The sequence below is a fragment of the Trichoplusia ni genome, chromosome 5 (genome assembly GCF_003590095.1).
Source record: "Trichoplusia ni isolate ovarian cell line Hi5 chromosome 5, tn1, whole genome shotgun sequence".
Taxonomy (NCBI): domain Eukaryota; kingdom Metazoa; phylum Arthropoda; class Insecta; order Lepidoptera; family Noctuidae; genus Trichoplusia; species Trichoplusia ni.
The window spans coordinates 10,949,107-11,093,285 of record NC_039482.1 but is presented as its reverse complement, the minus strand read 5'-3'; the positions used below and the strand labels follow the sequence as shown (position 1 = coordinate 11,093,285).

Below are 144,179 nucleotides of genomic sequence, written 5' to 3'. Positions count from 1 at the left end.
GAATCTCAAGAACATAAAATGAAATTAAAAGAACTAAACGAATATGTCTGATAGGTTTAAAAAAACCCCGCAGCAATTGATTAGGTAATTACTTTCCTTTTTAAAAAGGTATTTTAAAAACACGTGGCCATTTCTACGAAAATTGAGTCTTAGATAAAAATGATTAAGAATTAATTTAAAGGCACTCGTCTTAATGAGGTTTTAATTTGAGTAGCTTTTTTATACATTTTAAGGCAATTAATTAATTTCGGAGATCACCCGGTGGAAATGTTTTCAATACCCAAGGAATTAAGTAAGATTAACCTTTATTGGCTTAGACATAGTTTTCAGTTTTGAATAAATGAATTATCTTATAGATTTCAGCTCAATCGGTTTTAGGAGATGTAACCAATGCTAGTTTCTTATTTTTTAATAAGGCACGCTCTTTGCACATCGTTCATTGATTCACAATGCCTTAAATCGAACCAAGTCGAAAAAAGTTTTGTTAACTTAACGGTACATTTTCAGTCTTATATTTAAGATCGAGTAAACCTTACATAATTCAGAAGAAGAAGGAAGGTAAGCTTCTAGAATACCCACTGAAAACTATGGAGTTTTTTGTAACTTTTAAGAGAAGTTTTACATCAAAATGCAACATATGCCCAAACTCGATAAATCAATACTAACGTATGCTTTCACATCGAAACAACTCTACACCTGCTGCAGCCAAAGTTTTCTAACAGTTACCGCAAGAGGCCGATCAAATCGACGGCTAAGTGCCCCCTACAATCTCAACAGTTAAAGTTAGTTAGAAAGTGCAAAATTGTGTTTCAAAGTTGCGCAGTTCACGTTCCCACAAGGTAAGAAAAGCTGCATTCTGCCATTCTGCACTCTCACCAGGAACCGTTAAACTAGTTCTGTTACTATTGTGCGAGCAGGATGCGAATACACGCAGCGTAGAGCGCCATCTCGCTTCCGCTTTAAAAATAGTTTTATTTTACAAGCTCGTGGTACAGGGGCTAGTTTTGAAGCTAAAACAATGGAGTTTCATGATTAAGATTAAATGAAATTAAGTAGCGAGCCCGTCCGCTTCACTATAATTTATGAGACCCGGGAACGCTCGAGTCGTTACAACTTTACGTTAAACTAAAAGAGTGAATTATATTGTGGAGGAAAATAACCACGACATTATAAGCTGGCAGTTTTAATACTTGAATTTTTGTTTCCTTTGTCGTGTCTTTGAGTTGCCCTTATTTTTTTATTGCGAGTAAGACGGAAAATCTTCGTAAAGGTATTACGTTTATATTATTTTTAGTTTAAATTTTATTTTCATTCTGATGTAAAACAATATTGATGTTAATGATAATCTGCAATTAATGAGTCATCAGTAATTGGAATATTCGCGAGAAATGCTTACCAAGTTCTTTCCTAATGTCTACTTACTTTTGCCAAGTACGCTTACACAGAAGATTTCTTGCAGCAACGAAATCAGAATAAGTGATGAACATAATTAAAAAACAACATAAACCTTTTAAAAATAATTTGTTCCAAACTTCGCCGTTGTAAAAATATAATATGGCTCCTACGCGTGCCTTAATGTTATCATGCGCCCTCTTATACAATTTCAGGAATAAACGTGACGTGGGTAGGTTACAGCATTATCTCCTTAAAGCAAGATACCATGTACCGTACCAAACTTTTAATGGAAGCCTCTTCATACAAAAACAGGAGAGGTAATATACATTCAGTGTCTGGTGAAACAATATATAGACCATCAAAAAGTCGAGACAGAAATCGTTCTTGACAAATATCGAACGTAAACGTAAACGGTACCTGTGAAAAGTATGTTCGTTGGCATCATTTGCTATTTTGTCTTCACATTACAAACTCACAAATTAAAATTATAACATTGATGAATTAATTTTACTTACTTAACAAATTCTAAAACAAAATATTAGAAATCGTCAATCATGCTAAACGGAAGTAGATCCATAACGACTTAGACCATAACGTTAATGACAATACCCTAAATGTCACAAATCCCTTTCATAAACCATAATTCCTCAACACGTGTTGTTAAACTTACAATTTAAAACCTAATAGGTCAGATAAATAAACCAAGATTTAAAAAAGCTAATTTCGCGAGTAAAGTCACGAGCAAAGCTTAATCAGGCTTGGATTAAAGCTAAATCCGCGCGAGGGACATAGCCGAGCATTATCGCGGCATTTGTCTGTACAGATAGCAACAAAAGTGAATAAACGCAAACAGATTTTTAGAACAACTGTACACAGTGCAATGAGTTGCTTTAGTGTTATTAGTTATATAAATAACATTCATCACCGAATGCTAGTACTTAACAAATCTGGTTGTATTTACCGACTTTTGTTGCCGACTGTACGTAAACCATTTGTGTATCTGCTGGTTCCGTATGTGTACTTTGACTATAATCTAGTTATTGTATATATTATATACCCAGTATATTTGTATAAATAATACTTGAAAATTTGAGAAGAGTGTATTGGTAGGCTCTTTTCTTTTGTCATATTCTGTAATTTTAAATAGCGGCTATAGTTCTTTAGACCCGAAATAATGAACATTTTGTACTGCATGCAGATAATATTTTTTCTTTATTACATTGTATAGTTTACCATAACAAGAACATTAACGTTCTCTATTATATTTTTTACGAGCTCACACAGGGAGAACTTTGACCAAAAACGATTATAACATAACGCCGCATAATCGTCTAAGGGAACCGACAAAACAAAAACTGCCCCTGAATATGCGATGGTACGCGCCCTAGATATTTAATAAAGCTGTTATGACGTACAAGAATTTGTATGTTCATATTGTTCGTTTCTTTTTTGTTCTTCTGCTTATGATCATTTTGAATGCATCAACAAAGGTAAAATTTTGTTTCTTTGATAGTCTTGGAGATTATGAAGAGATTCTAGTTAAAACATATCAAAGAAACGTGAATTTATCAATTTATCACTTTGTAGGTAGATGAACATTTGTAACCAATGATGGAAATACCAGTACTAGAATTATGCACCATCATTCGATTAAAATTTGATTCTAGCGACAGCCGGAACGAAGGTCAAAATTAAGCTGATATTTTTGTCTACTCGTGGAAAGAAACCGGAAACAAAAAATTAAGTAACAGAGCCACTCTCAAGCTAAGGAGGCTCACATACGATAAGGATGTAACAGAGTATTGATTTTACAAGAAAATAAAAACCATGTCACGTATAACGAACAAAGGGTTTGAAACCCCTGTGAAAAATAACGTAAACTAGCTCCACAATGGGTCCCAGATAGTGGGAACGAGTTGGCAGCCTGCCAAATACAGAACTGTCCTGTTGATGCTCTGCCGTATCTTAATTAAGTAGGCAGTTACGTGTGGCACTCATGTAACGTGGTATTAGCACTGTGGAATGCAAAATCATGACGTCACAGCTGTACCAAACTACTTTGAATAAAACCTTTTTGGAATGCAAAGATAAATAGTCTGAACTCTTCTTTTTCTATTTGCTTTTTGTTACTTTCCAAAGTGCAATCGCATCGCAACACAATAGGTAGACAGCAACCCTTGCGGTACATACAAAAACTTTTCTCATTTCCGTACTTCGCCGCAACAGCCTTTTTGCGTGTTTCTAATAACAATTTAAATGTCCAGTTGTATAAGGCCCATGATTGATGACATTACTCAGTAAAAATATTAATAAGTTGAAAGGACATTGTTTAACTTTGCCCATCATGTTTTTTCAGCTTTCTTAAAGACCTTAAGCGGCAAACTTTATCCATTGTATAGTCATTTTCTAATCCTCGGATAAAAGGTACCGTCATGGACTTAACTGTATCTGTCGTTACGCTGTTATTAGATTTGTGCGCACTTGTACGTATGATTCGAACGAATGTGCGAAGACGTGTCCTTGATGTAACACAATCGGCTGAGTGTCAATGCTTAAACTTTTTCCCTTTGTTACCTCGGTAACTGATGTTTTATATCAAGCGAAATCATTTGATTTATACAAAACTTTACTCGGGTTCTCGACTGTGGCTCTCCTGAGAGTTGAAGAGGGACAAAACTACCAATTGTAACTTAGGTATTCGTTGGGTGGGGTCAACTTACAAGGTGACTCGATTTTGACTGGAAGTTACCTTAATGAAGATGGGTAATCGTTATCAGATTCGGTTATCTAGGGACCGTGATACTTCAACAATTGCCGTTTGCGGAAGGAATAAGTTATTAGATCAAAGAAAAAACATTAAATTTTCTAGCTAACTACTAAGCAGCCAACATTCCCATCCCCAAACACCAATCTGGATCTTGTCAAAGTACTTTCCGCGGTCATGACAAAAACATTTTTTTAACAAAATGGGGCTGTTTGTATAAGCGGAGGCTTTGTTTGCTTCGCTTCGGACTATGTGATCTATTTTCCTATTTCATTATTTTATATAACGTAAAGCTGTATAAAATTCACATTTAACCAGAATCTTTAGACATTTACAAAAATATTGCAAATTACTTTTTGGCCGCAAATATTCGTTGGAAATTTTCAACTTTAAAATATTACAAAATCGTTTGGCCTGTTCTGTGAGTTATTGCAAATAGGATCTTTAATCGACTTTAAGCCGTTCCGGGATAGATTTTACGATAGTAATTTAGGTTTAATATCACGCCGCAAGCAAACGAAAATATTTTTTTGAGCGAATTGTTAGAAATGAACTTTTCTAGTGCCGAGTATTTCACTACCCAGTTTTTTTTACCTAACCTAACTTGCTTAAAGACAGATGATTTAATAATACCTGCATACATAAATGTGGCTAATGACGTCTTAAAAAACATAACTTTCGAGTATTCCAAAATAATTGATAAGAAAAAATCTTCACTCGTTATTTTATATATCGTTTACTTATATCTCGTAAATTTATATTTTGTTAGTGTCTGTTAAATGTAGCATGTGTTTTTTACCCTGAAATGAAGCCTTTGCCAATATAAAGCTTTTAGTAAAACTCTTGATTATTCAAGCGTATTTTTGGAATAGTTGGTATATTTTTCCTTTATTTGACGTGGTTAGTTTTTTCACGTGGAACAATGATTTTTCTGCGTGAACTATGTTAATCCAAGCTTTGTTATTCGATGGTTCTGGGTTTGGAGAAATTTTCGGAATATTATTTCAGATGTTGGCTACAATAATACAATTACCTTCATTGAACAAGAATGATAATGTTCTCTTCTTATTCTTCAAGTAGGTATTTAGTTTCAATGAATTATAGCCACCAATCGGTGCCCACTGCTGGACATAACCTTACTTTGTACGACCATATGCAACCAGTTCAAAAGAAATGTAGGCACGAATATACAAACAAAATTACTTTTTCTATCTTCACTCACCAAACTATCGCCTTACATACGACCGTAAATCATAAAGACCTATACATTTATGTCCAGAAAATTTTATTTCATATAACGTATTCGCAAACATTTTCTACCAGCACGTAGGTATAAGCGTCAGTCGATTTATCCACGTCGGGTACCTGCCGCCGAAGTGACAGCCGGCCGAGGTGACGTCCTCAAGGTATTTCAGGTTTCCTACATTTACGCTCTGATGATATACCTCGAGATATATCAGCTGGATTTTCGAAATTCAGAGATAGGTTTCCAGACATCTCCACTTGTCTTCAGTATTTTAACCTCTCGGAATAAAATTAGTATTATTTGATAGGCCTTTTTGAAACTAGTAGATAAATATCAATATATAAAATATGCAAGGCTTACGTGGAGTGTTTGTTTCCGTTATTTTAAGTTAATTAATAAATATCAAAAATTCTTATTAGAATAAGCACGAATTTCACTTCAAAGACTAAAAAACTGAAAATAAACTACTTTAATCTAAAATTCTTAGAAGCTTCTCCACAATTGCTTCTTGTTACAATGAAAATATATGTACTTTAATCTTGTAATACCTTAAGATATAACAAATACCATAAAAGCAAAACCGAAATTCTGTGAACTTATTAAATAAATAACAAAAAGTCACTCACTCTATTCCAAATACAAAAATACGTATAAAAGTAGTCTACATCAGCAATTCCTACTGGCCGGTATTTTGCCGAGAACTAACTTGTTTTAATTAAAATTCGAGTCTCGTTATTATATTCCACTAACTGTTTCGAAAGAGTTTCAATGTTTATAGAACTTTTTGCACATTTAAATTGCCTTTATTCCTTTTTGGAGCAAGGACGTTGCTGGCTGGATATAATTTAAAATAAAATGGACAGTTCTCACGTACTTCCTTGGCTTGTCTCGGTCATTTCGAACAGAATTGCACGATAGTAAAACTGTCTGTTCCTTTAATTTATCTACATTAGGTCAGATACGAATGTAGTTTGTATTTGTGAAGCTTTTAATTTGATTCAACCTTTGAAAAACAAGTTAGATAATAAAGATACCTTAATGTGGGTAGTCCCAAAAACACAAGTTATTAGTTGGTATCCTAACCCCATAACATAGCAAAAATCTTCATGAAGTTCGCACGTCAACCATGTAGTAGATCACTACCTACCGAACACCAAATGGCATACAATGCATCCTCACTGAATGACGTTCTTTTCGACAAGTCAAAGTCACGTTCTTTGACTTGTTACTTCAACATGTTTGAGCCATTCGACCTATTGCTAGCTTGCTTTAAGAAATTTAATTTTTTTAAGGAGCAAAAAGCATTGTTTGTTACATCACTCTAAAAATCTACTTGAGTTGACATTTAGGTCGCAATAGTGATTTCTACGTAATGGCATTATCAATGCTTGAATGGACATTAATGAAAATGCCTCCCACCAACCTTCCTCCTTAAATTCCACATATCACGTTAAGCGTATGTAAACTCTGTAGCTTGACACGGTACGTCAGACTTATCCTGCGTAAGACTTAATTGATTACCTATTTTTGTAGCATAAGCTGCCTTAATCACCAAGTACTTCGATAATCCTGAACTGTACTGCTTTGAGCACGAAATAATGTTTTTGAAAACCTTCTTTTAAAACAACACGCCTTTATCAGTAACCCTTTTTCCAACCAGGAACTTTTGTAGCAGTATGAAGCTTTTAATTCCTTTCATGGGTTATTTCAAAAGCTGACTTAGTAGATAATCCTTTTGGTCATGTCCCGGTATTTAATGGAAAGTTTTAATTCAAAGATTAGAAAGTTTAGCGTCTTTATTGTTTTATCTCCTCGTTCCCCCTTTCACCCGGATATATCTTCCTCGTGCCGCTCCGCGTACAGAAGACAGGAGAAAGACTATCTGCATTTACTTTTGTGATCTGGCGAAAATGTTTTGCTGAATACGTTATATCCTGATATCTTTCACGGACTTTGCGGGGAATGCATCATTCCAATGCTTCACCATCTTTTTTTGCCGGTAGGCATTTTATTCATCATCAATGTGGGCGTCATCATGGATGATGACGATAATGACATCAACATCTTCATCATCAGCCCACATTCATCCACTGCTGAACATAGGCCTCCCCAATTGGACGCCATTGAGATCTATTTTCGGCTTCGGACCAATATTGCAGACTACAAAATCTTTAGAATTGAACGAACGTCTTAAGTAAAGGACATATGAACTTTTCGTTAATTTCGATTAGTTTCCGACGGTCAGAAACATGATACACTTTACAGGTTCTCATTTAACGTCGCCGTCGTCCCCACTTTGCACATAGTTGGAAAAGAGATTGACCCAACTAAGTTACAAGCAAAGGCTAGTTGGTTGGAAAAGGGTGGTTCCGCTTAACATGTATATAAGTTAGTTCCCACTACGTCCCAGTCGAATATATTTAGGCAAATTTCGTAATGAAATCCGGTATCAAATTACCCTTGAGCATGACACTAAATGTGCCTACACTGTGAATAATTATGATGTAACACTCCTGTTTTCAGCTTGGAAGTTTTTGACATACTTTTACAAAAAGTCGGGTAAGTAAAATTGTGAACATTATAATTTAAAAATACGACGCAACGGGTTGCGTATCTCTTTAAAAAGTAAAAAGCCTATATTATATATTAACACCTCTTTTGCAATCTCATCAAATATGAAAGGTCGGTCTCATTGGCAAGCGAAATGTGTACATATTTCATGCATAACATTAAAGGCATGTATTGCTAATTGAATTTCAAATATAGTTGGGATACGCAAAAGTAGACGCTTCCATATTCCGCACCTACTGCAACCTTATGAGAGAATGACATTCCTTTTCGATATGTGACGTCACTTTGGCCTGTCAGTTCAATACATTCGAGTGATCCAATCAATTTAGCTCTCTGGGAGAATTTTAACTTGTATCCAAGCTGACTGGTTATCAATTTTCTATTTATAAATATATATTTTTTTAAACTACTCCCGCACTAAGGAATTTAATCCTTGTATCGCGGGGGTTTTACAAACATACAACTCACATGCACAAAGACACCCATAAAACATAAAACACTAGGAAATATATTTAATGTTAGCATGAGTACTAGGTCAAGACGGATTGAAAAGAATGGATACTGATGTTGAAACAAAATCTTTCAAACTTTCAAACATTTTGATTTATATGTTTGAAGGAAAGTTTGAAGAACTTATACTAAAGTTTGGCAGATGCTACTGTCAAATGTGTTATGATTTTGAAAATAGACGACGGATTTCAACTAAGTTTCCCCGTACCTAATGGTGAACTGTTCGATTTCTTTATTAACTTAAAATATGCAATGCGGAGTTTGATTCTTTTTTATCATAGGCTTTGTTTGGAGGATTTTATAAACATTCAAATCACGTGCACAAAAATACCCACACCCAGAACAAGCACGTTGATCACATAAATGTGTGACCTCAACCACTCGGCTACAATTAGCTAAAACCAACTAAAATACACTAAATTTCACATTCTACTATGTAACATCACTAATCCATTAAATAAAACTAATTTTATCGCCCCAAAAATAAAATTTTCATTCAAGGAACAAATAACTACTTTATCTTACACTTTTCACTTGAGATTTTCCATTTACCTGACCATTAGCTACGTACATAATTGCTCACAGAACCCTGCAGCTAGAATGCAGGTTTTAATCGTCCACGTCCGCCAACTTTTAAAGAGCGACCCTCGACGGAGTCTCCAGAGGATCGCAAATGGACACACAACGACGAATCGCTTTCAGGGACGTGGACTTGTTGAAATTTTGCCCCGAACGAGCATAAATTACGAAGAGCTTTAAACTTTTAAAGTATTCAAGGTGGATTTTATTGCTATTGTTACGAATAATAGCTTTAGGTTTAAATTTAGATCTGTACCTGTACTAAGAACTGTTAACCATGACTGTACACTGTTGTAGGAGCGAGATGCCACTACGAATTAAGTATTGCCGTCTCACTTTTGCACCAGCGACAGTCTTCACTAAGGTTTTACAGTACGGGTGTAGGACCCGCTTTGCAACTGCATTTTTAAGTATGTAAATGGAATATTAACTGGTAGGTGGGACATCTGTAAGTGTCGCCTTTCTACTTATGTATTCCCGCAGTATCCCGAGTAGAATAATAATAAGGAAAGTTATGGATTCTACGTTCTTCACACATAGTTACATTTGCGCACTAAGTATACATTAGCATAAAAAACATAGTCCTGTGTGCATTCGTCGTTTATTCTCTTCTATATAACATTCCGTTTTAGATTTATATTATTTTAGTCTCATGCAAACGCAGTCTCAGTTTAACCAAAAGTGAATATTCCATAGCAAATAAACACAACGGCACAATGAAAAAAACATCACATTTTTTTCGCCGTTTCAAATAGCAGTAATTCTCAATTATTCTCAATTACTTCTTATTCAAATAATTTCTTATTCGAATTACTTATTCAAAGTTCCAAGGAGAACCACACATAGCATTAATACAACCTATAATATTTCTCATACCATTCTCACACACAGTTATATTTTCACGCTTTCCTGTTTCAACCGCGCACAATGGGCCGGATGAATTTAAGTCGACGACAGGCATCGGTGTCAGAGCCTCCTTTCTTTCAGCCTCACAATACGACATCACACTCACCACTTGTATCCGCACTTGAGTTTGCTCCGTCATGTACCAGGTTTAAATTGTTTGGAGATGTCAGGTTCCAATAATAAAGTCTATTTTAGAGGTGTCGATTTGGGCAAATATTGACACAGAATCGCTGAAAATCCACTGTCGCTTCTTTCCACATGGACAGTGGGATAATTTTAAGCATCGAGTACCTATATATTCATATTATAAGTAAAAGTTAAACACAAAAACCAAACGTTGCCTGGAAGACTATTAAAAAAAGTGATAAATACTTTAAACTTCTTTTTGGAAATAAACACGCTTTTCGCGGACCACATATTTATTACAATCCAAACGAAAGAAGAAACAGCCGTTATAGTTAGTTAAAACAATCGCCTAACAAACAAAACATAAACGGTTTTAACTTTGCCTCTTCATATTTTAGAAGCCCGGAGTTAAACGAAAAGAGTACTCGATGCACTTTTATAGCGCTTAGTTTTCATAGCAAAAAGGAACATTTTTCGGGATAATTCTCCCGTTTTTATGCATGAAAGGAATTGAAATAACCTAATTCTGTTCAAACCACTCTCGAGCGCTTAGATTTCAATATATGTAGAACCCATCAGACCACAGCTGGACATAAGCCTCACCCATAGATAGAACAAACGAATTCAGACCGCACTAAAGGGAAAATGCAAAAAAAATCACCGCGAACAAAATTCTCCGCCACTTTTTGCACAGATCACGTTCCGTCTATATTCAAATGACGTCGTCCGCATTCACCATTACGTGACAATGTGTTCTCCCATTCGCACGTTCAGCGAGTATCATCCGCTCTTGGCCCCGAGTGGAGCGTACCTACTCCACAACGCCGGATGGAGCCTTCCGGTCGCTTGAGTTAAATACCGCTCTTTCAGACATACACAGACGGACTAATTTCAACACGAGTCCCTTTGAGAATAGGGAACGCTTTTATTCGACTGTGACTGTACAACATGTGCTGCGAACCGAAACTGAATATGAAGATACTTTGTTCGGGTATTATCGTGTCACGAAGGACCCATGTCAACCAAATCAAGGTACTTAAATAAACATACAATGTTCTGTTGGCGCAAATACGGACAAAATTTTAGGTTCGCCGTAATGATTTCATAACTCTGAAGCCGCGGGCATATTGGCACTAAAAGCCAGTGTTCAGCGGGGACCTATTTCGGTACGGACCTATTTAGATAATTATACTTGGTAATGGTTGGTCCAGATTTATAATGACATTATAGATATGAAATGAGAATTTTGTCAATTCTTGGATAAATAAAAGTATTGATCATCTAGTTTCCATCAAAGACGCATATACTGCTGACCAGCTGACCAGCATCTCTAGTTTTTCCGAAACACCTATTTCCCATCTTCATAGCACACGATAGGTCACACAATTTCGCTCTACATTATTCCTCGAAACGAATCTCTTATCCAATATTGACCAGGATTTACGCCATTTGCGTCCATCCCGCAATATGTCCGCAACAGCTCAATAAAGAAGCTCTTGGAAATGCGGTGGAAAGCCACAGTAATCCTAATTGAGCCGAGGCTTTCGACTTCTTTGCAGAACTAACACTTTAATAGTGTCGTGTGATAACATCAGACGTTAACATGGGGTAAATATTATGCAATAAATTAACATTAAACATTTGTGTAATGTTATTGAAGAACTTTGTTGATTGATATACGATTTATGAATACCGTAATTTGAGCTTTGTTGCAACAAATAACGTGAATAAAAAAACAATGATTCATTCAATAATTAATTTTATGACTTCCATTGACAATTTGAAAACCAAATCTGTAGTCTAGCATTGATGTTTCAGCTTTATTATAATCTTATTATATCTGTTCAGTACATAAGTAACAATATCTTTATTTAATTTAAGGTAAAATTGTCTCTCGATTAAAGGAAAATTTCCAATTAAGTAGCTGAAAAACTTGTTTGCCAGTAGTTTTCCCGCTAACGATATTTTGTCATTTTAATATACATATAGCAAAGCATTCAAAATATTTAATTATAACTAGATATCGAAGGAAAATATATTTGAAAATGACGAAATGAGAAAATCGAATACGAATTCTTATCTTAGTCGTTCCGTTCGCGCCTCTTCAATTTCGATAAAAAGATTATTCACGAGCCTGTGATGCTAAGATTGAAATATTTTGTGACTTAGTATTAAAATACACTCAAATTCTCCGTATTATTAGAGCGACAAAATACCTTTTTTTTTAAGATAGTTTTCATCAACTATACCATTTGCCAATAGAAGAAAAGTGAAATCTGAACATTTCTCATACAGCATAAAATAATAAAGGAAAGGAAGACAAAAAAGCATTTTTTTTTCATATTTGGAGTTTGGTATCTCTATTTGTGTGTTTGTGCACTTGCAAAATAATAGCTGAAGTACACGTAGTAGGTATAAAATATTTATAAAACACAAGCTCACGTACTTATTAACTTCATAAAACTTAAAAAGAAACATACTACATTTTTTTACACACAAACCTTAAAGTTGCAATACACTTTTAACTTATCAATCAATTCAAATATTTAAAATGTAATAATGTGTGTCTATAATAACAAGTATACGCTTCAAAACTACTTCAACAGAATGCTAAAAAACAATGTAAATTTTCTCGGCAGTATGCATGTATCTAAATCATCTCTGCATAGATATTCCTTGCTGACGATACACTGAATACACACTAACGAATTTCGGTATTGTGGTTTGAAAATGCGCAATTGCGGCCAGGAACATAACTTTATAGCACACATACTAACTGTTGAACAGTAAAACCTCATTTCTCGGTAGTTCAATGCAATTTTTAATTTCCCCAGCGCTTAAGAGATGTTTTCATTTTTCCTTTGTTATTATAAATGCGAATGCCTGGAACACGTTGTTTTTCATCTATCGGAAATGCTCGGGGAACGTAGCAGTGTTTTGTTTCCTAATGCAGATGGTTTAATATATTTCTTTCAACATCTGTGTCCTTGTAAAAAGATTTTATCATCAAATTTATTGGTACGCCAAACTTTTTGGAGATCAGTTTATCAGTTTGATTGAGACACAGTCATTGAAACCTTCAAAGTAAGTTTTTATAAAATATTGTGTTAGGAGCTGTTTTAGGCAAGTTTTAGGCATCCATTTTGGAAGTACACTTTCATTTATTTTGCTATTAATTAAGTAGCAAAATAACCTTGACGTTACAACCTCTTAGTAGAGTAATATAACGATAGTTTACAATCACTAATTGATAAAACAAAGTGGTATTAATTACAATTTTACTTAAGAATATTCGCTTTATATATTATATATTCTTTAGTTCACTATCCCTTAATTAAGTAATGCCAATTAAACATTCCATTTAAACAGTATGCTATTTCTTTGCAATTAATTTACACCAATACCCTTAAAAATATAACCTTGAAAAGGCCGGACTCGCGTTACTAAGGGTGCCTGGTAAAAATTGACAAAGCAAATCGGTTCAGTGAAATTTATTACCGTTTCACCCGATGCTAAACCCCGATTTTTATTATAATAATTTGTTGTTATAGCAGCAACCGAAATATGTACAATCTATCTTAGGTGAAAAATTCAATAGATGAACGGACAGCGGAGTCTTAATAATAGGTTTCGTTTTTACTCTTTGAACTTCAAATACTTGATCATCATCCTAGCCTTTTCCCAACTATGTTGGAGACGGCTTTCAGTCTAACCGGATCCAACTAATTTTCAATATTCTACAGAGTTACTGTCTATCTGACCTCCTAAACCCAGTTACCTCGGCAACAAGGTACCCCTTAGACAGGTTGTCAGACTTCCAAGCTTCTGACTACCCGTAACTACTGTCAAATATGTTTAAATCAACAACCGTTACCCACACTTGAATGTGCCATCCGAAAGACGGAAGAGTTCGCCCATCCACGGACCGACCGTATCAAGTTTTTTTTACATTTGTAGCTTAGGCACGAACTCAAATACTAAACTATGCTAAATAATTTCCTTAACATATATTTTTTGTCATATAATTAATCGTTTAATATATAATAGTAAGACCGCCCCACCTTAGCCCTTATCGAGCACGTGTAATAGGCAGGGCTTAGGATAAGTAGACACTGTCACGCCGACCGTGAGGTATAGAGTTTGCGTGCAATGTAACACAAGTTACTGCGTTAAATAAATCTATTAACCCCGTTTTAAGTCCAGCTTTTGTCTATGAGCCGTGCTAGTTTGTTTATGGTAGTAATTTGCGAGTTGTAATTTGTTTCCATATTTTATAGTAGATTTTTATGTAGATACTGGTGCAATAGTATTGGATAACTTAACGCAGCAAATCAGATTTTTAATGAATGAAAAAACTTAAGCTCTTGAATCAGCTAGCGTCAACTAGTACCCCCCTTGATGAAATCCCCAGCCCAGCCATGATGCAGCCAGCTTGAGATTGACCTCTGACATAACTTAATGAAATCAAATAATCTAAATATATTACTTTTCAAAATATTAAAAAATAAAATTGCATTAAAGTTCGTATGTTGCAAAATGCTGATAAAAACTTACAACCCCTGTATCCTACAGCATTAAAACTACTCAAAAACGGTAAAAAAAAACGTATGAACTTGGTAATTACGTTACCATATAGCAATATGTGACACCGCAGTGTCTACGTGTTATCAATTCAGACACATATGCAGTCTATTTGTGCTGACAGCCCGAACCCAAAGCCCTAACATCGTAAGATATTGAAGCTCTAAATAAATAAAACGTCGGCGAATCGAAATCACAATGATCCGAACTAAAAGCGATAAAAGTCATCTGTTTGCAAGAAAATGTTGAATAGAATTTATCCGCGAACGCCATAAAAACGGATTTGACTCAAGAAATATTGAAAAAAATACGGTAAGATATTCCTTTCGTCTTGGTTGCTACAGTTGCTACCGTTTATATGATCTCATTTTCCGTAGAATTTGTTTTAAATTACGTTATCTTGGATTTTATCATAAGTATGAGGCAAGTTTGAGGGCTACTTCTTTGCGAATTATAAGGTACAAGGAGTTAAAAAAAATGTTTTGCTTTTTGGATGACTGAATCATTGTTAAAGGGTTTTTGCATCAACAGGAGTTTATTTTTTCAGTCTAGCCTTTTTAGGACTCTTGGGATCGGCTTAGATTCTTACTGCGTTTAATTAGTTAGGTATTTAAGTACATCCTGAAAGTAAAATACCTAAGATAATTATAATTTTAAATCCAAACCTCTTTAGGTAATACAAATTGTGCTCGTGTTGCTGTGTGCGTCCGATAGGTCTCATGGTGTACAAAATTTATTTGGAGTGTCAGGACACACGCACACTCACACACATATACAAGGTTTACCCACACATGGCACTATGCGTAAAGACGACTTGAATTGAATTTACTATCCTCCACATTGTATCTTACACCTAACTTGTCCTAAACTAGATAACGTCAGCCCTAAACTATTCTACATTTCGAATGGCCGTAGGAACTTGTCAGCCCTTTTCCCTTTTCATACAATTTCTGGTCAGATAAGAAAATACCTCTGAACACGGGTACCGGAATCTCATTGCCACCCGTGATACCCATTATTAATGTTGCTATGCAAACGGGTGTAACGTAGTTTCCGCTACTGTTTCATTTTCGTTGCGTTCAGATTTATTTGATAAGTGCCAGTTATAATTTATGTCTCTGATGTAAATGGCTGGTTTGAATTTACGAGAATTATTTGTTACTTTCAGTAAATTTCGGTGGAACATTTTCAGGTGTTGTTACTAATTTTAAGTTCGTGGTCTAAACAGACAGCATGATGAAAAAAAAAACAAATGATAAACAGCCAGTAAGAAAAACAAAAACAAATGAATTTAACGAAAATTCGGATGACAAAAGTTTGAATAATTTAGTTCTAAATAACTAATTCAAGGATCACAAAACACGCTATTTACAATAAGTGTCATAATCGCTTGAACGATTCCACACTTTTCCATCTACGTATCATAGTAATATTTATTTCAGTTTGAGCAAAACAATAACAAGTCAGCAAAAACTTATCCACAATAGAAACCTTTTCGATGCTATGCGTTTAAAGCTCAAAGGCTCACATCAAACGACAACTTTGCATAAAGCATTCCTAAGATTGTCGACGTTGTTGTTTTGTAGCTTATTGCAGAAAAACTCGGTTTCATCTGTTTCGCGACTCGTTCTTAGGATTGTCAAGATTTCTTGTTTATTGTATAAGCGCTTTGCTATGAACTTTTTTTTGACTAGACGTCTATTTTAATGCATTCAGAATCTGGAGAGCTGCATTAGGTACTAAAGTAGATTTTAGTGAAATAAGTTACTGCAGTAACAACGCATGTACCTACCAAAGACTTCTTGAATTTACAAATTGGCACTTGCTCAAAATGGTACAGAAAATAGCGTGAAGAAACCGGCAACAATTAAGATTTTTTAAGCCAAGGCCCATAGGGTGGCTTAAAAAATCTGATACCAGATTCAACCATAGAAATAGGAAGAAGAGAGAACGTTATTGTAAAAAAGAACAGTAAGTATTTCTTAATAACGTTTTTAAAAAGGGTTCAAATAAAAGAATTGCTTTCGTAATGTGTGTGAACATGTAAACGCTTTTAAAACGCGTCGTATTTTATCAAGCAGTGATGTATTTTTAACGCTGGACATTCTGTGGTTTAAGTTTAAAGTTCCTGAATATATTTATGAACTTAAAAGAAGCTTTACCTGAAGAATTAAAAATGTTGAAGTGAAAAAGATAGCACAGCGTAGAGTCGGAAATCACCACACCAGGGCCCCAATTCTGTTACAATGGCCGGTGAATGAATGAAAATTGGCTCAAAACGACACTTTTCGTAGTCTCTTAAGCATTTTTCCTACATAATAATTGGAAATTTTGTATGGGACGTTACACCCCAGGTCAATACAATGAATTTTCAGTTATTTTGTCTTTATAATGCTTAAGAGAATAGGAATAATTTCAAATTTTATCCAACTGCCATTCATTCATCGGCCGTTGTAAACAGCAGAATTGGGGCCCAAGACTTAAATTATAACGAAGAATTGTTTGTACCTAAACGTCAAAACAAAAATATCAGCTAACAATCTCATTGCTCACCATGCAATATTGCAATTACGTAGTAAAATTATTGCACTATATAAGCTTGCCTGATTAAAATACTAATCTATTTTAAATTTCCGGACAGTGTTGGTACAACATCGCTCATTTTAATCCGTCGCAATAAAGCTAACAGCATAATCTCTTAGCTTATCAAACGGGAAACTAGTAAGCCGATAAGTCTGATTAGAATGCATCGACTAATATAGATCTTCGGTTTTTAAGTAGTTGCGATCAACAAGTAAAAGGAAACCAATATATAATAAGGTACCTAGTTCGAAGAGTTATAAGGTAAAATAAAGACATTTATCTGAAAATTTAAGCATCTGAGTAGTTCTTGCCGTGATTGTTTTTAATGTGGAATTTAAATACGATCAAAAGAATATGTTGTTAGTAGCCCTCGAAAAATGTTTTTTTTTTCAAAGTCCGTAGAAAATGCTCAAATATTTGGAAATTACATTAAAATTTGTTTGACAACAAAAATTGAACGATAATATGGACGATAACGATTGAAGAAATGACCCTTTACTAGAAACGCTGATCAGATCGCAATGACGTGTGAATGATATCCTCACAGCGGTACAAAACATTACTCAGTTAAAGGTCACCATTAGGTGCCATGCCTGCTGTCACTGTAATAAAAAATAATATTAAGACCACAAGTCCAGCGGGCTGCTATTTATATGCTTTATCGAAGAGGTTTTTCTTAAAAGGTTTTAATCAGAATAAAAAACTTTATATAGACAAGTAAATGCAGCAGAATTATTTCACTTTGCATGATCATGCAGAGCTGACTGAAAATCATAGCTCGAGAGAACAAGAAGACCCTTTATAATACAGTAGTTTAAGTGATCCGACATTAATTGTACATTAGAGACTATTATAGTTACGTAATAACACAGAAATTACAAAAGTTTCCACATTATATTTATCCCTAACGATACAATAGACCCATATTTATCACAACAACAGTTAATCTGGTTACCTTAATTATTCCTGAGCACGCGTAATTCATGGTTTTTACTGTTTTGGGCTTACGAATTAACATGGGCTTTAAAACATAACGATTTGTTTACCTATAAAGATATGTTAGGCATAAACCTGTGTAATATCGATTTAACAACCAAGACTTGCATGTATAAACAGACATGTTATTATTTTCGTAGATTGAAATTGTATTGTTTACTAGCTGTTGCCCGCGACTTCGTCCGCGTGGTTAGAAGATATAAGTTATGATTTATACCTGCCCTGTTTTTTTCCACATTTTCCATTGTATCTTCGCTCCTATTAGTCGCAGCATAATGGTATATAGCCTAAAACCTTCCTCAATGAATGGCCTATTCAACACAACAAGAATTTGAACCAGTAGTTCCTGAGATTAGCGCGTTCAAACAAACAAACTTCAGCTTTATATATTAGTATATAGATATAGAAATAGATGAAAAATAACATCAGCTGAATATTTTACTTTTCTGCATATCTGAATCTACATACATGCATATGTTCGTGAGTACTGAAGAACGCAAGTTGGACTCGCGCCACTTGCGGTTCCGTTCAAATAAGTTTAGCAAAAGTATCAATCAACAATCTTTGCTACCGAACTAAATACTACCACTTTTATTCTAGTTGCAAGAGATACATATTTTCCATGAAAATTCCACGATCCAGCTATCACGGTCCTTAAGATACAGCCTGATTGTAGATAAACGGACATACAGCGGTGAATTAGTACCAAGGTTTCGTTTTAACCCTAAACAGAGCCGAGGAATTGTTACTATTCGTCTCATTCCTACGAAACAATAAAAATGTACCACATTTACTCTTTTAAGTACTCCTTTATAATAGCAACAATAACTAAAGTTCCATAAATTATTGTAATAGTGAGATTATAAAAAAATACCACAGGAAATTAATGCTGTACTTACAAAAGGAAAATATGGAATTAATTTCCTTTAAGTTATTGGATTTTACTGCTTTTTTCACCAAGAAACCAAAGATCTGAAACTTTCTTATTGCCAACCTCTGTGATGTTAATGTTCGAATATAATATTTATTTTGGTTTTTATACAGTACTGTATCAAATGATCAAAAGAATTGTGTTCGAGTATGAGTTTTGTATCGACCGCCACGTTCAAAACTGGGAAAAAGGCTGCCAGGCTAAAATGGGATTAGGCAGGTCACTTCAGCCTTATTGATAGTGAACGTTGGGAAAAATCACCACGCAATGGGAGCCAGCGGATGGACAGCGTCGCCGTGGGTCACCTAGGAAGTAGTGGCGAGATGATCTGGGCTGGTTCCGTGTGGCCCAGGACAAAACATCGTGGATGGATTTGGCGGAGACCTTTTCCCAAAAGTGGGACACAATTTGACCAAAATACTGATTATATTTGTATCTACATCTCCAAGTTTAATGAAAACCAATTACTATAAACCTATGTGTAGTGATACACAAAGTACTTGAGGTATTATAATAAAAATGTATTACTTAACGCCCTATATTTATTACAGACGGAGAGACATAAATTTAACCCACGGCTCTTAATATACCACGAAATACAACCAAAAATACAAGCCATAAAATACTATTGGCAGGCAGCCCTACGCGCAGAAGATACATATTTAAAAACAAACAGTTCCCCAGAGACTCTTTTGTCCAATGTTACACAAAAAGTCCGTCCATGCGTACACGAGAAATTGGTTAAAAATTTTGTGTATGGAATTATTTATTCAGGACCTAAGAATGTATGAAAGTCAGACATGCGAAGATGTTGTGAATTATCGGACGGGGTTTTATTAATACGTAAGAAAGTGGGTTTGTGACGTCGGTACGAAAACAATTGGCTTGGACAGTGTTTTTGCTTCTGAACCTATTTTTTATTAAACCAACTCCATGCATGTTCACCAAACTGTTTGATGCTTAGGAAATGTACTTACTGTATTATTGATATTTAAATGAAGTTTTAACATTATAGGGCGCTTTCTTTAAATTTTTAAGACTGTTTTAAAAAAAAAGCCTATTTAATCGATGATTAACCGAATGTGGAATGGATTTTATCGCGGTTTAAATTTAGATGTTAGTTCACGACGCTTTGACACCTTTGCAGCCTTGCAGGTATCAAAGGGCAGACCGTGATAAAATCTGTAAAAGTAGTTTCATTTCGATGATTATCCAACTGTTTTTTACCTAAGTATCTAGATAACTTGTTGATGTGAAAACCAAATGTTTATCTCACAGTAGACTGCATGTTTAAACTGTCACACCATACAATGAAAATCTGTGAATGATTTATTCAAAACTAAAACTCCAATCCTCGCTTTGAGCAATAAAAACTTCATAAATATATTTATTGAACCGTTGTTCGACACGTATCGATGTTGTCATTCAGTTTTCATATTCATGAAAGATAATATTTGTATTGGCAACATCGGTAACGAATACATTGGACGAATATATCTGCAATTCAAAGGTCATTTACTGAAATAGAAGGCAGTATTTTCGGTTATCTATCTCAGACTACCAGGTAAACAAGTAAAGTATTGCTGAGCGCTTACAAGCTAATATATATCTAAATGGGAATGAATTGATAGGTCAGAGCGATGTGCCTAGACAATGAGATAAAATAAAAACAATAAAAAAAAAACAAAAGTAGAAACGTTCACCCCCACAACTTTTGAATGGCACATTTTTTTTTACATGTCTAAGAATTCTAGCTCATACTTCATCTTTAATACAAAATACACTAAATTGAAATTGCTCATTCCTTTCGGGAGCTATAACTCTACAAAGAAGCAGACAGACACGTCAAACTGAAAATATTCCTCTATGGGGATTTTCCCTGTACATTTGAAGGAATTATGTGACTGCTAAATGACTAATTTAAAGTTTTTTGTTTCTTACCGACTCAGAAACATAACCCGTTTAATTAAGGGCGCAATTAATTGTTACGTAGGACGCACCGAACTTTAATCTTGCTATTATTCAATTCGGTGATCCTGGCTTATAACAGGACTTCCAATGAATAATTTTGTAATAAATTCACAGTTAGTTTAATTACTGGCAACATTTTAATGACCAAACGAATCCATGCACGAGAGAAAGGACTTACGACGACGGTCAAACATCACATGCAAGTAGGTTATATAATTATTTTTTATAAAATGTTCGCAAATGTTGTATTAACAAATAGATCTCGCAAAAGCTGAACATATTTAAGCAGTTAAATATTTGTATTAGTTGCACCCATAGCAGGGTCATCATATCTTTAATAGAGAAAACTAATACAAAAATATACTGCTTTCAACTTGACCTGGCCTCCAAACACGCTTCTAAGAATATATTTCATAATATTAAAATCAAAAGCAAACCTAATTTAATATGTGAAAGAACTTCCCTAGAATTGAAAAGAATAACTAAAACTAGACAGTAGAAAATGTTTTCTTTGCATAAAATATACGGATACCAGGTTTCTTAACACATCACTTGCACAAACACACTCGAAGCGAACAAATATTCAAGATTAGATTTAAAATAACGGGAGAAATTCACTAAATCTTGAATTCACAACTTTTACCAGTAATATGAAAACTTAAAGCAGGATTGTTGTCTTTGTGAAAGCAAGACAGAACTACTATGGGCATGGCGGCATCTCATTTTAGCACACACAATGGTTCTATACCAAATACTCATAGTAGAAACACAGCCAGTATGACAATCCGGCCATGAATATTAAAAACAAACGACAGCATCTTCAAATTAAAATTAAAATAACAGAACCGTGTTCTAAATCTGAAACTGACTCTACATTTTTTTAACATTGTGGTGTTCAGCGTCCTTGGTTGGGCAGGTAAATAAAACCACTACTAGGAAATACTTATACACTCTGCAAGTCGCACGCGCTCGTCCGCTCCGCTCAACAGTCGGGTTACGACTACCCCCGCCGGGGGCGCCACGCGTGCGCATTGCTAACTTTTATTCTTAAACGTCACACCTCTTCCTTGTTTACAAAATGAAGAAAATACAATATAATTAATGTAACTTAAAATTAACTAATCTTCGGAATCAACCATTTCGAAGCAAATGCTTCAATCACAATTATTCATCCTTGTCACTATCCAGTGCCTCATTACTGTCGAGTGGTACATCTTGTGCGTGCTTTTCCGGATCATATATTTGCCATTCGCCTTGAACTTTTTTTAGGTGCACGATGTTCCTCCTATACTCATGGCCTGTATCGTCGTTCCTTACATTATATTCATTTCCACTGGAGCTGAGTACTGTGTGTGGGGTGGGGTTGAATGGGGCAGTAAGTTTATTTCCTTTTGACACATTTTTCACATACACTTTTTCTCCAACCTCTATTCCGTATTCTGTAGCTTTCCTTCTTCTGTCTTCGTATGCTTTTCCTTTCTCTTTCATTATAGTGTCTTTATCTCTTACTTCCCCATCAACTCCACTCTTCTCTCGAACTATCGATGGTAACTTGTCTCTAAATTTCCTGGAAAAGAAAAGTTCACCGGGTGTTTTGCCTGTCGAGCTATGGGGTGTACTATTGCACATCATTAAGTAATCTAAAAGATCTGACTGCCAATCAGATTTTAAAGTTTGACTTATTTGTAGACGTTTAAGGATATCCCGATTTTGTCTCTCGACTTCGCCATTCTCCTGAGGAGTGTAAGGAGTCGTACTCCGTAATTTAATACCCATTTCTTGACAAAAATTTTTAAAGTCTTGGCTCGTGAACTGTCTTCCATTGTCGGCCGTCAGGGTTATGGGTATACCCAATCTTGAAAATATCTCTTTCAACATTATCGTGGTATCTGCTGTGGTAATTGTTTTCATAACTTTTATCTCCTTATACCTGCTGTAATAATCCACAATTACCAGTAAGTAATGTCCCGACGGCAGTGGACCAAGAAAATCTATCGCGACGTCTTGCCAAGGTTGATCTGGTAACTGGCGTCTTTTTAATGGTAATGGGGGATTCCCAGCAGTTACAAGAGTGCATCCCCGGCAGCTTTTAACTTTAGCCTCTGCATCTTTATCCACTTTAGGCCACCAGACTTTAGTGCGCAATCGACCTTTTATCGCTACGATGCCCGGATGACCTTCATGAGCTGCATCTAAAACTTGTTTCCTAAGACTGGTGGGAATAACAATTTTATCATTCCTCAGGAGAATGCCGTCGTGAGTCCAGAGTTCGGTTTGAAATATACGATACTGGATAATTCGAGGCTCCCACATGTTTGTGTTTAAAGCCTCCTTTACTAATTGGATCTCCTCATCTGCTTCAGAGCATTCGATCAACGTCTGCATAGGGATTGCGCAGGGTCTCGCATATTGAACAAGTTGGTTTATATGGGATTCACCTTCGCGATCGAAGGTATTATGAGTGGATTGGCATAAACGAGAGAATGGGTCGGCTATATTGTTTTTCCCAGGGCGGTATACGACACGATAATTGTATGACTGCAGGCGCAAAACCCAACGTTCAATCCTTGCACAAGGCCTAGATCTGAGTCCAAAAATTACCTCTAACGGTTTGTGGTCCGTTATAAGATCGAATGTTTTCCTACCATACAGATAAATATGAAAGTGCTCTACGGCCCAAACTAAGGCTAAAGCTTCCTTCTCCGTTTGACAGTACCGTTTTTCAACCTCCGATAGGCTCCTATTACCAAAAGCAATAACTCGGGGTCCTTTATCATCCATTTGCACTAGTACAGCCCCAAGTCCAACGGGACTAGCATCTGCTAATACCTGAGTTTGATCTTCCGGGTCGTAATAACCCAGACTTTGTATATTCTGGAGTTGAGTTTTAAGTCGATCAAAAGCAGTTTTTTGCTCTTGTTCCCAGTACTTCGATAGGTCAGACTTGAGACCAATTTTTAGTTTTAAGAGTTTCCTGATAGGCTCAGTGGTGGTTGAAAAATTAGGGATCCATTTATTAACGTAATTCAATAAACCGAGAAAACTTTGAATTTCTTCAATAGTTTTGGGTTCTCTAAATGTATCCACACTTTTTATATACGTGTCTAAAGGTTTTACCCCCTCCGACGACAGCTGATGACCTAAAAATTGAACTACCTTAGCATTAAAGACGCATTTCTTTTTATTGAGAGTTACATTATATTTTTTTAGGACTTCCAAAACGCGATCCAAGCGGGTTTGATGTTCTCGTTCATCCCTGCCGTAAACAATAATATCGTCGATAAAGTTAAGCGTTCCTTCACAAGGTAACAAAATTCTCTCAAGTGTTTTTTGGAATAGTTCTGGTGCACAAGAGATGCCGAACATCAGCCTTTTATAACGGAAAAGTCCTCGTGTAGTGATAAAAGTAGTGATATGACGACTCTCTTCACTAATCTCGATCTGATGAAAGGCGTCTCTAATGTCTAATTTAGAAAAAATACGAGCTTTCCTAAATTTTGGCAAGAGTTTGTCCATCGTGGGAAGGGGATAATGCTCTCGAAGAATTGCTTTGTTAGCTACCCGCATATCTACGCAAAGACGAACGCTTCCGTCACTTTTCAACACCGGTACTATAGGAGACACCCACCTGGATGGTTTATTCACGGGTTCTATTATATCCAACTCTATTAATTCGTCAATTCTTTTGTTAACTTTCTCCTCCAGAGGTACTGGAATTCGTCGACATGGTTGACTAGTAGGTGTTACTGTCTTATCTATTGCTATATCTAGTGTTATATTTTTAAACTTGGGGAAAGGTCCCTGATTTTGAGATTCACTTACCGCATTGATGTCCAAACCTAATTTGAGGACTTTAAGATCTGTAGCTGTTTCTTTACCGAGTAAATCTCGTGTCCCGCCTTGGATAACGTAAAAGGTACTATTTCTTTCTTCTGCTCCGATTTTAACTACAGCTTGGAAAGAACCTAGCACTGTCAAGGGTACCGAGCTACCGTACGCCATAAATATTTTCTCTGGGTTTGCATTTTGTTCTGTAGCCTGTATATTGCAACTTTTAAGAAAGGTCCATGTTTTATCGGTCAATATGTTATGATTACTTCCAGAGTCTATTAGAAGTTCAATGTTATTGACACCGCCGATGTCGCATTTTATTTTTCCGTCCCCATCAAAGTAAAATATATAATTGACGTTGGATGATGCCTTTTTCTGATCGTCGTTAGAATTTTCGGATTTTTTGACGCTATTGTCAAGTTTAATCTTTTTAATAGGCATTTTTCCTCCATTCGCGTGTGTCGATCTACGTTTACTAGCCCGCGTTCGACACTTAGCCATGAAATGTCCAATATAACCGCACTTTGAGCATTTTTTATCTTTGGCCGGGCATGATAGACTGTCACCATTATGCTTCTCACTTCCACAACGTGAGCAATCTTTATTTTGGTCAAATTGACGCTTAGCATCAATTCTATTTATATTCGCAATGGGACGCGGTGCACTACCATTGCCGTAATCAGAGAGCTGCCTTTGTACTGACTCTATAGCATTAGCTTCCGCTATGACTTTGTCCAATGTAACGTCATCACCTAAGGTAAGGATCTTTTTCTTGAGTTCCATCGAATTGCATTTTTCGACCACTTGATCGATTATGTTGTCGTCTTCCCCATTGGCAAATTTGCACTTTTTGCTTTGCTGACGCAGCCTTACAAGAAATTTTTCAAATTTCTCATCATTTTCTTGTTTAAGTAATCTAAATATATGCCTTTCATAAACTTTGCTTTGTTTAGGCAAAAAGTACTCGTTAAGTTTATCTATTGCTACCCTGTAAACATCTGTTGAGTCTGTTACGTCTGAACCCTCAATGTGTGCTCCAGGGGTATTATAGTATATTTCTTGTAAGGCTGTGCCACCCATATGCAGAAGAGTGGCTCTTTTTATAACTGGGTTTTTTATTTCTGACGCAAGAAGATATATTTCTAGAGCCCGTCTCCACTTCTCCCAGCGGAGTCCCAGTGACATGGGGTCGCCGTCACATTGCAGTGGTTCAACGGGTGGAAGGCTGGACATTTTTTGGGGCGTCCTGAAACAATGTTCATGCTTACGTTTGCATTATCTTTGCACCCTTGGCGCTATTTAAATGTAGGTGTATTTCTATTTTTATTTAGTGGAAAAGTCCAGATTAGTTATTCTTAAGTTATGAAATCCTAACACATATATTGTAATTTATATTTTAAATTTGTAAAAATCTCATATCCAAGGTAAAATACTTGGGGGCAACTTTAATTTGTGAATGTTTTAAGGTTGAGTAATCAAATTGATGTAAAAGTAATAATTGATTCATAGTGAATCGTAATAAATGAGTTTTTAGTAAATAATTTTATTTTATCATAACTGAAATTGTATCTAAGACGTAAATTTAAATAATTTAAATATTCTGTTATTTTAGTATTCATAAACAATGTTTATGAAATCATTTACTGATCCTAATCCACTTAATTGTTTGCTCCTTGGCAAGGTTGTACACCATTGTGAATGTAGGCTAACATTTATTTTGTGCTCCTTGGCACTGTCTTGTCTATCTATGCTCCTTGGCAAAATTGTTCTATTTTCTGTACCCTTGGTACACTCTTCCCGACGCTATTTTAATTTATAAATATCAAATTACATACTAAAGTTGTGTAACGTGTGATCTTGTTAGAATTTACTAAATTAACTCGTTATCTATTAAATATCATGAAACATTAAACCTACTTGTCAAATAATTTAATGTTAAACAATTTTACCCTGATTGGGTATTATACATCGATTATTATTATTATTATTTTTTTAGCAATTTTGTTGCATTACCTACATGGTTATTTTAAAATTTAAGTTTATTGTTAATTTCATTCGGATAAATAATAACACAAAATATAAATGGTCTAAGTATTCGGGAGGGTTAAAGTTCGTTTAACTCGATAATGGGTTATTTTTTATCGTAATGTAATATAGGTGGGTAGGTACGTAATTTGTCGACTGGCATGCTTCTTTAATCTACCGCCATCTAACGAACAGTATTTGACTAAAGGAAACTTATCATGATACTTAAATAGATAATATTTTCGTTCCTCACAACACAACTCTAGCCGTTTACTCAGCACAATGCATTTGAGAAGTTAAATTGTTTACTTTTTTGGCGGACAATAAAAACATAGCTCGGTTTATGACTCATTAGTTTACTATAATGCACTCATCTGCTTCATTTAGCCTCACATTCTACGTATGTAAAGGTTGAATCGCATTCATCGCATGGGTTCGCATTCTCTCACCTCCCTCCCCTTTCCTTTTGACACTGTATTTTCATAATTTATATGATTTCCACTTACATGAAATCTCGTCGCCACGTGTGGTGTTCAGCGTCCTTGGTTGGGCAGGTAAATAAAACCACTACTAGGAAATACTTATACACTCTGCAAGTCGCACGCGCTCGTCCGCTCCGCTCAACAGTCGGGTTACGACTACCCCCGCCGGGGGCGCCACGCGTGCGCATTGCTAACTTTTATTCTTAAACGTCACAAACATAAAAACTGGGCTATGAGAACAATAAACACAGCTACAAAACAAAGGAGTTAAAACCTGTTTTGGTTAAAAAAAAGGCGTAATAACAAAATTCATTAATTCTTGCTATAATAAACTATGGTAATCGATACCAAACATTTTGATTTAATATTGACCGTTATATCACAAACAAAGAGAGACAATTATGTATTTTGTCGTAAGACTAAAAAAATATAACTCGTATTGAGTTAACAAAAATATTCGGGCTTATATTGTGTTATGATTGGCTGTTTTCTGAGAATATTAATTGTTTCTTCGGACATTTATAAATATAAATATTTATTTTAGTTTATACTACGATTATTGCAAAACATTGACCAGTCAATCTGCGACAAGTCAAAATATGATCCGAGAGAACTTACGAAGAGAAAATTTCATTCTTTCTTTTTACGCAGAACATGAACTTTTAAAAAGAAATGACTCTCCTTTCTAAGTTGTTGCAACCGCATAAAAGAATAAGAAAAGAACGAAGTAAAATGAAAACCTGTGCTTGACGAATAATTTCCGTAAGAACTAGACCACAAAGAAAGGAAAACATCGGTCTGTGTATTTCTTTATATAAGGGGAGTTCTGCACTGAGCGGGCATCTGCTTAAAGCGAAGTCACACTTAACAAATTCCCATTGACATGATGCTGTTTATACACGGATTAACAACAGTACTGATCAGTTAAGACTTGCCTTAAACTTGTAAGCAGTCTTCATCATCGTCAAGTAGAATGTAGAAGTCAGTACTATCTTTGGCGATTTACTCACGCGAATTTATGGGATAGCCTGATTAGTTTCAGACTCAATGAAAGAACAGAAATAGAAGAACCAGTAAACTAGTAAACCATTATGAAATAAATAATTATAATAGGCTAGAGTTGTTTTTACATCAATTTAAAAATATTTTTTCAATTACCCACTGCAACCGAGAGTTAAACTGAAATCTCATAATACGATTTGTGAGCAATTAATTTGTAGTTGTTTTACCAGTACACAATTAATGTCACTCCAGTGGTAGTTAATTACATTCCTCACATCAATTTGAAATGCTGAAAAATACCTTTTAATTTGATAGCCGCTTGGATTTTTGGACGACGTTTTTCTGCATGAAAACCAACACGGAATTTTCATCACAGAAATAACTTTTATGTAGGTATTATTGTGTATCAATTTTTCGGTAAATTTTAACGTCAATTATAAAATAAATATCAATTTGTTGTGCGTTACAGCGATAGTGTTGCTACATGTTACGAAGTCCGCTCGACACGTCCAGTACATAATTGCTTCCACCATTAGTCTTTATGTAAGGGAGATCAAAAAGTAATTTATCACTGGTCCAGTGTATTCAGTGCTGATCGCAACCTTATTGTACCGACTTTTTTACAGATTGCGTTCGTTTTAAATACGGGCGAACGTTTTAAAAGCATTTTGTTTTTAATGTGGATTGTTTTTACTTGTTTCTGGTGGTAGATTAAAACTTTTAGTTCAGGCCAGTATATTTTTTTATAAAAGAATCTGACTCGGAGGTCGCTTTTTTAAATTATTTAGGAAATAAGTAAGTAATACAAATGTGTGTATAACCAGCATAATCTTATTTTTTATCAACTTGATAATATCTCATACAACAACCTACTAACTACCAGTACTAACCTAAACATTCATTTAATACTCCTCCAAGTGACAAGTCTAATATCAATATGGTCAATAGAAAACGAGGAAACGCATTAAAATGACGTTCAATTCTTTTAAGCATTTTCTAGTGACCTTAAAAGAGAGTCTTCTTTAAAACTACCACAAAGGTTACAAGCCATTAAAATACATACTATTTTTTATCCACCTGGTCTAAAATATTGTAAAATAAAAATGTATACCTAACGGCAAGAATAGCTGTACTGAATCACATTGTCACCCTGAAGAGGTTTGCACTCTCTAAACTCGAGTGACTTACAAAGTGGTTGTGTAAACAGTGCCATGGCACTGGATCGATGACCGAGATATGGCCAGTCTTTTAATATAGCCTATTTTATAAATCAGTCGGCACACAGTACTACTGTGTACTTTTATGAAGAAGAAATGCTTATTATGTAATTTCTATTGTCGAAAAAATGGTTTAAAGGCACATTCTAACCTGTAATCGATCACTTTTTTAAAAACAGCTGCAAACTCCTCAAAGAAAAGTAAAAAAAGTAAAAAGATCATAATTCTTCCTAATATTATATTTATTCCTATAAACACAATATTAGGAAGAATTATGATCTTACTCCCTACTCTGACGTACTTAAGTCCAACCAAGATCTAACTGCGGTTGATAAGATTTATTTTGCTCAATTACAAGCAATCACGGCGTCCTCAACGCGATGTGATATCGTGTAAATAAAAAGGAAAAGAGTGTAATCGAGTTATCGCAAACAAAATTACAAGAAAGCAGTATTTACATCAATATAAAGACCAACACAGCCAATAGAATAGACATTACACATTAACAGACTCTTACTTGCAAAATATCTGCCAAAATGTTGCATTGTCAATGTGCAAATGTCATTTTCGCTGTATTATTGCTCTCGTAAGTTCAGTAATACCCCTGTCGTTTTCATCTTCGTTACGATACGAAGCAAGATCCCTTGGATAAGATTCTGTTTAAACTAATTTAGCTAAAGTAGGATAGAACGGATTTATTTACGAGATCTTTGAGGTCAAAGCTTTCGTTTTAACAAGCGTATTCATAAATCATATTTTTTCCAAACTAACTTTCTTGTAAGACTTGTGTTTTATCCGTCTATTTTTAAACTATTTATAATATCACTAATATAGCTATAAAAATATACAGGTTATAATATTTTTTATGAAGTATCCAACCCTTTAGAAGAACTCCTTTTTTCCATCATTATTATGAACTCTCCAGTAAACTCGCAATTTCCCTGAAAACAGCCACCATTCCAACAGAAAGCTAACTCATAAATCTCGATGCATCACCACATAATTTATATTCCAAACAGCTCTACAATATTTCACACAAATACCCGAGATACATTCTGATTTCAATGCCAAACATGTTTATACAGGTTTTGTTTATCCCTATGTAAACATTGCGCTAAGTTTCCGTGCACACGGCAACCGCAGAGGGCTTTTGTAAACGTAGCCTTGAATTCAATTGGCGAAGCACTGTGATGTGTACTCAGTAGCTTGGAGAGGCTGATTGTGTTTATATGTACTTGTACTGGGCACGATACTTTCAAGCTGCCAGAGAGTAAGCGAGATAGCGCTCTTACCAGTAGCGGTGTCGCAGTATCTCCGTCCTCTACACATACAATACACAGCGTGTATCGGCATCTCGCTCCTACAACGGCAGCAGTCGTGCTTGATATCGTGGTGCAAGCACAGGTAAAATATTTACCTGCTTTGCTCTAACTCGTTTTCAATTACAAGTCTCAAGGTCTGTAGAAAATGCAGCTACACCGATGTAAGTTTCCAAGCTTTGAATTTGTTATGTCAACATTCTTACATAAATGTGTTCGAGAAAATTACTTTTATACATGTATAGTTAAGTGTAGTGTCAGTATACTCGTATATATAGAAATATACACGTCATCCACCCTTAAAAGGACCTTAAAAGTCACTGACGTAACTGACGTCTCAGACCGCAAAATGACTACATGAAATCAAAAAGTACATATTCATTTTCGTTTCAGACTAATTGTAGAAAAAACAGTGTTCGAGAATTTATGTCACGACCATTGAAGTATCAACTTGCATAAGAGGTTAATCGTTAAGCCCGTAAGCTAAGCAACTCGTCAAATATGCATTAGTCGGTCAAGTGTTCTGGCATTAGCTGCTCAACAGGCCGCCAGTATTGACTGAATGGATTTCGGATCGGTGGATAAAGTACAAATTGGAAGTGCTCTTTGTATTTATCCCGAATAGTTACTTTATTGCAGCTTTAGCCTCTCAAAGGAGATATCATTAGCCAAGTCATTTAGCAAAAAGTTTCGGTCTTTAATCGACGTTATTACTTTGAATATAATGCTCAGATAGCTACGTATAATGCCTTTTTTCGGATGGGAAATCGTCAAATAACTCCTGCCGCTTGATTTGGGTTGAGTGGAACGGAGTGGAAGACTATTACTAACTTAAACCCACTCATGTTTTCTGCCTTTGTCTTTTGTGTACCCAGGCCGCATTAATCCTCTTGGACTATCCAGCTGGCTGGCACCAGCTCTAATGGGCTCCATAGAGCTTGCTGCCATCAACGGGAATATAAACGCACCGTCCGGCACGGGCTTGGTACTGATTGGACGGTGATTGATGGATTGCTAGCTAACTGGGATCACCAGACGCGCACCTACGGTGACCGGGAGTAAATTTAATATCCAGGTTTAGTACAATGTTGAAATATTACACATCTGTATCAGAAGCTAAACTCTATGCACCGAATTGTAATTATAAGCGTACTCAAACAGTTTATGTTATCTAAAAATACACAACATACAAGAGAGCAGTATACACAAAACCCTAATTAATTTCGAGTTGATTCGCACGTGCGGTAATCGAACAATCGAAAATAGAAAACAATTTCACAATAATCGAATTTCGTTTCAGTGATAATATCTTAAAATTGCTGCAATCGACAGTCCACTGCGTACAGTCAGCAGAAAAAGTCGAGGAACAAATAAGCTGTACAAAATACTCTCAGAGACGAGTAGAATATTACTATTTCTTATGTTTTCTCCCACTTTAGCCTCAAGCTTATTTTGTTACCTTATATATATCATAGAAACTTACTGACCATTATTGTGTACAGTTGTTTTGAGGATCTGATTATGTTAACCGACTTCTGTTGCCAACCGTACCAGTACTAGCCGCGAATTAAATCGACTCGGCTAATATTGACCTGTGTTTCAATTTGTATGTTAATCAGGCCAAGCTTGGTCCGAGTTGGGACACTTAACTCTTGAAAAACTGTTTTGGTAATGTTCGCAATGAATAAATGTATAGAAAATTGACTTTAGACCCGCCTTAGCTTTTTGTACAAAGCGAGACACACAAAAAAAACATAGCCATGTTGTATTGCAAACGTAGGTACTTCTTTTAATCACAAATGCTACAGACAACGCTACGAAATTGGTAGTTTGCTGTTAGTAATTGGCTACGAAAATCGTAGCCACTTCTAGGCTGACAAAATTTTGTTACCTCCAAAATAAAAGGATCATGAAACGCTATTTTATTTCTGATATTGTAATTAAACAAGATTACACATCAAACACGTCGAATTCTCTTGTATCATAATTCAAATCTCCTCTAAAATGCCTCGTTTAGTAAGCGTCTACCAAAGCTCTAGGAAACAGTTAAGTACATACTTGGCGGTAGCATTCCCTATCACGACAATCAACGTACACGAGATCCCGACATCAAAGAACACTCGAACAAGCATCTCGACTTACATGAAGACAACATCAATTGAACTACGAGATATTGAACATAATGTACTTGTATTTATGTTGGAATATCAGTATGACTCAAAGGACCCAATGTCTTGATGAACTAAAGGTTCGATCCCTTTGAAACTACATGTTGACATGTTAGACCTACGCATAATGACTTCAAGGAGAACGTTTATTACAAGGGTATGTTACTGTGGCTATATATTTCGAATTAAATTGAGAGTAAAACAAAAGAGAAAGCCCGGACATAAAATTATCCCAAAATTAGTACTGATTTCAAGCAAATGTCTGTAAAGAATGGGCAATGAATAAACAAATGCTTTCCTCTTACACGAAGCCCGCATCTGTCCTTACGTATTTCCATGTAAAAAAAACAATATCAGAGCAGCAAAGCGGTCCAAAGGACCAGGACGAGGACAAACATACTGGTCTTTGTAGTCGCTGACCCAAATTACCCCACTTTAAATGCAAATCATCCACACAACGACCGCGCACAGAAGGACGTTTAATTTCAACGCATTTATTTTTGTTTCAAGTTATCGATGTAAATACAGATGTGGGAATGGTGGTGGTACTGATTACTATTGAGCCATCGAACATCGCTTTGGTTGTGTCTAGTAATATACACCGTGATTTTTTAGTCGTCTTACAAAAGCAGCCCAGTTCATGTATCCAATGACTAGAACACGTTCATGATAAAAAAAATAGGAATTTATGAGATTTGCATAAATTAAAATGCAATTTTTATTCAATATTATGATGCAATTCGTAGATTTAGAAACACAGCTCTGTTGCGAGCGCGGTCCGAGCCTTGTAACAATGGTGAGGGGCGCAGGCGGCGGCGTTTTTATCATTTTTAACAGGATGTTTCATATTTCTCATGTTTAATTTTTCTTCGTACCTATTATCTTAGTTGAAGATAAAAAAAAAATCGTCGGATACATAAACTAGGCTGCTTTTGTAAGACGACTAAAAAATCACCGTGTATACGTGTTTAAATATAACCAAGTCGTTTTTAAGACGTCGTTTCTTACAATGGAAATGAATCTTTAAGTAAAACCAGTAAATACTCCAGCAAGAATTTTGGACACTCCTACCATGCAAAATTCATTTTAGCGAATCTATTTTTGTATTGAAAGTTTTTTTTTGTTATTGCTGCTTTTTGGAGTATGGTATGTATTTCCATATTCCCTTCTAAAACATGCGAGTTGTACATATACGGAAACGGTATTTGATATAACCAGAGTATTTTTAACGCATCGTAAAGTTTCACAACTTTACTTATTTATTCAAATGAGGGAGAAGGTATTCGCATGTATGAAACTTTTCGAGAGGTTACGAGCACATTGTACTGCGATGGGGGGCTTGGAGTAAACAAAAGACCATCAACCGTATCAAAGACAAACTTAATTAAGTAGTATAATAAATATAACAAGCGAAACAACATTTTAAGCCTCAAAGAATTGTACTGGTACATGAATTACAAATTAAAATAAACCTGACCTTTCAAATACATATTTTTCATTACGCCCGCGTTCCTTTGCGAGATAAAAAATAAGTGTATAAAATAAGTAACTAATGTTTCTGTTATAATGTAATTTACAAAGCTTGCTTCTCAGTGATATTGTTGCCAGCCTTCTACTATTTTTAACTCGAAAAATATTTTTGACATTTGAATCAATTTTTCAATTTACAAGCGTAATGAACAAAGTCAATTGCTAAGTGTTTTGATCATATCGTGTCTCTAATTTACAGAAAGCTACTAAGAATAGATAATTTTGTAATTTCGCGGCTCTTAGAACGATATGTCTAAGCATAAATCTAAATAAATGTTTGTGTGTTGTACCTTCGATATGTTGATATATTAGTGGTGAACTGTTTGAATCTCAACTATCGTAAGCGTATACAAAAAATAATTGAAATCGGTGAAACCCTTTAGGAGGAACAGGCACATATGTATACACGAATAGTAAAATTATTAGGTATATATCAAAATGGCTTATATACAATAAACTAAGAGTACATATTTTAAAGTAAATTTACAAGTGATGGCTTTACTTGTAAATTAAGACAATAATTTACAAGTTAAGACTCACGTATTTGAATCATATTCCTAACCGAAACACAAAAGCACTTTTAATCTCAATCCAAGAGTTCTTAATGAGGTTAACAGGATACCATACTTACAATCCACTAATGGCGGTATAAGGCGGGCTCATTCTCATATTTCGGAGGCCATTCCCAAATCCCGGAGCACTGTTTGGAAATACCCAATCACACTTTATCCAACCTGACACCAAGACGCACGTGACATGTCTGATTACGCAACGAAACTATGTTATTATTGACAATAGCTTTATTGAAGTACTTACCAAATTCAAACTGAATATTGTAAATGTTTGTACCTATATTACGACTTCATCATCATTCAAATAAAAATATGAATGAGAACTGCAAAAAAGGAACATGCATCTTTTTTCTACGACTACGAAGAACAGACGGCTAAGGCCAAAGGTCAGAATATACAGAATATACAGACTTTTCCTTCTTAAGAAGAATATACGCACTGTGCCTTAATTTTAAATTTGATTAATAAAATGTAACAAAATAAACAGCAACAAAATGCAATCGAATCTATTTATAACGATTTGCAGCATCAGTAAACCGCCTATTGGAAACCGTCGAAGCAATAATCGGATACAATCCTAACACCCCGGTTATAATTGAAAATCGAGTTCGTAACACCTCTAGTTATACCAATGTTATCATAGAACGTGCTGAGTTCCTGTTAATGGATAACTTACAACTTTGATGGACTCCTTGCACGTGTTTGCCGTAGGGGTGATTTGTATTCCAATGTGCAAAACTAGCGCAGTAGAATAAATCTCAAACCGACCCTTGTACCAAGTTCTCTAAGAGCTACACTGAGAGCAAGACATCGCTGCCCTCAGTGCAGTGTTGTCTCTCTTCCAACATGGTACAGAGGCTTGAGGCGCTCATACTACAGGCATGCCCGATTTGGAAATCGATTCTCGATTGCAAGTAAACTAGCTTCGGATATAAAACTGGAATAAGTCTTAGTTATTTAACACGATACTTGTTATATCCAAAGTTCTAGTACAAACCTTGTACAAAGTTTGAGACCGGGATTATAGTCGGCCAGGCTTCGGTTCAAAGTTACGCTCTTCCACCCGAGCTGGCACACTAAAGAGTTTGTGTATAAACCTCTTTGTAAAGATAATTATATCCATGGAGGTTATTTATATTAATCATTCATTGAAATTGTGAAATAAACAATATCTGTGGACAAGGTGATTTAAAATAATATCACATTTCGTTTTGGTATTGCATTTCATTAATTTTACTGATGAGTGAGCACGATAAATTATTACTATTGGTTTATCAAATTCCACAATTATTACCATTTTTAACGGAACGAGTGTTTTTATCATTTTATTCATCATTGAAGCAGGTTTCATCTTTTTTACGGATAATCCGTCCGGAAATCGAGCGTGGTTAGATTTTTAGTGTGCCAGCTGGATAAATTTAATAGAATTAAATTTGAGGTTCGGTACCATCAAAAGTATTTGTCACCCAACAGATACTTTTTGAGCCTATTTCTGCGAAACCCTCTCCGTCGCAAGTCGGTCTCGCACTTAAACGGTTCTGTATCTTTTGAAGTACTCTTTCAAATTCACAATTGCATGCCCTACAGATATTGAGATAAAAATCGACTAAAGGGCCATGTTCATATCCTTTACATATGCCTAAACATTCAAGTTCCTTAGATGAAAACCCACGATAAGAAAAACAATTTGTAATAAAGGGTGTTGCTAAAAACAAAATGGTTCCATAAACTTTTTATACCTAATACTTGGGTAATGTAGTTAATAGCATTGTTACTTTACAGCCCTTGGGGAAATCATTACGTATTTACTTTTGTGTGTTAGCTGTGAAATATTTAGAGTAATTTGACTGTTGGTCTTGTGGTAAGTAGTTCTGACTGCTATACCTGAGGTCGTGAGTTCGATATGGACAAATGTTTGTGTGACGAGCATTATGATTTGGTCTTTGTCTGGGTGCATTTAGAAATATATAAGTAAATTTATAAGTCGTCTAATACTCATAGCACAAGCTTTGCTCGACGTAAACGAATACAGTTTGACACGAAAAATTTAAGTGAGGAACGACTGAGAAAGTAGTGATAAGTTTGAAATTAGTAGCTTTCAGGATGTGTTTTGCAAGGGAAAATCAACCTTATTGTTTTCAAAGGCGCAAATTATTTTCAACCTTAAGATGTGAAGCCAATTTCTTGAGCCACCATACGTTTGCTTTAGAAATAAATTGTCATTGTTGTTCCAATAAACTTTAATGTTATTCATGTTATCATCCTTACTGATTGTATCATTATTGTTATCATTATCCACAATCATAATTCATAGCATCGAAGTATAGTATCATAAATATACTATAAAAAAGTACTTCCATATATCTCGTCATCTTTACTACAGCGAGGCACGAAAATATGAATGGATTAAACCGCAACGGGCGAAGTTCTCCGCATCGAATTCCCTTTGAAATGTTGCCAACAAACATTTTCAAATTAGCTCACTTTGACATAATCGAAAAGTGTTTTTACATACATAACTGTACTATAAAAAATCATAATATTTGTTTTTATTTCCCATATGTTGCTATCATAATGTACAGTTTGCCTGATTTCTTCTGCCTAATTTTTACTGTACTTGAGCTATTTGAGACGGGTTTTCGGTGTTACATAATACAGCTAAATATTGTGTGTCATAGAAGCATTGACTGTTTATCATCCAAAAGCCATTGTCTGCTTGTCAGTTACACGACTGTCAAACATCAATGCAATACAGACAGTACCGTAATTCGCAGTAAGGAAGTACACGAGTAGCAACATGTTTTATTATTTACTAGCTGTTGCCTGCGACTTCGTTCACGTGATCGATTGTATCTTCGCTCCTATTAGTCGCAGCGTGATGTTATATAGCCTATAGCCTTCCTTGATAAAAGATCTATTCAACCCAAAAAATTATCAATTCGAACCAGTAGTTCCTGAGATTAGCGCGTTCAACAAACAAACAAACTCTTCAGCTTTATATATTAGTATAGATTCAATTAAATTGATAATTTCCATTCATAATTTGGAAACTAAGTCTGTAGAGGTCTAATTATTGGTATTTTTACTTTACTATAATAATATGCTTTTAGTATATAAATTGATAACATTTTTAAACACTATTTATATAAATATTGCCAATTTATTATGAAATGAATTCAAAAACTTGCACCCTCATAAGTTGCAATTCACCCCGAATTACGGCACAAATTACTGTTCCACCCAGTACGACATCTGAAATACTCAAAACCAAAATAAACCAAGCTATTCTCCAATAATCACATAAAACCTTCATAGAAAAAATCATCCTTACTACAAACTCTTTTGTACATTCATATTCATTTACCCACACAATATAATTATAAATGTGAAGCTTGAAGGTGCTTAGCAAGGAGGATTACCTCTTTACCTGGCGTGGGCTCAAGCCACACTTTACAAGGGTATCTCCGTTTATAGCAGATGCGTAGACCCGTCCACTTTACTTAATAAATTACCCTTTTATTGTACCTACTAAAACAATACTGCTTTAATACGATCAAGTTACTGTTAATGTGTCTAGACTGTTATATTCGTATCTGCATTAATTCAATTTCATCTGCACGGCTGTTTTAAGATTAGATTTTTGATTAGCTTTAATGGATCGTTTATTTTTATTGTTTTGGGGTCTCTGGATAAGTTTTACATTCAAAATAGAGCTGAATGTTTTGAATATTTTGCATTGGTACGAGATTTTGATACACAGGCCAAAATTAAGAATATCACGTTGTAATTTAAATTTTTAAGGTCCATAATAAAATACTTAGATAAGTGAAATCTGTACATTGCATATTGTTTTAAATGGATACTTGCTGCGTGGTCTACAAACGATATCCAAGCGAAAAAATTACAGGTTTTGTGTCTCTGACCACAAAAGTCACAAGTCTACAATTTATGAAGTATGCCACGGGAGGAGATAATGTTTTGTGTCTCTGACCACACAAGTCACAAGTCTACAATTTATGAAGTGTGCCACGGGAGGAGATAATGTTTTGTGTCTCTGACCACAAAAGTCACAAGTCTACAATTTATGAAGTATGCCACGGGAGGAGATAATGTTTTGTGTCTCTGACCACAAAAGTCACAAGTCTACAATTTATGAAGTATGCCACGGGAGGAGATAATGTTTTGTGTCTCTGACCACACAAGTCACAAGTCTACAATTTATGAAGTGTGCCACGGGAGGAGATAATTAAAATAAAACTAACTAAACTAACTAAAATATAGATACAAAAAAGCAACCAAACTAAAAGTAAAATAGAAACAAAACTAAATCATTTAATTTCAGTACCTACCGCTCTCACACGTCCAGGTTTCATAGGTGAGCTAAAAAAATATTTTCAAAATTTAAAATACGTTCCGCAGCTTTGTCAATGCCAAGCGATTACGTCGAACTCCGCTCAAAATTGATCACCGGTCGGTTTATCTAGGTAAAAAGTATTACTCCAGTAAGCTGTACGCTCACAATATTGTCCAGACCAGACAGGCAAACAGACAGACAAAAACTGACGCCGTTTAACGAAGATTGAGCGATCCAAAACCGTTGTACAAGAAATTTCCATCCTACTCGTATATATAGTAGATTGCACAGGTGCAAGTAAGATAAACTATGTGAATCGTTTCAGTTTTATCTACTTCTTTGGAGCTATATTTTAAAGCTGTGTTATGTAGTCCGCTGCTTGATGAAGAGATTTTTTAAAACAAGCATTGTATTTTTTTTTACAAAAATGACATAATATGTGAATAGAGAAGGAAGGTTTTAATTGCATATTTAAACCGATTTTATGTTTTGTGTTATTTAAAGCAATGATTTTACAGATATGTCCATTTCTTTGAAATACCAAATGTGGAACATCAAACAAAAGAAACACATTTTTATTTCATTCAATACTCCTTAAAAAAAATGGTTCAAAAAATATTTGTCAAACAGCCAACACGAAAACGTTACCCAAAATCTTGCAAAAAACATACACAAACGAGACCAAAATAACCAAAACATTTAACAACCAACTTATTTCCCTTAGCTAACGTGTAATTGGCAGTAAATATCCTCAAGCCGTGGATAATGAACAGACGCGAGTACAGCCATGGTATTACACCATTAGAATATTATCCGCCATTTATCTCGACGCCAGTCCCGAGGGATCTTGCTTCGAGCGCTATATCTGGATGCCAATCGGGAATCCAAACGAGGTTTTTAAGAGCCTTGCATATAAGCACAAGTATTTTGAAGGGTAGGTATAATTTTGGGATAGTATGTGTGGGAGGCGCGGTCGAATCGGTTACTGAGGCCGGTCCCTAATCTGTGGACTTTTTAAGAAATCGCATATGAGCACATGGTGTGCAATGGTTGGTATGCGTTGCCTTACACCGGTCAAATGCGGAAGACGTTGCACGGGGCGATTCAGGTGTAGACAGAGAGAGTCTTACACTTCCCGCTTTCGCCCCCAAAGAAGTGGGTATCCATAGGATTCCTCTGCCAAAACTAAGAAAAACGTCGTACAGCTTCTGTAGAACTTCTCGTCTTGTAATATTGTATTCGGACTGCGCATTTGGGATACAACCACTTCTTACCAAGTCCGTGGCAATTAAACGTCATCCAGAACTTCCAGAAAATGGCATTTGTTATTTTGAATCACAGTTATAAAGACAGGTCGTTGCAGTAGCCAAAGAGCTGACGGTATACCGTTCTTGAATAAAAATGCTCGAATTTACGATCTGCATTAGCCATGGTATAAAATGTTCTGCAGCATGAATAAATCTGAGCTAGAATAAAACCTCTTTACGTGTACTAGGCATCTTATTTACTGAGTATTACAATTCCGCTTTGCGTATTAGATTTATCGGAAACGTTACGGGAGTCCTTGTACGGGATTTGTTATGAAGAGTTGGGTAAAGCCGGCTTTACAATTTATTACAATGAGCAATGGCTGGCTGTATTTTTATTACAATAAGCACTTGTTATAATAGTGCAGAATCCGTTTCAAAACCCTTTAGGCACTTAAAAAATTAAGTTGTTGTAGTCATTGTTTGATATTTTTTATTTTGGTTATATCGATTGTTAATAAGGTTAGTTGTTAGTTTCTTTAAAACCATGCCAAAGGCGGTTTAGAAACGGACACCAGACAAGAACCAACACCACAGACATACAGAAATCGTTCGAACACAAATAATGAAGAATTTAACTTTAATTAGAAATGTTGTGATATCATTTAAACTCTTCCCATGTCAATATATTATTATGTAAATATTTCAGAAGTAAATTTAGTAACACTGCAGGCTGGCCCATTAGGAAAATAAGCGTAAAATTACAAGCAAGGCTTTTCTAGTATTTGTCCGCTACGTTGCTTAAACATTCATCATAAAACTTCATACATATTTCGTAATTAGGGCCGTCTCGTCCGACACTGGGGCAAAAAGGTATAATTAAATTAACGATCCGGAAAATACAAAGGACTGTTGCTATGAGAAACGAGACGGGGTTCTGTGTCGCTCGCTCTAGGTCACGCTTTTGACATGTATAAGGAGCTCTCTGCACCACACATGTCGCGCATTACTTTTTAATAAAGAGAAAGCTTCTCCGAATGGAATTGAGTTTACAGCCATTGCTCTAAAAAATAAAATTATATAAGCACATTAAGTAATAACGTGTGTATGACGATTTCTATTTAATTAAAGTTAACATGAAGATGATACAGTAAGCTGAAGTCTCGTGTGACGTCACTTGCCAGTACTATTATAACCCTACTTTAAAAGTTTATATCTTTGATGAGTTTTATTTCAGAATCTTGCGATACATAATATGGATAAAAGAAAGAAATCTAAGGGACTAATTAGATATTTTTTTTCAAATATCCAATAATAATGCACAATAAAAACTTTTTATTCCAAAACGATTTAAAATTTAAATTCATATTCGCCCTTCAGCAAAGGCTTTCAGCGTGTAATAAATGTTTATTCATCGCATTTTCATAACAATACCGGATTATTTGAGCCCACCCCGGTGAAGCCCACATTATAGGTAACGGGAGAATTCTACAGAAAACCAACTGCTTTGTGGGAGGAGGTTGTAAAATGGTTTATTGTGCTGTGACGTCACAGGCACTTTTCCCGCTAGGGATATATTGTCCCTGCCATAACTAATATTTCCTTGGACACTTTTGCACGTGTAAAATAGTACTTCGATTTAAAATTGTAGTTTGTTGCTTTCATTTTTATTTGTGATAAACTTTCGTCCATAAACGTAAATAGGTAAGCTCAGTCTATTAAATAAAGTGGAAATAGAATGGAACACGAAATATAACCGTTTTTCATTATATTTGCAACAGGAATATACACTCCACAAACTCGCCTAGACTAATGATATTGCTAACGATAGCGCAGTTCGAACTACTCAAATATTTAATTCTGTAAAAAGTAACCACTTTTGATACATCATCATCGGCCTAGCCTTTTCCCAACTATATTGGGGTCGGCTACCAGTCAAACCGGTTTCAGCTAAGTACCAGTGTTTTACAAGGAGCGACTGCCTATCTGACCTCCTCAACCCAGTTACCTGGGCAACACGATACCCCTTGATAAGACTGGCCGTCAGACTTTTCAAGCTTCTGACTACCTGTAACGACTGTCAATGATGTAGGAATAACAGAAGGGACCCACAATTTAACGTGCCTTCCGAAACACGGAGGAACTCGTTATAACAAAGATGGTCACCCATCTACGGACCAACCGCGTCAAGCATAGCTTAACCTGTGATCGAATACTTATGCGATTATAGCTTAGCCACGAGCTCCTCGATACTTTTGATACATCTTTACGAAAAAGAAATGTTATTCGAAACATTTAATCGATTTTTATCAGTGTAACTGCTTGCAAAAATGTCACTAGCATGTCTACAGGGACCCGTTACTGGCGTTTTCGATTATACCCTTCTAGAGCAACAAGAACTTCTAAACAAGACCTTACTCTACAAATTCGTATTTAGACACTTCGAAAGTTATAACCGAATTGCTGGAACAGCGAAACAAGTGAGCGACATACTGAAACTCGTATGTCAAGTTTATTATGTTAGTGTCGGAAAGTTTGGAGGCCGTTCGTGTATAGCAGGGGTGCCCAAACTGTGCGCCGCTGTGCCTTGGGCCTGTAGGCAAGCTATATTTTTGTAACGCTAACGCTGAAGAATCACTTTAATGAATTGCTGATTGTGTGTTGTCATAAATTGCCGTTCTGATAGATGCACAGCGTTCCACTCGATTAGTATGTTTAAGTGAAAAAAGTTACCTACGTACTTAGTTCCCTCTAGTGCGTCCGATCCGAAATCCAAAAGATAAATCGAGAAGATTATCCGAATCCACTAGTTTTCGCTAGTCAACCAACAATTTTGTAAACGCGTCTTGTCTTTTGTGTACCTTCTAATTTCATTTAATTTTATCTAATTAGTATTATTGTTGGTAATGTCATGACAAAAGTATATTGAACTCATAAATTCGCCAACGGCAGAAAAAGTTGGGTACCCCTGGTGTATACAATAGATAAGTAGAAAGCCGCACAAGTGAGCAATATACATTGGACGATGAAATTGCCAATCTGTAGTTTAGTGCCCTCCTGATGGGCGTCATAATGCGTAGTTTACGGCCAAGTTTTCATAGTACAAAAATAGTTTTAATAACGTTATTATTAGAAATGTTTGTTGTTCTTATGTTGGTCGTTAAACCAGAAACTAAAGACCGAGACTAAGCCTGAGTTTTATGATCTCATGAATATTCCTGGCTGGACCTAATGAAATAAGAACTATCAATTTGTAACTTCAAATCATCTACTTTCATCATGTTTTATACCTGACGTTTAAACAAGTTTTGACAAGTATTCAAGCTATCCACGAACGCTTGTTCTGAGTCTGAGTGTCTTGCGCATATTATTATGCCTCGAATTATTGTGAAACCCCTGTGATACAGCGATTAAATCCCTTAATGGCTGACTCTTTTCTATATAAACAAAATAAATCAAATTGTTCTTGATGATTGTTTCAAATAAAATGTATAGTCTACGATTAATTATCGTTTCATAAGAATACAACAATAGCTGTCGTACAAAGAGAAGTAAAAAACGCACACTGTCACAGCAAGGCACGTACCTACTTATCATAGTAGCTACAAAGGGTTAAGTTACTAAAAATTTCAGATAAGTGGTAGCAAGTCATTTTCCGATAGTTTTTTTCAGTCAAACAAAAGAGAAATCTCAAATGCAGTAACCATAACACACTATTATTGAAATACTATTTGCCCCTTTACACCTAACCAACATTACCCTAATCATTTTTTGGGAAGCAATTGAAATCCTTAGCCCCTACATTCTCGCGTATAGTACGAACTGACCCTATGCAGAATTACATCGTTATATCATTTCTTGTTCATCGCAGTCCCTTGAGATGGAACAGTATGCTTTGGCAGTAAACTTAGAGGGAACCCTGTGGTGACAGGTACAATGTAACTTATATAATCTTATTGACACGTAATCTCGTTTGTTCGCTACAAAGACGAATTGAGTAGAAGCTGGTAGAACGGAATCAAATTAAAATTATGGGAACTCTGTTTTAGTTAGGAATAAATTAGGTTAGTTGTATATGTGACGTTGATACACACCAATATAAAATAATTATGTTTTCCATTTGGTATGCTTACGTAACTTGGTACTCTATTATTAAAATGTTTTTTAAAGGTCTATTCATAAGGTTTCATTAGTGACTATCGTGAGAATGATTAATTATTAAGCGATGCAACTGTTTACTCACTCGTACTCATATTTATCGGGGAGCTGACTGCCACAATGAAAATAACTCTACAGTACTTTTCTTCACACAGGTACTTGCAATTTTCCCAATAAATATTGACAAAAATATAGGTCAAAGATGAACGACGCATTACCCAAATATCTTATCCTCAAACTCATCTCAAGAATCTCCAATACTTAAAATACTCGCCATGTCCCTCATAAAAATGCAAATGGAAATCCAACCGTTATAATACACCTATTATATTACACCAACCTTCTGCCTACGGGCCCCTGGCGTTACATTTACATTGGGATCATTGAAGAAATAAGCCTGACCGCGATAGAATTGGCTTAGCAACATTTACAAGAAAAGTGATGGTCCCAAATGCTAAGTTGTACACATGGATTTATCGAGTGGTATGCCTTTCGGAACATAAAACTGGCAATGCCAGGACATATGCTATGAGATTGGAAATGAACAAAAACCATATCAGAATGGTATCCCAGACATAAGAAATAGAGCCAAAAGGCTGGGAAGATGATCTAAAAAGAAGGCTGAACCAGAATGGATGTAAATCGCATCCTATGTCAAAGGAAAGGCCCAGAAAAGAAGTACCGAGTCGTTCATAAAAACTACACACACAGTGTTGCCCAAATTTTTTGATTTCTTTTTACTGTTATTTTAACAGAAAAAATACTAGAATCTTAAAAATTAAGATGAATTTCCAAAACAAACTTAGATCGGAAAAGTTTCTAATACTAATACTTATAGAACTTCAGAATCATCGAATATCCATTAATATTGAAAACTATAAGACCCAAAACAGGTACCTAAAACCCAGGCCTTTCAGCCATTCAACAACTCAGAAATACCTTCGAACAGTGTTTAAATCCATCTAGTTTTAAAATCTGAACAAATAGTAAGGATGGCTTAATCCAACGCTGACCTTGGCCGACTTTCTGAGATCTGAAGTGGTAGCGGACTACGTGCAGGTCGGGATATTATAAAAACAGCAAGAAATGCTATTTAGAAAAATATATTAGTAAGTTGGCAAGTTTTATAACTTAAATGTAACAGGAGAAATGTGGTCTTTAGAGAGTGTGCTATTTTCCGTTAAACGTAGTAATACGGTTTTAATTTAACTCTGACGACAATAGAACAACGACTAGTTTCTGGACACCGATGCATCATAATTTACAATATTACTGCGTATGTAGTATTGTAGCTTTGAGTGATTATGTCGCCAAAATTACTATAAACAGAAAAACAAAAAAATAACCCTTTCTTCCCTCAAATTCGAACGATAAACATAATAGAAACTATTCAGATAATGCATTACACTCACTTACACAGAAGTAGTGTCATATTCATGTATGTGTGTTTAACACCAGAAACCACAAGTCAACAGTAAATTATTCCACAGCTTCACAAAACACTGACCTCTAGCCATTCTCTTTTCTGAGGGACGTTTGAATCCAGTGTTCTGTTCATATTTACCGCAGTTATATTAATTCAAGGGTCATCTAAGTAACGATGCTTTAGAAAATAATGCTACAATCTACACAGATAGGAAACGTTAATGCATTTATGTAAAATGTATGTATAATCAATATTCCACATTTTAAAATCTACATTCATTTGTAATTATTCTTACGACAAAAGAAAAACGATCCCGATAAATAAGCGGGAGTAAACCGTGCCGTCATTTAGTCAGAAAGAAAAAGAGGCCAAATACTTATATAGACCAAATATAAGTATTTGGCTAATAGTATAGGTAAGTTACAATTATGTTGTCTCTTGACTTTTTAAAAATAGTTGTACTATTTTAAGTATTCCAGTGATACGTTAATAAATACAATGTTAACTTTATTCAACATTTTCTCAAGCAGTCACTTGCCATTCGTATCTTCAAGAACCAGGGCAGTTCTGTTTTAAATTACATGACTTAAACTAGATTCTTCTCTCACGAAGATAGTGACGTAACATGACATAAAATAGTCATATCGTCTAGTACTCGTCCAGTAAAGCCAGATAACATTAGATATAATTATTAAGTTATCGAGTAATACCACAAGTTTCATATAAGCCGTCCACAACGACCGAACCAGGAACGACCAGACAGAGTTTAATCTTCATAAAGTCGGTTGATGTGTAGCTACTATCGATATTTCGAACGCCAACGCTAAAATAGCTTCTTGTACGATCGCTATCAAGTTTTAGTGTTAAAAGATGATCGAAACTAGAAACTGTGTAATACGGACTCTTTTGTACAAATTTGTAGTAAAGTGGGATTGAAAGATTGGAAATCGTTTTGAGTAGGTAACTTCTATTTTTACTATATTACGTATAATTACGATGTTAGATCTATTATTAAATGTTGTAACGGTTTACCCACGCGTATTTATTGGGGTAGCCCGACTAATTTCGGACCCAACCGGAGTCCTTAATCATGAGCAGACGCGGCGGGATCGAGTTCGACTCGCGATCCCGCCGCATGAATCATTCTCACGATAGTTACTATCAAAATATGATGTTAGATCTTTTAACCGAATAAGCTGTAGGTAGTTTAGCATAAGGTTTTTTTCCTGATAATATTACACATTTAAAGTGTAAGTACATGTTTATGTCCGAAGGCAAAGAGTACTTTTTATTTCATACATAAAAACCGTATGTTACATTTTTTATTTACATGTATCAATCTTCTTAGATGCAAACCTAACAAAATTCAGAATACAAGCCAATACATTACCAATTCAAAAACTTGGCATGTACCGGCGAGACGTGACGTTCGCAATGTCACATTTTGTGTGCAATCAAGCTACTAGCAGTACCTACTAGCGTAACGAACATAACCCCGACTTTTAAGTCGGGTAAGGTCAGTATTGTAACGTAACTTGGGCCTTTTTTAAACGTTGTTGTCTTAGGCATGGTTGTGTTAATGCGAGTCATGTGATCTAAGGTCTTGTCTCTTATACAAATTAGAAATAAAAGTTTAGTTATATCGTCAACCGATCTTGGTCACGAGCGATCTAAACCTATCTACTATTCATTATACATAAAATATCAATTGCAAAAAAGCCAAGATTGCTACAATTTCCAGCCCCTCTCGGACATTTCAACAATGGTTAACATTAATTAAAAAAATGCCTAAATGTTTGAAAATGACATTTCGTTTCGACAAAACGCGACTTTACACTATCATCTCCATATGTTTAAGTGTTTATTATCAACGCTAACGATTGTAAAAATATAACATCGCTAAAGAAGCAGATGTTCAAACTTAGACCAATCGTTTGCACATGCACCGTCAGCTGACTCTCTCACGTAACGCACACGAATCACTATCAAAACAGATGCTCTAAAATTTCACAAAGAACACGAAAGTCCAAGGAGGTTAAATAGTTATTTGGTGCTCGTTGGCTACCGTCCAACGAACAGCTGTTCAAATTGACCCCATATTGCACTTGAACATCAAAAAGGAAATATAAAAAATACATTTCTGAACTCGTGACTCTGATCATAATTTTATTATTTAACAGACTAACCTCTACAAGGACCTATCTACTTTGAAAATTGCATCATTTAAACGTTTAACATAAGCTCTTCGCACAATGGTAATGTTGTGAGATAAAATTTTCAGTTTCAGATTAGAGCGGACTTGGTTTAACTATACATCCGGCATTGCCTTGTAACTGAATATTCGTGTGCTAGCAGTTTAAGTTTACATTGCAAAATGTTCACACTGTGTAACAAATCACAAGTTACGAAGCGCGACGCCTTAGCAAAACCAGACTAACTCTTCATTTACAAACATTCATTTCAAACAAACGTGGAACAACACTACAATTAAATACGTGCAATGCAATAAAAATACAATTTAATTTCCGTTTCTGCATTTAAAACAATATAATCAATACCACTCCGTCATCATCAAGTGGAATGTAGAGTCAAAAAGACATTTCAACGCCACATAGCAATGCGTGTTCTGGCCTGATACTGTTAATCACTACTCTAAATTACCAATCTGACAAGAACAGGACGAACACGATGTCTATTTCATACCAACAATTTCTTAAGTACAAATGTCCAGCATTATGTTTGCGAGTCCCAAGTGCTGTTACATAAAAGAGACAATTAGAGAGAATGATAGTAGCTAGCACCAACTTCTATTCTTAAACGCTAACTTACTGAGCAGCCGACGAAACTTGGTACCTCTGGAAAGAGCGACAAAACATCCCTATCTCTATCACACATAACATACATGTATACATTGATCTCGCTCTAACCGTCTTTTATCTTTTTTCCGAAGCACCAACTTACGTTTGCGGTACTGCGCTTTTATTGCTGCACTTGATATCTTAGTTACATTAAGCTCCTTTTAAAATTTTCACGTTGAAAATAGCACTTAAGGCAAAAGGTGCCTTAACTTTTATTGTTCCGCTGCGAATTAACGGACTAAGCCGAATAAACTGTCGGTCCTTGTAAACATTCTTGGAGCTTGTGCAGTTTACGAAAACATGAATTCAGCAATAACGAGTAGACTATAAATATAACTACTTCACTATTATATTTAAACTCTAAATATCGTGTGTGTGTGCGTGATAAAGATACTTTTAAATAAGGATCATGCATCATTTTCATGTATGTATTATGTATGTATGTAAAATACGGTATTCAGCTAAATCCGGTAAGACAGGAGCCGACCGCTTCATGGAAAAAGGGAAGGAAGTATATTTTTATGTAATACGCTACAATGTAAAATAGCCCAGTATGTTAAAATAAACAAAACTATAAATAATAGTTTTCTGGAAATAAGAGTCAAATGATTCGATTGCCACTTGTCTTCAAGGTCTCAGTGGAGAACTTTTTCTAGAATGGTCAATTAAACCAATATCTTTTCATGGCTATGTGACATATGTGGGTAACCTGTATAAATATACAACGATATTTTGTACTAATACAGCTTCAATTGTTGTATCACTTTCACCCAAATTATACCTGTCTTGACACGCTCACACATATAGCGCCGCGCGCAAAAATGAGTGGAACTATCTGTTTTAGTGACGTAAAATATGGCGGTTTCAATCCTCAACCTCATTATTCAAGTCTCTAGTACTAGCGGGTTATTTTCAGAAACTCGGCTAAGCTACACCTGAACAAGTGGATTAAACACAGGTTGAGTTACACTTGATACGGTTGGTCCGTAGATGAGACTATCAGTCATAACGAGTTCCTTCGTCTGCACGTTAAATTGCGAGTCCCGGCTGTATAAAAATTTCTTTGACATTCTTTACGGGTAGTTAGAAGCCAGAAAATCTGACAACCAGTCTAACTCGTCGAATCAGGTTGCCCATAATATAGCTGGGTTGAGCTGGTCAGATTAGATTGGAAGCCGACCCCAACATAGTTGGAAAATGACTAGAATAATGATGAGTAGTGGCGTGTTCTTTTCTTGGATCTGATATGAAAATAATAGGTCAGCAGAACAGTAGTTATTGCACACCTGCATTTCGGTCAACATTGTTAGTTATGTACAACGATTGACCCTATTTCCATGTATCGGGCACTATTCCAAATTGTCATTGATGTCTTAGAATACATATGAAAATACTAACAATATACAATAGACTACAGATCAAGGCAAAAGTGTCTTAACGTGAAGGTATTAAAGTTGCTTTAATGGGAGAAAAAATTACGTCATCGTTATAAGCTTGCCTCTTAGATATTGTTCGGGAATGGTATTTTAATGTATTATATTCCACAACTTTTAAACAGCGCCATCTAGTCTCAAAGTAAGCAAAGTACAATGTATTATGAGTACTTGTGAACTGATAAACATACTATACTATATATTTCTAAATAAAACATAGTATAGACTAATGTTTCTAAACCTAGCATACCTACAAAATGGATGGAACATTCCAGAAAGGGAGAAACTTGGAAAAACCAGTCAAAATATGGCGACTTTAGGCAAAACATTTAAATGAGTAGTGTACTGTAATTTACTACAAGTAGTTGACATTTAATTCTTACATAACCATATCCTCTAAAAATAACATTTGTATTTATTCCTAAGCTACAAGAAGAAGGTTCAGTGAAAAATAAAATCGTATCTGATATACCTGAAAACCAGCATATCTAGATCCCCCAAGCCTTAAGCATCGTCATTTGCACTAGTACTGAGTTATACAGGTATCGCATTAGGGGAAAACATTTGAAAGAAATGAGCACTACTTTACGAGTAGTGAGACGTACTTTACTTTCACAGCTAGTTTGTATAACGTGGACCTGAAAGAACCTATTTTTTTTATATACTGCAAACATTATACAAACTATTTTAAGAGTAATGACAATTCTACCATTAATATTTTCACCAAAGTCAGCTAATAGATAGATCTTTGTATAAAATATTGGAATCGAACGTTTTCAATATTCTATGTATCGAGATTTAGATACTAATGATAGTATTATGACATATTATGTATGGAGATTAAATCAATATAACTATTTCTAGTAGCCAAACCCGCCAAAAAAATCAGACATTTTTGGCTTACGGGATCGCATTAAACTATCAAACTCCATAGCCAGCCAGAGTCACGAACCACCTTAAGCAGTAAATCGGGAACTAGGAGATTCTAGTCGGTGGAATTATCCCCGTATGCGTACACATTAATTAGCGTTTCACACCGAAAAAAGACTGACTTGTTCATATCCGTTCATATCCTAAAAAGACTAAAATAGATAATAAAGCGTATATAGCATCATCATAAAAACTTTCATTGAAATATCCATAAACACATCATTAACCCACTTACACTACAAACTAGCAATATTGCCCTAGGTTCCAGATTCAAACTACACTCTGATATAATAAAATTGTGTTAGTATGCAACTTTTCTTGATCTTGGCTCTGAACTCATATTTGTAGATAAGCAGCTTGCCTTGGCATAACCTTACGGGTTCACAAGTAGCATTCTTTACACAACAAAAGTATTGATTAAATTAAAAACAGACTTCTTTACCCTGACTAAAGTGCAATGTCCATCTGGCACTAGTGTGTCTTATAAACCATTTTATAACAATAAGGAATCTCTACTAATATTATAAATGCGAAAGTAACTCTGTCTGTCTGCCTGTTACGCTTTCACTTCTAAACCACTGAACTGATTTTAATGAAATTTGGTATAGAGATAAAGTTGGCCTTGAGAAAGAACATAGAATAGTTTTTATCCCGGACTTTTGAAGAGTTCTCTTGGAAACGCGATATAACCGACATCGGCACGGGCGAAAAGCTAGTTAATTATAAAAATAAGGTACAACCAAGTCACAAATTTGCTCTCTATTCTTTGTGTACAGAATCCTTCATTTTCTTTATAGTAAATGGGATTTAAAAAGGGAACAAATGTAGCAATTATAAACGCTAGCGTTTTAACTCACAAACAAATTCCTCGTCAAGTCAGAGACTAAAGAAAATAAATCATTTGTATCGCTTTCATATTATCGAAAATGTTGTTTAATTTTACTTTCGCTTATTCGTGTGACATTAATCTCTGAGAAAAAATAAATAAAACAGCTGGCTGGCGTAGATAAGTATCATTGCCAATGAAAACTCGTGCTCCGTGAATGAATATTTAAGTTATGAATAGATACGCGATCTTTATTCATCACACCCGAGCGTACGGGTTGATGAAACGAGCAGGCTGCTATAAAATCGCTAAACACCGATTTTCTTTCACATTATATTGCTTCATTTTCTCATTTTATTTCTCGCCGCGCTATTTCAACGCCATTGGTATGGAACAGCATTACTCAGGAGCGAAGCGGACAGAAAAAAGTTTAAATGAAAACTGGAACTCAATGTTCGTATTTGATATTACATAAATATACTTTTTAGTTTATATTTGAAGTCAAACGAGCTCGAACACTGATTGTTTTTGAATTCGGAGCTTGGTGACCTTGACCGATATTTTACTGTAGACTAGTATGTCAGTCGAGGTTAAAAAGCTTTTCCGTGAACGACGCTCATACAGGGGAGCGCAAGCGGAATGTGTCCACAGATAAGGCAAGAGTACTTTTCAAATATTATGCTCCTTAACGACGAGACATTTGACAATCATGGTTTTATACACCTTCTTTATAGAAGCCTTTTTAAAGACAAAGACACTGTTTACAAGAACCGTATCTTAGGAAGAGTGCACACAAAGGATTGCTCTTGGGAAATCAGTAGCTTCAGGAATATGTTTAACATAACTTGAGCTAAATGTACACCTTACTGAAAATACTAGTAAACCAAGAATAGAGTTGCTAAACAAAACTGTGTAAACATCTCAAAATGTTTTAGAAGAGTTTGTTTTGGTGAAACAAGTTGAATTTTTTCCCAACCCCACACCTAATACACCAGTAACAGTTTTTATTCATTCAAGTCTATCCACAAACATTTATATGAATACATATTTAAGTTATTATAGAGAATAGAGATATATAGAGAATCTTTATACTCTGTTTTTAACGTCTCTTAGGGATTTTTATCCTAGTGTCGCGGGGATTTCACAAAAAATCAAATCACGGACAAAGACACCCATTTTGAAAATCACGAATCAAATAAATTCTAATATACGACACGGATCGAACCTGCAACTCGTCGTGCACACTGAATTAATTTAACACCTACCTTTACCTTTCCTACCTTTAAATATCGTTCATACGGTAAAACTTACCTTGGTCTTGAGACGCGGCTGCTCGAAGTCGGCCTTCATCCGACCGTCTCTCCATCTCAACAACCAATATCACTTCCACATTACATTTTATTGGATACAGTACTTAAAAACACTTTAACTGAAACTTCGAAAAGCATTATTATAAATTAGTGGTAGCTCAACAAAGTAAAATTAAATTAATTAATTTTAAGGAACTTCGCCCTGAATATTACATTTAAAAGCCCGCGGTCGTAAACCTAAGACAAAGGTACAGCCGTCAGAGTAACTCTAAATATTCTTGCTTAAAATAGCTTTTATATCGTCGTATTAAAGTCTATTTCCGAAAACTAATGCTCCCAATTATTTGTAGGTTATAAAAAGGAGCCAAGTTTGTCTTGACAGTTGGTCTTTTAATTACGTTTTTGTACCTACTGCGTGAAAATTTAACAAAAAGCTGTTTTATCTCAATAAGAAAAGGGAAACGAATCGAAGGGCAAACGTAAATCAACATCCGATTTTCGTTTCTGGTCGTCGACATAGAAAATCGAGGGTCCACGGAATTCCTTCCCTTTATAAAGATCTCGGAATTTATCTGTAGCTTTTCGTTTATAATTACGAATTCTATTGAATAACAATAGGAAGAAATGAATGGATTTATCTTTGTCTGTTTGTGAGCTATTTCGTCCTTCCCAGGGTCACAGACCATTTAACTGGGTCATGTGTACCAATTTAATGATGTGAAGGTCATCTAAACGTCATCTGAATTTGGTGGACTGCAAGCAAATCAAATCCCAGCGCAGAACTGCAGGCGAATATAAGTGCTGTAGATATGCTGTTATGTACCAAAAGATTTTTGTCCCAATAAAAAGATGGCATGACGCAAACACGAAATGAATTTGCAACACACTGTTCCTAATTGTTTACGGGCCACAGCAGCATTTTTAAAAGTTAAGCCATTACGGTATCTTTCTTCATTTTATTGCCAGTACTAACTATACGCAAAACAACTGTTAACATTTTACTTTACAGCTTTATAAATGTAAATTTATTTTGGAGCCGACTGAGACATAATATCTAAAAAGTACTGTCACAAAATGACACCAGCACGGACGGGAGAAATTATATATTCGTTAACAAGTAAAAGGTCCCAAGGTCCAAAGGTTTTCCGCCCTTTGCCACACAACATCAACACAGAATATTAAAATGGTATTATCATATTTTTTGCGAGTCTTTTTATCAAGCGGATGATGGGTCTGTTATGTAAATAATCACAATACCGGGTTGATTTAAATCGCTTTTATTAACAAAATCGCGAATTCAAATATTTTGTATTTTTGCTACGTTACACATACAACCTAAGGATTTTCGATCTAGAATCGATTTCTAATTAAAATGGAGTCTTATAATTTATTTACTTCACCTGCGCCATCAATTTATAATTTGTTTTACAGCCTTCATCGAAGGCTCTTAGTCGGCTCGTCACGTAGAGTTTCGCTATATGTATGGCACATTTCAGTCCGAAGAAGCCCATAAAACAGATAGAAAGCCTACTAAAAGCAGCCTCCGTCCAAATTATTTTTATGTCCCAAGTAAGCTGTAGCACTTTATTGCTACGAAGTGGGCTACGCAGCGTAGCACGCTACAAACTGCTACGCAAACTTTGGTTATTTTCGCATAATGATTATAAGAAACTACCCGAGTGCAGGTACGACTGTTAGTAATGTATATGCGTAGGTAAATAGTAAAATTCACATTTCTAAGGTCTAAAATAACATCCTGCAATGATCCTAATTTAATACGTTGCACGGGACTAAAAGCAATCAGGCTTTATATTGTAATTTCAGAATAATGCGTAAACCAGTGCCTTAATTAAGTTACCTACATCACTATACGTGACTATTGCAACGCCTACGCCGAATGGTAGAAGTGCTACGTAGAACTTAAATTACGTAAAATGGTCATATATGTAACATTTGTGTTACGAACACGACATTTAATAAATTATTTTGAAACGCACCTATCGGGTCTTTCGCATTTTTTTAAGGAAATAATTCGATGAATGCTCAACAATGATATTTAGAAATATCTTAGTTACAGCAGTACCTAATACAGTTTACTTATGAAACGTCTCAATTTGTGAAGAGATATATTTCCAAGTACAATTTTTAACCAAACGCGAGTTGACGATACTTTCATTATATAACACAGACATCGTAATGTTCCCAGTACGTTGTTTGATGAAATACATAACATACCTAAAGACATAAAAACTTCAATACCACAAATTTATTCACGGTTTCTTTAATAAAGGTTTTACGAGGTCCTCTCTGACCTTAGCCGACGACACAGCAGGTTACAAAAATATTGTGTGTCGACCTACAAAATACCCACAAATCATATAAAAAAACGTAATTTGATTTACCCACAAATTGTAAAAATGCGGGTAAATTTAAAAGGGTGAAATTTCCTTACGTGTGTCTAGCAAAACATGAGCAGTGTTAAAAAAAAAAGACCAACACACAAACCTAATAGTCTGTGGAGACCAGCGGAATAAAAAGCAAACAAACTCTATATAGAACATTCCCACATCCACCTTTCGCTCTTCATGCAATATTCAAAACTTTTTCTAATAGAATTAAAATGTGAAATCAACTTTTTTACCAACTACTACGAAATGTAAGATTTAATTTGGTCTGATGATTTAGTTACCACTAATTTCGTTTTTTTTTTCTTTATATAGTTTTGCTATGTTATCGTAACGTGTTATATGGATGCGTTTCACTGCGTGCGAGACGCGCGACTCGGCAGACACGCAAACCGCGACTGACGTTCACGTTGGATAGGGCTGGCCGTGGCGCGGACGGGCGCTAGCTACCCTTCCCGCCATCGCACCACGGCCGCTCCACGTTCCATCATAATACAGTACTACTCTCCAACTTTACTTATGTAACTCTCGGATAACACACCGCATCTTCCATTAGCCGTTTCGCCAGTTTCGTTTGCTTAAAAAAGTTATGGAAACTCATAAACAATAAACATGTGATGCGACGGATTATTTAAGAAATTTGTTCTGTTAGCCGGCAGCTCTAATAGGTAAATTACGATAATAATTTAAAAGACCCAAGAGGTGCGGCACCGTATATTTAACTTTAGGTAATTTCTTGACTATAATTAACCCAGTAGTACGTATTCCCATAGTATGTAGAATACGAATCCTTGCTATTCTAATTTTCTAATAAAATACCTTTGGTAGTGTAGGTAGGTATGCATGATTTGTCTACTCATAATAAATTACTTTCGAATCCGATGGTTAATATATCTATAGATATAAGTATATAGGTACTTATATCTATAGATATTTCCGTAACATACGTTTTGTTTTACATGAAATACGATAATAATAAGCAGCAAAAGAATAGTCGTATGGCCGTTACCTTGCCTTGTCGCTTCCTTGACTTGCCAAGACAAGAGCAGCAAAATACACAAATACAAGAGACGAGGAAGTGGATGTCTACGAAAATTCCCGCGCCTTACCAACAAAATTATCTACCCGGCATGCACCAAAATCTTTGCTAATTCACGTTAGATTCATATTTTTCAAATCGGTTTGATATTTCGTTAAATACGTATAATATATTTTCATGGGACCAAACGACCTAAATTGGATCAGAGGGTCTAAACAATCTTATCGTTTGCAGTGTACCGACAAAACGGAAAACCTTTTTTGGAAACGTTTAAAAAAACATATCGAACATTTTGTTTCTGAACTTGAGATCAACATATAGGATTATACAATATAGAAAAATCTTCAAAAACTTTTAGATGAAGTAATGTTCTGTCATTTTGCGTAAGTAAACCCTTAATTGACCTACCAACGAAAGTTAAAATTTGTATGAAGCCACAAGTCCGCAAACCCAACTGGAAAGAGCTTCCCGTTTTCCTCTTCGCCTTATTCGGGTCTTGTCTTATTCGGCAGCAACGTAACAGTAGAAACAATTAAGTGTTCATATATATTGGATTTCCTGATCACAAGAAAAATTGAACGCGCATTGTCTGTTCAGCGTTTAAATGAGGGACAAAAAGCAAGTCTGCCTTCTTGTTCTCCTACACAAGGATAAAATAAAGAATCAAAATACAGGACACAACATGAAGTCAGTTTTTAATCTAATTTTATTAACATTTACGCTATTTAATTTGGTTGCTACGAATATTGTTGTTTTTTTATCTGGCAAAGAATGACAAACTGTCAGCTTTTGACGTAGTTAAACCAAAGACTCTAGTAATACATACTTCTGTTCGTAGCTGTTTATCTTTATGTTATTTTACCAGCTTATTATTTGCACTCGTATAATATAAACGAGGTTCATTTGCTTATTTGTATTATGGTATAGATTTCCGAGTTCAATTTATTGTGGATACTTTGTGCGACAGTCTATAGTGTGTCTTCAGGTTGTTCTTGGCGTAATAATTAAACTAAATCTGATGAACAAACCAAACCAACCAAGAATTTATTCTGCTGTGGAACACGCTACATGAATAGCAGTGAAAAGAAAATACGTGCGATCGTGTATATACCAAATCAATCCAGTTATTTTAAGTACCAAATTAAATAGTCACTATAAAAGAATATTGATGGCGAACAGCGAGAAGAAAAAACAATTTAAAAAACGAAAAGTAACTCAGTCTGAAATGAGTACTTCATCCGCTCAAAAAGAAAACAGACCGAAGAGTAAAAAAATCACAAAAGTGGACCTTCAAAATGGTATTGAAATGTCCAAACAATTGATGATAAAGAAAACAAAAAATCTGCAAAATCGTCGGTCACAGTCGAATAATAAAACTAGAGTTTGTGGAAATGGTATACCTTTACCATCTTTGGCTGAACTGGAGAAAATGTATGAGGACTCTGATGAAGAACTTAGCTCAATACAAGCTTCACCAGAGAAAACAACACCATTGAAATCTACACAGGAGCCAGAAGTTAAAGTAAATGAAAACAAACTTCTCTCTCCAACAACTATACATAAAATATCTGAACGTCTGATGAATATTATTACAGATTTAACAGACCCAAATGAAATATTCAATGTTGATGCTCCACCGGCCCCTGTTATACCACCAAAAAAGAGGAAGAAACCTGAAGAACCATACATAGTAGGTTGCAAAGAACGCCCAAAGCTTGAACAGAAACCAAACACTGATTTCTGTAAAGGTGACGAACATTATGGAGTTGATGCTTCTAGTGCTGAACCTGAATCCCCCCCACAGAAAAGAGCAAAAAAATCTAAAATTCCTCCCTATTCTAAATCAATATTTAATGCCAAAACTGATGAAATTGTTGAAAGGCTCACAAAAAATGGTGTAAACAGTGGAGAACCTCATTATGACAGTTCAGATAGTAATAAGACAATAGAGTATACTCCATGTAAAATGTCAAGCCCTAAAGAACAATCATTTTCACCCTTACCTAGCACTTCCAAAGACAGAGAAACTTTCTTTCGCAATGATGAATTGTTCAATCAAAGCTTAAGGGAGATTACTTTGGATGAAGAAGTCACCCCATCTGAAACAACACCCAACCAAACAGAGAAAGTTATAGCAACAATTGTAATTGATGATGACGAAGATGATGTTGAAATCACACAGACTCTTCAAGTAGCCAGTCTTGAAGCAAACAAAATAAAACCTGATGGCAATCCTTCAAATGTTTCAAGCTCTGCACAGAGCAATGACCAAAACAATTTAAATGATGCAAATGATCATGATCCATACACTGATTTAACTGTAACTGATGATGTTATCACTGATAATGCCATTGAACTTGACGTAGATGATGTGATAGCACAAAATCAAGCAATACTTAGTAAATATAAAGCAAATAATAACTTGACTACAACTGTTGTGACAGTTGATGCGGGTACATGTACAGATGAAATGATTCCACAGACTGAAGATGTCGAAGAGACAGATGGAATCATTGAATTAACATTACCTGTCATACCTAATACAAATATAAATGTAACCAATGCTAACTCAACAGCTAATAGTGTGCTTCAAGGAACCAATTCTGGAAATGCTTCAAGTAACACTTCGGCTAAAACTCCATCAGGAAAGGAGTCTAAAAAGAAGGGTAATAAGTCTCAGCAAGATTATATATTGTTGCAGTTTAGTCCTGGAAAACCATCAGATACAATAGCAAACCTTGAATCATCATGTATCATAAAAGAAAACTTAACTGCCACAGCTGTTGAAAATGTAGTTTCAAACTTTTTCAAAGGCAAACGAGGCAAATCTAAAGCATCTATTTCACAGCTCAATAAAGTGAAAAGAATCACAAAAGATCTTTTAAATTCTTTGGCCTGTCATTTTACACAAAACATAGAGATTATGAATGAAAATAATGATCCAGTATGTGAAACCGATAGTTTGTGTGAACCTGATATGGTACAGAACATTGGTGAATGTCCAATCTGTATGGAGCAATTATCCAGATCAAATGGTATGGCTTCAACAATATGCGGACATGTATTCTGTCTAAGATGTATAGAAGCTGCAATTAAAGTAAATGGAAGAAGATGTCCCACTTGCAGGAAAGGGCTGAGACGGGCTGGTGGATATCACCAAATATATTTGTAATTGCATTATTTTATTGTGTACTCTTTTACTAGTCATTCCATTAATGCCATAGGTATGTGTGATATTTCATTGTGCCATTGGTACAACTAATAATTGTGTACTTACCTGATCAGAATGTTGTGAGGTATAAAAGCATTTCTGACAGTATGATAAGTGTCTTGCTTCCCAGTTTATGGTATTTCTGTATGTTACCATAGTTTTTAGTTATTAAAGATGATCTATTGATTGCCAATTTATGCCTATTCCATATGCATGATACATTCCATTCATTTTAGAAGAAATTGATTGTGTAGGATATTATGTGTGGAATACTATTATATATTAATATTATACATTATACATTTTTAATATTATAAATATCTCAAGGTATACTAAGAGTAAAAGCTGAGCATATGTCTTAGAAATAAACGAAGAAATGTTATTGAGATCTGATTATTAGATAATCATTAGGACCTATTGTTAGATTACTTTACTGGATATTTACACAATACATGTGTAATTTCTCTGCTTTGATGCAGATCTATTATTTACTATATTTATGATAATATATTTTACCAATTAGTTATTAGAGTAGGGTAGTAGATTATAATAGATGTCTGAAATCAGTTTTTGTACTATGTATTGCTATTACTAGTTTTGGATTTAAACACACCTAAGTTTAAACATATAACCTGTAGGTATGTTTAGTAATTAAGACATAATTACAATATGAATGACAAAAACAAACAGGTCTCTACTCCTTTATTTAGATTATTTAAATATTTGTATTATAAATACCCACCAACTTTTGTTTTGTTGGGTGCTTTTCTTGCCTATATTTTTATATTTAATACCCTATATTTAGTAGTACTTTAATTGTACACCAAATAATTGTAATTTTAATCTATTTCTTTCGTATTAAAAAGTAGTGCAATTATTTGACTTTTATTTAACTGTCTCAATGTGCACAATATACAAGGTACACATCCTTCTTCCTTCTAATTTTTAACCGACTTCAAAAAAAGGAGGAGGTTCTCAATTCGACTGTATTTTTTTTTTTTTTATGTTTGTTACCTCGTATATAAGTGAAAAGTTGTCTCTCCGTAGTTGTCCTCTTTAAGCCAAAAACCACTGAACAGATTTAGATGTAACTTGGTGCACAGTTTGTTTTTATTCCGAATTTATGTTCTTGTGGGACCTGTTCGATCTTTAGGGGATGGGTCCATGGGCAACAGCTATTAATAATATATTTATTTAATAAAATCAAAATTTCTGAATATATGATTAATTTATTTATCTTACACCATCTATTTATAATTCATGAGAAATACAATTAAATTATAAATTATTTTGTCCTTGAAAATAAAAAACCATCATCATCATCATCATGATCTGTTATCTGTAAACATTACTAAAATAGACTATAATAGCACAGTATCATACAAGCTTTTAATATTATTAGATATTAATATAATTTATTTATTTCTATTATTACTAAAAGATCAAAGAGAGGGGGTCAAATTTAATATCTCATTGTTTTTCACTGATATTGCCATCAGAATGTAAATGTTCTATAGATGTTGATAGTTGCTCCAAACTTTGTACAAGCTGTGCCATTTTGTCTCGAGATGCAGAATTCTCAAAACTGTCTTCTGTAGGTTTCTCCACATCGGCACAGAGTCGAAAATGTAAACGCGCCAAATGTTCCTGTTGATCTCTGATATTTATCATTTGCTCCATGCTATCCCCAGTACCAAAGGCACTTAACTTTCCTGTATGAAAATCATCGAGTAGTTCAAGTAGAGCCTTTTCCATATTTTTAACATCAGGAGCTTCTTTAGGCATATTTTTTGCTTTTGTAGTAGAACGCATCATGTTATTATCTCTGTTCAGTCGTTTCTCACTGACATAAGAAATCTTAGTTGATTCATTTACACTACTATTGCCAATGCCAGACGTTGTTTGTCCCAGATTTTTTGAAGTAAGGCTGGCGGCACCACTCGATAATTTATTGCTCGTAACTGGAGACGTCGCAACCTGCGGTACCTTGTGTTCATCTTCTTCACCCTCATTATGCATAAGTTGCTGAGTTTCGTTTACTTCTTCCAAGTGTAAGCTCATGTAGGACTAAATTAATCAATAACCTGTGACTCAAAAATTAAATATGTTATCTAAGTGATCGTTAGATAAATTTAATCAACTGAATCACAAATAGAAACTGAATATTTTGGGTTTACATACTATTTTGCTGTTTATTAGTGTTTATTTACATGTCTGTTGTCAGGTTTTGTTGAACAGAAGAACAGATAAAATACTTAACTGTCAAAACAAAGATATTTACTCTAGCAAGGCCAAAAATTGTTTTGGTTTGCCGAGTATAAGTAGTTTTCAGAGCCTGTTATTCATCTAAAATTAATTTTTTCATCAAACAATAATTTTAAGAACATTTACAACAATTTTTCAAAACATATTTTTATGCCTTCCTTTCTAAAGCACGCAAAATAATAATATGACGATTGAATTCAGTTTCTTGTGCAGGGGCCTTATTGGATATTAGTCCAAACCTACTCATTGAGTTAACAAGCTTTCACCTATCACAAATGAAAAAGATTTACTTTACATTTGTGTATTTTCCATGTTCCAGATTAATTAATAAAAACACTACAATATCAAATAAAATAAAATCAATAAAATACAGATAATCTTTTAATCCATCGAGCAAAGTTTATGTTTTGTTAATAGCCCGGACTCTGGTAACCAACCGTAAGTACCGCTACTGTCATGTCATTTTAATTGTCAAGCTGTCAACTTGGACAGAAGAACGGGAACGAGGTATTTATACGTAAAATGCTATATTTTCTACAAATTAAAACTTTGGTTTTGTATCCTTCAAATTTATAAATATTAATTTGATACAAATCGGAGCTCTTGAAATTTTATTATTTCCGTAAACAAATTGAATTTGCTCTAATGTAGATTCAACCTCCATTGTCCATTTTTTCTAGCCACATCCTCAATTTATTGTGGCACATGTTTCGCTCGAATACCGACAAAAAATTGTAGTTTTGACGCTCAGTGCATTTAGCTTTGACTACTGTGTTCGCAGGTTTGGCGTGGTACTGAACATTCCGGTTGAAATCTGGATGCAAATTCGACACAACAAAAATTTGCATTGTTTATGCATTATTTTGCATTTTCGCGAATTTAGTATACTTTGGAAAGTGGTAGTTGGTACCATTGAAGATGGGTGAGCCGGCTACACTTGATCCGAAGCTGTATAATCGCCTGACGCGGTTCCTTCACACTGGCAATGAGGTTCCTAAGTACTTCCCTGGATGCTGGACATCTCACAAGTATTTTGAGGCTGACAAACTTGTTGTCTTGAATGAAATCTTTGCAACCAATCCAGCGAATGTTGAAGTTGTCAACATCATTTTGAAGGTATGTATATTAATTTACATTTGTTTTAGGGTAGAATTTGCAAGTAATTATTTCTTATTCACATAATATTTATCTTCAACTATTTCTTGTTGATAGCTTATATTAATTTCTAAACCTGTAGCATGGTGATTTCTGTACAGTAGAATTGTGAGTGTGGTATTTATGTTGGGGGAATTCCCCTGTTGTGTGCTGTTGGTAGCACCCTTTGATATGTGTTTTATGCTTATATCATTAGTTTTAATGATCAATAATGTGAGGAATATTTATTAAACTTTGCTAGATTTGTTAAAGTTTAGATTTAGCCTGTACAGTAAAATTGAGGCAAGTAGTGATGCACTCCAAGGTTGCCTAGCGACAGTTAACTCAGTATACATTAAAAATATTACTTCTTATAATATTAATCCTTTTTACAATTCTGTTAACAAACTGATATAAATGAAACCTTTCATTTTTCTAGAAAGTTAGATAGGTTATTTTATAGGAGTGTGATTGCTCTTATGCATATTTTTATGTCTAACAATGACAAAAGTTCTTTTTTTGATGTAATAAAGTATTTAATTTTATATACCAACTTTTTTGAAAAGAGATGATGGCCAAACTAAGATATGTACAAGTCTGTATGTGTACATATTGATGTTAATACTAGTTTTAAGTTAAAAAGAAACTTAAGCCATAAACCAGTTTCTTAATCCAGCAAGTATCAGTGCTAAAAAAGTCTTAATTAGAAGATGTTTGTATTAAGAGTCGGCATGTATGCATTATTAATGAGTTTCTATTACTTTTTCGTGATACACTGCTAGTTATATTTGTTGTCTGAAGGATTTATTGTTTATAGGCATGCAAGGATGGTTGGTACACTCGGTTTGAGACAATAGCATTTGCTCTGGCCAAATGTTTGATGATCGGCAACTCCACTGTTAAGGAAGCCACTTACAAGGCTGCGGCTGAAATATGTATCACTCCGGAACAGATGATGCTCTTCAATAAGTTTACAAGGATTCTGAAGACTGGTAAGTTATCATAAAATCTGTAAATAATGTATGGCCCTTATACAAATTATAAATGCTTAGCAATATGCATTCAAGTAATACTGCAAGGTAACCTTTAAAAGAAAGTGAAAGGTGTATTGATATTTTCAAGATACAGTGTTACATAATTTCACAAAATGCTGAAATACATTTTCAATTAATTTAATGCTGTTGCAATGTGATTTAAACTTTATAGAAAGTAATAAACATTAATCGGTCTACTGAGTAATTTCATACAACTTTTTTTTTTCTTGAACTAGGCAATGGCAGAGGTTGGTGCAAGAATGTCAAGGAGTGGTACACTACCAAGGAGCCAATGGAATTGGCGAAGGAGATGACGCGAGTCCGCGCTCGCCATGGACGCTCCCACAAAACCCTTCTTAGAAAGTCCCATGTGAAAATACCCGAAAACGATTTTGGTAAGAACATTGTTACATTTTGATGCAACTGCTTTTGAGTTTATGCACATAAAAAACTTTTTTATTCCACTGTGATTTCTGAATGGTCTAATGTGTGCATGTAAATGTGAGTGACTGGCTATGTATATTTTGAATAGAATAGAAAAATCGTTCAAGTGTGAATCGGACTGAGGGTTTCAGGAATTTATTTTTTTAACCTGTTTGTTGGTAACAGGTTGAAAAAGAAATCGGTTGGGTGACAAATGAATTTGTGTGGATACCCACTGTATCCACAAATTTATTTGTCACAAGTCGCTTTACTAAGCTTACGGTTATTTTCTAGTATATGTAGTTCAATCTTATTCTATTTAACTTGTACTGTTCCGGCGGCAGTGCGACAATCAATATCGTAATTTCTGTATTTTTTATAGCAATATTCGCTTAACGACAATTAAACGCTTACAACAAAAATCCCATAAAAAGTACATCAAAAACTATTGCCGCCTAAAAGGGTTTAGCCTCTGCAATCTACGCGATTGTTTGATTAGTTTCGTCCGCTAGTGTTTCATTTGCGCCTTTAAGTACTTGGCCCCCCTACGGCGGTCAATACGCTATGCACAGTTGCTATGCTAATAGGAGGCAATCTGACAATACCTTAAAATGTTTACACATTGGACATTTATTTCCTGCGTTCTGAGATCTAGTTACTAATCATGATCAAGTTGAAATTACATTACATTATATTCATTGAATAATGTTTTCTACGTAAATAATTCGTATATGTTTCATTTGTTTTTTTTTTCTTTGTTGCTATACTCTTTACTAAAAAGAGAAATAAAAGTTATTCTAATTGCCTACGTAAGTAGGGCAGCGAAACTATGATAAGATTGTTCTTTATGTGAACGGAATTCAAAACTAGTTTCGAATGTATATCGAACGTTGGTATGTAGATCTTTCTATAGAGTCCTTCTTTATGTTCGCACGTGCGTTTTCTCTTCGAAACGACCCCATTTATTTCATTGTTCCTTAGAGGATCTCATAAGTACCAGTTCTTGAATAAGAATCGTTTATTTCTTCATGATTATCTGGTCTTACAACTTATTATTAGGTACGTGTATTTCGTTGACTACGATCCGGAATTTGCAAATGAGTTGAAGGTCTTAAGTTCCCTTAGTTAAATACTTGGTTATTATTATTTACTGTGAAGAAATTTCAAAATCCGCTTAAGATTTTACATTTTATCACTAGTTTTATTCTAGTATAGTTATGCAAAAACCAACAAGATTAAATCTCGCTTTAGGAAAACAGGAAATTTTTGAAACAGGTTAAAATCGTTTTCCTTTTAAGATCACTTTTTGTTCGTCGGCTTTTTAGCAGACATTGTTATAACCTGTGGTAAAATGACTTCCCTTCTATGATGAATCGAGAAATAAATGCTTGACTATTGTCTAACCAAACTTTTGTTTGTCCTCAGCTCGGGATGCCGTCGTCAAGTACGCGATCTTCGGTCTGAAGCGTGCGAAGCAACTGCTTGGCGACAAGGAAGGGACCAAGGAGATTTTAGAGTACATTCAGAAGGTGGAGGACATGCGACACTGCGAGGACCCCGTAGCCGCAGCTGCTATAGCGACGCAGAACCAGTTCACCCTTGATCACGTCCCTGGACACTTGCTGACGTCACAGGATGTGAGTTTAGGAAACAAAAGTTAATACTTTTCAAACACATCTTCATTTACTAGAAACACTATTTTCAGTTATTTAGTTTCTGTTTAAATCTGTAAAAATAAGTATTTCCTTCATTTTTTGAAGCAAGGCAAAGTCAGAGTTACTCACACAAGCAAATTTTTTCATCAGGTTTGGAACGCAGTACTGCCTCAGTTTACCTTAGAGGATGTACTGTATCACCTCCAACGTATCCACAACATGGGATTCCTGACTAGCGACTCCACAACAACTGCGATCCTCGTGTCGTTGCTTAGCAACCAAGACCTCATCAAGCAATCTAAGCTCACACCGCTTGCCGTGTACATTACTCTGTGCAACTATAAAAAGAAGTCCAAGTAAGTCAGCCTAATTAGTGGATAGTTAGTATTTAATTTGTGTAAGAGTGAGTCAGTCTGCTATTTCGTTTCATGTGTTCTGTTTTGAAATCACTTACTAAAACTGTTTTGTGTCAATATTTTCTATCCTATAGAAGTTCTAAGACTAAAATAAAACAATTTTACAAAATCGACGGTAGGCGGATCTGGGAAAATAAAATAATGTTCATCTATTTTCTTAGGCCAATGAAATACGAGAAAGCTAAAGTGGCAGCTGAGAAAGAGACACGCCGCCGCACACGCCAGATGTTCGACAGCAAGACCGGCCTGTGGGAGTGGACCACCACCCGGCGACACCCTAAGGAAATCAAGCACTGGGGTATGTCCTCCCTTCGTTTGATCTTAGTATTCAAAGCAGTAAAACTTGTTCTGCCGCTTTGGTACTTACCGCTCTTTACTCGTGGGATAGGTCAATGTTCAAATAAATGTTTTATAAAGATTAATTGTTAGTGTGTTATCGAGTGAATGTATTGTTGTAATCTGTCTGCAAACTCAATATCTTTTGTTCACACATCTGACATTTGACTGAATCATCTTTCCGAGAGTAACTGTAGGTGATGTCAAGTTTTCGTTAATTTAACTTGGTATATCTGTACCAAGTACCAATTAGTAATCCAAAACCAAATTGAACTATTACCTTAGTAGTCAGTGTTAAATAATGTTTAAATATGTATAGGTATCGACCAGCCCCCGAACCCGGCCGTGATGACCGCTCTGAGCAAGCTCATCGACCTCACGTGGGTGCTCACACCGCCCACTAACGCGCGCTACATGATCACCATGGACATGAGACACCATATGTTCAAGGGTAAGCAAGCAAGCAATACCAACTAATAGGTTTGACTTTGTAGTATTGCGATACTTGAAGCCGAATCCAAGTTCGCCTCTGAGTAAAATATAGCCTGTATGTACCTGCGGAAGCTGTCTTTGTCAAGTACAATGTATAGAAAAATAAACGTTTTAGATCGTCACTTAGCTAAGTGTCGGCTGGATGGCTGGGAAGTAGAAGTCCAAGTGTTATGGGAAAGCAGGCAAAATGTTATTGTTAGTCAATCGTCGCGCGCACTTGCCTTTTAAGTCCTATACCCAACTGGCGAAGCGAGTACTAATCTATGGTCTAGCTAATTAATGTATTTTATGGCCGATTTTTCAATAATCAGTTAACTTTTAGCTGAGGAATAAATTTGGCCGTTTGACATATTTTCTATACTTAAATAGCTGTCAAACACATTCGTCGAATAAAAGTTATATGGCGATTGAAAAATTAGCCTTTAGTTAAATGAAAATTCAACATGTAAATACTTTACATTTTCAACTACTCGTAGGTCGTCATTTCTGCAAGAGTTTTGTAGTGCCGAAGAAGGGCAAGAAGACAGCCACAAAGACCACTCCTGGCGGAGGCGGTGACGCTGACATTGAGAAGAAGAGCAAGAAGCACCTGCTAGCCGAGTGCTTCTACAACAGGAACATCACCCCGGGCCATGCAGGTAAGAATAGACCTACTTGAATAGTCAGTTGTGACTATAAAACAAAATTACAAGTATTATGACACAACCCAAGTAGTAATCAAAGGATGTTGTAAAATTTACCCCTAGAGGACTATCTTGATGTCAGGTGAGCATTGTAACAATGGTCCTCAACATAACATAGCACTACTGTCATTTACTGTACAATGCATTAAGCATTACTAAAAGTAAACTTACACAACTTTAATGCTTCACCTTGTGTACCAAAGCAAATATTACGAAACATTGTAAGTACAGCCAAGAACTGTTATTGCAATATCATCCTTTAAAATTTTCCTTACAGCTATAATCTTGGCCTTGCAAATCTTGAAGCGAGAGAGCCATGTCAAGTTGGCTGTGTTTACCGAGGATGGTGTGCAGGTCCTGACCATCGAACGCAACTTTAGCAACATTGAAGAGGCTGAATTCCTGTTTAGGGTATGTATTGTGTAACTGTCTTGTTTGTGTTCAATAGTGCTAAAATGTTTTGTCCTTTAAAATTCTACAGCTAGCAAAGATTTTTGAAAAAGTAAAAAAATTCTGGGAAGTTTTAAAATTCCCAGAGTTTTTTTGGCTCATGTGAAAGTAATTTTAGTGTGTTAATGAAACTTTAGGCGTCGCGCCTGACCGACTTTTTTTGCTAGCAGTATCTAATATTTTATTTAACCAGTGCATGGTCTGAGTTCACACAATCTTCCCGTTATTTTCTTTTCAATAAACAAATCTATTTTTATCCCTAACAGAAAGCTAACTTAGGCCGCGTGCAGCTAGACGCACCTATCGAATGGGCAACGAAAACGAATCAGAAGTTCGACGTGTTCATCAACATGGTGGACCGTACTACGCGCTACATGGAGTTGGAGCAGAGCAGCCGCGGCGGGCGCGGGCCGGGAGGTCGCTACGGGCCGCCGCCGCCGCCCGCCAAGGAGGTGCCAGACCACTGCCCCGTGCGAGCTCTGCAGCGCTATAGGGAGGCTTCTGGGATCACTGAGGCTAGGTAAATATCGAAATAGCAATATTTAACAAAACAGGACATGGACCTCTGTAAGGCTCTGTATCCTCAGTCAGGAGTACTCGCTTTCCTGACTAAGAATACCGAGGTTCCAGACCAGAAGTTCAAATCAATCACTATTTGTATTTAATGTGTAATGAGTTGAGTGCTATTACCAATTTCGTCTTTAAAATTGGCTTTGTTCTTAACTGTGATAGATAACTGAGTCTCTCTTTAACCTATGCACAATAGACCACAATTTATAATTGAGCATCTTTCCAGGCTGATCGTCATGAACCTGGCGTCTCACCGCGTGTGTACCACTGACGGCAGCCACGCGGGCGTGCTGGACATCATCGGCGTCGACGAGCACGTGCCCAAGCTCATGGACGCCTTCGTCCTCGGCCAGTTCAAGTGAATTCGCCACACAATCTCCCACAACAATTGCTTCGCAAAAAAATACCTGTCAATTCTGTCGACCATTAGGTCAAATCTCGAAAAATAGCATGACCAAATTTACCTCAAGAATTTAAAAATTGTGTTTAATATTACCACAATGTGTTCCGAATCGAAATCGAAGTGTTTGAACACGGAACTGATATTTCTAATCAAGCTGAATGTAATTCTTATTACATATTTCTGATTACCTAGAGATCTTATTACCCATGTTTTTTAGTGTTAACTTGTTTGTAATCGCTAACGAGGTAGTTACGGGACACGTCACTATATCAAGACTGTCCCTATTAACCCTGATTTTGGATCTCTGCTTATAATTAATTTGTAGGAGCACCTTTAATTTTAAGCTATAAACATGTAATGTACTCTGTAGTACATAGGTTACATCTAAATTAAACTCTTCCAGTATAAGTAGCCTAGTACTAAAATACTTACGGAATTAACTTCGAAATAACTTTGGTTATGAGTTTTTTTGCTTTTTGTTTTAGTTGTTAAGTTCACATTGACGTTTGACGATGTCGCTTCTCAATATAGACAAGATTAGGTTATGCACCATTGATTAATGACTCCTAATTTGACTCATTTGATCATATATTTGTTACCTAGTTTTGCTAACAGGCTTTTTTACGACACATCCGTTTGCATAATACATATTTTTGCTAAATCAACATGAACTCTTTGTTTGGTAGTGGAACAAATACTTTGCCGAGCTTCTTTAACATTAGTATTTATAATTCTCGTTATTTAAGTATGAAGTGTGTAACTTTAGGTATTGATAAGCTTAATACGTATAGCCTATACATTTGTAACAGGGTCTTTTTGGTTAATCAAAAATTGGCACCTGCCACTCTCTATTTGCAGTTATGTGTTCAACGATACAATAACTAGGCATGGGGGTTGAATGGTGACAATAGGGAGAAACTGCTTTTATTTAAAACCTATAAAAGAGTGTATTTCACACCAACTGTCAGTATTTTCACCTCCAATATGTTTGAACGCCAGTACTTTTGTGTTAGTTGTTGAGTTTCAAATTTTTATTTATTTACTGTTTGACTATACATGATAGTCAATAGCGAGGTTGTGCGTTTTAAACGTCTTTGTATTTGCCAAAGTAATTATGCATTTGTAATTTTATTCAAACGGTACTGGCTTGCAAACGTAAATTAGTAGACCTAATTATGATAGCATATCTTCGTAATATAGAAAATTGTGAAAACAGGTACATGCTCATGGTGTGTATAACATATTAAGGGAATGTATGTTATTTTTAAGGTAGTAGTGACTGGCATGTAATGATTTGGTCACCTTGCACTTGAAGTGGATGTAACAGATGGGCATGCATCAGCTTTCATGTCGTAGCTAATAGGTAAATCCGTTTCAGAAAGTTGGTTACTTTTGTACTGATAGATGAGCGGAATTTTCAAAATCTGTGATCACTTGGTACTCTCTCGGGATTAAGTAATTTTTATATCTGTAAAAGTTGATAAAAAAAATTCAAAACATAGGTGAAGGAACTTGAAATTGCTAGACATGCTTTTTTATTGTACGTATCTTGTTTTGTTGTTTTTGATTAGGTTACTTTTAGTATTATGGTGGTCACCACAAGATTTGTTTACTTTATGCTTTATTTCGATTATGGTTTATTTCAAACCTATTTTATGAATACCATAAAGTTTAATAATCTGGACCATCACCGGTACTTATTTATTGTTTTGTAATTTGACGCGTCTATTTCCAATGTATGATTCGTATCTCAAAAAATAGCATTCTGTGATTTATGATGCCTTGGTAGCTCCGAACTCGGGCGGTTATACTACTAATCGGACTGGTTTTCTTTGAAATAAAAATTGTTGTGAAATTAAAGAAAACAGCCGATTTTAGGTTTAATGAATAGTGTAATAGTATTATAAAAAATACAAAAACTCATGTTTCTGTTGTTATCCAAAACAGTACTCTTTTTTATTTATGTTATTTTTTTTAAAGTCAAATAAAAATTATGTTTTTGCTAGTGCATTTTTTCATGGAAATTAAAAACTATCCGTCCCAGCTACATATTTTGCTACAAATCATCTGTTGTATTTCAATACCTAATGTGCTTTTAGCATTAAGTTCAAGTAGTACATAATGATCATTTATTTAACCTCTCCACAGCAGCATATCAGATAGCACCATAAAGCTAATGAATAACGAAATGTCATAACATTAAAAAATGTACATGCATGTTTGTTTATCATTAAATAAATTCTTAAGTGTAAATGATTGTATTATTTGCAAGACGTTTGTTTAGCTTAACTATTTTTTTCAGAAAGGTTGAAAAGTAGCTGTTAATAATCGGGAAACATATATATTAAAATCTACCCCGAAACATTTCTCATAAAGCAGATCTTCTAGTCAAAATAATATAGTATGTATTCTACTCTCTACTCGGTTTTCTTGTAAATGGTTCGAAAGTTTTTGTAAACCTATTAGTCAAAAACTCTGAAAAATCTGGTAGCGTTTCCGCTTTCTAAGATTAGGGCGATAAAAAAACTGACTACTTTTTCACTGTCTCTGCATAAAAACTTTAAAGTTTTTAAATATTGACGAAAAGCTTTATAACATTAAGCATAAAAAATTTTTCGTCGCAAGAGGCGAAAATGTAGGACATCCCAACTATCCCGTGGCTTTAGCAAATCTTGGCCACAGTTCCATTAGGCTAATACCGCATCTCTAGTATATGTATCCTCCAATATTTTAGTAAAATTATTCATATGATATTTATTATTCATGATATTTTACATAAAACCGTAATTATTTTGCAAGAATTGTAATAAAACAATTTAATAACAAGCTTCCTAAACGCTCTGATAATGTCGCGAATGTCAACTGTAGAGGTGTTCGACGTAATATTTTATTGAGATCATTCAATGAGATATCTGAATCGTTATTAAAAAATTGCCAATCACTGTCAAAAAAAGTTAAATTTTGTGCCTTGAACTGTATTAATTACAAATTTTATGCTTTAGTCAAGCGCTATTCAGTAATTCTTTTAAATTTATTATAATTCTGATAAAAAAATCTTCAAGAAATCGAGTCTATTCGATTCTTATTAAGACAGCACGTTAGCGCATCTCTAACATCTCAGTCAAAAATCGTTGCTGTATATAGTCAAGAAAATAAACGACCCCTTTTTATAAAATACTGCACACTATGAGTGACGTGGATAAGTGGATAGAGATCGCCAAGAGGTGTAAATATTTACCCGAAGATGACTTACGGGAGCTTTGCAATATTGTGTGTGACTTGTTGTTGGAGGAGCCAAATGTACAGCCGGTGCAGACACCTGTAACCGTCTGCGGGGACATACATGGCCAGGTAAATTACATTTTTCTATAATAATGCGGTTCATACAACTTCTACGACTCCCTCCCTCTTTTAACCTCAGTTTTTAAACTAAATTATTCAAGCACAGGTTAAGCAAGAGACAAAAACTTGTCTGTCATATTAAGGTTTTAATCGAGGAAATATCATTAAGGATCAACAAATAAGTCCTTTTTGTTATTCTATACGAGTGTAGTGATTAAGCATTTTGATAAATCGTATCTCTTTGTTTACTTGTCAGCTAAATTACCCCTTTCAATGTAAGGCTCTAACTTTACAGATAGTAATAAATTTTTCCTCAATTGAAAATGAATCCACTACTAAATTATGTTGTAGGTACCTTTATCCTAATTCAATGCAGTGTTTCTGAAGTTAATAACTTTTTAAATGTTTTTTTTTTAGTTTTATGACCTGGAGGAGTTATTCCACATAGGGGGTCAATTACCACATACAAAGTATATATTTATGGGAGATTATGTTGACCGTGGCTATTACAGCTTGGAAACACTCACGCTACTTATGGCTTTCAAAGCGAGGTACCCAGACAGGTATGTTGTAATAATTGATATTATCTAACCATTAAGACCAAATAGTAATGAAATATTTTAGAAATGGACTACATTTTACACTCTTCCTTTATTAGAATAGTAAATAATTAATAAAGTGTTTATTAGAATTATAATCCGATTTGGAAAATTCTCCTGACATAGCATTAGGATTATTAAATCTTCCATCACTTTTATTAATCAAATTATCTCAGAGTATGTTGAAATTTGCTATACTCATCCATAATACAATATATTCTATAACCATATTTATATATATATATATATATATATATAGTGCTGTTTATTTATGAATCTTAAAGAGCTGATAACATCTTAAGATAAAATAATATGTGCCTGATTATAATGATGTTGACTATTTTAACATTGCTAGTACATTTCAGTCAATACTCTGTTAAAAGGTCAATTAAAGCAACAACCAGTAAGAATTGTGTTTAATTATATATATAACTTGTAAACCAACTTAAACTGAATTTGTGAAGACAACATAATGTGTTCTGGATTCAATTTTTTTATCTTTGATCAATTTTTGTTCAATTATTTATCTCACATTGCGAGATGCAATCTTTATTCCATTCCATATTCTCATAAAAAAGGGTTTATTCTAATTTCAATTACAGGCACAGAGTAACATAAGCTACACAAAGAATGTGAACTGGTTTTAAATGTAGTGGTATTTTTTTTTTCAGAATTATTCTACTTAGGGGGAACCATGAAACATGTCAAATAACAAAAGTATATGGATTCTATGATGAGTGCCTCAATAAATATGGGAATGCGAATGCATGGAAGGACTGTTGTCGAGTATTTGATTTACTCACTGTTGCAGCTGTAAGTGTTTTGATGTAATTATTATCATGACAGCAAAAAGGATCAATGACTCAACATGAATAGTGATAAGACTAGCTTTTGATATTTTAGCATTATTTTGCTTTTTTTAATTAAAGTTATAATTACTTTGATCCTATGACTGGCTTACTACTGCTATATTGATATAAATAGATGTCTTGAGAGATGCCATACATACAAAAGTTATGTAAGACAATGGCATCACAAACTCTACATATAGGTGTTTAGTTTGTTGCACTTGTGTGGCCCTTAACCACACAATTTTTTCAATTATTTTGCAAAATACCTTTGAAAGGATGCAATTTCCTGTTGTTGAACTATGGTGGAATACAAAACCTTGTATTAACTTTTATTGTTTTTTTTTTCAGTTAATAGATGAGACAGTGTTATGCGTCCATGGTGGACTGTCCCCGGATATATCTATGTTAGATCAAATCCGATGTATTGATAGAAATCAACAAATACCACACAAAGGAGCATTCTGTGATCTCCTATGGTCAGATCCAGCTGATGTCAAGATGTGGTGAGTAAATGGATACAATGTTTAAACTAATAGGGTATTTGCCTATATCTATCTGAAAATATCATCTGTTTAGTCGTCAGACAGATTTCCGAAAAATATTGAATACGTATTTTTCATATTATCATATCCTTAAAAACTAAGGACGATTAAGAGCACATATTATTAAGATGATGAAATGTATGGCAGCGGGGGCTAGTAACATCAATTGCTATTAAAAAGCTACTGGTAAGTGACGTGACTTGCGATGTTTTTTTACTGTGTTCCATTAATTCATGTTTACGAGATATAATAAATAATACGTACTTATCCAATATTTCTTGGACATCTCTCTGACAGACAATTTTTTTTGTCAATTTTATATTATATCTCATCGTCGATTTACAAAACTATCCTCCAGTTGATCTGGTTTCTTCCCCATGTATATTCTAAGAGAATGCATGTGTTCTTTGCAGGTCCGTAAGCCCTAGAGGTGCAGGGTGGCTGTTTGGTAGTTATGTCACAGAGCTGTTTATGAATTACAATAATTTGAATCTAATCTGTCGAGCTCATCAACTTGTAAATGATGGTAAGTGAATAATTTTCTATTTACTACCTACACTGTTACACATGGTTATACTTGATTGTTATTCTGTGTAAGTTTAGTCCAACTCAACCATTTTAACTATTTTTTTTTAATTAGCTACGTTTTCATATAAGATCTATGCTTTTAATTAGAAATTTTGTGATTGCGTCATTATTGCTCAATTGCATAGGTAAGATACAGCAAACATTTGGCTCATTAAACCTTTTTTAACCTCATATAAAATTTTCTTTGCCCACAGGTTACAAATATATGTTCGACAAACGTCTAGTGACGGTGTGGTCGGCCCCTAACTATTGTTACCGCTGCGGCAACGTGGCGTCTATACTAGAATTCAACACAGTAAACGATAGAACCGCGAAGTTGTTCCAAGCCGTGCCCGATGGCGAGAGAGAAGTGCCCCCACAACACACAACGCCTTATTTCCTGTAAATTGTCAAAACATAAGTAAGAAGTATTCCCCCAAGTGTAATAAAATAATGTTTTATATAATAAATTGTTGCATACAAGTTTTGGTTTTTATTTGGGAAGAAAAGTTATTCATCCCCTTGGTTTTCTTTTTCTTTCGGTTCTATACTTATATCCAAATTTTCGCTACCGTTCTGCGAAAAAGAATGCCGAGTGGGTGTGCGGTGGTGTGATTTACACCAAAGTGGATTTTGCAATCTTCGAAGATTTTATATCGAATTCCTCTCAGTAGAAGTCTCGAAACTTTAAATAATTATGAGAGCGACACTTCTTCCGCGGCAGCAAGCATATTGCTCATGTTATAAACCTTGTTGTTCAGTTAAAGCCAAGGAAAAAGAAGATAGTTAAGTCCTAAGATTTTGCTGTGCCCGACAGGGTCCGTAATGGTTCTGTATTATTAGATTTTAAGACCTTAATGTACATTATGGAACGCAATAAATAATTGAGTATTGAGTATTGAAGTAAAATTTGAAGTGAGTATTGAATTTATAGTCAAGTATTTAATTTGTAAATAAACAACTACATTAGTAGTGGTAGCTTGATTACTAGGTATACTTAGGCTTGCAGTAGTTGCAGTTACAAATTTATACTAAGTTCGTAGGTATGAAATAAAACAACCAAAAGACCATTTCGTACAAAACAGTTTTATTGACATTTATAATATTGTTTTAAGATTACTAATACCTTTCTTATATTTACTCTCTGTTGTAGTCAAAGGTATAATCGAAGTAGGATTGATCGAAGCTCTGCACACGTACGTAACCGTCCTCACCGCCAGAAGCGTAGCTCTTGCCATCGGGGTGGAAGGCCAAACTGTTGATGGGACCGAAATGTCCCTTAATACGACCGAATTCCTCTTCAAATACCAAGTGGAAGAATCGTGCGTCGAACTTGCCCTGTCTGGTGGAGGTAGTTGTTACTTCCATAGCGTCCTGACCTCCTCCAAGTACTACGTGGTCTAGGATGGGACTGAGGGCAGCGGAGTTCACTGGACGCTCAGTCTTGTACTCCTTGAGGAGCTCGAGCGAGGCGGTGTCGAATAATTTGGCGGTTTGATCCTTTGAGGCGGTGATGAACATGGTTCCGTCACGCGACAGCTGCATGTCGTGGACCTGGTGCGTGTGTTCCTTTACTGAGTGGATTTTCTTTCCAGTCTGTAAAAACAAAAGGAATTAAAATTATCTCCACACATACCCGACTGCATGTATAGCCAAGAGGTTGAGGTCACTACACGAAACCCTTTGAGCACGATGTGTCGCGGGTTCGATCCCCGCGTAGAACTAGCATTTGTGTGTTCCACAATTGCTTGTGCCGAGTCTGGGTGTAACTGTGCATGTGACATGAATGTTTGTGAAACCCCATGCGACACAAGGATTCAATTTCTTTAATGCGGGACTCAATTTTGAAAAAAGAAACTTATGTTTAAAAACATACACAGGACTCTCATTATAATGAATAAAAATGCTTGAAAAGTTACAAAAACTTAAACAAAACAATACATTTGAAATATTTATGGGGTGTTATTACACAAAATACAAGAATTTTACATCCAACATCTTCAAAAACATCTTCATAAATAAGGTCTTACCCTCAGATCCCACTGAATAATGTCTCCAGCCTCGTGACCAGTGATGAGGGTCTCATCAAGAAGGCCCCACACCATTGATGTGACCTTTGTATCTGTGATCTCCCACTTCAGGGTTGGGGTCTGGCTTGAGACGGAGTCATCAATAGTCCTTGTGTCAATAACAAATACCTGTAAGAATAAATAGTTAAATTATATTTCTCCCTTGAAATATTAATAGTAATGCTTATTACTATTAGTGAACAAACGGCCTCCAGTGGCATTAATTCTTGTTAAATCCGTTCGTAGATTATATAACATGACAAGCATCTATGGGTACTGGAACCAATAAGATTCATTTAGTCTTCACTATAAAAGAGGGGCTGATTATTCCAAATCTTATATAATAAGAATGACTCATTATTCCAAAACAAGAATATGATAAACAGAAAAGGCAGTCCAGCTGTGGGTTTCATAAAAATAGATCTAATAAAACATACAAAAGTTGATAAATTAGCTGTGGTTTACCTCACAAGGGTGACCCATGGCTTTGTCAGTGGTGTAGGCGGCCTGAGTGGCGCTGTAACTGAAGTTACATGTTCTCACGGATGAGTTAGTTTTGATTGTTGCTATATTCCTGCCGGTCTCTAAATCCCACAATCTGAAAGTAAGAATAAAGATATTGATTTGAAGGTAATATAATTAGGTGTAGTTTTCTGTGATGTATTTGCATTTAATTCAGTCATTTTTCTCAACTCTTAAAATAGTACTTCTGTAAACTATTATTCAATAATATGTAATAATGTATGATGCAGTAAGTGTCCAGCACTTGCTGATACTTTGTATACTCATATTATGATTAAACAATTATTAAGTTTAATGACAAATTATAATATTAGTTTATAAAATAAATGTCTCAAAACGGTTTAATCTCTTTTTAAGGCTTTTAATTCAAATCTAGTTTTTCCTACATAAATGTTAAGTTGGAAACAAGGAAATACTTTACTACAAACATAAACGGACATAACCCTAGTTTACATTAAAACATTCCAAAGAGTTAGCAAGCGTTATTTACCTGCAAGAACTGTCACCACCTCCGGTAATGAGGTGTATGGTCTGCCAGTCCACATCCAGACACCAGACGACACCTCCGTGTCCATTGAATGTACCAAGACGTTCACCGTTCAGAGACCACCACACGTTCGGCTTCGAATCTTTAGCGGCGGAGAACAGCAAGTCACCTTCACGATTATACTTGATCTGTGTGATGGCACGCTCGTGCCCTTGGAGCATAAGAGGTTTCTGAAACGGAATTATTCATGAAACCATGCTAACATGTTCAGTTTGTAACCACCAAAAAATACTTCGCAATCTTTAACGTAAGCTTGTTATAAGATATTTCACTGCATCTAGAAGTATAACGTACCATTTTTTTATTGTTTTATATTAAAATTTTAGTAAAATCACAATAACTATTATCTGACATGTGGCAAGCGGCAGACAATTTTGACAGAAGGAGAAGGATAATCATTCAGGCGGAGGCAGGAGTTTTGCACAGATAAAACAAGTTAGTCTATTCTCAATGATTTGTCATTAGTCAGCAGTTATAAAGTTGGTCTTAGTTTTATTCAAAAATGCTAAAAATGTTAATAAATTATCTTTCAAATAATATCCAATCAGGCTTAAATAAAATGTTACACAGTATTAATTTTATGACTAAAAGCCAGTGCTGCCATCTAGATAATAAACATATTCCGACAGCGTTGAAAATGGTTGATGAGCTTTTACTATTCGCCAATAGAGGGCAGTAATTCAAATTGGATGAGTAGGGACAAAGTGAATCACAAAATAAGGCAAACATGGATGCATTAATAGAAAATACAAGGTCTATTGTGAGTAGGTAACTATAGCTCTCTCTCATGATTATTAACCAATGCTAAACATTTTATACGAGTGAACAAGCATTTATACCGATTAAACCAAGAGTCAATCATTTAAAAAGAATGTTCAAATGAAAATTATGCTTATTGACGACATTAATTTCGACGTAGTTATTTCGTAGTAACAAAAATGAACTTAAAGCTAAATAAGTATAGCTAAAGCTTGTCGGATTTACTTTATCTTTCTGACCTGTTTCCTTTAATTAGTTATCAAGCCAACCAAGATAAGCAACAGCACGATCTGGTTTGACTGAAGTTGATTAAAAATATGCAGTGAATGCAAGACAAGCATAACTGGTGTATAATTTTTTTTTTGGAATGCTCATTAGAACTTTGACGGTTATTTGACACATGGGATCAAAATCAAAATCCAAGATAGACAGGAAAATTCAAGATAGCACTATTTCAACGACAAATATTTTACACAGACATCTACTTGTAACGCCCACCCTTCACCGCTTATTAAGTGCTTTTGCTGTGAAGAAGAAACGGCCCAGCAAAGTTCACAACATAGCATGCTGTTGCTTAGGTTTTATAAATAGATTTCAAAATATAGCTTTCATGAGGCAGAATCATAATTTTAATTAGCGTATTTATCGGGATAGCTCGACGAGTTTTGGTCCTAACCGTAGTTTTTTATCATGAGCTGACGCGGCGGTGGGGCCGCGAGTTGAACCCGCTGCCTCAAAGCGACTTTTAACCAACTCAACTTACCACCATGAAAAAAGATGCGATTTTCGATGAACCGAAAAAGAGGATAATAAAATCACTTTATATATTTCACATACAATTTATTTTCTTAAATTATTAACCATTGATTTCCAAGAGTACAACTAAAAAACAAATTATAGTACAAACACGTTATGCATCGCTAACTAAACACAACTGTAGGTAACTTCTCTTGGCAAACCAGACCACATTCGATTGACTATGCCGGCGCACGACTCAACGAGACACAAGACGCCTCCGAGTGTGTACTGCTAACTCTGTACATCTTAACTTGGTCGAAATAACAACAGCCTTATTCCATCGACAACGGTACAGCAACCAGCAACTAATGTGATTTGCTACGTATAAACATAGAATCCTAATGTATCGATAATACTTAAAGTATAGGCTACGTCTGAAAGCATAAGTCTTGGTATTGAGCGAGCCCAACTAAATACGTGAAATACAGCACACTCAATCGCATTGAACTCTTATATAAATAGTGGAGCCGCCATCCGGAGCAGGGCCCATCTGAGGGGCGCTCTCCCCGACGCGCTCGACAACTAATACAATCCGTGATTCTATTTATTTGAAAAGTGGACACAAAATGTGTGGAAACATCGAAATAAGAAAGACAAGCGAAACGTGTTTGTTCGTGTAACTGTAACAAAATATTGATTACTGTAATTATTTGATTAAAACATGAAGTTTAACTCGTAGAATATATATCTATATGTACTTAGAGTTCAAATATCCATCTGTGACATGTAATTACATACAACAAACACTCGTCAACGTTTCCAAATATATATTCTCTTACGGCGTTACACTCGATTTCATAACTATTTTTTTATTTAATACAATGTCTAATGTACACAAATGTTCAACCCTTCTTTTACCCGAAATACTTGAAACACTATTTTTATACACAACAAACCTTACACTACGAATGTGAAAATATTTCGTCACAATAATGTTACACGTAACATCGATATGCCGCATGTAACATCTTACATGTAGTTAATTATTCTCTTATGGACTGTAAAGAAATTGTGAAATGCATTAAGTTTTTGTTACACCCTTATAAATATATTAACATTATTATGTTTATTACATAACTATATCAGTCAAAATATTTTTGCAGTATTATCTACGAGCCGGCTCCGGCACTGGCTGCGTGGGATCGTTACATTGGTTTAGGTATGCTATCTTACAAGTACATTATGATTACCGTTAGTATAGTTTACAGGTAATTGACGCTTACTTATACAATTGTAATACGTTGACATGCGGCTTTGGGTCAGTACAGGTGACACAGAACCGTATGTGTAGTATGTCTATAAACACGAGGTGGTATCGTCGCGAGTCGGTGCGGAGCCGGTCGTGTCCGTCCGGCGCGGGCGGGGCCCGACACCGGCGGCACTTATTTTATGCAAACTCATTAAAAAATAGATAGCAAGCAGAAGCAAACCATTTAAACGTCACCTATGAATCGGTCAGTCAATTTTGATATTCAAAAGTTTACATACTACGAGTTCCATAGATTAAATTAGACGAAGAGGCGAAAAAGGCCTATTTCACAATAGCAAATAATTTAGAAGTGCAACGAAAGCGAGCGGCCGCCTTACACGTCAAGCATAATTTGTATTTACATTACGTGAATGTATAGCCTCTGCGGGCTTCGTGTACTATTCTAATTAGGTACTCGCCAGTAATGCGCCAATTTCATTGTTTAATTACTAACAATACTATCCTTTGTACAACGCCAATAACACTCTTACAAATCTAATTCCCTTTTGATACACTGCCGTCAGTTCGCCTTAACAATACGCTATGATACTAACAAAATAAGTGTCAATATTACTTACATACATTATCATTTACATACACATTAGTAGAACGATGCACGATTCGCGATTATAGTTATATTTACGATTTCCGTCAATTACATGTTTAAAAATCTATAAAGGCATCTTTACCTCAGACTTTAGATTTAACACCGTCGTTCTGATGGTGTTTTTATGAACTAATTATCTATAATTAAGTTAGATAAAATGAATAAATAAATATAGTTACCCAATCGTCGTAAGGTGTTCACGCAGTGAGACCGAGTGTTAGTGTTGGAGCCGCGTCAGCGCTGCGCGTGCGCATCGAACGTGAACCTACTCCGATACAATTATCACTGTTTACTATCACAATTAACTAATAATTTCACCAACTTCATTAACTTAATTAAACTTACGAAAATTATAACAAAAAAATAATTGAAAACTAATTAGGCATTTGATGGCAGTATCGTAACTGGTTGTATTCAAACTAATTATAATTTACAAAACATATATAATAATTGCTAACACTTAACTAATGGTAACACGATGAGGAACGGACGTGTATCGCTCATTCAGGTAACAGGATTATCTAATATTACACTTGCATGTTATGTCGACTGTTTGTAACTCTCGCAGGTACCAAAGTACCAAGTACCTCGGTCGACCTGCACTAATGTCAGCCAACCGGTACGCGATGTTACCAGTGACCATTAATTTGTTTATTTTACTTCGGCACTGAAGTCAGGTGGCGGATACTCTACTTATAGGCGAAATAGGTATGTGGCTAATATTTGCTCTGTATACGCCGATGTCGACCGTGAGAAAGCTAAGTCATAAAAAAATCTAATTAACTAGAACCTAAGTCCTTAGAACGAACTTTTTGGTTGTAATTACTTATTTTAATCAAGGCATACATCGCCCCCTATAGCTAGTGGTAACTGTTCACCGTTGATGGAACGTTTATTACAAATTTTAACATTAATTAATACAAAGTGTTACGGCGAATAACTTGTTAGAGAATGAAGGGCAGTGATTATAATTGTCAGGTTGAAAGTCTTTGTATATTCTATACACCGCGCATTTTTAGTTGCTACGAAACTTTTTGGGTGTGTCCTTAATAAATCAACTTCAGAAAATTTAAAAACATTTTTATTTAATTTAAATTTAAAAATAGAATGGAACAGGACGAATCTGGTTAAATGATTACTGTCGGTGTGTTTATAAAGTCTGATAATATTAATTGATCGTTACAAGTATTTCTGAAGGCTAAAGATGCATGATGTATTTCGTGATCAAGAAATATATTTAGCTATTATTAGTTACACCTATTTAGTTATAAATGTATGGTTAGTGGTGTTATTGATTTGGTCTTTAAATTATTATGTACATGAATCTTAAGACAGTTAGTTGCGTGGTACGAGATGACGGAATTAGATTTACGGCTTAACAAATGTAAAGGAATGCTAAAGGGCTAAGCAGTGATGACGAGTGATGAAATAAATTCATAGATTGCAGTGTTCTCAGTTCTCTTACTAAATTAATGATTCGTGCATTTATCCCTATTTGTATGATTTAAATCAATGTAATATGTTATGCAATCGAGATTAACGCAATATGTACACAATTTTAATGTATCTACATTTAATAGAGGAACGATGCGTAAAAATATTGTTGAATGGTTTACGACATGACATGACACAAACGATGACTATAAATTTGAATATCCGAACTAAACCGCGGTACATTGAGCACAATTACATTTGAACACATCAAAGGAAGCAAAGTATAAGATCAATAAATGTCCGAAGCACCTACGCACATAAAGATAACGTCGTCAGCTTAGAAATGCATCGAGTGCGCAGCGCACGCGCCGCACGCGTGACGTCAGCGGCGCGCGCGCCACCCTTACAGCTAGTTAGACCAGAATAAAGAAGAGAAACATTCAGAACGAAACATGCACAAGTATAGAGTTATGCGAAATATTGGCAATAAAAATGCAAAAGTTGTGACTATAAGAACCGCGCGTGCCATCGCGCCGCTTTATATTAGTGTGTAAACAGTACAGTAGTATACAAGCAGTCTTGGTAAACACTGAGAGTAGGTACTTAGTGCTACTTACATTATGTACGAACAAGTCATATAAAATTAAATTGAAATTCTCAATATTACACACCCAGTAATTAACCTACTGGTTTATCCTAGACAATATAAAATGCAAACTAAAACAGCAATATTTCATTTACAAGAAACAATTCTGTCTAAAACAACGTCTTATCTATATTGTAAAGTATTAACTATATTTACAGAAATAATATATTATGCGATTCTCCGACTGACAAATTTAAATAGTAACATAATATAATATATTTTATTCTATTTAACACTATGTAGTATACACTACCACGTATAAAACACGCATTCAAGTCCCTGGTACCTTACGTAATAATTATTTTAATAATAAATCAGTCTGTCAATTGGGACGTTTTAATTCCTCTACTAAACAATAAACCAATACACTCATCGACTCAACAAAGGTATAAATGTACCGCACTAATGTGTTGACTTCAACTGTCACTGAACGTCGCACTTGGCGGGGCGCACTTATTGTCGGTGCTCGAGTAGGAACATTTGTACGAACTCTTGTGCTGGCGCGGCGCTGCACAGGGCGCGGGGCGCGCTGCCCAGGGCGCGGGGCGCGCTGCACAGGGCGCGGGCGCGGCGCGGCGGCGGTGAACACATGGTGGCGCGTGCGATCATAAGACGGGGGTGCGGCGGGGTAGCGGGCGCGGGCGGGGAGTCAGCCGCTCGTACATCGAGAACTAGACGCCCTGCTGCGCCATATACTATCTGATCTCCGCCGAGTTCAGCACGAAAGGTACATAGAACATTTTGCTCTCGAGCAACAAGTTCGCCGCCGCTTGGATCTGTAAGTGAAAACGACAACTTAGTATCGTGAAATCAAGAGCTTTCCCTGGACTTTCTATTGTGAATGTGCCTTGTAAATTCTGCTTTGCGGGATAGACGATAAATCTGCTATCTTATCCCTTCGTAACGAAGCCGGTCGCATAAATTGTGCATTTATGCAACTATTCCGACTAACAAAGTTATAGGAGTTTAAGTGAAGTATAACAACTCTCTCTACAATAGCTCGGCGTGTAACAAGATATGTATTATGGTCTTTTTTTTTAATTGATCTATACACTCAAAAACTATATAATTATAATATAAGAAACTAGTGGTATCTACTTAAACAAGACATGTTTGTCTTCATTTGCAAAAGAATGTAAATGAATGTTGCAATGTCGTTAATTACCTCAGGTATCCTAGCGAAGAGTTCTTGCAGCCTCCCAGGATGGTGCGGTGCAGCGTGCTCCAGATAACTGCGCAACACCTGCACGTAGCGATCCTGAATACCTTCCAACTCAATTTCTGAAACAAGCATAATAAAATTGTTAAATTTACAATACGAGAATACAACCGCTATGTATTGGAATATGTAACAACCGAAACAAAATTATTTAACAGTTTTGTAGCAGCGACTGGCATTGGAGTGTATTGATTAATTACATTTCCTACAATCATGCAATGACGATCACGTATAGTTGTCCTACTCGCTTGTAGATGGCGCTGCGCGGTAGCGGTGAACCAATGCCACGGCGTGCGCGGTGCGGCGGTGACGTCACGCGCTCAGTAGGTCACTCCGATAGCAGGGCAACGACCGCGGCTAGCCGTTGACCTCCGCTCGAGCTCGCTCGCGTCCTCACCGCTGTTGTCGTCTCGCTCTCGCGCGCGCATTTTTCCACGATATTGTACGCGCGACTGTTTCGTGTGTGCTGTTATTGCGACTACATTTTAATTGATGTTTGTTTATTTTCGCTGAACAATATAGAATAAATTGTTGAATATATCACTGGTTGGGACTATTTTGATGAAGTTAGCTGTATTCCGGCTGTTTATAGTCGTTCGTGAACGGAGTTCCTAATGTATACAAAGTATGAATTTTTGCGTTGCGGTATCAGTGTGCAGTACAGTGTTGCGAGCGTGTATTACTGGTTACGTAAATAAGTGCGCGCGAGACTAAGCGGTACTAGTTCATTCTATAATCTGCGCTTGCGCTTTTTTCAATGCGCGCGGTGCGCTGCAAAAGAGAAAGTTTGCCTTCCGCGTCGCGCTTTCCGCTCCGAGAGTGAAATGCTGTCCCGTTTTAGCTGACGTAACTAACTCTACATTATTATACGCAATGCGCTTTTGAATGCAATGCGACACTTTTGTTTCTATACGGGTTAACAACCTATCACCGTTTCAATTAATTACGTACTTAGCGCTTAGTGAGCGCGACACGTGTTGTCACTGATTTAGATATCAACTTTAGCTATAAAACGAATACTATGCAAACAAAATCACATATAATAAAATACGGGATTGTCATATGAACCAATACAACAACAAAAACTTCGATACGTTCCTAAAATCCTAATGTATTACTCAACATGGCGAACACGCAACAAACATTTTGTTACAAGTATCTAATAAACACACACACAGGCGCAGCCGGCGCGGGCGCATGGTTGCGCAAGCGCTTTCCATTTCACCGTAGTCCGCTAGCACAACTATGGAACAACACATGAAGTGAAAATAAAAAATTATAGTACTGCACTTTCCTCCTTCGAATCTATTATGTAGTTCATAAAGAAATTTGATTTTATAAGCATGTTCGCATTGATTGATTAACGATTAGGTAAATGCGCAGTTGTTTGTTAATGACTCGAGCTGTTTTCAATTTCCTGGTTGTCTTTTAAAGATGTTTAACGTATCTTGTAATTATCAGACTGACGTACTATTAAATAATTCGGTGTTTTCTTGTTAGTTAGTGTATTACCTAATGCTTTTAAGTGTGGTTGTTTTAATTCATTTTCATGTCTTTTTCTTAGAAGAAGTTATCTTAGTTATGTTTACTGTGTATATACGTCGAAACAAATATTTTTTAACTTTTTTCGTATTTTCTTCGCCAGCCAGTAACGTTTCTAATTGAATGACATAATTTTGAATGATTGCAATAAACGCAGAAAGCGATTCAATCAGCTCGTATGTAGGTTATCAACAATATCGGAGCCAATTCTGTTTGATAGTTCGCTTCATTGAGAACCTGTAAATAAGTGTACACTCGGCTTTGTGAACTGTTTGCTGTAGATCTCAGATTTGATAACGTTATAGCCGTGACTTTATTTAGAATGAGGAAAAAGGCCGTATATTTGTTGCCAGACTATGTATTCCTAACTATTATGATGGTTTTATATATGACAGTAAAGAAAAATACATTGTTTTTTTTTAATGACGGCAAAAACATTTGACTGTCGTTTAGATTTAGAATTTGATTTGTGGCCATACTGCAGTGGTTTGGCAAACAAATTCCGTCATTAATTTAATGATGTAAACGACAATTTCAGAAGCGATTAAGACTTTATATATGAACAGTTTCTTGAGTACTTAAGTACGACGTTGGGATGGAGTAAAATGATTAATTATCCGAGATCAGGCTTCGGAATGACGTCATAATCTCTTAACACATACTTGAAGTATTCTACATTTATACATAGTATGTTCAGTTTAATTTACATAACCGAAGTGCAACATAATACGCGGTATTTCCGAACGCTGCTAAACACTCACTGAGTACTTTCATAGTTTGATAAACAGCGCACCTACTTGACGTATTAATGTGCACGTTGCTGGCGCAGTGAAAATAATTTTCAAACATGGCGCTAGAGCGTACCGCGACCCACTTACAGCGATAACACAGGATGTCACAGTTTCCCTGCCTAGTCCACTAGGACGTGTATAAGGACTTGTTTTAGTATTCAATCTCTGAAGGCTGGCCAATCTTACGCACAGAATGTATTGCGTCTTAAACTAAGTTATTTAAACTTCACGTCTTCGGTGTAACTAATGAAATTACGTTTCAACTACTTTGTTTATACAAGGCTATTGAGTACGTACGTTGAGTGCGGAGTGTCTTTTATATGCAGTCACAATGCCGTAAATAAATTCGAAATAGTGACTTTATGATGGAAAATCTGGACTTCTGATGTATGATCTTTTTGGAAGGGAGCTGTACTAAGATGTCTTATCAGGTCAATATATTGACGGAGTTTCGTGTGTCAGTAGAGTTCACCGAGTGAAATTGTTATCAATGTACCGAGTGCTTCCTAATCGGTGTCCACATCTGGGTTACTTGTGACATAAATCATAATATTCCTAACCAAGTCTGCATTGCGTATCACTACGTATCAAGTTTTTTATTGTTCTGTCATATCTCGCATTGCGCCGATTAATCATTGAATAAACTTTACCGTTAGACTTTCGTATAGAAAGTTTTAAGCTCTATTTTTTATGATAAATTGATGTATTGTTGCATGGTTTGCGTTTAACAATTGAAAGTGTAGTTATTTCTTTTGAATACGGTCAAATTTTCTAAATAATTTGTCCATATTTTTTTCTAAGACATGCTAACAATAGTTTCGGTTCCTATGATTCTTACGTCAACGTCATGTCATAAAGGAGTAGAATAATGTTTCAGACGTTGACGGAGGAGGTTGGCTAGCTTGCGTAATGTAAGTGACCTACATGCATCATGGGCCGATGCACCCCTCGCCAGCCTCTAACAGGATTACAATGCGGTGCGTTGACTTGTGTAGTCAGGAACCGACACATCTTTGTTGGTTGACCACACTTACATACTATACAAACTAGCAAATAACTATGAGCCTTCAATAAATTCAAACCTATTCTAATATAGACCGGCAATTGGTTTTCTGTGGTGAAATGTTCGGTTTTTTCATTCTTTTTTAAATTATACGACGATACGATAATTGTTATAAATTTATTTAAATATTTTGTAAACAAGGAAGTGTTCCATTCATCTTATTTATTTAGCCTAAATACCAGTGAACCTTAACGGCCTGCAACGCGGTGAAAGGTTATCCAGCTACCGATTAACACATTTTGTTAATAAAAGATTCATCTGATCTGTCCATTTGACGTCAGAGTTATTAAAATATTTTTGTGAAGGTATTGACATATTTAGTTTATTAAACTATGATATATAAATGTAATATTAGGTTTCTTTTATCAATAACGAACAACTTGACATTTAAATTTAAATAACGCGAATGTTTTTGTTTTTGAAGCCGATGTGCTAAATTCAAATATAATAAAATTCTGTTCCTTTTCTTGTTTTTGAATTTCTAACAATCACTCAGAATAATTTCTATGACTGTTGTTGATCTTTGACTAAAGTCTGAAAAAGAGGTTGCATAGCTTCGAAATCCCAGATTACTAATAGTAAAAAGGTTACAGCAAAGAGTTGTCACTCACCCTGATTAAGGAGTATGTAGACTTTAAGGCAGACGTACTCCTCCATGCGGAGCTGGATGCGGCGGAAGACGCAAGTGATTTGAGTCATCTTCTCCACCACCAGCCCCACGTCGAGCCGCAGCTGCTCCAGCGTAATGGGGCGCCCCATCAGCGAGGTCAGGCAGTTCTGCAGCGTCCGAAGGTTGGCGTTTACCTGTTGGGGAAATTAAGCCGGTTATTTCTATGTAGAGTTGTAGAAGTATAGAATTTGAATAAGAAGTCAAATCAATTTTATTAGGTATAGCTGAAAAGATTTTATCATCAGTACTGCTTCCGTCGTTCTGTCTGTATTTTTTTATTATTTTAATGATCTTTTTTGTTAAGAGACATTTTATCTACATTAAATTGAATTATATTTTTTCTGTCAATTATTCAATTTGCTAAATAACATTAGCTTGATAAATAGCATTATTCAAGAATGTACTATTCACTCCATTGCTAGTTCGGTTTTGGTAGACACTCATGTATTTTCCAGTGCGCTTTGTTTTCTATAAAACAATTGCAATACGTTCATTTGACAATAACTCAATGTTAATAAGGTAAAGCGTTTGCCAACTCTCTTCTGGTTGTTGCCTATTTGCGTATAAAACATTCATACAACTATTCCAATCGCAAATTATAACGACGACTAGCTAATCCATCTGCATTATTTTGACGTAAAAAGGTGTGGAATACCGAACGTAATATCTTATATAACGTAATATCGAATGCATAAATAAGAAGGAAATGCTCTAGACAATGAAAAATACTTTCTGTACTAGGTTTATTACGGCACCGCACCGGTACGCGGTTTACGTAACACGTGCAATTCTTAGGTCGTGATCCTGTTCGTTGCATGTTCAAGCGAAATCATTTGTATACAATTCCTAACTAGACAAACGATAAATAATATAAATACAGCTAATTTACCACTACCAAAATAGTTAAACTTGATTTACAGTCGAAAGTGAACAATCGAACGACGGAATCAGAAGATAATAGAAATGTTCGCTGTATAGAACAGCATTAATTGCCTAGAGTAAAGCTGGTTATAGCGAATGTGCAAACGTCCGAGTGCAACTAGTTGTCTGGCAGCCGCAGCCGGCGACTTTCTACCGCGGTTGCGCAAGCGATGCAGATCACGTAACTGCACTCCGGCGCATGTGCGGAAGTCTCTGGAGCGAGTGTGACCCGAAGCGTGCTTGAGCCACATCTAGGGCTCGTTAGACAAATTGTGTGGAAAAAACACTTTAATGCGTCTTTCGTAACTACTAATCTACAGCTGCCGGCTTCAGCAATCAATTTACGAAGGCACTCACCTCTTGCATAAAGTCTTGTTCATGGTCCGACGAGGGCGGCGCGTGCGCATGCTTCCCGTGCATCGCTTGGTACGCCGCCGTCGTCAGTACTGAGATCTCGTGCCATTTCTCCATCAACAGCTTGGAATGTATTTCCATAGGTATTTCCATGATAAATGGTAGTTTTTTCGTCCAAGCCACCATTTTGTGTACGATCGAGTCTCCGATCTTACACAGCTTGTCCCCAATTTCTGAGGTGTCGTGGAGCAGGTCGGGTAGATGTCGCACCGTCGCGATGTCCTCCATGGCATCGCAGTCAATCAGCGCTCGGATCATGTGTAACGCCCTTTCGAGCGGTATAGAACGATCTCGCGATGATGACACGGCGCTTTCTAACCGTGCTCTTAAATGGACAACCTGAAAGTAAAGGGCAGATGTTAATATCAGAATGTTTAGCTAAATACCGTAACTCACGATCGGTATTTTAAAACTTGACGTACCTCGCTAGGATTTGTGAGTGCAGTCTTAAGAATGGTGCCGTTAACGAGGTGTGATGGGATAGGCGGTAAAGGGTCTTTAGGCTTCTCAGGAGGTGACGCTCGGCTTGTTGTCGTCGCTGCCTTATTTGCTTTCTTGTGTTTTTTGTATTTTACTTTGTACAGGTTGTAAACCGCACCGCTATTTCTTCCGCCCGGCATCCGGTCTTCCCGTACGGCTGAAGTAAAAAAGTTGTTAAGAAAATGCCATTAATATGACGTGAATGAGGAAATAATCATTTGATGTCGATACATACCTTGTAAAACCATTCCTTGTTCAATACATTTTTTGAATCGGCAATATTGGCATCTATTTCTTTGCGCTTTTGTTATTTCACAGCCACCATCAGCGACGCACGTATAAACTCGTCGGTTCTGTACAGTCCGTTTAAAGAAACCTTTACACCCCTCACATGTGATAATGCCATAATGCAGTCCTGTGGCTTTATCTTCACAAATCATGCAGATCATTGGTTGTTCATCTTCATCTCGCTCAGCCTCAGGTGCATAAGCTCTAAGTTCTGGTCTGGGTAGTGCCAGCGCGCTCGCTCCCGCCACCTGTGACGCGCCCGCCACATTACCAGCCGCCGCGCTCAGGTTCAGCGCGGTGATCTGCTGGTGCGCCGGCAGTTGCGACACGTCACCCGCCCATAGTAATTCCATGTTCAAGGGAGGCCCACGTGGCCGCCTTAACTCACCACCTAGGTTAAGTAGTAGTCTCGCAGCCGACTCTTCGCTACAGGTAGCTGGGTCAGGTGTGGGTGGCGTCGGGGTATGAGATGCACTCGCAGCCGGTTCCCCGCTAGGCGTGGGTGCCGGCAGCGTCCAGAACATCGTTCGAACTCCACCAGACTCGCCCATAATAACAGCGGGTGTTCCGCGCCATTGTGCAGATCCTCGTACGCCTGGTTTGGGTTCGAGTTGTTGTGGTGGGAAGTGTCCTCCGATCAGTTCTGGTTTGACACCATTTATGCAGGCAGCGGGAGGCCAGGGTCCCGGCGATAGCGAAGTATGAGAGCCCGGCGGCGGGGGAGCGAGGATACGCTGCCTGTATTGTTGGGAATCTTGGGATCCTTCAAGCTTTACAGAGGAAAGCGGGGAAGGTGGGGTCGCATCAGGTTTGTTGCTTGCTGGCGAACACTCCGCCTTGACGGGGGCCTGTGCACCCTCAAACTTGATGACGGAGTATGGTGGCGCAGAGCGGATAACGGTGGGATGGCAAGCAGGCGAGGGTGTCGGGGAGCCACCGCCGTCGAATACGGGCGGCGGGTGCGGCGGCGTGCTGCAGCCCGCCTCGGCCATGCGCGGCGACGGCGGGCCGGGGTCCGGCGACGACGTGCTGGTATCGGCGGCCGACTCGCCTGTGGGCACACAAATAGCGGTCAACAAAAGTGACAGGCGACCTCTCGTCTCAACGCGATACAAAAGAACACCATAGACTTTTTAGAAGCGACAAATAGAAACTAGGTGAAATGTCAACGACCGCGCGGCGCGATCGTAGTTAGAGCGCGCGGGGCGCGACGCAGGGACGCGACACTGCACTTCCCGACGCCGCCGACTAGATTAGCTAGCCGGTTGCGTCACGATGTGAGCGCCGCCGCTGCCGTCCCGGCCACATACAAAACTAATCTATTGTATTTATGGTTAAGTTTTAGAACAAGTTTCATCATAAGGAGTTTAATATACCAATGAGCTTAATTTCTTCAGAAGCAATCCTCGCGCTGAAGTTGAATTATTGAGATCTGATAGTATTTGGCTACGAAATATAATATTTTATATAACTATCCGGAATAGATGTGGAAAATGTAGGAAGCGTAGATGCGGGTCGCGGCGCGAGCACGAGATGCGGCGGCGCGCGCGAGGAGAAAGTGAAAGCGGCGCGAGCGCAGATGCGGCGCCCGGAAGCGTTGCGCCTGCGCCCCACACACACCACAAAGGGCTCTACGTCACACAACAATAACGCTATATATGTTATATCATTTACAAATACACACTTATAAACATTTTATATTCACTAATGATTAAAAAAACAAAATACGTGGTTCTAAAAAATGTAAGCACTGCTTACTCAAATCAATTTTCCTAGGAGGTTCGGTATAATGAGTTAATTGTAAATTCATGATAATAAATAAATATTCTAACGAAGTGAGAAAAACTTGAAAAGTGAGGCATAGTCATTTTTAAAAAAAATACTGTATTGCAGATACTGTAAAGCACAATAAATTATGGAATTAATAGTTATTCACATTAAAGACACATGATGACTTTTATTTATCTTAGAGCCTCGATCTAATGCATGCTGAAGACACAAAGAAGTAAAGGGACAAAGCACAAACGTACATCTATTTTCTATGAATTTAATAACACCCCTTAGATGATATAAATCCAGTTTTCCAATAGTTTATAAAATTCAACAAATAATAAATCAAATCATAAATTCTAAGCACGTAAACTTTACCGACTTTTTATTACTAAATCCATAGGCGTAGTCTTTACCCTCTCACGTGACCTGGCTTACATCGCAAACACGGTCAATTGTCAATAGACTTGAGGGAACTCTTATTTAATCACATAATTGTCCACAAGGGTCTAATTGCGAATTTCAAGATTATGATAACTGAAAATATGAACTGAAAACGAAATTGCGGTGAAATAATTAACTTCATTTGAGTAAAAGCGCGCGATGGCCGAGCCTGTGGGACGCGCGGGCGCAAAATTTTGCGCGGTTTTGTTTACACGAGGAAAAGTCGCGAAGAAAGTTTTCCACTGTCGGCGGCGCGACGTCGGGCGGCGGGCGCGCGCAGTGAGCCCGACCTACCGCACTCGCGGCGGCCGCCCCGCTCCCCGCGGCGCTTCCCGGTCCCTCCCTCCAGCCGCTATTAGGTCACTCCGACGGCCGTGCGTGCGAAGTGCAACCGCACAATGACTAGTGCAACGCGTGCACCGCTCTCGCTTCGAGGACGATCTCTATTTCACTTCGCGTCCTTTACCACATCATTGGTGGGGACCGATCTTTCTAGCCGCGTGATGCAATACTAGCTCTAGAGGTTCTAGGTAGACTCACACAAGCGCCTAGATAAACGTCCCGTTCTGATTACTACTTGTTTATGGCGGTGGTAACGTTGCACAATGTAACTTTTCCTGTATCTGGTTGCCTTTGGTGAGCGTTAGAGTTCATTATTTTACGTTGAGAGTTTATTGCCTAAATAGTGAGAGGTAATCAGTATTGTACTGGTAGGATTGAAAGAGTTACCGGGTAGTTTACGGGAGGGTTATGCAAGCGCGGCCTTTTTCAGTTGGGTGCGGATGAAGGATCGTTTATTCGGTCGGTGCAGGCCCGAAGGTCGGCCGCGGTCACCGACACAGGGAAAGTGGGTCACGCCGGCACCTCCCTCGCGACTCACCCCACAGCGGCGCGGCCACGTGACGCGGCGCCACCTACCCTGACGTATAACAAGACAACTATTCATTCTAGAGACTCCCCTACCACTGTAATGGATATAAAACCCCCTTTTACTATTAGGGTTGATTTATATTAAAATATTAATATTAGAAAGGAAGATTGAAATATCAAGCATTCTCATTACAGGATTCTCTGTCTCTCTCGTTCTCATGGTACCTATGATAATGTCTGTCAATCTTGACTTAAATCTCTGACCTACGTAATTAGAAAAGGTTAAATTTATCACATGAAATAATAAGATGTTAATGGCAGAGAAGATTAGATGCGATTAGATTTAAAATACATTTCTAAATTAATAGTCATTATTATAAATATGAGCACCAGCAGTGAAGAATGAAAAGTACTCTCATAAATAGATTTTATTAGTTGTCACCAGAATGAATGTCCTGATGACCTGAAGTTCCAAAGCTAAATTATGAATGAGAAATAATTCCAACGTCATATTTATAAATGAGTTGAAATTTTAATTCAACTCGCTGTGAAATGACGACATTCATTTATTTTTTAATTATTGTTTTCATTATTAAACTCACTCAAGCACACTGGCTGGTTTTATAAAAACATTAACCTCTCTCTCTCTCAGAACTTAGTTAAAAACGAACTGTCTTAGTGACATTTCGCCCTGCAATGGAAAATGGGAATTAATAGATTTTATTTTTAAATCCTCCATTGTATTAACACCATTCAAATCTTTAAAAAAATTACGAATACTTTATGAAAAAATATTTCAATTTACAGGGCTCTGCCATTCATATTCGTGTTCAAAGAATAAGCGAAATAAAAGAATTGTGATTGATGCCGTACATGAAAACTGTCAGGTAATTGATGTTTTTGCGCTTAACAATGCTGTCTGTAAATAATTATGTGAAATTTGACATCCATCAAGAAAGAAAGTGTAAAAAGGTCGGTAATGTTGACCTCTGATTTTTATTTAATGACGTCCTTTGTACTGGCTTTCCAATGCACACCTGGATTTTTTAAAGAAAATCGAATTGACATGAAGATTTTTGATACCCTAATCATTAAGTTTCTTATTACGAAGCTCGCCGATTGTGAACATAGTATCGATTCAAAACTAAAAACCAATTCTTGGTCGCTTTACAAGGGCTATAATTGAAGCCATTGTGATAATGCACTATACTCTACTCAGGTATAAAAAAAAATCTGAAAACTGATCAAAACCTATATTCACTGCTGGCAAAGTTCTTGTTACGAGTATTTCACTCAAAGCTTAATGCGCAATGGATTACCATGTGGCGATACAAACGAATTGAAAATAATGGAATTAGTATTGCAGTTGAATCTAGTAGTAATTTATTTACGCACGGCAGTAGCTGTGTTATCAAGAGACCTTCAGTTGCAGTACAACGACTCTGCGATTAGAACTTATATATGTAATTTTAGCCTGAAGTTATTCACGTATATGTAGTATTTATAGGATTATACCATTATACCTACTTGGTTTAACTAAACTTTAAATGTATTGTTCGTTGTGAGGTTATATTGTTTATTGCTGTTGCATTTTTTAGTTTTACAGGACAAAATTAAATGAATATGGGATTTATCCTTGTGATTTATTTTTGTAATTTTATTTTATGCACTATAACAAATCATCGACATATAACCAATAAGTATTGGGTAAGTATATTTTTACCTATCTAGTCACGCCCATAAAGCGTATCTGTTTGCATGTTGTCAAATTCAAAATGCGAATAATCATTGATTATTATTATCAGCGATTTCTGAGGAATGCCCATTTTTCACGCATAATTAAGTAAGTAAAAACAATGGGCCGGGTCGTTATCTTGTTAGTACGTACAAAGTGGTGTGTCACAAATGCGTGTGAGGGGCGCGTCACAGTGACGCTGACTCGCGTCATGGCGGACAGCGTCACACCCCACGTGAAACGAAACGCTGCCCTGTAGTATACAATGGACTGAATTTAAAATTCGAGTGTAGCTCAGTATTTTTTTATCAATGCTTAAAAAATATGCTTGAATATTATGGACATTATTTAAAGGCGTCCTTTTTTTTAATTTGCTTATTTCAAATTTAAGAAATCTTTTTGTATACGATTTGATTAACATCTTTACGCGGTATAAGAGTTCATAAATTTAATTTAATAATAGAATGTTTTGGCAAAAGAATTCGTCCATTCAGACTACATAATTATGTATTCTGAATCTCGAATAGGTCATTTATCATGATAAATAAACTATAAATACATTTTTTGCTTGGTTTGCTTTAAAACGTCAGACAACCGTTAGGGAAGTACAGTCAATGATTGAGTTCTTAAACCGCTTGCAGCCTCAGGCTCGAATCGTGATGTTACGTTATATGACAGTGAATTCATCTTTCTCTCATGAATTATTCACGAGGCCACAATAGCAATAATTACAGCACCGGTATTTATTGCTTTCACCTTTCGTGGGTTTACGTAAACTTTCTTTATCATCGTGACGTCAGCGTCGTTATTACGCAATCATAACAAATTAAATGTAACATGTGAAATTTTACAAGTTCATACACAGTTATGTTTGGAGATTGTACAGTTAACGGTTTTTTAAACTGCGTAGTACTTAACCGAAACTATACGCGGTTTTTTTCATTCGTTTATACTGAATATATTCATGGTTCCAGTTTTGAATAATGAATGACTATGAAACCTATTCATCATTCAGTCCAGCCGCATTTTCAATAGTTAGACATGCTTTATTGCAATGTCCAGATTTCAGATAAAACTTTCAGTTTCACTCTCTAAACAATGCTGATCAGATCATCTACTTTCATCACTAATACGTTCAATAAACTATGCTGTATAAAAAATATTCCGGTTTCCTTATATTATCTTTAAAAGTTTGAAATGTCAAAGTTAATATGCTAGTGTTTTTAATCTGTGCAGTGTCTGTAGCTTGTTGAACCGGATCTTGTTTTTGGAAGTTTTTTTTTCGCGAGTGAAAGTATAATTTCTCGAAGCCTGTCGCGACTCTCACAGCTTGCTGCTCAGCTGTTATTTAACATTTGAAGATCGTTATCAAACACTTAGTTGTTGAGCATCTTGTTGTGTAATTTGTTATCGATTTGATTGGTTTATCAGCGGAAGAAGATTTCTTTTGTTTACAAGCTTTACTCCCATTAAAATTAAGCTTCCTTCTGAATACTTATATGTTTTGCGTTATACTTTAATTTTTTAAGTAGGTCGCGTTGATTATTATACTTGAAAACAAGTTTAAATTAAATTCTAACATAAGGTCTAATGATTAGAAATATGTAAATCATTAAATCAATATCGCGATCCATTAAGATAATAGTGATAATTATTTATTCTAATTTCGAACCAATTATGTAAATAATACTTAAATGACTCTATCAAAATGATTTAATATGTTCAAAAAAGATTTCTTCTAGAGATCCAAAAACAATTTACAATCACGTTTTAAAATAAAAAGTAAAATTTCGAAGTTAGAATGTATATTTTTTAAGAACGTCATTACAAACACGAGGAGCACGTTTAAATGAAAATGAAATTACAAGTGACAAAGGACTTCACAGCGACAGAAAGTGATAGCGGTCCGTGATCCGCGTCGCAACTACGTGCGACATCTCGACACGAATAACAAATACTGGCAGACCTATTCTGAACTGTTAGAGCAATTATAGTTCGGTTGAGATGCAGTCCTGATGCGTTGGGAAGTTCAGTCTCCTTACTAGTCAATTCTTGGAATAGTCATGGTTTTGCAGAATACGGATGTGCTTTGAACTATAAGAGCCATGATGGTTCGGTTTTGGATTTTTGATACAGTACAGAAATCCTGCCGCCACCTTTCAAAGTATTGTAGTTGTGGACCATTACACGGTAGACAGCGATAGGTTGCTTCCACTGAGAATAATATAAATTTTAGACTTGACGGTAGGTCCACAAAATTTCTATTGGAAAAGTCATGGTTTTACAGAATAGGAACCTAGGACCGATCTTACGTATTCTAGTTTATCTATTTATTTGTAGTGGACAGACCACGTCGAACCATCTGACAATGTGTCATTGACGTTAACATTTATTCGTAATGTCTATAGTGTTCTTTTCTTGGGCGTGAAGACGGAAAAACATAAATACTACACGTTTTGTTATTCCTATTTACAATTCTTTAAAAGAAAATTAGTAAAACGAACTGCTCAATTTGTTGTTATTCAATGAAATTATGTAGAAATCTGTTTAATTTTAATCGTATGAATTTAATTTGAATAGTCAATGACGAGGATAAAACATGTAGTATTCATATTGGGTTCATTTGCATGCTGTGTGTACTTACCATCGCTGCTACATCGGGAGTCAACTTTCCGCCTCTTAAGTTTGAGGTCTTGGAACAGACTCATGTTGTCGAGGTCACACGGGCCGCGGCTGAGTGTCATTATTCCTGAGAACAAAAAAAGAAACAAATTAGAACGAATTTCAAAATACGATTGTTTTTTTTTTATCTGTCAATACCCAATACATATAAAGTTCAATGTTCAAATGAGGTCTTAATGAACCGAAATTCTAAATATAAGCGCAGGATCTTTGCCAAGTTTTTTCGGAACAGACAGAATAAACGATAATGGTTTTATGGATTACTAAACGTTAATGTGGACGAATACTTCTTGTGTACGTATGTACATTGCTTTTAATATACTTATTTATTTTTATAAGTGAGATACAGTAGTGTTAATTCTGGCCAAAGGCCATGTTTCTTAGCAACGAATTTTAATTACTCGAAATTGAATCAACAAAATATTTGTAATCAATTCTATAGCTGTTTAATTTACTTAGCTAATTTGCTAATATTGATGACGTTATTTACTTCACGCTATTTAACGTGACCGTGTTTTTTAATTAATTGCTATATTTAGGCAAAGGTTACTCACGGCAATCAGGTGACATATCTGGTCTAGTTATGTAGTACGGCCCTGATATTATAGGGTAACGGTCGTGCATCGTGGAATTAATTTTAATTATTTATTTTCGCGGATTAAATGTATCATTTTTCAATGTCAGCCCGGTTCATGGCTGGTTGTGACTACGGGCGGAGAGCGCGCAACCCTACGTTTTATTTAGATGTCGCGATTTCCATTCATCGACGTACTGCGGTTTTATAGCTTTGATAAGGCAGGTAATGGAATTTGTAGTAGATATCGTACGCGCGTATAGCGTGAGGTCACACACCAAAGTGTTGCATTACTACTAAATGTTAGTGCGTCTTTCATTCACACGTCATTGTTCACGTAATTTTTTATATTGTAACCACGTTAAGCTGAGTGGTTATAGGGTAATTATGTGGGGTCATAGGTACGATATTTGGTCAGATTTGAACATGAGCTGTAAATCTGTTAGTCACATTTGCAAAATGACAACAAATTATACTTCACGCAGAAATAATAACATGTTTGTTACAACTCATCCACTAAATAACGGTTGTTTATAACTAAACGCTATTAGTATAATGACATCCATTTAACGTGACGAAATAATCGTCACGAAATTCATGACCGATTAATGTATCGATACGTAGACAATCGATACCAATTGATATTGGAATTTGCACATCCATTACGTAGTTCGTTGTACACGATGTACATAAATACTATGTGGCCGCCACGTGACAGGTCAATGGACAATGCTCACACGTCACATGGCTAGCGAAACAACATAATTTTATCAAAATAGGTTCTTTAACCCCACGATTTTAAATACATGAGTACATTTATCGTGAATGTATCTCACTTGTTGATACATTTTTACAGAAGACAGGCGTGGGCTGTAATTGTTCGCTCGCCTCATAACGATATGGGCCCGAAACTTTATACATTGCAATATATTGTATTTAAACGGTATTCAAGAGTAAAACAAAATAAGCGAGACTTGAATACGACCTTTGACGTAAAATACTAGCGCATACGTATAAACAAATGACTATTATTTTGCGTAGTTGCAGCATAATACGTTTTTCACAACATTATCATTGCGTGACCGCATGGAACATAAGTCGCCGGTACGCATTTGTAGAGTAGTGCTGTAACATTGACGTCGAATAAGAAAAACTCGTAAAATATTTATAGCGTACTCCGGCGCGTGATAAGAGATTGACTCATTCAACGTCACTTCACAGTATAATAGTTGAGATTGGAACAATGCACCGTGACATGGCAACTGTAATCTAAGTTTTTAATATCTAATCACGTTTCGCGCCTGGAGCATCGCAGGTGACGCAGGTGCCGCAGGAGTTTGTATAACAGAGTGATCGCCGTTTGGTTATAATTCAATACAAAAATCTGTATTTAAACTCACTCGCGTGAAGTGTAAATCATTATATGTCGTCACGTAGATAAATTAGTCACCGCGATCTGTTTATCTGTATACCAGCCGAATCTAGCGGATTAAATTAGAATTACGATCGTCTGAGTGCAATGTTCTTTAATTTTTTTTGTCAACAATAAACGAACTCTATCTTCTCTAAATAAACGCTATTGAGTCAGAGACCTTGGTGATGATGTGTGATCGGTTAATAATATAATCCGCGAATTGGTCGCGACGTTCGCAAGCTTTTTACAAGGTCGCGAGCTTTGACTTCCGCGGCCATATAGGAAATATATCACTTAATACCTGTACTTAAATACGATGAGAGGTTTTAAAAAATGTACATATAAAGAACCCAATCAGGTTTTAGACTAATATTATTTCTGCCGTGTTACTACTAGAGGTACTTAAGATTATTTTACAAAGTTTGTTTTTTATTTGAATTTATAATTTTATTGAGTGTAACCGTGAACATGACACATTATTGCTCTTGAATATTGTCGCTGGTAACATTCGCGTTGGAAGCGGAAGCGGAAGTATTTATAAGTGTATCAACTTGTCTCTGGTTAATGGTCAGTAACCTTTCGAAGGAATCTACATATTGAGTTTGTTGTGAAAAAATCAAGGTTACAGTACCGTAGAGGGTAAGACAGCAAACATAAAGATAGGTTTAGAGCATAGAGCTTTACTATATTATAAAACCTTAGATAGTAGGTAAATAATGTTGTTAGAATTAAGTGTTTAAAAATTCCTTTATTGAAACATAAATTAATTTATTTACTAACCGTAAAAAAACATTATCATAGTCATATATACATCATAAAATTACGACCAAAACAATTGGATTAATTTATTTCTCGATTGATACATACTAATAAACAACGTTTATCGATTCATACATATTAAAGTATCGATAAAGGTATAGGATTTGATCTTGAAAGCCCGCCTAAAGCGAGATCACACGGAAGCCTGCGCCTGCGCACGTCGGCACGTCCCCGACCAGGGTCGGTCACTTGACCGCCGTTCGGCTTTGTTTAATTGCATTAATTATTGTTGCTCATTAAATACGTGCGTTGTGTATCGTCCTCGAGGTTCAAGTGCATTTGAGGAGTATTTGTGTATTCAATCTATTGTTTTTTTTTCTTTATTCTGCAGGTGAGATAGGGATTTTTTTTTATTCTATTGCAGCCAGTTTTGCCGCATGAATTCTAGTTAGCAAATTTGCGATCGAAACTCAAACGGCTTGATATTATGAGTTTTTTTGCTGGATTATCATTCTATAGGATGTATGTCTTAGCTACCATTATCCTTATTCGTGTTTAGCTAATAGATGTAACTCTATCTAATCCAAAAAGAACCTTCTGAATATGAATATATTATAAGTACATAACATATTTAAATTCTTAAAAGTCAACGAAAAAACCTCATTGAAGTGCAGCGTTTCCTACTGCCAAGGTTTGTTCAAATTAAGGGCTTGGTACAAATGTTGGTCGAAAGCCGTATAGCAGACGTGTGGACGGAAGTGTGGTGACCTCAGCCGCGGTCACACGCCTATCGCCTATAGAGCCTCCGGTATTAGGGTTCTGTATTCTAAATATTTATAGTTTTACGTTTAACGTTTTTTTAAGTTATTTATACGGTGTCCCGATTTAACAACTTCACTACCACTTCAAGTCAGGATTCTGATGGAATTACGTACAGAAATAACTTAATGCTTGCAGTAACAGTATAGATATACTATTTGGCAAATAGCATTTCACTTGAATTACTTAAAGAAGAAGTTTCATAGATTTCAATGCGACTCATACAAAAAGTTTCTCAACAAAACTCAAAAAGGTCCAAGTAGTATTTAGTATCAATGCAAAAGTGTCCAGTATCAGAAAAAAGATCTGTTAACAATACTAGATGAAATGATATAAAAAAAAACAAAAAAAATATATTTATAGAAAGAGTCCTGCAGTAAAACTAATTGCACTCACGTGAGTAAACAAGTCATTAACAGTCGAACATAGCCGATTTATTTATGACCATGTTAATGACTTCGAAACAAGTTCAAAATGACTGTATTTATTTTGCTAAAACCCGAAAGTAATAGACAAATAAACATTGAAAGATTAAGATAATGTTGTTGTTGATAAATTAATGACCGATTACAGTCTGGAATTTCCATTTACCGTATGTTGGTATTTCTTTACTACACATTCATTCACTACATGTTTGATGTGCAACCTGGTGTCAGAGCTTTTAAACCGCTCGTAGGCCTCTGACGTGATCTAAACACACCCTTGAAAAATTATCAAGTGTACTGTGTTTCTCACGATATTTTCCTAAATCGCTTTTAGATGTGATACGTACTTGAATTCGAAAAAAACTACTGCTTGTTGGGATTTGAACCTACGATTTTTGACTTGGCAGTCCAATGCACACACCACTTGGCTATCACTCCTGTCTGCCGACACTTTCCTCCTACGAATAAAAATTTCAGCGTTGGACTTACGGTGATTTAAAACTGACACTATCATCTTCACATTCGTCAGCTATTTAGCAATACAGGTTTCCGGATAAATCTTCTTTATTACCAAACTAAGCGATGCAATAAGTTCCAAAGATTGTTTGCACGGTAGAACGTATAAAGCGGGCCTGTGAATGTTGTAAGTCGTCAAGGTTGTTGTACCAACTGATAGTTTCTGTTCTTCTTGCATCATCCACGTCTAAATGCACTACTTGTATGTACGGAAAATGTTTATTGAATTCCGATAATTTACAATATTTGTTTTAAGTTGGAAACTTTAATTAAGAGCACAACAAAGTTTCGCAGCACAGCATCGTATGAATGCTGTCCAAAAAGTATTTGTATCGAAGCGTGATAATTTGTATTAATATTTTCCAGTAATAGCTAGTTGTGATATGAAAGTCGTCTTGAAATGGTACACGAGAAAACAGCCGAATTCACTAACAAAGCATAAAGTAGCCAAACTGATGATATAGGAAGAGTTTAAGTCCATATACTTTGCAATTTAAATGACATCATTGTTTATTCCGAAATAAAATAATCAGTGAAGACCTTAGTTCTCAAAAATTAACATAACCCGGCCAATGAAACAAGACTAGTCCATCTAATGAGTGTAGTAGTAAGAGCATACATCTCATTTTGTCCGTATTATTGTAGGAAGTGTTTGGTTCCGGTCGCAATGTCAGTGTCGTTTTCGAGGTCGCCAGCCCGTTTCGGCGCCAACGACCGAATGTACCTGTAGCCTAATGTGGCTTCGGACACCTCAGGGCTGTGTTGCAAGAGCGGTGGTTCGTGTGAGCTGATGTAAAAGATTGTATATTTGAAGGGCAAAATAATCATTCGTAAGTTCATTCATTGAAAACCGAACTGAATTCACGAAACTGAAGTAAAATAGTAATAGGTTTAGACATTCCGATTGTGTTTTGTTCCCGTGTTTCTTTTTTTGAAGTTGTTAGGGTTTTGTTTTTTTAATTGTTTTTATAGTTTGAGATATTCTTGAACTTCCAACAGATTTCTTTCATAAAATCAAATAGTAACAGCTAGAAATAGATTTAATATAGAATACATTTCGTAGTAATATCGATTGATTTTTATTCGAACGTTAAAGAGAGAATAGATATATTGGCACTCGTAAAACTATTTCTGCCTACAGTCCTACTTCACTCTGTATGTTTATCTAACCCAAAAAGGTTTTAAACATTGGAAACTAAGAAAAGCATGGTCATGGATCATGACGTATTTCACAAAATTGTCTGTGACTCAGACATACCAATCTAAACAATTAGATACGGTACGAAGATATTAAATACTTTCTTCGTCTGACCGATAAAAAAGAAATACAGATAATACAGGCAACTATGTAATAGCATATTTTGTTGTCCGTCTTATCGGACTTTAGGCCCTCAGACAGTCCTGATTTCACACTAAATTGTTACTAAAATTTATAAGAAACACATAATTATTTTGTTAAAAAATATATCTACTTGATTTTGGTTTTTTTCTTTTGTTTTTTTTGGTTGTATGAGGAATACATATTTATTACTTAAATGTAATATTTTGTCTATCGTATCTCGAGCCCCAGCGCTGGGCCTCTCTCATGGCCTCTAGCGCATGTGCCTTGACATTCAGGTAGCTGCGCGTGCGCACAACTAAAACGTTGTATTTTTAAACATCACTTCCGATCCGCCGACTTCCTATTCCACTGGCAACATTCCTTTACAATAATATAAACACGACACCATACTTATATACTTAAGTATATCGTAAATGCCATAACTTACGTAGGAGCGTAATTATAGTTATAAATAAATGCGGACAACATCACATACATTGTTCTGAACCCAAAGTAAGTTGCTAAAGCACTTGTGTTATGGAATCCAGATACAACGAAGGTACCACAAACACCCAGACCCGAGACAATGTAGAAATGTGAATTTTTACATTGACCCGACCGGGGATCGAACCCGGGACCTCAGAGATAGCGACACCTTGAAACCGGTGCGTACGCCACTCGACCACGGAGGTCGTCAAATTAATTAGTTATTAAATTATTAATTAGTTAACTTTTATTCGCACAGTTTCCCACATGAGGTAGATATTTAATTTATTTTTTCTCTAGAATATTCTGCAGTTGTCAAGCTTCCGTATAAAATGCAGCGGTCACCAGCGTCGGAAACTTGAGATGCAATTCTTGAGGTCATATACATACGCAACAATCTCGAAAGTTACTGTATGAAGATTGTAGAAATACGGTTTAATACCCGTTTAAAAATAAAACATTTATAGAATTCCATTGCTAATCAGGGTGGTTAAAACAAGAATTGTAAGTAAAGATAACATTTCAACCGGTTTCTCTGTATCAACGTTTAGTTGAACCCACCAATGTCGCTAGCACTAACAGTACTTAAAATGTGATACGAAACAATCAACAATTGTTTGCCATACAAATATCGCGAGCAATAACCCGGGAAGTTGAGTCAGGTTCACCAATATTCCATCCAATGATCCCTATAATTTTTACAGCACTCGCCTGACCAGCTTTTCCATATCTCATACATATGCGCACACTCATCTTGTAAATATGTTAACACCATTTAAACTCGGAACAACAGACTTACACGTATTCAAATTGGCGAACAATAGTGTTTTTGACAGGCAAACTAACGCACCTATTATTATCGAAACTACAACGTCCTCCCACTACAATACTTTGAAAGGAAGCAGTGACATTCTGTACCTTTTCGCTTTCACCGCATTGGAAAGTGAGCGTAAAAAACGTATTTCGGCAACGGCAAAATGGCGGGAGATCAACAACCTCACCATCATAGAATACAAGTCATAGACAAAGGGCGGCCATATTGTAACGAAAGTAAAAGTAGCCGGTCATAGACTATGAAGTCACGATCGCGATCCACGAGGCGATTTGGGAATGTCATGGTTACTGCTCAATGGTGGAGCTGAACCTCTTTTGTTTTGCAACATGCTGATTTATTTTTAAAAATTGTGTCAGGTTTCGGTGTAAACACAGCAAGATGTTGAACCAGTTGCGTGTTATTGTTTTGAATTCAAAGTTCATACTGGTATGCAAATTAAACGTTGTAGGAAGAGGGTCTTATGATTTGTTTTCGTAAAAATGTTTCTGCGTATCTTTCGTACTCTGATTTAAACAATTTACGTATCGAGCTTTTATCATATAATATTCGTCTGATTGAGATTTGAATTAAAGTAAGTAAGATATTGTAAAACTACTTATTAAACACTATTCCTTACTGATTTTTTTTTGGTGAAGTTAAAAAAAACGACGAAAGCATAATTTTATCGATTGTAAGTCTTGTAAATAATTTTTTGAGTATTATTAAGTAAAAACATTGATCAATAACAATATTAAGCTCAACTTAACTCAGAAAACCGTAGCACGTTCGTAGCAAGTCTTTAACTTAACATTAAAGTCTGATATTTTTACTTTACTAAAAACGTGGTTAAATAATTGAAGTTTTCATAAAATATAAAAAAAAGTGTTTTATAAATATCCTTAAATAACGCATATCATATTTATATTTAGTTAGAAAAACTCTTATAGAATATATAACTATCTGAAAATATGATTCGTTTGATAAAATAAAATATTTAATAATATTACAACTGTACAATTTTGTTTTTCTTGTGCATTTAAATTTAAAATTGTCTGTCATACACACTGCGTAGCACGTAGCACGTGGCTACGAACGATCCGTTCGTTTACAAATAAATGCTGAAGTAGGTTAGATTGATTAGTGTAATAGTATGTCCTACGGATGAAAGAATATTCAGCTATGACATAAACGTGTTAGTATTAATTAAATCAATGTAAATTATTAATCGTGGTTCAATGGTTTTTTTTTATTATTTATGGTCGATTGCAGTGTCCTGCATTTTTTTTGCAGTCAGGGTGATTTTGGTAAATAATCTCAATATTTACCCATGGTGGAGGTCATCGTCTGCAGTTGGTGCGCGTGAGTGGAGGCGTCCAGCGCCTCGTCGGGCCCCAGCTTGTCGCCCGCCGACAGCTTGCTTAGCGCTTCAACACGCACATCACACGAAGACCACCGTTTGTTCCGAATTCACCGATCACCTTTTTAATTTACGTCTCCGAAAATTTTTGGACACACCAACTCTCAGCATAGTTTTCCAACGCAAACACTAGACACGTTCAGCATGCAGAGTCCGGGGCACTTCCTGTGGAGCAAGCACATAAGGTTTGCGCGGGCGCGGATCGCAGTCTCGTCGCGGTTGTCTGCGCACTCTCCGAACCTCTCGATTCGGCAAAATCACGATAACGACTGCGCGCGAATGTCGTCATGTCGAAATTCGAAACACTTTCACCTAAATATTCCGCCTCCGTTTCGGCGGACGCGGGCGTCGCTCTCGGCGCTCACGCACACACCGCTGACTCCGTCAGTGCTCAATTACGTACGCTGTAAAAATTGCGTCAGTGTTTTTCGTAGCCGACCTTACACTCGACGAGTACACTGCCGAAATATAGTTATCTCTGTCTTGTACTCATTCACCGTTACGCGTGATGTTTTTTGTTTCATTTTTTTTATCTGGCCGTTTCGTCCGTGGACGCGCATGTAAGTGTGCGGATTTCGATAGCGGGGTCGTTGAACTGCCGAAAAGGGATTCGGTATGGTTAGTAGCGATGTTTCAGTACTGACTAGGATGGGCCGCAGTAATGTCGACGGGCGTGTGGCGCGGCGTGGAAGTATAGCGTGTGTGGTCTGATGGCAAGTACTAATGGTCGCCAGCGCATAAGTAGGTCAGACGCACGCGCACGCGCGGTTCTTCATGACCGCGCAACGACTGTTTTACAGAATGATAGTGTTGTCTTCAAACTGTAAGAACACGAATGCGTTCCTCAGTTCGTTTCCATCTAATAAATAAATATGTCAAACGACACGCAACATTACCGATACAAAACGCGTTTAAAAATGGCAGTTTTTCATGATTTCGCAAACTGGCCTTGTGTACCTCCTTAAGCAAACTAAAATTTCTTCTGTTAAAAGAAACTCAGTATTAACTTTATTCCGTGTTTCGAAAGAGACATGTTTGGGGGTTACACAAACATTAACGTGATACTTATAATAATGATTCAGCTATTAGAATGTTATTGTCACGGTGTCGGCAGCCTAGTTAAACCCTTAGTTTTTGTCTGAAAGGTTAGCCGGGCCGATGGCACACTTATGTGTCGGATTACATTAAACCGAGTTCATTCGCATCGGCCGCTATTCAACAGTATCTAGATTAGGGGTTTGATTCATTGTTCGAACAATGTGCTGAGCAGCACTAAATAACTTTCTCGTTTTATTAAAAAATCATGTCATTATTTGAATTAATGTGTCGAAATGTTTTTTTTTTCACATACCTACAAACTACTACAAACGTACACTCACACTCAACAGCCCTCATGAGGCAGTATGATATCATTTTAATTTAAATTACAACAACATTATTTAGAAAAAAACTACATTAAAGAATGCCCCTATACATCTCATTACACCTTATTTCTTAAGATCGTCAATAGGAATAATTATTCTTATAAAAATCTATTTTAAATGAAATAAGGAAATCGAAGAAAATGTATGCGTCAATGACTTATAATTAACCCATTTCAATTTTGCATGCTTAATTGCTCAAAGTGTAATTCGACGTGTCATTTTGTTCAAACCTGCAATGACCAGTGTAACAACCGCGTGTTACAAAAACTTGTTTAGACGTTGCGTATTGCCCAACCGAGATGGGAACCCGTCACCCTCCGGTAATTTTTTATGTGCAATACGAGACAAATTGATATAGTTATTATTAGTCAGCCTTTTCACTTTTTACATTCATCGCTTCAACGAAACTCTTTCTCGATAACTTGAAATAAAATTAACATAAAAAAATTTTCATCACCGTTTTGTTTATGCTGGCAGTGAAGCCGAAAAAAAAGTCCAAGTTCTAGCCCAATTGGCATTTTTCTGTATTTACGCAAATGTAGGTCTAAAGTTAACTGGGTAAAGGTAACTCTTGGCTCTAGGAACTCTTAACAAAGGGTTTATTAACCTCAAAACAAATAAAAGCTTTGTACAAAGTTCCAGAAATAAATTTGTTTGTATGCAAGTTTAAAGAAAGTTCACGTTTTTAATGATTCTCGGAACGGTGACTGTTTTGCAAATATTTAACCCTGTAGCCTAATTTAAGAATTACAACCTACTAATTCAGAAGAAATGCCACACAAAAGTAAGATTCAAATGAAAACCAAAAATAGTTAATTCAGATTACGCTACAAAGTAATCGTTATCGATAATCAAGTCGACATTGGGCAGCACCCTGATTAACTATCCGTTCACCTAAGTACCACAGCTATGAAGAAGAACCTGTTCAATAAACTCCACAGCACAATTTGATTAGGAATAAGGTTGACAACACGATGCCGATGGTTGCGGTCACCATGCGCATGGTATGCGCTCACAGTCAGGTAGCCGCGGTATATTTAGCCAGGACCGACCGAAACTGGGTTAACTATTCTCCCGAAGAAAACACGGCTACTCGAAATATTGACGCAACGGTCTATGTATGGGTGGCCTATCTGAAGAATGGGTGAAAGCGAGCCGGACCGAATAACCCCAATCTCGGCTAAGAAAACAGGAAGTCCCACTATATTTGATACCACATTTGTTATTGTCTCGAGAATAAGATAATCTCATTTATGTTGCAACGTTTTTCGTCTGACCACAATGATCTAAATTTTACGATGCGATTTTGTTTGGAATTCTTAACATTTCAGACTAGATACGGAGAAATAATTGCAGTATTACAAATGTGTCTTTTTTAATTAAATTGCATCAAATATGCTATAGTCAGATACTAGTGTTGACTCAAACCTGTATCTATAACAAACAAGTCCAATAGTCACAATAAAAAATCGTGACCAACTTTGACAAATGATAACCGCATTAAAGGTGTATCAGATGCCTTGCCTAAATATTTCGAGTGCACAAATATTTGAGTTTGATTATAGGAAAGCATTCTGCCAAAGTTATCTTTGACAAACTGACGTTATTCATTGTAAACTACGTTAAAGAGTTAACAAAAAGATTTCGCAACCACAGCGTAGAGTCTGAGTATTTAGAATTTCGTTCCCATCGTTTGAAATGTTTATCAGTTGCTTATTGAGGCATATCGATCGATTCATTGTATCGATACGTTGGATATACTATGGATGTTTTTCACACGCTTCGGCGAGACTAGGTGATCTAGTTGAAGTTGAACGACCTACCTTAAGCGGCGACCAACAATCTTGCGTAATTCGTCAAAATATATTGAAATAAGCAAAACCACGAAAGTCATTGTTTGATAAGGCAACCGGCTGTTGATAAGTGCTTTTTTATAGTTATGACGACAGTTCACGAAACAACACATAGGTAAGTTAAAACTATGGCGATCGCATGTTGAATTTTAGAACACCTGTATCAAACAATCAGTACGGAAGTTATGTTACTGTTGAAATCACTGGCACTATTTAAAACAGTCTGTTTTTCAGATCATATACTTCTAAATGTACTTAAAATTTATAATCACTAATTTTGATTGTTTGTTGCTATGCACATTCCAGAAGATAGCAGGCAATCAATAGCTGTATCTGATGTAGACTGTGCTAGCTGACCGATTACATGCAAAGTGACGTATTGTTATGATCTCTTAAAGTACGGACTGTCTGTGACACTCGAATTTTTGCCGAATCGCGCGATAAAGGTGTGAACGACCTCACTCATTGGTAAACATCGTTACAAAGCGAACCTAAATTAATGTACTGCAGTGTTTCCGCGTTTTATATTTCGCTAAATAGACGATTGACCGTGACTGTCCTAAAAACATGATTTTGTTAAATTTGTGTGGGCACTTATGTTGATCAGTATTTTATTACTCAGAGTTGTTCATATTATTGAATTCTGTGAGTGTTAATGCTACTGTCTTGTTTTATATTTCGAGACAAATTTCAAGTTCCCTTTATTGTAATATCTATATTAATAAGTTAGTTTCAGGAAGGTAATTTATTAAACAAAACGTAGTTACTACAAATAAGACTTCTCTAGTATCTTACATTTAAACGAAAGCTATAATAATGATTATAAAACAAATGACTGTCGCATTAAACTTTTGTCCCAAGAAAGTTTAACTGCCCGTACAAAAGAAAAAACTACGTCAATTTTAACAATGAACAATAGTTATGTCAATGACACAAATCATCGCTATTGTTGTGAATTTTGGTTTGCAGGCCGCAGCATGACGGCGAATACATTACCAAAAAAATATGCGTGCGTTCATAACGATGGTATCTGTATTGAACGAAAGTTCTTCAATTAGCATACGATTCTTAAAATCAATCGAATATATTTGAACCTGTATGATATTGAAATATTTCATACAAATTGCTTGAGTTGAATGTCAATGGCATAACATTTTGCGAATCATTAACGATGCGAAATTGATTTCGTGATCTTAACCTAAAAATACTGGTTTGTAAATTTCTAAAGTGAAAATTGCGTTCGATCGGTATTTGTTATTGTTGAAGTACTTAGATGGCATACTTGTTGACTTTATGGTACTCGAGATCGTCAAAAGGAATCCATGCTGTTTCCTATTACATAAGTGGCCGCGCGAGTGCGCGCGCGCACCATCGCGGAGGCCTCGCGCGAAGCCTAGTTTCACAATCGCAACGCTCAGCCACCGCAGCCGTTTTCACTTTTTCGCTGTCAAGAACGAACGCTAACGATAAACAAACTAACATTTTGGCCGTCACTGCCAACCGATAAATTTAATACAATGTCGATACAACCCGTTCATGCCAAAACATTTCGATACGTAATACTCTGAGTCTAAGTTCAAATTGCATTAATACAACCTCGTAACCTACGACGAACTTAACTTTGCACATCGTGGTTTGAATAGAAAAACGTAAAGTCCTCATTGGCAATGATTCACATTTAATTTGAACCTTATGCCAAGGGTATTAAATACATAATAAATTAGCTTTAAATACGACATGACATGTTATAAAAGAAGTGGTTGTAGAAATACCGAGGCTGTTCATTGACCTTTTTAGGCACATAACACTAGCGAAACAAAAGACGAATTTTATTAGATACAGAGGAACCTTGATCTGCAATACACTGCCACGTTGCGAAACGAGAATAATGTATTCAGTATCATCTATTAATACCCATTATGCTTTTAATTCCTCTCACTTTTGTGGTGTGCGTTAAACACTATCAATTAATGTATGTAATATTGTACGTTATAAGTGTGATTGAAGAACAAAAAGTTAAATAAAACTGATTTACAATATAGCTGACGTGAAAGATCTTGTAGCACCTAGATTGTAACGGCGTAGCACGTAGCACAAGTTTCGTAGCCATTTCAGTTTACGTACATGACATTGGTGAATGTTAACTTTGATTGTGCTATTGTGAAACTGAGTTGATACTCGTACAAGCACTAATATCGTGAAAACATCTCAGTTATGTTACTTAACATTTTGAAACATGTTACGAATTAAATGTACAGACAATTTGACCTCCACCTTTCATTTTTATTTGAAACGAAAATACTCTCGTTAAAGAAGATTAAAAGTACGTGTAAAGTTTTGTAAACAAGAGCGAGTGCAGTGAAGCTAATCGTTACAGAGCATTGTGTGGGGATCTAAGTCTGCTCGGCTGTCATAACAATCGTAAAGGCTGACATTGCCTCTCACCGGGCCACGTAACAGACAGTTACGTAAAAGGTCTTTACCCTTGTTTATTTGGGACAGCTATATTAAAGAGATGTTTTAATTTACGAGTATTAGCACTTGTTTGAGACATTGAGTAACTGTACGGTACTGAATGCTAGCCACCATAATCACACCACATTTCAATAGGTGTATAGGCAATATCGAACTTTTGACGATTTCTTGACGATTCATTGTTTGCTTTGTGTTTCGAAAGACGGCTTTCGATAGTCGAGGTGGGTGTGGCTAAGCCGCAATTCAATCGGAAAAATTATCACTTTGACTTTAAATTGATGTCATAAAATTTAATCGATATTCATATCGATGGTTTAGAGTTGTGCTCTGAATTGACGAAATAAGTTAATTTATTTGTCTGTTGTCGAAATATGGTCGTTAATCTTATAGCCCATTGTGATACTATGTGGGAGGAGATTAATTAAAAGATTTATAATAATTAAATCATACCTACTTCTACTATGGAGTAAAGTTACGCGATTTCCAAATTAGTTTAATGGCCCATAATTATGTTTGCTCTACACAATTGAGATTTAAAAAAATAAAACAAGTAGAAAACATCGTTAGACTAATGGCTAGTGCTGTAGATACAATTGTCGATTTCGTAAAATAGAGTCTAGACTGCAAATCCCAGATTGTGGTTTTAACGTACAGAATGCAGACATATTGTATAATAACTTCTTAAAGCGAAGCATTTTTGGAGTTGAATAGATTTTAGCATTCTTCGGAACTAAAAAAATAAACAAAAGGACGCAATTTTCAAAAGTAATGTTAAATAATAGTCAGTATTTGGTACCATCACAATAAATTTGTGTCGTCTTGTAATAGATCTTTTAATTAAATTGGAATTTGACTAGATTAACATTTTGAACAAATGTACCCACACTCTTCTTGGTTAGGTACTTTTAAAATGGTAACGATCTTGATATAACTTTTTACACGATCCCTATTTTTTAGTAATCTTACTGAGTGTTTAGAAAACAAGACACAGCAAGATTCTTTACGTTTATTTAAGTACCTAAAAAAATGGAGTAAAACTAACTCTCTAAACATAGGCATGTCTAACGTCGTTTGTATTGCCCTTAACTAATACACGTGCGATTTTCTGGCATTTCGCAAACGCTACCGATGCACGATGGTCAGTGCATCTTTGCGTAAAGCGCGGTGACTGCAATGTCACACGTTACGTAACACCGAACGAATTTATCAATGTTCAAGTCATGACCAAAGCTGTTCAGAAAACAGGATTACTACATTTTACTTCGTCGTTTTGTTTCGAAAGTATTTTTTGGATACTTCTTAAATATTTTTTGAATTAACACTGTTGTTATGAGAATAAATCTTACTGTTTTTATCTTTGATCGTCTCAATCTTCCGAGATAGCATATTTAAATATTGAGGTTCAGTAGAGAGGAAAAGTATCGCACTTAATGAACTAGACGAAACAATGGCTTAAAGCAATTCGTCGGACGTGACTTAGAAAACATACAGATTGCTTGTTCTGATACAATCGCGGGGCAATTTATCTGTCTGCCATAGAGCAACATCATATTAAAATGTGCGAAACCGTTGTTTCGAAAATAATAAGGTTCGTATTGTTTATAAATTTACTTTTGACTCAGCGCGCGCCAGTTGCATGCCGGTTACGAAATTTTCATGAGACCAAAAACACTAAAACGAATTTCCTCATATAAACTGGCGTTAACCCAGCTACGAGAAATACTTGTTGCGGCGTCATCCGTTATGTTTCATGGTATTTTAGTTTCCTATTTACTGCTCGCATCTATTTTGCCTGAAACACGATATGCGTTGCGACATCGATGTGCATGTACAGTCTCGCTTCAAAACATTATTTTTTTCTTCCGATGAAATGTTTTCTTTCAGACAGCAGACAATTTGCTACTAAAACATTATAAATGAGAGTAATGAAAATATATCTTTCCGTGGAATATATCATGACAAACCAGCGCCGGTCATATGTTTAATGTCCCTCCAAATGGAAGGATAAATGAATGCGCTGACAGGCTTAGCAGAGTCTTTGGAAACAACGACGCGACGTGTAAATGTGTTAAATATAATTCAAATTTTGTTGCGTTCAAGTTATTTCCAGTTATACCTACACCGTTTGTTGATCATTTAATTCTGAAAATTCCCAATGACTGGCTTAAACAGCGAGCATCAGCAGTTGCATCCTGATATAAAAATATCCGTTAATGCAACTGCTCTCATGTTTGTCTCATGCAATAAGATAATTAGGTCTCTAGTTTTGAGTGGTTCGGATGTGGCGGTAGGGTTAGTGGGGGTGATTGAGCACGCGATGTAGTCACGCGAGCTCGCCACAGTAACACACTGCTAAAGAAACTGCGAGGAAAACGCCTTCCGGGGTGAACGGCCGCGTTGCGTAAAGCGCCCGCGCTGTGCCACTGTGGCGCAACACACGCCCCTCCGCCGGCGCAGTGACGCGGCGCGCGCGCAGCGCCATCTAACACAACACTGCAAGCTCGGTATAAATCACAAGTGTTTTATAGAAATATTTGTTGAAAAATATGTTTTACTGGATATAAATGACTTAAAGTGCCTATTAATCTGTCATAGTCGGCGCTATTATATATTTTTGCAACATATAATTTTTATTGAAATATTTGCTTCTAAACGTTGATAGTCATAATAGTATTACACGGCTAACCAAATTAACGCTATTTTGCTGTGTATGAATGACACAATTGCTTGACAGATTTGCAGCGTCAGGTGCTTGAGTAAAGCGAACTTACTCGAATACACTACATTACATTGACAAAATAAACGTGGCCGCTAATAAATTGCAATACGTAGCGAGTGAAGTAGGAATGACGAAATGAAATTTAATTCCTAGGTCAAGGTTTGGCTTCTCTTCGAAATGGGAAAATTGCCACATATCGGCGACCTTAACTCGGCGCGAGTCCGCCAGTTTCGTAACACGACACCGCGAATAAAGACCCCAATACACAACCTGACGAGTTTCGACTATAAACGTAGTAAATATACTTTAAGTACGAGTTAGAGTTATAGAGTTAACCAATACTGAGAGCGGAAGTATGCGCATGTGGAAAAGTTCAACTTTGCAATGCATATCATTATGTTACGGGTACTAAACAAACAAGTTACGTCATGGAAAATCTTTTAAATATCGGTTACCAATTATAATTTTAAATTCGTTAATATTTTTATAATTTTACCGCCTATTGCAGTTAAGCGCGGAGATGAAGCTTGACTGCCAAAGAAATGGAAAGTTTGTTATACAACGTCCACCTGAGTGCGCAAAGGTGTGTGAAAGGCGCATGAGTTTTTAATGTCAGCCGCCCGTGGTCAAGGCTTCAGTTTTTGAATGCTTGCTTAACGTGATTTTATCTTCTGTCTTAGTGAACGCTCACGGACTTAAGTGACGTCATCCGCATTTTTTATTGCCATATTTATTGTATCGAAAATTAAATTATATTGACCCGTAATCAATTTCAATTTTCACGTATTTAAACGTATTTCTTTATTTCTTTCTTCTTTCTAAATACATTTTCCGCTATCATAGATAAATAGCATTACAATTACATAAATCGTAAGCACAATAGCTATCAATAATAAAGAAAGTTCATTGTCTTCAGAAATGGGATTTGAATCGAAAGCGAGAGTAATTGCCGGTCTAGCCGGCGTCGGCGCGGGCGCACGTAGCGAGCGCGGCCTGCAACGGTACCGGGTGTAAGTTACGGTACTTCCCGTAGGAACGGGTCCGTCACTCCCGCGCACTAGTGATGCGAACGTACCGTACCACGCGATTTATCGATATAATTTTAGTATTTGTATTTGTTGATATAATTGTGATAATTAAAATGTTATACCAGAAATCACGTTAGCTTAAAATGTGATTGTGTGTTTTAGTAAGAGATTTTTATTAATAAATTAAAGACTTAAGTTTTATTACAATTTTGCATTTTTTATAGATTAAATTACAAGTTGCATTTTAATGTGTACAAAATGCAGTTAATTAACACTTTGAAACATTGTAGCGATTTTATAATGTCTTTATAAGTATAATAAAATAGTATAATTTGTAGGTATAATAAAATACCGTGTAAATTTAATTTTACGTTGCATAACAGTTAAATATGCAAGTTATTCGTTTTACACTTTCCATGCTCATATCAATTAAGAGACAGTGGAAGCAATAAAATAAAATGGATCGTGACTGACACAAGAAAGTATTTTGAATATTATATATACTCTGAGGAATTTTAAGCTTTCGGTTAGACTTTCATGATGGTTTGCCTGAGACGTTAATGTTATCTAGCAGGCCTGCGCTGTGCAAACCTGGTTCTAATACAAATCAAGTTTCATTTGTTATGACACAAGGGCATTGCCAAAACAAACGAATGCAGGGATCAATAACACCGCAGTGGGTCAGCGATGAAGTTTTATCGATAACGCGGGCGATTACGCGTCGACACTACTTGGGCAGCGGTCAACCCCCATTGAGACCTTAACCACTTTCTCTTTCGATGGTCGCTGATCGTGCTTACATGAGCACGCACACAGAGACACTTTATGGACAGCGTGACTGTTTGTATGTGTGCATCTGTGTATTGTTGGTTACATCACGTAACTTTGGCTGACGCATCACTCGAGCGAAAGGTCAGTATCTATTTATAATATACATAGTTACGCTCACTTTTCATATGATGTCCAAGAGATATTTTCGATTTCAAGATCGTTCACCTCTGTTGATTAATTGTATCACGTGTACTTAGTTATGACGTGTCATTTAATTAGCAATGACCTGTGTCAAACGTGTCACGCTGTTGTCACGGGATGGTGGAGCTAATGACCTGGTGATCGCTTTGTTTACAAATAAAATTTTTGTGATGAGTTATTTTACAAAATTGACGCTGGAGTTTATTTTTTGTGCATCGTTTATGAACCTGGAAACATCTTAATAAGTTACTGTAGGAAAAAAAGGAATTTAAAAATGTATTAATTGAGTTTGCATGGGTATTAGGAATGATACATTAATTTCAATACCGATAATTGCAATGCCAAAGGGGGGTAGTTCGACCTGCATAACTTGCCTCAATGAGATTATACACAATAGTTGCAGGCGCGAGTCCATGACTCCTCGATAACATTGTGCGAGTAGGAGCACAAAGGTTTAGCGACAAGGCCACCGCAGGGCTGCCAGCCTGCGTGGGAAACCCTATTGCAGTCACCGGCTAGATTGTCACTTGTTCAACTATTGTTTACGCAACTACGTGCTAGATTATGTTGACACTAGTTTCAATTCGAAAATTTTAAAGCTTCCGTGTACCAATACTAAAAAATATGAATTAAAAAAAAAGAAAGAAACGGACATTTTTTTGTGATTCTAAATTGTGCTATCTATCAGCCAGTGTCCATACAGGTTTTTCTAAGTAGGTTTAATGTCTCGAGTTATTTATACAATGTTGCACTAGCCAATTACGTGTAATTGGTAATTAAAGTGTGGGCTTTACGAATAAAATTCCGTTTTAAAAACTTATTGGTTGTTTAGCATTGTGTTTTATAGTCATGTTTTATGTTCGCCTGTTTTAGCATTTGAGATTCGCCTCATTGATTCAACTTAGGTTACAAGTTGCCTGTGGGCGGATGGGCGGTGATCGCCTACTATATCCGCCGACAGACTGTGATTGATGTAAATCAAAATGTTCTAACAATGAAACGTACAATGTTCTAATGTTTGAGTTTATATTAAATTATAATTATGTAATCCTATACGAAGCACTGTACTGGAGAGATTCGAGAACGTTTACATGTTTAAACAGTCACTTTTGTGTTAAAGCAATTTTACATATTTGTTATTAGCTTTTTATGATTCCATTACACTAAGACGATAAAAAATATTTTGAAAGTTTAATTTCATTCATTAATTTAATTGTTAAAAATCTTGAAAAGATGAGTAATATGCTAATCTAGCTTTACTTTACAAAATAAAGAAAAAAACTGTTATCAAATTCGTAGTCTTTCACACATAAGCAGGATATTGAAATTAAAATGGCCTCTATTCTAAAGCGTGAAGATAGTTTTTACTAATTAATAGTTACAACTGTGTGGTCTGTAGTACTATTGCTTTCAAATTGCTAGTGTTGGTACAGTCGTGGACGACGGTTTTACTGTCTTATCATCATTGACCCTAATTTTAGACAGCGCATACCTCCCGCTTGCGACTCTAAACATCTGTGAATATGTTTTAGAGTTTTGATATATTGATCTTTTGTATGATATACGTTATTAAAAGCGTTTCATGTAATGTTTTTATCGCCCGTATAAAGTATACAAAATTAGTAAAATTAAATCCATCGCTTTTTAACAGTTACTACCCTATGGGTAAAATCGGATCCCTATTACTCAGGCATCTTTATTTTATCCGTTTGTCACCAGGTTGTATCTCATCAACCGTGATTACAAGACAGTAAAAATTACAGAAGATGTGTTCCTGAAATTAAAGATACTTTAACCAACCTTTGGTATGGTAATAATTTTGGTAGGTTACCAATTTTTGTTACACTCTCAGTCTCTTAAATCCCACTCACACTTAAAGATATGCTCAAATAAAGTCAATTACTGATTTAAAGTACTAATAAGTCTGACCCTATGACCTTATCAAGTGTTATTTTATAACAGCGTACTACTAAAATTAGAAGGAAGTTCCATGGAAATAACCTTAACCTTAGTTCATTGACTTGAGGATAAACACCCAAAACATCGGAACTCCACGATACGTTATAATCTACAAAAGTAATTACAAGGTCAACAACAATTAAATAAAAATTTGGAAAACAAAAAAATTAATATAAAAATACATATTTTTCCAAAATGTAAAATCCTTTTCTCAAATAAACGTCTTGTTTTTTTAAAGTCGAAGAATCAATTCAGGTTTAATAACAGTCAAACATTTTGAACGCATCTTTAAAACAGATCATCAGTAAGTTTTCCGTTTAGTTATTTCACAGCCCCAATTTTAACTTAGTGCATTTTCTCTGATTGTACTTCTTGCTTGATTATTATTTATTTATCTTTAAACAAAAAGATAGGTAACTTATTAACTAAGCTCCACAAAACCGTTGCAATGGTTTGACTGTGGGGACAATTAACTTAACAGTCCAGAACTTATTAGCGCCCGAAATGTATGTAATGTATAAACGTCTTAAAAAGTTTCAGATTCATGTTTCTAAGTGTACTAAAATTAATGGGTTGTAACAATACAGTGGTGAACGCATTGGCGTCGCCTGCGCACCTACATACACATAATACGTCGTGCCGCTGTAACTAGGACAAACGGACCAACATCGACATCCCGGCTGACGTATCTGACGTTATGATCTTTATTGTAATATTCTGAGGGAATTTTAAAATAGAACACTACAATAGGATTTGGGATAAAGGAGGTTGTTTAAGAAGTAGGTCGGATTTGTTTTGATTTAGTTTTGTAATACGTCATTGGTTTTTTTTTATAGATCGACCATAGACCGATACATCCTCTTTGCAGTTTTTATCTACATGAGGTTTTTTAAACAAGTTTTAAATTAATGTTCATTTTTAAAATTAAGTTTTCACTTTATTTTTTTTTTAGCTCAGCACGTCAAAAAATTCGATAGTCTCCTTTAAGTAGATATAGTTTTTGTTTCAAAATTAATAAAGTACATATTAATTGATTCATTTAATAGTAATAAAAAATAAAGTTCTGTAATAAATGAGTTGATAGAGTCGTCTTCTGTCAAGCTTTAAAATCCACTTTCCGGATAATGGTCGTGATGTGATTATTGTAAAGGCCATGTACGACGGTAATGCGTTTTCTCAGAATGTGGACATCACTAGATGGACACAAGGTACTCTGTCGCCTGCGAAGATCTAAGATGATTGTATACTTACTAACTGTTGTAAATTATCTTGCGTTTTGATAGTGCAGGCTTGGATAAATACGTACCTTTTTTGATATTTTTTTTGTAAATATTTATTGCCTGTATATGCATACGTAAATAATGTGGAATGGTAGTTCAGAAAACTCGTAGCTCAGACTTGTTACCGTTAAAAGTACGTTAAATACTATTGTAAAATAACAGACAAAAATTCAAAAATTCTCACAATCCTCTAAAAATGTATCCCTTTCTTTCACATAACTTTCATAATTAGAGTGATAAGGAAAAATATATAAGTGTGAGCGCTTGTGATGTCATATAGATTTGTAAGTGGTAAAATATGTATACCTTGAATTGTTTATACGTACAAACGGATGTGTTAGTCACTTGTAGTTCTTAGAAAAAGCTTATCTTTCATATTGCATTGGATCGTATTACACAAATACATAATTCGTTTTGTTATTGTTTACCTGCGGGTTTGCTTGGCCTTCGGAATTATAAAATAGGTTTTATATTATTAGCTGGCAGTGGCAACTCTAACTGTAATTAGAGTGACATTTAATTTTCATTTAATAAATTACGAAATTTTTATTATTTATCTAAAAGTTAAAATGTTTTCGTTTTGCAAAACGCCATTTCGTAAAGGTTTTCTGTACACGCATTTGTAATACTTGTTAATGGAAACATTATTTTACTTGAATGAGTTCTTATAATTAAACGTTTCTACATACAGACATTATGTCGATATATTTTAGTAACACATTTCGTCACAAAGTGTTAAAGTAGTCTCGGTGCGTGTAGGTATTATACGTTCTCAGTTTCTAAGTCAACGCAATGACATAATTCCTAACACAATTTGTCAACAATGTTTTCGTACATTGTATACGAGAGACCCGTTACATTTATGCATATGTTACGTTTATGAATTTTTCAATGCGCACCTCTATTACGCACGTAACATCACTATTACAATACCTAATACATTCCTAGTGACAATGCGTCACCTTGCCAGCGTTCGTTGACGCATCTACGTTTTGTCCAAGCGACCTTAAGCCTAAGCGTGTTAGACTAACTACTAATAACAACAACCAATTTGTAGCATCCCGCTCGCTCTAATAGCTGTTATCACGGTCTAGAACGAGATATAACTATGTGAATGATGATTTGAGTTGAACACCGGCGTTCACCTTCATAAAGGCAAAGTATGGACGGCGCTAACGAAAATGAAGGGCGATAGTAGTTTCAAGTGTTTGAAGGTAACTGGCTTAGATTGAGTACTAATTGCTAAGAATTTACGCTTGTAAATATCACGATGCCGCGATACTTCGTCAATTACTCGATAGTGACACATGGCGGTTATTATAACAAACTGGCTGAACCATTAGATACTATGTTGTTCCACCTGCTTCTTTGTTCGGATTTCAGAAGCTGTCGTGTGCTTACTTACAGATATTAAAATCAATTATTTTTGTAGAGATAATTTGAAATCAGAATGATGATGATAGAAAATAGTGATTTAAAAAGGTCGCTTTATTAAATAAAAATATCGCAAAATGACACGATTACAAAAATTTGCTGTCCACTTAATAACTTTACATTTTTCTACTCCGATTAAATATTTTTTCCGTCGAGTCATCCGCCTAATTTATAAGTCTGAGTTTCTATATGTTTAGTATCTATACGAAGGTTTTTTGTTCTCTTGTTCCCTCACAATATGCAGATAACCCTTCTCCACTCCATTGAGTTGTGAAAGGTTATCGGTATCGATCTCAAAGTGCGAAAAACGAAAACGTTTTATGTAAAATATCTCGTAGTAGACGTGTACGAGAGTAAATGTACAATGCTCTTTATTCAAAATGAAGGAATTGTAGGAATTATTTATGTAAAGCCATGTGCAATTTGTTTGTCACTAAATTTACAGAACAAAAAAAAATAAGGCAACAAATGCGCGCAGTTGACATTAAAAAATTCTACAACCGAATAAAATGATTAATTCTTAGATCTTTTTTGTCACGCTTCGTTCAAATGTTTATCATTGGCACAAAACTAATTAATAAGAAAAAAATATTAGAAATTAATATTAATCATTTAACTTTTCTGCAAAAGCAATGTCGTGATGTATCATAAAAATACAAATACATTTACATGTGGTCCGTCAAAAACTGTTCATGCACACTTGATATGCAGGCTGTAAGTTATTATGACTTCAGTATTGCACATCCTTTCTCTCCACTTTCACCGTCCTTGGCGAGCAAACGGTAATAGTCGCCTTACAAAACTCTAACCACAACACAAAACACTTCTACAGTCCTTGTGAACATACAAATAAGGTCGAAAATCCAATGGATTTTGTTTACAGCAATGCAACGTTAACTTTGTTAGAAGGTACATGCCAAGTTGTACTCCATTGGTACTGCACGCGTTTGTAGGATCTTATCTCTAAAGTAATTTACCAGTGCAGACATTAAAAAAGGTAAATTATTGTTCTTATTATTAGAGAAAGTAAGTCGTAGCCAAATAAGTAACGAGGAGATTTATAGCAAATTTCACCATGTGTGGGTGGACATTCTCTCAATTATGATCTCGGATTAACTAAGTCATTTTTATTTTATTTTCGCTACTCCGAATGTTAACACTTTATTGTGAAATCAACTTCCATTAGCGCAGAAGCGAATAATATTATTTGATGTATATTTTGAGCATAAAATGAAGTGATGGAAGTGCAAATAAATTGTACATTAGCTGCAAGAACGTGCTGGCGAATAGAAGCATTGTTTTATGTCCACATCTAGGTCTAGGTAACATAAAAAGCTTCATGTGTTGCGGTGTCGTACCCAATTAAGTCTGTATATGATTCACGAAGATTCCGCTTTTAAACAAGGAAAATGCGTGAATCAGGTGGTATTTTTATATGGCCATTGGAGTTACGGCCAAGGAAACATAATATGGCATGTGTGGTGAGTTTTTGGAATTAAATATAGAGGTGCATAACACATGCGAACGTTAATTCAGCGAAACAATGCACTACCAAATGTTTAGAATAGCACTGTAATAAAGGAAGAGCGATAAAAGGAAATTCGTTTGTAACCTACATTTGATAAACAAACATTTCTCAAAATAAACGCGATATAACAGTATTTAAAGCATTGTGTCACATATCATGATTATTAATCAGTGTAGTGCAGGAGACAGGTTGCCCGTCAGATAACCTAAACGAAAACGCGAACGCATTGATAGTGATAAGACCGCAAGGCGCTGGCCGCTGAGCCTTTCGCGCCCGACGCCGCACAATCGTTAGATAAACATATGGGTCACTGAACCGACCCAGTTTCACGAGAGCCCACACGACGGGCCCGTGTGCGACTGTGCGCGTTTTACTCAAAAATCCACACAAACGCAACACTTCAATCAACGCACACACACATACTCGCGAACGAATACGTATACGGCACGCATTTTCGTGAACACTACGAATTAGTCGCTACCACGCAACGAACTCACATAATTCTCGCTCTAAATATTATTGACCAATACTAAATACGCGTCATTGCTCGTTGAATAAATTCGTGTTTACCGTTTAAACGACGAGCACTTTAAATGTATTTCGAAATTGTGTTAGCTATGTAATACTTATGTAATGATTATAAAGTCTTCAGTAAAATATTTAATAATTATTAAATTTTAATTAATTTATATGAGAATGCACATAGTAATGTGAGTAATGCAGTGGTAGGTATTTATTTTACATCTTTTAGAAGTACTTATGGTATAATGAGGAATTGAGCACTGAGATATTATATCAATATTCTTTGGTCAATTCAATTAAAAATTGTTGTGTTAGTAAAATAATATTCAGTAACATTTTTATGAGATTTTTACTCGCGACTATCAATTATTTATATCAATTATTGCTGCAAAAAGGTAACTTTCTTTCTATAGGTCGGATAAAAGCCAGTGTTAGCTACCTTCATACCTAATTTCATAGAAATTGGTTCAGCCGTTTTAACGTTGAGAGGTAACAAACGTACATAGAAACACATAACTTTCGCATTTATAAAATTGGTGTGATTTTTTGAGAGTCTGCGATTTCGATAAGGAGTTAGACAAACTACTTGTTAGACGTATTTGATTGATTGCTTGATGGATGATGGTTGCGGTACCATTATCAATTGTTTGAGATCAATTCGTTCGTGTTCGCTCTTATTTGTTGAGAACGTGAAAGCAAACTCAACTCTACCTCTAAAAGTACGTAAGTATTGAAGAAGGGAAAAGTACTAAAGACTTTTTTAGATCATCATGGTTACAAAACGTAAAAGTTGATTATTATTTATTTGAAGAACGTCATTAGTGTAAATAGATACATAGAATACGTCAAACAAAGTTTTTATGTTCTGCAAACAAAAATAAAAATAACTGTATTTAAAAAAACCCCAAAAAACGGTATTTTTAACAATAAAAATAACTTGTATTTTAAAGTTTCGAAAGTTACATGGTCAATGGTCTGCTGTAGGCCTTGGCCATGACGACCGCAATGTTGTCGAAATACCGGCGCATTCATCGAAAAACTGACGAATTTTAACCCTTTCACAAAAGGCTTTATTACCGACATTGTTACTTTGATACTGTTGTAAACTTGCTCTACTCTGTGGAAATATTTTTTTTAACATACATAATATTACATTTAACTGATGTTTTATAAATTCATAATGATTATACTAATAGTTCAATCTATGACTTTGTTTGACGATACTAAAAGTGGAAAGCCGGAATGTCTAGATAAAGAAAACTAAGGTGCAGAATGCTTGCGGTTTCCTTAAGTTTTCTCTTCAGATTGAGCATTCAAGAAGTGGTACAGAGTTGTCGAAACGTGGTGCGTGGTATTTGGATTTACATTTATTAGCCTTATTTAGGAAAGGTGTTTTATTTTTTAAGTTAAGTGACAGTTATCAGGCTACCACTATTTCAGGGAAATCTTTTGATCTTTTTAAAGATGTAGTTCTAAAAATCAATCTCCTTATGTGTTTTAAGTAAAATGGAGTTGATGACCTATATTATATCTACGTAAAAAAGAGCCATTTTATTTGAACATAAATTTATTTAAGTAAGCAATGATTCAACATCGATAAAGCGACATTATTACTTTTCGCTCTGAATTCAGTATTATTCTTTTAATATGGACATAGTTATATTACTCGAAAGACCGAAAAATACTCTCATTTTGAATGTACTTCCAAAATATCAAACTCAAATTGAAACCAATAGATAGTTAAAGAAAGTCCAACATTTCTTCCATAAAAGTTAAAGACCTGAAAACTTGTTGCTTGCTCTCTGAAACTTGTGATGACGAATGCTACGTCAGAGCGCTACGAACAAAGGCTACGACAAAATAGGTACATCTGAATTTTTATTGAGGTAGGTATCGAATATATTCATGAGAAAATTGATCGTTTAATATTCTGATTCTATTGCGGTATGTTTAATATTTATGGGATAAACATTTGTAATTCTAAGATTGTTTTTTTGAGTCGATTTTGTTTGTGAGTTTTTTAACCGATATCTATAGAGATGCTTTTGTTTGCCTGCATATTTTTGCTACTGTTGCTATGTTATTAATGGTTAATAATAAAGAATAAATCTTATTGCATTAATTGTGGTTAAACCTTTGCAGGTTGATTCTAAATTTCTGAATTTCCTCATTTGTTTTTAAGTGAATGTAAAGGAGGACCCTTATCATTTCTGTCATAAAACGAGCTGTCACCTTTTGATACTATAGACAGGTCCCTTTCTTTGAAGTGGGACTAGGGCCTACCACGAGCTCTCAAATTAATTATTACTATAGTTGTAAAAGTGAGAAGCTGCTTTGCAACCTGCAGATTCGGGCTACTAAAACTGAAATAATATTTTTATAACTACGATATGATTAGGGACTCCGTTTGGGTCCAAGACGGGCCATCCTGATAAATACGCGATAGTAAACTGTTATATCATTTAATAATGTTATAAATTACTTAAAAAATAGCCCCGTTGTTAAGAGTTAACCGGAGTAAGATTGAAGGATTTTCCATCATCGTCCTTATCAAAGTTAAATTCGATATCTAGCTTAAAGCACGCGAGAAAGTGGTGAGAACGTTTGGCAGTAACTGCATTTACTAACTACTGGCCTATATGCGTATAGAGTAGTATGTAGGTAACTACGGTTAGCGCAGTAATGGACCGCGGTTAAAATATAACTGTGAGATCATCTACAACAGTGGTTCCCAAACTTATTTTGTCGACTGCCTACTTTAAGTATAAATATTTTTTTAGCGCCCCCATTTTTCACCTATTTATTTAAAAACCACTATAACTTCAAATTAAATTATTTAATTATTATGACCTATGTATATATGTATATTAACGGAGAGTTCTAAACGAAACTTTTACTATAACCCGCAAATTGAAACCTGAGCGCAGTAGGTAACATACAATCACAACGCCCCCATTTTCTTTTTGGGTCTCTTAACGCCCCCCATGAGACCGGCAGCGCCTACAAGGAGGCGTTATCGCCCACTTTGGGAAAGACTGATCTACAAGGATAAGGTAGACGGTGAATCAATATTTCGACCATATGTGAGGTTTCAGAGTTATTTTTAATTGAGAACTTAATTGAGAACTTTAGAACTTTAATTGAGAATTTTTGGTTGAATTCCATATGTGGATCGAATATGGATTTTTGATTTCGGACGATGTTTTTTTTTTTGCGAGGTTTTTTATTTGAATGCGCGTCTTCAGTGGTTATATTTTCTTCGAATAATTATTAATAAGGTGTGTTAGTCATTATAGGGTTAGCCCATTATGTAAGATAAAGTTGTCAAAACATTGTGATAATACAGTGATAACCTACATAGTATGTATTTATTTCATTTACGATGCGTAATCGTTTATGTAAAAACGTTATAAATCGAAAATTGTGTTATCATTAACTTAAAGTGCATAATCAACCGCTAGAGGGCGACACTAGCAATACATAGACAAATCCAATATGGCCGTCTATCAAGAGATAACATTTACGTAAATAAATAGACATAATTATATTATCATTAACGATCCGTAATATATTAAGCAAAAAAGAGGACAGTTAAACATTAATTTAATTTTATATGAATAAAAAAATCATCGCAACTCAAAGTAAAGCCAATAATTATTTAAAAATTATAAATATACGTTGATAAGCGTTATTGCTACTGTCTATTGTATAATGATAAAAATAAACAAAGATATGAAGTGAAAAGTATTTTTTTCTGTCTAGCAGTGGCTACGATAAATGCACAGACAAGATAATAGGCTTGTAGATAAATAATGCAATAAGTTGAGCATTGATAAGAATCGTAGTAGATAGGTAGTTGTCCAAAGAATTTATAGCAGTAGAAGATCAAGTACATTCAGAAGATTATATCGGAGGACGGATAAATTAATAGAGTCATTTGTTTATCAGAAAACACGTGTTTTACGTGCAGCGTGTGCGTGGACGTCTAGTATTTAACAGAAGATGAATGAAACGACGAGACTGCGAAGTGCATGCCAACGTGAAAAATAAAATAACATAAAAGCTATACAAGACGTACACAACGTCATCTCACCATAAAACATTTTGTTCAATTGCCCTTGTCGTCCGGTCAGCTTTATCGTGTTTGTGTCCATTCAATAATAACGGTCAGAGCCGGCTTAGAGAGTCCTATTTAATTAGTTAGAATAGTTCATCACTGTAACGTGTCATAGAGGACGGCACGGCCGCACCGTGGTCCACACACACACGGCGAGCGTGCGACAGAGCGGCGGGAGTTCGCTCGCGGCTGGCGGCTGGCGGCTTGGCGCCCGCACGGAAGTAGGTTACTAACTAAGTTTTGTTTGCGTGAGGCTGCGACTCGGTGCACTCGCGCCGCTAGTGCGGGCGCGCGGCTCTGCCCGCCGTGCTGCGCGCCCCGCCTCCCGCGCGCCCCCCGCGCCCCCGCGCTCGCGCATCTTTCACTTTCGGCTCGAGCACGCTCGGCCCGCCCGCCCTACGCGCTCATTGTTGCGCCCTTATGTAGCGAGATGCCGCTTTCCACAATAGACTCGCCCCATTCACAGATATGACAATCGAAAACTTTGTAGTAACTTTTGAGCTGATTAGAATAATTTGTAGCGACAATTTTTTGAAGGATATCTATTTGATACTTTAATCTTAAATCATGAGTTCATTGACTTGTTGAATTCAATCGCTATTAAGGTAAATTGGTTGAACTTTAACTGAGCTAATTGCTGTTTGGATAACTTAGGAAGTACGAAGTATTTTGTGTCGGATATAACACGAGTCTTGATAAATTGATTGCAGCCGACTGAGGAGTACTTTAAACACACTTGATATTAGTTTTTGATGTTGTTCCAGTAAGTCACGCAATGATTAATTAACCATTAAATATTTTGACAAAGGAATTATTGTGTAGAGATTAACAATCATAATCTCTTAAATCTATTTCAAGTACCTGTAGAAGATACTCAAAAAACACAAGACAATTGCTTTTAGACTAACTAGCTATGTAGGTACTTATATGAAGTGTGACCTTGAAACTTGTTTTCTATGTAGAATGTTCCAGAATGAGCGTCGAGCAAATCTAATTCACAGTTGGAGTGCACGACACGCTGAGTACCTGTGGGATAGAGTGATTGCGAGAGCGATGGGTGCGCGGTCCGCGGGCCGTGGGGTCGGCTGGTGGTACATCGCACGCATTCGCCGAGCGCTCATTGTCGCTGGTTATGTAAGGCGGAGGCCGCGTCGATGCCGCTGCGCTGCTGCGAGTCAACGAACGGCATTGACACGCGCCCGCCTCCCGCCGCTGCCCGCGCCCCCCGCACGCCGCGCGCCCCCTCGGACTCCCCTCGCCGCTGCTGAAACCAGCAGCTGCGAAATTGGGTCACGAGCTCCGAGCCACCTCACGTACACATCGGCCAGATTAGCGAGACCTCTGACGTGCGATGATTCCCTTCAATAGCCATCATATCAGTGACAGGCACCGAGGTTCTTAGATAACTGGTGCTGTACTTGCAAGACGACAAATGAAATGAACCTTCTGCCGTTTAAAATAACTACGTATTTCAACATGATAGATCGGACGCGGAATCGCCGTACATGTAGCTGCGGACCTTGAATTCTGTGATCTTAGAGATCTCTACGTTAAAACGTACATAATATAAGCTATACCAAATGCAGTATTAAGATTAACTCAAATAATGTATGAAAACATTTTTATTTTTCTTTACATAGCGCATTTGATTATGAACTGCGCTAATTTCAATTTCATATAATATAAAAATACCGCTAACCTCCTGATAATATTTAATTACACAGATAAAAATAGATTATTAGGTGTTTATATTCTATTGCTATAGTTGCAGCTAAGCTTAAACGAAATGTTTCTATTTAATTTCTTAATATGCATTGTATATTCAAGGTTAATTATATTTAAATGCAAAACCACGATCCATTTCGTAAGTACTTAAGGTCAATTTCAGAAAAAAAAATGGCTACACATACTAAATATATATACGATTTAGGAAAAATAACAAATAGACGATTAATAACAATTGGATGGGAATGACAAAGTTAATATTATAACAGAAACAGCTTCAATAGTTTCTAATATCAATGCATGAAAACGGAGAAGGAAAACAGCACTGCGCCGGCATCGAACGCTCGAGTCAACGAACGTCATTGACGATAGACATCAAGCGACCTCCTATCTTCTCCAACTCAGTATAGAGTTTAAAATCGCTTGGAACGACTACTCAACCTAGCCTTGGCTCCTACTGGCCTGGCTGACTTAGACATTCTATCTACTTTTACGAGTACATGGGCGAAGGCTCCAGTACTGTTTGGTACTTATAGTGCAGCTAGTACTTAGACGCAATAAGTTTATCGAGTCAGCTTGGCCTTATATAATGTTCTAATTCTTATAAAACGCTCATCGGATTAGTGTTGCTGACGTTTGCCTGTTATTCTGCATGGTTACGTCACAGACGCATGTACATTGTCTTCGTGTACATAAGAGCTAGGAGTCAATTTCGCAAAATGTAGAGTCGTAGAGCGTTGCATAAGAGACAATCATGAGCATACTAATTTGCCAGGTTTCTGTGCAAATAGACGCCAATCTAAAATTCAGTAAAAAATCTAGGAGGATCTGTTTTGGTAAAAAATATTGTATTTTTTTCTTTATCCTATATAAGGCACCCAATTCTGGGACTTCTTTGTATTGTATTGATATTTTTGCCAATACATTACAATATCTTTATAAATTCAGAACTTGGTCTCGTAGATGCTCCAAGATATTTGATAAACAAACTCTGCCAAGCTCCTAAAATGCAGGCGAAACGATATACAAGTCTTACGCACACAGCATGCACACGCACTGCGTTATGATAAAAACATACCTACCGAACGACCTTGGAATATTGTCTATACATGTTTACAAAAGAACAAATAAATCAGAATAACACAACTAATAGCAAGCGTAATCTGTACAATTTACATTGAAAAGCTGATCATTCAAGGTCAAGTTAATATAAATAATTAATTTGTGAACTATTGTTGTTAACCCACTGTGAGAATGGTTAGTACATAGTATTTGATAATAGGTAGAACTGTTATGTTGCTAGCATTGGCATATCAGTCCCCCTCGCATGACGTCACAATGTAACTGTGATATCAATTCGAATATAGGACACGCACACTTAAAGCAATTGACTGTAAGTTAATTGTTGTCTTAAAAACGAACAGAGGAAAATATAAATAAAGAAACAGGAAAAGTGTTGTGTAATACGGACCCGAATTTATTACTAACCTCCCAACTCTATTTTTGTAACAGCCGTAGGTAATAAAAGTGACATAATTTCGGTAACGTTTGTTTTTCTTTTCATTTTCAAGTCACTTTTTTTAGTTAGAACGGTGGCATTGATTAAGCCATCGAAGTGCGAAGTACATTTAAGTGTGGAACTTATATAAGGCGTAAAGTGCATCGGGCGTACAAAGCGAGGGTGGTACGTAGCCGCCCTAGTTTCAGGGTGCGGAGCTTGCATCGGGTGAAGGAACGTCATTGACCCACCTAGTACCTACGCGCTATCGCCCCCCCCCCGCTCCCCGCCTTCAGACCAGACTGATAAATATAGCGATCTCCGGGAATATGGCAATGAAACACTCGTCTATAGACTATCTACGTACTGTACAGGTGGGTATGTATGCACTGCGTCGAATGTGTACGTCAATCTGTCAATCAATTTGCAAGGATTGGGAGGAGTGTCCGATTGACCTGTTCGGATGAATCTGTCGGTACAATATCGGGTTAACTGTTGACGGTTTAATTAAAATCAACCGGTTGTTTTTCGTCTTGCACGTTGCGATCTAGAAAATCTCAAATAAAAGTAAGAATCTGTGTTGTTTTGGGACTACAAATTATACTAGTTGTTAATTATAAATTAAAGACAGAGCATTAAAAAACTATTTAAAACTTAATATTGATCGGTCACTGTTGCTAGTCGGCCAAAGGAAACTATCACAACTGCGCTCATAAGCATAAATTCCAAGTTGCAGGTCGATCGATGCGCAGGCACGTGATTACGTGAATAATGCATTTATTAAAACATTTCGAAAGGTTAGCAACAATCATCATAAATTTCATGGAGGGCGCGGCGGGGAGGGCGAGTGCGGGGCGCGGGGCGGGGGCGGAGGGATGCGAGGCCAACACGTGCGGGTTGCAGCGGGTGAACGAACGTCATTGACCCACCTCCGGGGCCTACTTATAACGGGCCGATAACACCCCCGCCGCCGATACGCCGGCTGATTCGTCTGTGTGCCGTGTTTATGCTAATAACAACACTACATCGATGGCTTTATTCGAACATTTGTAATTGTGTGCATATGTCCTCGTCAATGTGTCTGATAATGTTCATAATTACGGCGGCAAGGTCACGCAGAGATTTGATGCTGGCGACTTCAATGTTAAGACAAATATTTTCAATAGCAGACACATAGTTTATTCACTGTTTAAATATTTAAAACCAATGTTGCTAATAAAGGAATGTTGTTCAATGAAATGGAAATATCAGCTATTGTTTTAGGTACAATGTAAATAAGCGATTCACGCAAAATTCGTTTAGAAAGTGTGTCAACATACAAGTTTTATAAATTTATTCAAATCTAGACCTAAAATCTAAGGACGGTGAGTTTGTAAATCATTGCTTGATTATAAGCAACGCTATTTTCCTTCTAGTCTAATGATTTTGTGCCAATGTCAAGTATAACTGCACTATTCAAATGACACTCACTGTATATTAACTAAAAAATTAGCAATCTTATTACGAGAAACGTAAAATAGTAAACAGAAGTTGTATTATTTATCAGCAACATTGAAACGATTTTTTTCCTTTTTATGTATAGAATTTATATGTTAGTATACTTTTTTTTATTAATGTAATCGCTTAAAAATAAATAATTCGTTCATAGTTATATGCGTTGGTAAATACAATATTTGCCCATATTTTCTAGTCCAGCTCCTGGAATACAATAGGGCTACACAGTTATCTAATTAGTCATAACACATCCTACCCTTATAAAAGTAAAATCTGCAAATACGATGTGTGAACACAGATTTAATATAAATAGAGGTGAAGAGCACTTTACTCAGATCTAAGAATGAGTGCGGCAGCTAATTAGCAACATTGAACATATTTTTCAGTCTTAGTTTCGAGCTACAAGTTTCTAACGATTCTAACCTCAAATAGACCCTCCCATTGACCCGCGATCCCTAGTCTAGAAGGCTCCTCGTCCGAAGGTGGTGTTAACAACACGCTGGAGGTCCGCTGCACCGGAGCCCCACTTCCGGCCTCGATGGAGCGATCAATACGTATCGGGGAACGAACTCCTGACCTCGGATAGGAACTGGGGCGCCGCGCAAGCGCTGGGCTGCCACCACGTCGCCGCGCCGCCCGGTGCATCCCACTGACTCCATTTTGAATTGCTAATTTTTATCTTAATATCGATTATTTATTTTTATGATTTAAACTATGATAATAACTAAGTTAAGGTAAATCTCAATCACAGAATCACAGAATAAAATAATGCAACAAGAATTAAATGCAGCAGAAAAAGGGAAAGACAACTAGTGTTAGATCAATTAAAATTGATATTACGATGATGAGGATTTAACATATATATTAAATTAATATCATATGGTAACAGATTTTGTGTTTTAGTTCCCAGCATTGCAGTTTTCTAGGATTGCCATGCCCAATCCACCCGCACTTACGAGTACCAACGGCACCTTTGACATTTAAAGATCAATAATATCATGGCAAACGTAGCGTTATTATTAATTTACTGCTGCATGTAGGCTACGCCTTGTACTTGATACTATTGGCCATTGTAACTCATTGTTTATGTATAAAACTTTTTCTACGAACCTACATGCAGTTAATTTGTTTCCAGCACAGATTAACTGAGGTTGATGGTTTAAAAAAGGAGTTTTTATAACTAGTATTTCGTTTTACAAAAGAATATAGAATAAATTTAGGTTACATTTCAGCCAATATTTGATCAAATATCAAACTTATTTGTGTCTTGTTGATTGGTAATAGAACCTATCTTAGGTCATTAAAAGAACTGTAAAATATTTTTTAACTCTTTTCGTGTCTTAATTAAGAATGATCAAATATGGCTTGTTTACTATTGTAAAGCAAGTATTAAGTCATCAATTATTAAGTATTGCGTTACAGCAATCAAACATTTTCATGGCGTAGGTAACGTGTTTTCTTTTTTCTAAATCTAATGGCGCAATATCGCGCTCTGCAAGATTTGATCCAACGAGATAGTGGCCGATATTAACTCGGTTGACCTTTACAATAACACGAAGTACGTGCACTGAACAAAGCGACCACTCTGAGCCAAGTTCTATAATTAACAATTGTCTGTATAAAGGTTTTGAAAAATAATATACACGAAAAAAATAGAAGGCAATACTATTGAAGGTAAAGGACGGCCGATATTGTTGCTTGTGTAAATTTTGAGGCGCGGGCTTTTGAATGCGGCCCTGCTGCAATGCCAAGGCGACTGCCAAAAGGTGGAATAAGGTCAAAGCCCAATGTCAGGGGCCCTAAGAATTTTGTCTCCACTGCATTTTAATGCGATACATCGAATCGTTTAATGAACGGCTCCATTGAGGAGTCACGATGTTCGAGACTCTCGTTGAATAAACACGTCTGTCTGTCTGCTCATCAGAAGAAAGTAAAAGTGATCTCTTGAAAGATATTTAACTTAGCACACTAAGACTTAATATTTTATTAGGAATTCCTGGTTTAGGTTCCAATTTTAAGTTAAGTAACTATAGGTACTATAATTATAATGTGTCTTTTCTCCTAATTTTAACTTGTTTGCTGACTTTCCTTTTTCTGTTCTTGATCCGTCAAGTGTTTTCTTTATTAATATTTCGTATATTTTATAGTGCATATAAATGAAGAAAAATTCAAGAAGGTCGTGGTATCTAAAGAAAGTAAGTGGTGAATACTTCTGGAAATTGGCAAAGTTCTCACGGATAAAGTTTCATCTTGTACAAATATTTGGAATCAAATATTCTTCGTAACACGGTTGCTACAAAATTAATTTAAATAGGCCATAAACAAATTAGTCTTTTCAAAAATAGAAACTTCCATTTTGTCATTGTCCGCCTTAATTTTTAAGAGTTGGCGCTGACATTCTGGTATTCAGCCTGTCAAAATTAAAAAATAAAACATTTAGTGTGTTGGTAAATAGTAATTAAGGTTACACGAGTAACATAGTTAAAAATATTTTCTGGGGTAGATCTGAAGATATTAGTGTTTTGATAAATGTCATATTTTTCGTTTTCGTGACCTTATACCTATTAACTTTGTTCAAAAAAGATTATATGAAAAGGTTTATTAATAGCTTTTACTCACTTCAGCATAAAAACAATTAGTGATATCCTATAAGAACTATTTCACTCAATTCCAATCATAATAGTCATGTTACTGAGCACGGGAAACTGGGAACCTATCCTTTACCTCAAGTAAGACAAACTATCGTGAGGACTGTCAAACAATAGAAAAAAAGTTACCATGGAAATAGAAATAACATCCCTAACTTTTTAGACGAAAATTCACGAAGTAAAACACCGATGATCTATATTAAGACACACCCCTTGACGGCTGAGTGGACACGATATAAAAATAAACCTTTTACGTCAACTCGATTATCTTCATATTAAGTACTTTACAAAGTGGACAGTAACATTTGTGACCCTTAACCTTTTTATGAATAAATCATGTTTTCATGAATTCATAACTGTGTTATTTAAAATTGGAACTGAAAATGGCATTCTTGAATAATCATGGTGTTGTGTTATTTTATTTTTTCAGAAGAAAAGCTGGGTATCCAAGTATTTTTAAAATTAATTAGATAATATGCGTACTTAGGTAAATATACGTCATTTTGTTCATAGCATGCAAATACAATTAATTTACCTATATAAAATGTATCCGTATATTTCACCGATATCCCAAAAATAACAACATGTAAAACGCTGCAAGGGGAAAGAACTCATATCCTCATTGATACCTTTCAAAGTGCGGCACTAATAAACACGAAACGTTGCCATGGTAACCATGATTCCAGGTAGCTCCCAGATTCTCAGTACCGGTGAGATGACCTCTCAAAATTTCGAAGGTCGTACAAATTTACACGTGCCGCCATTGATTTTAGTAGATTTGTGGGTGTGTATGCATGTAGCTGCGCCTGTGTGCTGTGGCAGTGACAGTGGTTCGGCCCCCTTTTGACCTATTTTCAGGTCCCTTGTACCAGCGGGATAGTGACGCAACCAGGCTCGGAAAAGTACCCCCCCACAAACTCGGGAATGGAGGCATTTTAAAAGGATTCGGTGCATAAATAATATTAAGTGGTTTATTTTAATTGAATTTATTTATAATATCCATATTTTTTTCTGAAATGAAATTCTGAATGTGTTGCTCTTTGAGTTGAATGATTCGAGTGTAAGAAATGATAATTATTTCCGGTGCAAATTTTTAATAAATAGGTACTTATTAGAAGGTACACAATAAGCAATCTTATTTAATTCTACAGTAGTTAAGTGGTGACTTAAATAGTGCTTAGATGAAAGTAATACGTTTTAGTTTTTTTTAAGAAAGCGTTTAGACGAATTTTTGAAGTCGCCTCAGGTCCTAGGTTCATGTTGTCGCCGTATATGCGTCCGGCGATTGCCCTGAAGTACCATTGCATGTTTGACATCTTTAAAGACGAAAACACAGTGCAAAGTACTCATGTCGAAAAGTATTTATCTCACAACAAAACATTAGGAAAAATCTAAGTGAAAAGTAATTGAATGAATTCCCTGAAAATCATTCACATAGCGTTCAGTAACAGATTAAATAAAAACAATTGTAAAATACGTCAAATATACTGAAATAAGAGCTGAGTCTAAAAATAACTCGGCAAGTAACGAAATACAATCTCGATTCGTATCTAAACAAAGCGGGGTTGCTCGGAGGCATTGTACATTAGATTGGGAGGCGTCTAGGGCGGCGGAGGCGGCGCGGCCGTTGCCATGGCAACGCTGCAGGCCGACGACGACGCACCGACCCAGTTCCACCGCCCAAATGTTAATGACCTCCAAAACCCAGGTCGAAGTTCACGCGTTACACGAGTAAGGGATCTATCCATGTACCCATGTACCATGGACTTTTTACGGGTCACACAATGTATTGATCCGACAAATTTTAAGATTGAATCTAGGTTAGTTACGATTACTTGTTTGCTTTTAAATTTACCCTTGAACAAATGAGCATGATATTTTTGGATTTCGAACGGGTCACCAATGCATTTTTTCTTTTGTTTTGTCTTCGCCTTGTTTATTCGACAGGCGGATTCGTTTATTTGTTGCTGATTGGCGTGATTGACGATATTAGGTAATAAAGTACGTCGAGTATAAAATGTTAAGGCTTATTTCAAATGTTATTGACGCTTTGAGTAAATTGTTAAGATGTTTACTGTACATACGCATACATATCTGTCCTATAAGACTATGTACGTATGTTTAGTAAGAACGTAGGCTGTATGAAGGCGCGACGCCTCTTCAATACAAGTGTTCTTAGGTTACGTATTGTTAGTTCTTCAGGTTAGGTCGACAGCCTAGCGCGGGGCTAATAACCTGGCCAGTTTCATTGTGTTAATTATTCTACAAAAAAGTAATTTATATGCTGGTATTTAAATTTTCGGTAAGGAGGTTTTAATAAAAAACGTGACCTCTTATAACAGCCAAAATGTTTTTTTATAATTGACAGTACAAAGTAACAATTTTTTATGCCAGGAATTCGTAATGCTGTTTTTTTAAGTAACTAGACTGATAACTAACCTACGTACTTAATACTCTATTGGTATGTCCTGCTCATAAAATTACGTCTAAATTAAAACATCACACGTTCAACATAACTACACATGCCGCACACATGTTAGCAAATTCCTAGTTGTGTTGGTTATAGATGGAACCCAAAGGAAATTGCAAATAATTTTAGCTCATTACAGCGACTGCGCCTAGACTGGGGTGTGAGTGTGTGAGTGCGTGTATGTGCACGCGATCTACGCAATTACATGTAAAGAATAGTGACAACACACACATAGGCGAGTGTAACCGAAGGACTGCTCTGCGTCGCATGCATTTGCGGAGCCAGCTAGGGTTGCTAACTAGGATATCGCAAGACTTAGTACTAGACAATTTCTAAAGCATGATATTTTTGTTCATATACTGCTGTGCGATTGGGAAGAATTTATGAGGTACATAGGTTTGGTAATTATTTGACAGTGTTACGTAACAATTAAGCCAAGTGGATATTAACAGTTGTCTGCCTTCATTATAGGCGGGTTTTCTTCACATAAAACATATCGGAATGATCAAGATACGCTAGACATTCTTTAAAATTTAAAGATTATATGAAAACAAATCTCCAACACCACAAATAAAAAATATATTGCGTACCAACATCTAGCTCAAAGAAAAACTAATCATAGCACCAAACTGCCTCTAAACACTACAGCTTACGATACACTTTGAGTATCACATCACTTCATTTTTTTTCATATGGCGGAAATGAACCTCATCTCCAACATAGCAACCCTGCGATGCGCCGGAGTCGATCGTAACTCATACACGCACATTAGGGTACTTGTCGGCACACCATCTACTTCGTGATGCAATGCACTCTTGCGCAGGTTTACCGACGTTATTTACTACTTATTAAGTTTAATCGATTTTAGTGCTAGGCATCCTAAATTGTGTTACTAGAGTTGTTTATGAAGGACTCCGTATCGCTTCTTTAGTATAATAGAATTTATAGCGGACTCATTGTTTGGCTCGACTTTGTGAAGCAATAGAGTGATTTATTTGCTAAATGCAATATTGTAAAATAAAGTTGTCAGTCAGGACTAAAGATCGATGAGCATAAACAAAATATGTGAAAAAAATAAAATTTGGTTTATCAACGAGTTTATAGTGGAATTCTGACTGAAACTAGCTTGTCTCTAAGAATCTAATATTATTTATTGTAACTAGATAATTACTACTGGATTTTTGTTTTCGTTATTTATATATACTGCAGTCTGGTAAATCTGCATCTACTTTTGTTGTATTGTTAAAATTCCTTATATTTGAGCAATTTTTCAAGTCGATAGCTTTTTTATGTCAGATTGTGACTTGTTGATGCAGACGTCCCTATCAATTCCTTCTGTTTTGCCCGTAGGATATCTCATACCCTCAACGCTGCAGGGCGTGTCCAAACTTTGCAAAAACAGACAGTTTTCCTTATCATGTGTAGCCGGGGGCGAGGAAGTCGCTCTTGCATTCATTGCAACCCCGAGGCTATCCTGAGACCCTTGGGGGATCCTATGGGAACGGAAGATGTGAAATGAGGTTTAATATGTACGTCAACATATATGTAAGATGAACGCCAGTTACAAAAGAGATAAAAACAAATGATGATGAAAATATTGCCTTCTTTTCATTCATGGGATAACTCCATTGGAAGAAACCTCGTTCTTTTTAAAGGTATATATGGGGACACAAGTCCTATGTAGAGGCCTTGTTTAGAACTTTAATAAGAATCTTTGATCATATGAAATAAACAGAAATTCTGCAGAAAAAATTCTATCGATATGATTAAACATGTCAAGTCTTTCTTCCTGAAGTTACGAATAATACTAAACCGATTCAGTTATACCCATCGTACGAAAGCTATACAACTGCAGTATAACCGTCAAAATAACATCTAAAATAAGAAAAATAAATTCAAAAATTTAATTTCCTTGAACGGGTTTTGTATTTGCAAGTTATTCGTTGAAGCAAATGTATCATAATGGTAAAGAGCCTGTTATATTGTTTAATGCTTTAGTACCTACTCTAACCTAAGGAGTAGGTGCGGGGTACGTGTCTTTGGATGTCATAGCCCCCGGTCCCATCGGAAGGGTGCCTAATGAGACGAGCACGTTTTAACGAACCATTAGATCGCGTTATATTCACTTAATAAGCAAAGTACTGTAATTGTTTAGCATAATGTTAACAGTAAATTAAAAAAGCTATTCTACATCCCTAAACTCTAATAAACTTTTGAAAAAATTATATTGTTTGAAATCTGTCACTCAAAGCGGATGACGTCACAACACGTGTTTTTCACAACACCAATACCTAAATAAAGAAATAATGCATGAGTGAAATTAATACTTTCGTGAATGAGTGGTGTCACTGAAATATTATACTAAAGTAAGCGGTGACACTTCCTACTCGCGCGGTTACCGTAAAACAAAACTGTTCAGCCAGATAATATATCAGGACGTTTAGCAAGAGCAAAGACTAATCAATCCACGTCATACGAAGCTCACATAAAAAGTTTTCATAGAAAGAATCTCTTTTACTAACACGACTCCTCTGACCTACAAAAAACAAAAGCCAGCCACATTCCCAGCTTCTTTTTATAGGGAATGTGAAAGGAGTTTAAAAGCAGGCGCGGGACGCAGCATGAAAAGCTTGTATGTGTCCTTTAACAAGTCAGTACTTGGCTGGTGTAGGGCGCGAAGCGGGGGCGGCGCCTATTCCTAGAGCGAAACTAGGCCGGCCGCCGACCGCTGGCTTGTGGTCCAAGTGAAAGAAGCACAGCGGGAACCCACGCAAGGTTACAATCATTTTCATTACACATCATACACATCACGTAGGTAGATTGTTATGAATATTAAGTTATCTGATAATGTAATCTCTGACCGTGTTACTGAGCGTCTGTCTGCAGTGCGAGACAGAAGCGTAGACAAACATAAGCCTATAGAATCAGCAAAGATAATCAGTGGTTGTTTATTGAGGTTGTCTCAATTATTGTGTTATCATTGTTTTTGTTTTTAATAAAATCTAGTTTATCAAACAATTGTGTTGATATTTCAGTCTGCGAATTTAAGAAATGAATCAGGTTGTGATTGGGATGTACCTGTAAGTTAACAAAAGGTCTTTTGCTTAGTGCATTGCTGAAGGAATTACATATTCAAATCGTATGATGTTCCACTAGCTTCTTTAGGCATATTCTGGATGTTCGGATTTAGACACCAACATTAAAATCTAGAAACCTTCTTGGTTGTTAGGTTTTCAACAAAAAAAATATGGAACTTAGCTTTTAATTATTTTTTAATGCCGTATCGAACCTCGATGCCCCTCAACAAGTACCTTCAACTTGAACTAGGCGCAAATCTTATAACTTGGACCATACAACGTTTTAAACTCCGGACGCACACAGTGCCAACACAAAAATGACTTCTCAGAACAGAGGTTCAAGAATCAAGATCTATGTCGTTTGCTAGACTTGGTTATCAGATCCTCTTCCTAATGTATGTGTGTCAGGCACGCATCATCATCCGTAATAACCAGACTCTTTAGTGTTTCGAAAATTCCTAGAATTGAATGAACATTGTTTTTTTTTTAAGAAGAACACTTTTAAATTGCATTGTAAATGGCCAGTGTTGTTGAAATTAATGTTTAAAATAAAATCTACTTAATTTTTAATTTCATTTTATAATGTAACTGGCCAGTGTTATTTAAAGTGACAATAAAAAACAATTCTTACATTTGTTTGTTTTCGCAAAAGGTCCTGTCTCTCTCACACTCCTGGACTTTTGAATGTGTGTGAGTTGAAAGAGGAAAGGGCGGTTTAAGAGATTATATGAAGTGTTGTTACAGAAGATCTCCCATTACGGTGGTATGTAGAGACAGACAGAATAAACTACACTCCAAATTTCAAGTACATAGCTCTAATTGCAAAAAACGAAGACTTACAGAAACCCTTACCTCGTAAGGGTTCAATGCTTCCGTCTTATGGAAAAATGGTGTATTTAAAAAAGCTTTAACTAAACACAATATAAAAATAAAGAGGTAAACAACGTGTCATGATTTATATTTAAAGACAAATATTTGTTTAACTCTATTTTCTAAAAGTATTTGTTTATGTTCGAGTTCTAGAATTAAACATTATTTACTCATTCGTAAAGTATTTTTGTACTACTACGAATATCTGACAGTTATTTTGATATAGGTATAGGGTAAACTGTTTAAATATTTTTATGAAGGTTGGTAATAAGGAACAGGCTGAATTCAACGGCTTCGACTGCTGTACCGGTGGTCGTGGGTTCGATTCCCAGCTAGGACGAATGTTTTTGCGATGAATAGGAGAAATTATTTTGCGTCTGTTAATTTTAATTTATTTATAATTTGCTTGTATTAAGAAATATTCATCACTTGACTAGCTACTCATAATACAAGCTTTGCTTAGTTTGAGACTAGATGGCGTTGCGTGAAAGTTGAATTGCGATGGAAATGTGTCGTGCGAGGATGTCCGCAGAGCCATTTCCACCTGAGTTGAAAACCGAAGCGAGGTAAATAAATTGACGTTATTAGTTCGCTTCGCATCTTCGCATGTCTCTGGTGGAAATGCAGCCTAAAACAGTATAATAATTCCATCAAAACCAAATAATAAAGACATGTATTCATCAGGCATTTAAATTTAGTTGTAAAGTATTTAAATAAAATTCTTTGAAAGTTACAAAGCTGAAAATATCGTGATGTT

General features: G+C 36.0%; 7 protein-coding genes across 10 annotated transcripts; 3 read left to right on the top strand and 4 right to left on the bottom strand.

Moving 5' to 3' along the window:
- Positions 1-21,003: 21,003 nt before the first annotated feature.
- On the bottom strand, positions 21,004-28,023 carry LOC113494483 (uncharacterized protein K02A2.6-like). Its single transcript, XM_026872850.1, has 2 exons — positions 27,522-28,023; positions 21,004-26,236 (listed from the first exon to the last, which is right to left on the bottom strand). Exons 1-2 carry the CDS (start codon positions 27,683-27,685, stop codon positions 22,324-22,326), a joined length of 4,077 nt encoding a protein of 1,358 aa, XP_026728651.1. The 5' UTR covers positions 27,686-28,023; the 3' UTR covers positions 21,004-22,323.
- Positions 28,024-58,109: 30,086 nt separating this feature from the next.
- On the top strand, positions 58,110-61,236 carry LOC113494482. Its single transcript, XM_026872849.1, has one exon. It carries the CDS (start codon positions 58,460-58,462, stop codon positions 60,461-60,463), a length of 2,004 nt encoding a protein of 667 aa, XP_026728650.1. The 5' UTR covers positions 58,110-58,459; the 3' UTR covers positions 60,464-61,236.
- A 579-nt stretch (positions 61,237-61,815) lies between these two features.
- Positions 61,816-62,850, bottom strand: LOC113494480 (coiled-coil domain-containing protein 28A). The gene has a single exon (XM_026872848.1). It carries the CDS (start codon positions 62,561-62,563, stop codon positions 61,973-61,975), a length of 591 nt encoding a protein of 196 aa, XP_026728649.1. The 5' UTR covers positions 62,564-62,850; the 3' UTR covers positions 61,816-61,972.
- Positions 62,851-63,075: 225 nt separating this feature from the next.
- On the top strand, positions 63,076-72,616 carry LOC113494479 (60 kDa SS-A/Ro ribonucleoprotein homolog). 2 transcript variants are annotated; one of them, XM_026872846.1, is made up of 12 exons: positions 63,076-63,274; positions 63,549-63,883; positions 64,719-64,893; positions 65,172-65,330; positions 66,784-66,995; positions 67,164-67,369; positions 67,591-67,727; positions 68,085-68,216; positions 68,734-68,895; positions 69,218-69,351; positions 69,657-69,910; positions 70,187-72,616. In XM_026872846.1, exons 2-12 carry the CDS (start codon positions 63,686-63,688, stop codon positions 70,320-70,322), a joined length of 1,905 nt encoding a protein of 634 aa, XP_026728647.1. In that variant the 5' UTR covers positions 63,076-63,274; positions 63,549-63,685; the 3' UTR covers positions 70,323-72,616. The 2 variants fall into 2 exon arrangements, with proteins under 2 accessions (XP_026728647.1, XP_026728648.1); XM_026872847.1 differs by having other exon boundaries at positions 63,274-63,319.
- Positions 72,617-73,369: 753 nt separating this feature from the next.
- Positions 73,370-76,747, top strand: LOC113494478 (serine/threonine-protein phosphatase 6 catalytic subunit). The gene is made up of 6 exons (XM_026872845.1): positions 73,370-73,714; positions 74,123-74,268; positions 74,976-75,117; positions 75,504-75,658; positions 76,111-76,223; positions 76,480-76,747. The coding sequence occupies exons 1-6, from the start codon at positions 73,550-73,552 to the stop codon at positions 76,668-76,670; spliced, it is 912 nt and encodes a 303-aa protein (XP_026728646.1). The 5' UTR covers positions 73,370-73,549; the 3' UTR covers positions 76,671-76,747.
- A 582-nt stretch (positions 76,748-77,329) lies between these two features.
- Positions 77,330-79,802, bottom strand: LOC113494477 (eukaryotic translation initiation factor 3 subunit I). Its single transcript, XM_026872844.1, has 5 exons — positions 79,697-79,802; positions 79,346-79,572; positions 78,799-78,931; positions 78,295-78,462; positions 77,330-77,860 (listed from the first exon to the last, which is right to left on the bottom strand). Exons 1-5 carry the CDS (start codon positions 79,697-79,699, stop codon positions 77,402-77,404), a joined length of 990 nt encoding a protein of 329 aa, XP_026728645.1. The 5' UTR covers positions 79,700-79,802; the 3' UTR covers positions 77,330-77,401.
- A 1,182-nt stretch (positions 79,803-80,984) lies between these two features.
- Positions 80,985-129,908, bottom strand: LOC113494476 (hormone receptor 4). Of its 3 annotated transcripts, XM_026872842.1 has the most exons (9): positions 129,617-129,906; positions 108,238-108,494; positions 99,747-99,851; positions 92,231-93,334; positions 91,938-92,152; positions 91,459-91,854; positions 90,122-90,314; positions 86,061-86,176; positions 80,985-85,671 (listed from the first exon to the last, which is right to left on the bottom strand). In XM_026872842.1, the coding sequence occupies exons 2-9, from the start codon at positions 108,251-108,253 to the stop codon at positions 85,591-85,593; spliced, it is 2,226 nt and encodes a 741-aa protein (XP_026728643.1). In that variant the 5' UTR covers positions 108,254-108,494; positions 129,617-129,906; the 3' UTR covers positions 80,985-85,590. The 3 variants fall into 3 exon arrangements, with proteins under 3 accessions (XP_026728643.1, XP_026728642.1, XP_026728644.1); XM_026872841.1 differs by lacking the exon at positions 108,238-108,494 and having other exon boundaries at positions 129,617-129,908; XM_026872843.1 differs by lacking the exons at positions 108,238-108,494; positions 129,617-129,906 and adding an exon at positions 111,577-113,496.
- Positions 129,909-144,179: the final 14,271 nt, after the last annotated feature.

Excerpts from the sequence above, each read along its gene's own strand:
- LOC113494483 (XM_026872850.1), bottom strand. The coding sequence starts at position 27,685 with ATGCGCACGCGTGGCGCCCCCGGCGGGGGTAGTCGTAACCCGACTGTT. Across the intron at positions 26,237-27,521 it reads ACGTGGCGACGAGATTTCAT|GACGCCCCAAAAAATGTCCA; the intron begins GTAAGTGGAAAT and ends ACATTGTTTCAG.
- LOC113494482 (XM_026872849.1), top strand. The coding sequence starts at position 58,460 with ATGGCGAACAGCGAGAAGAAAAAACAATTTAAAAAACGAAAAGTAACT.
- LOC113494480 (XM_026872848.1), bottom strand. The coding sequence starts at position 62,563 with ATGAGCTTACACTTGGAAGAAGTAAACGAAACTCAGCAACTTATGCAT.
- LOC113494479 (XM_026872846.1), top strand. The coding sequence starts at position 63,686 with ATGGGTGAGCCGGCTACACTTGATCCGAAGCTGTATAATCGCCTGACG. Across the intron at positions 63,884-64,718 it reads TTGTCAACATCATTTTGAAG|GCATGCAAGGATGGTTGGTA; the intron begins GTATGTATATTA and ends TATTGTTTATAG. Across the intron at positions 69,911-70,186 it reads TCTGGGATCACTGAGGCTAG|GCTGATCGTCATGAACCTGG; the intron begins GTAAATATCGAA and ends GCATCTTTCCAG.
- LOC113494478 (XM_026872845.1), top strand. The coding sequence starts at position 73,550 with ATGAGTGACGTGGATAAGTGGATAGAGATCGCCAAGAGGTGTAAATAT. Across the intron at positions 73,715-74,122 it reads GCGGGGACATACATGGCCAG|TTTTATGACCTGGAGGAGTT; the intron begins GTAAATTACATT and ends TTTTTTTTTTAG. Across the intron at positions 76,224-76,479 it reads TCATCAACTTGTAAATGATG|GTTACAAATATATGTTCGAC; the intron begins GTAAGTGAATAA and ends CTTTGCCCACAG.
- LOC113494477 (XM_026872844.1), bottom strand. Across the intron at positions 78,463-78,798 it reads CCATGGGTCACCCTTGTGAG|GTATTTGTTATTGACACAAG; the intron begins GTAAACCACAGC and ends TTATTCTTACAG. Across the intron at positions 77,861-78,294 it reads TTATTCAGTGGGATCTGAGG|ACTGGAAAGAAAATCCACTC; the intron begins GTAAGACCTTAT and ends TTGTTTTTACAG.
- LOC113494476 (XM_026872841.1), bottom strand. The coding sequence starts at position 129,677 with ATGGACACAAACACGATAAAGCTGACCGGACGACAAGGGCAATTGAAC. Across the intron at positions 91,855-91,937 it reads CACTCACAAATCCTAGCGAG|GTTGTCCATTTAAGAGCACG; the intron begins GTACGTCAAGTT and ends CTTTACTTTCAG. Across the intron at positions 86,177-90,121 it reads CTACATACTCCTTAATCAGG|AAATTGAGTTGGAAGGTATT; the intron begins GTGAGTGACAAC and ends TGCTTGTTTCAG.